Below are 144179 nucleotides of genomic sequence, written 5' to 3' on the forward strand. Positions count from 1 at the left end.
TCTATCAGAAGGATCTGTTAAAAAAAAAAAGTAAATAAGCATGATGATGAAGATATGTTGAAGGGGCAAAAGTTTCCAAAGGAGCTCCCAATTGTCAAATCCAGCACATTTAAGCAACAAAATAAAGTAATATTGGATTATAAACCAAAGCATATGATAAATTTCCATGACCCCATGCCACTGCAAATAACTGAATGAATTAATAAGGAAATGAGGGAGAATAGGCAAATCTGTGCAGAAGAATTCCAAGAAATTTGGGTAGCTACAGGGCCTTCAAGGAGGTGGAGCATAACTCCCCACTCCTTAAGTATGGGTTTAAGTCCTTAATGACTTCCTTCCAAAAAACATAGTATGTAACTTCAGAAAAAAAAATAACTTTACAGTAGAGAACTGGCAGACACTGCCTTAGCCGGGGGATGAAGGTCAGCATCAATGTTAATTCATATATGTCAATAGTCTGTATCCTTACTATGATATGATGAGAGGGACACTTGGCTTGTGTGGTCTTTCTACCCCAAACCCATAATCCCAATGTCATCATGAGAAAAATATCAGACAGATCCCAGTTGGGAAATATTCTATGAAATACCTGACCAGTATTCCTCAAAACTGCCAAGTTTACAGAAAGCAAGGGAAGTCTGACATACTGTCACCATGAAGAGCAGCCTAGGGAGACATGTTGACTAAATATAATATGGTATCGTGGATGGGAAAAGGACAGTAGGTAAGGTAAAATCTAAGGGAATCTGAATAAAATATGGACTTTAATAATCATGCAGCAATATTGATTCATAGTTGTGGCAAGTATACCATACTAATGTGAGATACCAACAATAAAATGGACATGGGTGAATGGGTACTCTTCTCTAATAGCTTAGCAATTTTTCTGTCTAAAACTGTTCAAAATTAAAAGTTTATTAAAAAAGTAACATTTCCTTAATGTCATCAAACATTCATGCAATATTTGAACCTCTAATTATCCCCATGTCAAATTTCTTTTTTACACTATAGTATCCTACTTCTTTTCATTTTCTGTTACAGCACTATCCAATAGAAATATGTGAACCACATGCACCATTATAAATTTCACAATTAGCCACCTTAACAAGAACAAAGAGTTGACATCAATTTAACAATATGTTTATAAGGGCAAAATAGTTTCTGCTGGGTATTGAGGGGGTAAGGGGGAGAGGGAGGGGGCGGAGTGGGTGATAAGGGAGGGGGTGGGGGCAGGGGGGAGAAATGACCCAAGCCTTGTATGCACATATGAATAATAAAAAAAAACAATATGTTTAATTTAATGTAATATATCCAAACTATTTCCTTTTCAACATGTAATCAATATAAAATTGTTAGAGATAGTTTACAGTGTGGTGTGTGTGTGTACATGCATGCATGCGTGCGTGTGTGCACATGTCCTATCTTTGAAGTCCAATGTGTATTTTTCACTTAGAGGACCTTTTATTTCAGACTTTTTCCAGTCAAGTGCATGCAGCTGGTGGCAAAAGTATGGTAAGGTCTAAGAAATCAAATGTGGGTCTCAAAATGTGGGCCCTGGACCAGAGGTATCTACCTCACCTGGGAACTTGTTAGAAAGGCAGATTCTCAGGCTCCATCAGAAAGTGAGCTGAATCAGAAAGTGGTAGGGGGGCTCGGGAATATCTGTTTTGACAAGCCCTCCAAGGGATTCTGTTGTATGCTCAGGTTTGAGAACCATTGCTGGGGGTTAGAAGACAGCACAGACTTAAATGCGTTTGCCTTCCACAAAGACAATCTTGCCATTTGTGACGTGTGAACCTAGAGGATATATGCTATGGGAAATAGGGCTGACACAGAAGGACAAATACTACATGATTCCACTTATGTGAGCACAGGTGGTGGGCAGGGGCCAGGGCAAGGGGAAATGAGGAGGTGGTACTCAAAGGGTACGAAGTTTCAGTTATGAAAGATGAGTAATTCCTAGAAGTCTGCTTACAGCACAGTGATCATAGTAAACAATATTGTATTGTGCACTTAAAAATTGTGTTCTTTTCTCTTTTGTTCCTCCAGGTTTATTGAGGAACCATTGAGAGGTAAAAAGTAAATATATTTACCATGTACAATGTGATATTTTGATATATGTATACATTGTGAGATGATCTCTCTCACATGATAGATTGAAATGCTGGTCTGAAACAACCAATGAGCTCTTAGAGATCAAAGGCTTTTTTGGTGGAACTGGGATTTGAACTCATGCTTGCTAGGTAGGCACTCTACCTCTTGAGCCACTCCACCAGCCTATTTATCTTATAGAACAAGAACCATATGAAATTTAAAGGTAGAAAGGAGTGTGTGTGTGTGTGTGTGCATGCGTGTGTGTGGGCGTGTGTTGCCTTCTTTTTAATTTATTTTTTTTATTTTTATTTTTATTAGCATATGTTTCTTGTACAAAGGTGTTCCATTATGATATTTCTACACATGCTTGTAGTGTACGTTGATCATCATACCTACCCTATTACTTTCTTGTCCCCCTCCTTTTTCTTTTTAACAATTTTACTGAATTTCATTATGCTGTTTTCATGCATGCATATTATGTACTTCAAGCATATTCACTCCTCCCCATCACCTTTTCCTTTCCCTCTCCCCCACCCCATACACTGGTTCCCCCCAAACAATCCCTCTTTTACATTCATGTCATATATACATATACATATATGTTAGGTCTAGATTGCTACATATGAGAGACACATGCAGTATCTGTCTTCCTGAGTCTGGATCTCTAATTCCATCCATTTTCCTGCAGTTGATATAATTTCATTCCTCTTCATGGCTGAATAATACTCTATGGTGTATATATACCATATTTTCTTTATCCAGTCATGGGTTGGTAGGCACCTAGGCTTATTTCACAGCTTAGCCTTTGTGAATAGTGCTGTAATAAACAAGAGTGTACAGGTGTCTCTATTTTATGCTGAGTTACATCCCTTCTGATATATGCCCAGGACTGCATCACAGGGTAGTTCTGTTTTTATTATTTTGAGGAACCTCCATAGTGATCATACTAATTTTCATAGTGGCTGCACTAATTTACATTCCTACCAACAATGTACAAGAGTCCCCCCACCCAGTCCTCACCAGCAGTTCTTGTTGTTTGCTTTCTTGATGGTTGCCATTTTGCCTGCCATGAGATGGAATCCCAGTGCCATTTTGCTTTGCATTTCCTTTACGGCTAAGGACGCTGAACCTCTCTTCGTGTACTTATTGGCCATTTGTTCTTTTTCTTTTGAGAGCTGTCCAATTCATTTACCCATCCATTAATTGGATTTTTTTATTGTTGTGCTGCATAGGGGTACATTGTGCCATTTACAAGTGTTCCTACAATATACCAAATAAATCATAGTTGAATTCATCCCCTCCACCATTCTCCTTTATCCCTCCCTCATTCCTGGAATAGTTTCAACAGGTCTCATTTTCCCCTTTACACATATGTGTACCCAGTATTTGCACAGTATTCACCTCCCACGCCCTTTCCTCAAATTGTTTGTTCTTTTGCTGTTTAATTTTTTTGGAGCTCTTTATGTATTCTGGATATTAATCCCTTGGCAGATGAATAGTTGGCAAAAATTTTCTCCCATTCTGTAGCCTATTTTGTCCCTCTGGTAAATTTTTTTTAATTGAGGAAGTAGGGTTTGAATTGGTGGAATTGGACTGGGTCTTATACTCAAGGAATTATAATCAAGGGAGTTACAGGGCAGTGCATCCCTCAGGGAAAGGGCCATCCATCCTGCTCTAGTCCCATGCTGGGGAGACTGGAGTAGCTCTGGGGAGGTGAGAAAGGAAGGGGAGTAGAGATGGCAATTTGGAGGCATGAGGAGCCTGCCTGGAGGACACAGGAGGACACAGGAGGAAGTGTAGTCAGCCCAGAGCCTACACTTCCTGCCCCACCCCCTCACACACCTCTGGGGGAGGAGTCTTGCCTCCTGTATGCCTGTTTGCCTTTGGGTAAAGCTACCGGTTTTGACCTTCCCACTTTCTCAGTGGTCTTGAATTTTGATAACCCCCTTTAGTGGCAGGGGCGGGACCAGGAGACGAGGAAAGACTGAGGGGTGAAAAGCCCCCTCCTACTCCAGTTATTGCCACAGTTAAGATAGCATTTAGTGACTTTAATCAAGCCCCCAATCCTTGGAGCTTCACAAAGATAGAAACCTATTTTCTTTTGTTTTCACACTGGCAGTGGAAGGTAAACTACATGTATCAGAGATCCAAGTCCTTCCCATGTTTTTTGTTTTGTTTTGATTTTTGGTTTTTTTCCTGTTCTCAGCATACGGATTTGTAGCCCAGAATGTCTCCTACAACTCCTTCCATCACATTTAGATCCTCATTCAGCCATTCATTCCTAGCTTGTGGGGAATCTTTTAAGGAGCCAAAAGACTCATTCTCTGAGAAGAGAACTAGTCAGTGGAAAACCAGGATCCACTGTTTCAGATATATATTTTAATTAGCATTCATGTATAGATGAGAGTTGAAGCATACCTGACATGGTGAAAACTGTAGGGTGGAAAACCTAGCAATGATGACGTTTATCAGTGGGGACAATGGGATGGATGGGAGGCTATGTGGAGAGATGGGGAGGACAGACATTTCAGAGAAAGTACAAAGAATTGGTGGGCTGTGGCCCTTTCAATGTTAATGTAAAGACTACTGATTATTGGTATTTGTTTTCCATTACCATTGGTTACTGTGAAAGCCTTGTCAGATTGATACAGGTTGTATCTAAGTTACAAACCAGAATGAGAGAGAGTGGGGTGACAAAATGAGTCTTAGAGTGGTTTGGGTATTTCTGGAGAGACTTTGGCTAAGGTATGAGTGGAGCACTGAGGACATTAGAGATGTGTCAGAATCACACTGTCATATAATTTTTCTTCCAACAACTTGAGAATTGGGAGGTAGGGAGAGAAAAAAACAACATAGCTTCAAGGGAGTGAAGGAAGACTTTGGCCAGGGTGTAAATGAGGGAAAACCTAAAACCTAAATGAATCCTCAAGCTTCACTTGTTTTTAGTGACTTTAAAAATCAATAACTTTGGGCTGGGCATGGTGTTACATACCTATAATCCCAGCTATTGGGGAGGCAGAAGCAGGAGGATCATAAATTCTAGGCTAGCCCAGGCAAAGTTAGGGAGACCCTGTCTCAAAAACAATAAAAACGAAAGTCCTTGGAATGTGGGGGAGGGCTTGCCTAAGGAAGCACAAGGCCCTGAGTTCAAACCCCAGCATCACAAAACAAAATAAACATCACTTTTTTGGGTCCAGGTGTCTATAATCCAGCTACTGTGGAGGTGGAGGCAGGTCGATCATAAATTCAAGGCCTGCCTGAACAAAGGGAGACTCTGTTCAGTCTCTCTTAGAAACAAAAGGGCTCAAGTAGTAGAGCACTTGGAGGCCCTGGGTTCAATCCCAGTACCACAAAAACACACTCAAAAAGGGGAAGAAATGTTTAGTCTGGAACTAAACTACAAGGTTAATTTGACCTAAATTTACCTAATCTCTCTCTTCCCCTTTAAAGCTGAATACACCAATATAAGAGTAACTAAGACAATGTCCATTTCCAAGAACAGCACCTAGAAGTTTCTCCAGTCATCAGTTCTTTCCTGTCCATTGCCATCCTGCTTCTCCAAGCCTTTTCTCACATCTGAGTTCCCTAACTTGGTCTTTGCTGGCAATATCTGCTATCTTTTTTGATTTGCTAGCTTTCTAAATAAATAAATCTTTTTCTTTGTCCCAATAACTTGTCCTCTATTCATTGGTCTTTTCAAGGGGCAAGTAAATAAACTTTGGTTCAGTAGCAAGAGGCTCTGTTTTTCTTTGGGGTAGGTGGGCTCTGCTTTTGTGCCAGTTGCAGAGCAGGTATGGGTTTTCTGTTGTGTTGATGAGGGCTTGGTTTTAGGCCTCCTGGCTGGAATGGACATGTTTTGAGGAAAACTTCCCCCTAGGGAGATGTGGAGGCAAAAGGACTGGCCCAGTTAGAAACCCACTGGAGCAACAGGAAGGGAGATGCCAGTAAAAATTGAGACCATTACAAATGGCCATTGGACCAGACAAGGCAAGGCCAATTGTGGCCAGCCTCTGGTTGTGGTTGGATACATCATAGAACTTGAAAGGATGGCTCAGAGGCCTCTGAAGCCACCTTTGGAATGTTCAAGGTCTGGGGCAGCAGAGAAGAAGGCCCAGCCCTGGCAGTCAAAGAGATAGGAGTTCAACATAAGGGTGTCCCTTTGGTGAGGCTCAATACACATACTCCTATTCCAATATATGCACATGTTATCACATCACTGCAAAGTCAGAAGTTCAAGTAGGTGTAGACATTCTATAGTTAGCATTCCTCTGCATCTCTGTAGGGAATCTCTAGTAGTCCACTGCACAGAGCCCTGCTGTGTGGGGCCTGTGAAGGGAATGTGCTACTGGTGTTGCCCTGTCAGTAAAGGGCTACTCATGGCCAGGTGTGGTGGTGTGCACCTGCAATTCCAGCTATTCAAGAGGGGGAGATTGGGAGGATCATGGTTCAAGGCCAGTCTGGGAAAAAGTTGGTAAGACCCTTTCTCAACAAACAAGCAAGATGTGGCAGTGTGTGCTTGATGTCCCAGCTATAGGGTAGAACCCAGCCTGAGGAAAGATCCAGGCAAAAAAAAAAAAAGGGCTGGTGGTATGGCTCAAGTGCCTGCCTAGCAAGTGGGAAGCCCTTGCCACCCCCCCACCCCAACTTGGAGCTTCCCCTCCTTGCAAGAAGATCAGAATCTTCCTAGGTATGTTTCAAGGAGGTTTGAAAGGGAAAGACCTACCCCAGGTATTCAGGGTTGGGCTGTGAACCCTCTGCCATGTTCTGATCATGATTCCTTAACCAATCTCTATTTTCTTGTAGGCAGAATAAGAATTGTTGCTCCCTTTAGGATAGTGACAGTTCAGGGAGACCAGGAAGAGGAAGGTCTTGACACAGGGGTTTCAAGCTGGTCTTTCATGCTACTTCTCTTTTATATCCTGCCCATACCTCACCCTTGATTGTAATGGAACCCTAGGAAAGCAGCTGTGTGGACTTGACCCTAAATGTCATCTCAGTCAGAATGGCTATTATCAAGAAAAGAAATAATAATCAGTGATGGAAATCAGTATGGAGGTTCCTCAAAAACTGAATAGAACTCCCAGTGATCCAGCTATACCTCTTTTGGGTATTTACGCAAAAGAATCAAAGTTAGTTTACTTCAGAGATATCTACACACTTGTGTTTACTGCAGCACTATTCACAATAGCCAAATTATGGAATCAGTAAGTGAATGTATAAAGAAAATGTGGCATATATACACAACAAAGTATAATACAGATATTAAGAAGAAAGAAATCATGTCATTTGCTGGACAGTGGATGGAAATGGAGTTCATGGCATTAAGTGAAATAAGCCAGTCCCACAAAGACAAATATTGAATATTTTCTCTCATTTATGGAAGTGAGGGGAAAATGACAAACACAAAGAAACAGCAGGACACTGGTAGCAGTTTAGGTTCTGAGGCCACAATCCAGAGATGCCTCATGTCCTGCTGTTTTGAGCACATCTGAAACCCCAGTTTAAGGAAAATGTAGGAGATGTAGTTTTTAGCTTTCTAATTTCTACAGAACAAGAAACAAGTTACAGTAGATCATGAAATTCTTTCCTTAAGACTCCAGATACAGCTGGGTGCCAGTGGCTCACACCTGTAATCCTAGTTATTTTGTGAGGCTGAGATCTGAAGGATCAGGATTGTAGGCCAGCTGGGGAAATAGTTCACAAGACACCATCTCCAAAATAACCAGAGCAAAATTCACTGGAAGTGCTCAAGCTGTAGAGTTCCTGTTTTGAGAATGCCCACTTTGCAAGCACAAAGCTCTGAGTTCAAACCCCAACCCACCAAAAAAAAAAATGGACTCAAGCGGTAGAGTGTCTGTTTTGCCAGCTTCTAGTCCGTGTTCAATCAAACTCCAGTCCCATCATAAAACAACAACAAATAAACCAAGGTCACGAAAATAAAAGGGGGACTACTGAGGAGGTGGAAGGGGAAGGGGATAGAAAGAGTAACAGAGTGAATATGATCAAAATATATGTGTATACATGTATGGAAATATCACAATGAGACCTCTTATTTTGTACAATTAGTATATCCTAATAAAACTGGCTCCACCCCCCACACACACAGAAAACACTGTGAGAAGCAGTTAAAGGATTAGAAGTGGGAAGGTCCAGCACTCACAGCTGCATGCCAGACATATTCTGGCAGCTTCTGGGGTGTGGGTTTGAATTCAGATTGAGCCACATCCACAGCCCTTTTTGCTTTAGTTATTTTTAGAATAGACACCTGCACACAATCCTTCCCCCATGACCTTAGCAAAGCTGGACTACAGTCTTGAAACCACCACACCCAGCTTGATATCTGAGATGGGGTTTTGCTACCCCCCATCTCCTGCTCTCCCCCACCCCCACTAGACTCAAACTCCAATGCTTCCAATTAATCTCTGATCTCAGATCTCTGCTTGGCCTCCTGAGTAGCTTCGATTGCAGAAGTGAGCCACTGCACCATCCCAGCTGCCTTTCTCTGTAAAACGAGAGGAGATATTAAAGATTACCTGAGGTCTGACAAGTAGTAGAGTTTTTGAATAACTGCCTTTCCCATTGAAATGTCCCAGTGGAAGATCCAGAAAGGCAACAAGAAGCCTGTAGTGCTTGGGCTCTGGATTCGGTGCCATGGACTCCCCTTTGAAGCAGCCTTGGAGCAGAAAGTTCTGATCCAACCAGGAGGCCAGAGTGCCACGAATCCCACCCTCTTGGAGACATTGTGGCAGGAAGGCAGGGAGGGGAAAGGAAGTTGATGAATGCTACAGTGAAAGAAAGACAAACTGGAGTTGGGGAAGGTTACCTGGAGACCAGAGAAGGGTTACCTTGCCCCAGAGGTTAGAGCAGCCAATCAATGACATGTGATTATGTATGGGACAAACTGTACATTCCCCCATTTCTTTAACCTACCCTAAATGGCATATAAGAAAAGACTCCTTTGTTCTCAGGGCTCAGCCTTTGGACTTGAGTCCACTGTGTTGCTCTGGCTTTCTTAATGAACTTGCTTCCCAAAAACTTTGGTGCCAGCTCAATCTCTGTCTAAGCCCTCCTGCAACATTTCTGGGGGTTTCATCTGGGATTTTGAAGTGTTTTCACCTCAGTACCCCTGGCCCGCCGGGTGGGCCACCCCTATCAGGTGCCACCTGGCAAGCTGAGGAGGCAAGTTCCAGTTGCACAAAGGAACCTGGAAAGGTTCAGGAACCAAGCTGGGAGCCCCGCTCATCAGACTGGTAAGAACCCAGGTTCAAATTCAGGCCTGCTTCAGGAGGCAGAAGGGGAGACTGATCACCTCCCAAAGACACCTGCATAACTCCCTTTTTTGGGGGTGAAACTGTGTCTTTCAGGTTTAGGGAGCAGGGTGGAAGTACTGTGCTGTGTGAGAGTGTGTAAAAGTGGAAGTCTGAGATGTAGCCTAGTTATGAAGCGAGTGCAGAGTCCCAATCCGCAGGTCCATGGCAAACTCATATGGTCTAGGGTGAGCCCTAACAGGGCCTCCAGTCCAGGGCTTATATTGACTCACTATAGCCAAGAGACACCTAAATCCCCAAGAGGGGAGTGGCCAGAGACAGACGAAGCAAGTGGTGTTATTTGTTCTCCCCTGTGTCTTTGTCTCTGTGTTGACATTTGGCAAACAGGAGGAATGGGAGGAGGACAGAGTAAGAACACCCCCCTAGAGTGCATGCCTAAAAACTTTAAAAGGGGATTTAATGGAAATTATGGGGTCAAGTTGACTCCTGGCAAGCTTAGGACCGTCCGTGAAATAGACTGGACTGCTTTTGGAGTTGAATGGCCTTTGGAGGGGTCATTTGATAAGGTCATAGGCAATAGAATTTTTGAAATGGTGGTAGGGGAACCTGCACACCCAGATCAATTTCCTTATATTGATTGCTGGCAGAATGCAGTCCTCAGTTGGCCCACATGGCTAAAGCGCCACCTAGAGGAAGCATGTAGTGTCATGGTGGCTAGGGTGACAGCAGGTTCCAAATGCAGGGAAAAATGTAAAAAGGCAGAGAAACACATATTAGTGGGGGACCCTGAGAGGACCCTGTCACCTTATGTGCCACTGTACCCACCTTTGCCACCACCATTCACCTCTTCACCTCCATCCTCAGAAGGGGAAGCAGCATCTGATGGAGAAGCCCCAGCAGCAAATATGCCTACAAGGCCAAGTCCTGGAGTCCTTGAGACTTCTCATTCAGAAGTCTCAGGCCCCATGAACCTCATGCTCACTCAGAGCCCACCAGTCCTCACTCCGCAGCTCTTATGATACTGGCCCCTAGGTTCAACCAGAAACATTTGAACAGTCCCAATATGGGCCTAGCCTCTTCCCCCCCAGGACCCAACATGCTGCAGATGCCTCTGAGGGAGGTCCAGGGCCCAATATATTATGACCAGCATGGTCAGGTATAAGGAGGAAAGTGAACATTCATCTACCAGCCCTTCACCACCACAGACCACCTTAATTGGAAGCACCATATCCCTCCTTCACAGAAAAGCCTCAGGCTCTGATTGATCTAATGCAGTCCATTATCCAAACTCATAAGCCCACCTGGACAGACTGCCGACAGCTTCTTCTGATTCTACTTAATACTGAGGAGCAATGCCATATAACCTTGGTGGCTCTAAGATGGCTGGAAGACCATGCCCCTGTGGACACTCTAAATGCCCAAGCTTATTCTCAGGGCCAATTCCCCGAGAAGAACCCCCACTGGGACCCTAATGATAACCAAGATTACCAGTGGCTTGAGTGGTATCAGGAGGCATTATGAGGAGGTTTGAAGGAAGGAAGAAAAAAGGCCATGAACATGAGTAAGACAACAAAAGTCTTTCTTAATAAACTTGCTTCTCAAAAGCTTTGGTGCCTGTTCAGTCTCTGTCTGAGCCCTCCTGCAACAACATGAAAGGGTGGGGTGGTGCACACTGGTTCCCCGACCAAACAGTGGCAAGCAACCAGGAGGTCAAATGGGTGTGGCTTGACCCTGTGGAAGGAGATGACAGTCAAGGTCACTCCTCAGTACCAGGTGTCCTTGGGCCCAAAGACCTCTGCCACCTCTTGCCATCCACCACCAACACACTGGGGTGCCCATGCTCTCTCTCGACCTCCCCCCAGGAATCTCAGGTCTAGACTGGGCCTGGGAGGCAGACTGCTGTTCTCAATGGGGAGGTGTGAGCCTTTCATCCATCCCCCTCTTGGGTTCGCAGCCCCATCCCTTCTTCGGGTTTTATGTCTGTTATTCTTATTCTCATCCATTTTCTCTCTCTCTCTCTCTCTCTCTCACACACACACACACACACACACACACACACACACACACCCCTCTGGCCTTTCCCTATCCCCCCACTTCAGTACCAGGATCGAACCCAGGAACTGGCAAGTGCTCTAGCACTTGAGCCACACTCCCAGCCCGCTCTGGCCTTTCTGGACTTTCCCTATCCCCCCACTTTGGTACCGGGATCAAACCCAGGGTCTGGCCAGTGCTCTAGCACTTGAGCCACACTCCCACCCTGCTCTCCTGGTCTTTATAGAGCAGATGTGGGTTTGTCAAACTTGGGGCTCCCGCTGTCCCCTTCCCCTCCCCGCCCCCACCGAGAGCTGTTCCAGAGGCCCTTGGAGTCAAAAGCCCCACTGCAGACACTCAAGTAGCAAAGCAGTAGGCCCCACGGGGCTTAGTCAGACTGGGGGGCGGGGTTCATCCCCCTCGGCTCTGCCCTGACACCGCCCCCCACAGTGAGCAGCGTCCAAAGTTCGCGTCACAGGTGGCCACCCCTAGTGCCTGCTACACTGGATCCCCAGAAAGTATTTTTAATGGAGTAGGACGAAAATGATCCGGGCACAGCGCACGCCCTGAGGTTGTCCTGTGGACTCAGTGGGTGGCGATGCGGTAGATCGCGTTTCAAATTTCGAAGTCGCCTCATCGCCCCCCCCCCCCCCCCCCCGCTCTTGAGGTCTCAGGGGATGCTGCCTGCTTGCCTGGGGACTGCACGTAAACCAGGCGATGATCGCAACCTGCCTGATTGGCGTGGGAGTTGAATGTCGCGATCCTGCGACAAGGCGCCATGTGCAGCAGAGGGCAGCGGATCTCGGTCTGGTCGCCACTGAGGTCACCCGAGTTCTGCAGTCCCAGAGCTGGCCGCCCGCACAGATACGCTGGAGCCTCTGGGCATGGGGTGGGAGTAGGGGGTTCTCTCCAGCTCCCCTGGGATCCCGGCTGCAGCCAAGATGGAGAAGCAGGCGTCTGGCAGGGCTACCAATGCCACTTGTGATTCGGGTGTCCCTTGCCCTCTCCCCACTCGAGGGCCTGTGCTCGCAGAGGCTGCCTTTCGTCCTCCAGCTCCCTTGGGGATTGTCTGCCTCTCCTTCCTCTGCTGGTTCCGAGACTCATAACAACCTTTCCTGGCCCTGTTTCCCCATCCCTAGAAACCCTAAGGTGCGCTGTCCTCTGGCTTTTGTTTCAGCCTGGAAGGGAAGCTCCGCAGGTCACAGGCCAATGCTTTTCTCCCAGGCTTTGCCAGGATAAGGCTTTGCGTAAACAGAGGGCGAGGGGCTGCTTTCTGAACACTAGAGCTGTTCAGGAATTTCAATCTGGACGGTTGTACTAAGGCACAGTCCAGCTTCCTTCAAAGGGACCAAGGTCACCAGCTAAGGGCCTGTGTCATGATGGAAAGTTTCCTGTGCTAGTTGAGGGGTAGGGATAAGGTTAAGCAGAAAGTTATATTTCCCCAGCATAGATATATTTGTTGCTTCTTTTTCCTGCTGTCTTCTATATCTGGCTATATTTCACTTTATGCTGGATAGTCTATTTAAAACTTCTTTGTAGAAGTAAATTGACATTCTCTTCACAGGAGGGAGGTGTTTGCTTTCTGCAAGATGGCTGGGAGTGCTAAATACTCAGGTGACCAGAAGCTGAACTGAAGCCCTTCAGGTTAATTCTGGATCATCTGATGGTTTTAGCAACTTCCCTCTCCTTGGTGACTCTGATTCTGACTTTTGTCATTCAGTCCTACAAAATCACACACACACAAATGTACCCACTCTCATTCTGTCTTTTCCTTTTTCTTTTCTGGTGGTAGTGTTTTGTTTTTGTTTTTGTTTTTTGGTTTGGGCAGGGTTGGTTTTGTTTTCTTAGCAGTACTCAGGTTAGAACTAGGGCCTCGTGATATCTAGGCAGGCGCTCTGCCACTTGAGCCACACCACTAGCCTTTTTGTTTTAATTTTATTTTATTATTGTTTTTTGGTGGGACCATGGTTTGAATGAAGGACCTTGAGCTTGCTAGGCAGGTACTGTACCACTTGAGCCACCTGCAAGTGGCTTTTTTTTTTTCATGTAAGGTCTTGGGTTTTTGCCCTGTGGGCCTCAGATCCTCCTACCTATGGCCTCCTGTTTAGCTGGGATCATAGGGGCTTCTAGCTAACTTTTTGCCCATGTTGGCCTTGAACCCTGATCCTCCAGATTGCTGCCTGCTGAGTAACTGGGAACCACTGTAGCCTGTGATTTTCTTTCCCACATCTTAAGGGTCAGTAATTACCCATGGTTTTGTTAACTTTGTATTGGCCTTTAATCTCAACTTAATCTAAAGCAGTATTAACTACAACAGAAGACTAGACTAATGAGGGGTTGGCTAGTAAGAAACAAAGAAATTACAAATTATGATGTGGTGGCTCACAACTGTAATCCCAGCTACTCAGAAATCGGAGATTAGAAGGATTGCAGTTCCAGGCCACCCAACAAAAAGTTATGAGACCCTATCTCAACCAATAAGGCTGGGAGTGGTGGCCCAAGCTTGCTGAGCTATTCTGAGGTGTAACTAGGAGGATCTTGGTCCACACCAGCCCAGGCATAAATGTGAGACCCTATTCAAAAATAACTGAAGCCAAAAGGGCTGGCAGTCAGGCTCAAGTGGTAGAGTACCTGCCTGGCAAGCAGGAGGCCCTGATTTCAAGTCCCAGTATGGCCAAGGGGGGATCAGCTGAAGGGGAGGGGAGGGAAAGGATACTGATGGCTGAAGAGGAGCAAAGTTTTATATATATATTTATAATATATATATAAATGAAACCCACCAAACACCGTTTGAAAAAGAAGGAGTGAAGAGGGAAATGGGAACGTAATGTAATGGAGGGGTGAACTTGTTCAAAGTACACTGTACACATGTATGGAATTATAACAATGAAATCCCCTCCTATTATTAATATATCATAATTCAAAAATATAATAAAAGAATTTAAAGAATATATGAATTACAGCTGTAAGAAACAGGGAATACCCTTAGAGCTAAGTTAGAGTCCCCAAGAGGGTACAACTATAACTTACTGAATTGCAGACATGTTACTGAATTACTGCACTGGTAGAACTTGCTGTAAATCCATTTTCTGGAATTTGCTGGAAACCTGCTCACCAGAAGTTGCTGGAATTATCCTGTCCTCCAAGTATTGGAAACCTGCACTCTGTAGCAACAGTCTGTTCTCAGAGCACGTGGGTGAGGGGGCGGGGCAAAATATTTTCCTACAGTCTCTCCAACAAAAAAAGCTTGAATTGTGCCACTGGCTGCAAAACAGAGTGAAGCTGGAGCTGAGAGGAGGCAAAACCCAGCGCAGGCTCCCCCATTCCAGTACTCAGATTCTCTGTGCATGGCCCTTCACATACTTATCCTCCCATACAGCAATAAAACAAGTGTGTGTGTGTGTGTGTGTGTGTGTGTTGTGGCAGGGGGAGGCTAGGGATGGAAACCAGGACCTTACCCATATGTTCTACCACTGAGCTACATCCCTAGGTCTCCCTATGTAGCCCAGGATGGCCATCCTCCTCCTCCCATGCCCTGTACTGAGATTGTAGGCATGCACTATCACACCCACCACTACTGTGTATTTCTACCTAACAGGATACAGTTTTCCTTCTTAGCTGGAAAGAAATTTTACTCTACTGCAAATGAGAACATACACAGTCTCAAGAGTCATTGGATAACTGACATTAGCGAGAGAGTAGAAACAACATTCCAGGCACTGTGCTAGGTGCTTTATATTTTATAACGAATATAAATATGATGTGGTCGCTGCTCTTCAGAAATTTAGGAGAGAGACAGGCAGACAAGGATTTCTAATATTAGGCAAAGTAATTGCCATGCTAGAAGGGAGGGAGAAGGAAATTTAGGAGTGACTCGGAGTTACAGGAAAGTGTCTCGGTGGAAGTATTAGAACAGATGTAAGATTGGAACAGGCTTTGAAGGACATTTTTCAGATGCAATTGAACTGGATGTACAGTTAACATAGGATTTAGGAGTGTGCGCTATGGGGGCTGATACCCGTGTTCAAATTAGAACTCTGAGAGCAGTGTGGTGGTGCGCCTGTTCTCCAAGCTACACAGGAGGTTATGGTAGGAGGATCTCTTCAGTGCCAGCGTGGGTAACATTGTAAGACCGCCTCTGTAAAAACAAAACAAACCAACAACCCCCCGAAACAAACCCCCAAAGGCCTATTTATCTACCCGTAAGGTTCAGTTGTTTCATCTTTAAATGGGCACTGCGCCAGTGGCTCACGCCTACAATCCTAGCTTCTTGGGAGGCAAAGATCAGGAGGATGGTGTTTTGAAGCCAATCCTAGGCAAATAGTTCGTGGGACCGTATCTTGAAAACACCCAACACAAAAACAGAGCTGGTGGAGTGGCTTAAGCGATAGGGCGCCTGCCTAGTAGTGTGAAGTTCTGAGTTCAAACCCCAGTACCGGCCCCCTAAAATGGGACACTAATACTGACTTCTTACAGGGTCGGGAGACCAGCTAGGTCAGACATGCTAAGTGGCTTGTGGTGAGCACTCGGTAAATCGGCAAATCATAGCAGTTATTCGTTCATACAAAGAGAAGTACATGGCATTATTTTCTTTATTCCCAAAGTGGACATTGGACGTGAGTATACGACCTGAAAACATTAGAAAGTTTTAACTGGATTCTCTTCTATTAATAGACTTTTTTTGGGGGGGAAGGGGTGGGACTGGAATTTGAACTCAGGGCTTTGGAAGCAGGCGCTGTACCTCTTGAGCAACACTTCCAGTTCGTTTTGCTCTGGTTAGTTTTTGGAGGTGGGGGTCTCGCGAACTGTTTTCCCAAACCGGCTTCCAACCGCTATCTTCCCTACCTCAGCCTACCAAGCAGGTAGGATTACAGGCCCGAGGCCCTGGGCCCGGCTTATTAATAGACTTTTTAAATGATTTAGAACACTTTGGGAAGGGTGGAATTGCACGGTTGTGTATTGGTTCATATAAATGTGTGTATGTGTTTATTTTTTCAAAACGTACACTTCTAAGAAGATAGATAAAACGTGGGGGAGGTTAGGCACCAAACTTGGCGTTGCCCCTGCCCCCCGCAGAGCTGCGTAACCGCGCAGGACGCTACTGCGCAATCGCAGAACCCTTTTTAAAGTGGGAGTTCGCGCCCCTTCCGCTTGGCGCCTCAGTCTGTCGCTGACGCCTGAAGTGCGCAGTCACGATCCAGCCGCCGCGCGGACGCCGGGTCTGAGGCCCTCAGATCCAGGCACAAGATGTCTGAAGAGCAGGGTAAGGGACCCTCTTGGTAGCTGTCCCACTAGCATCTACCTCAGACTTGACAGAGTTCGGACCGCGCCCCCTTAGACGGTCAATCGGACGACTGCGGGATTGGCTGGTAATCAGCCTGGGCGTGTCGGGTGGCTTTCTCTGTTTGCTGGTCAGTGGCCATTGAGAGTCCACTGGTCAGCGGGGCCTCCCAGATTGGCGTGTGTGGGAATCCCGACACTACAGACCGGGTATGACCCTGGTCCCGGTTGTTTTAGGATTTTAGTCACGGAGGCTCGAGGAGATCCTGCTCAAGGTGTCCGTGAGGCTTGAGGTGACCATGGGGCTTGCCGTGTGCCTGGGTCTCATGGCGTCCCAGGGAGCTCGAGGCAATGCAAAGGCTCGGGGTTCGCGGGGTTTGAGATGATATTCTCCGGTTTTTGGCGTCCCGAGGGGCTCGAGGTGGACCTAAGGCTGAAGGTGTCTCTGGAGCTTGTGGCGTCTGTGGGGCTTGTGGTGATCTTAGCGCTAGTGGAGTGTACTTAGGGTCGGGTTGATTTTAGGGCTTGTGGTGTCTTCAGGGGGCTCGGGGCGATGCTAGGGTTCTTGGCGTCTCAACGGGTTCGAAGCAATCTTGGGGCTCCCGGGGGCTCGACGGGACCCTAAAATCTGGGAGTCCGAGGGCTTGAGGGGACGCTCATGGCGTCCTAGGGCTTGTGGCGTCCTCGCGGAGCTCATGGCGTCTGTGAGACTTGAGGTGAACTAGCGCTAGTGGCGTCTGTTACCGGTCAGGTTGATCTTTGGGCGTGCGCCGTCTGCTACTCTAGATTTCGAGGCATCTCCATGGCTCGAAGCATTCTTGGGGCTCCCGAGGGCTCGAGGGGACCCTAAAGCCCGGGAAGTTCGCGGCGTCCCGGCGGCTGAGGAGACCCTAGTGTTCGCGTCGTTCCCTGGACATGGCGTCCTTGGGTTGTGACGTGGTCCTAGGGCTCTTGGCTTCGCTGGGGCTCATGGCTTCCCGGGGACGGGTGGAGGTAAAGAGAGAGAACCTAAGTGATCCTAGGGCTCGCGGCGCCCCCCAGGGATTGTTTTTCCGAGAGCCGCCAGTGACCGTAGAACAATCTGGACAGTCGCCGATCTGTGAGACTGGGCCACCACGGGCGGTTTTTGGTTTGCCCGCGCAGAGGCTTGGCGGGCTCTAGCGCCACAGCAGGTCTGTGTAGCCGCCCTTTTTTCTTTTTTTGAACCTGCTCAGCAGTTAACGGATCACAGCCTTCAACTAGGACAGGAATTTGACTTTACGGCTGGTGTACTTCTAGCCAGATATGATTCGCTTTCCGTGAGGAACGAATCTGTACTCGCAGCCTCCAGTTTGTAGAGCGCTACGAGAGCGGGACGTCTGTGGCGCTTGCCGCGGCATCCTCCCAGACGCCACCGCGGGAGCTTTGGCGACGTGACCACTCGTGCTGCTTCGTGTTGACTTTCTGGACGACTTAATCCCTTTTCAACCTTTCTTGTACTTGGGGTGTGGCGGGACGAGGGGAGACGAAGGTGGCTGAGGTGGGGGTGGGGGGTAAGGGAGTAGGGGGTGAGGAAGGACCCAGGCTGACCGAGTTAAGACTTGAAAGACATGGCGAACTTGGGCAGGGGGCGTGGCTCAGGCGGTAGAGCGCCGGCCTAGCAAGTGCAGTGCTTTGAGTTCAAACCCCAGTGCCGCCAAAACCAAAAACCAACCAGTGGGCAAGCGACTTTTGAAGTGGTGAAGGCGTTTGGGCAAAGACAATGCCATCGCAGTTGCATTGTGGGTACATTAATGAGGAGAAAAATAAAGACGTACCAAGCTTGTTCTTTGCTTCAAGCGGGCAGGTGCCCCAGTGAGGAAAAACTAGAATGTGGGGATCCCTGTAAAGCGGGGAGCCTCGGGTGCGAGCTTTGGGTCCAGCCCGCGGGCGTCTGCGTGGTTTGCTACAAAAGGCGCTTGCTTAGTCTGTTGGAGATCGATCGATGCCCTCCCTCCTTTACCTCGCTCTTTCTGAGTTCAGACTACTTAAGGGTTTTATAAATGAAGTAGTAAACTGGTTTAATGTTCTCACGATGTGATTTTCCGACCAACTTTTCTACGCGGCATTTTATAAAGCAGGGCAGACTGGACGCAGGTCTAGCCGGCAAGTGCTGGGTGATGAGATATAGTTTGTCTGCCTTATCCCTCCGCGTCTTTTTAGTTTCTAGAGTTGGATATGGACAGTGGAAGGGCTACTTTTTGTTTAGTTTGGGTTTTGAGACAGGGTCTCGCTAAGGCTGGACTCGCACTCACGGTCCTCCTGCCTTCCACTCCCGCATGCTGGGATTACAGAAGCGCACCAACATGCCAGGCAGGAAGGGTTACTTTTGAGGGCCCTGCCAGAAGTTTTATAAAATGATTGATAGATATATTAATACTTTTTAAAATTGGGGGCTGGGAGAGTGTGTGGCATAGTGGTAGAGCGCTCGCCTAGCACGCGTGACGCAGCGGGTTAGATCTTTAGCGACTTAAAAAAACCCAAAAAAACTAGCCAGGCACTGCGGCAACCAAGCGCGGATAAGTCTCAGCTACTCTGGAGGCTGAGGTGGGAGGGTCACTTGAGCCCAGGAGTTAAAGGGCCAGCCTAGGCAAATGTCTCTTTGTCTCTTTCTATCTCTTCCCGAATTCTTTCCCTTTTTCGCGCGCCCACTCTCGCTCTCTCACCTCTTTCGCTCTTTCTCACACGCGCTCCTTTTCTTTCTCACGCTCCCACTCTCTCGTATTCTCGCTCTCTCGAGCGAGCGCTCTCATTCTTCTCACTTTCTCACGCATTCTGTCAGTCTGTCTGTCTCTCTACATCCCCCTGCCCCGCCCCAAATGGAGTGGTCTGTGTAATCCCAGGAGGCAGGAGGATGACGAGCTCGAGGCGAGACCTTGTCTAAAAAAAAAAAAAAGGAAAAGAGAAGAAAAGAAAAAGAAAAAAAAAAGGTCCTGAGGTGAAACGTTTCATTTCATCAGCCTTCATCATTGTGAAGTATGCCTTATCAGATAAATTGATGGCAAGTGAATGCGCATTGGCTCTTGTCTGTCACGTCGGTTACTTCGGAGGCGGAATTTGGTAGGATCAGGGTGTTTGAGGCCAGCCAGGGCAAAAAGTTAGCGCGTACTTCACCCCCTGCCCCACCAAAATCTCAAAAAACAAGCCTGGCCTGGTGGCACACCAGTGATCCCACCTAAACTGGAGGTCATAGGTAGAGGATGCCAGCCCAGACCAAAAAATAAAAAATAAAAACCAACAAACTCGGGAGACAGAACTGGTGCGGTGGCTCTAGTGGTAGAGGCCTGCCTAGCCAGTGCGAGGCCCTAAGTTCAAACATCAGTACCCACCAAAGAAAAACTTTTTGCGTTGGTCGGCCTGCACCTCCTCCTATTTGTGCTCTCCTGCCTACCTGGCATGATGGGCACGCCGCCACGCCCAGCCATTGAGTAAGATGGGGGTCTCTGGAACGTTTTTGACCTGGCTGGTGTGGGACAGAAGTAGTTGGGATTATAGCCTTGAACCATCGCGTCCGGCCTTAAAAAATCTTAAAAATGTTAGGATGTCTTTTACAATTTGATCATTAAGATTATGTGTATACCTAAGGGAAATAATTTGATGTTTACACATTTATTGAGGAACCTTAGTGGTGTTGTCCATACCTTTACTAGCTCTAGTTTGAAAAATTTGTTGATATACAAAAGAGTGTCTTAAAAATAAATTACCTTTTTATTTTCTTTTTCTGATGAAGTCTAAAGTTTATATAGAGAATTGACAGAAAAGTTTAATGAAGGCAATAATTTTGCTCCTCAGAAATTGCCACCTAGATTGCTATGTATAACTGTTTGGTATGTTTTCTTTGTCTCTCAAGGTTAACATTATAATGTGTTTTTCTATTTCGAATGCTTTCCCCCTCTTTGATACTATTTCACAAGCATTTCTAATATCAATCAATACATGTTCTTTCAAAGCATGTCTCCCATTGATTATACACTATTCCATGTGAGGAAAGTACCATCACTTATTTATTCTTTTGTTTATTTAACCATTTTGTTTAGATAATTAAGTAGTTTCTAAGTTATATTTTTCCCACGAAGACTACCAGGGTTCAGAATGACTTTGTCATCCCAACCCCACATTTCATGGAGACAAAAAAGACTTGATAGATCTGTCTCAGCGGTCATACCATTTTATAACTACAGATTCTGAACTGTAACCTTCATGATGGGATTCCTAATTTACTACCGTTTTCACACCACCAATATGCACCTCACACTAATCACTTTATTCTTCTGTTTTGCTGTGTTTAAATAAACATAGGCATCCAAATTACAGTGAAACAAAAAACATCTGTCAGTGAATACTTCAAATTTAATAAACATGTTCTTTTTGGGGCCAACTTTAAGAAATAAGAAAGTTCATTTATATATCAGATAGTAGGCATAATGTGTTGTTTTTAATACTCATTAAAATGGTTTACTGACTTGACATTTCATATCTAGCTTATTTCATGTTTTGTGAGATTCTGTTTGAATTTAATTTGTTTCATAACATTTACTTTTGTAATTTATTTTTACATTACCTGTCATCATAAATACCAATTTTTAGAGGCTAAATTTGGAAATTCATGATCACTACAAGTGCGGCCATATAAAATATCAGTTTCATAATTTAAAAGTTAAAAGCAAATCGTTGAACATATTGTAGCATGGGACAAGTGCTCACATTTTTTTGTGGGTGATGGGGATTGAACTTGGGGGCTTGTGCATGCTCTCCACCACTGAACCACACCCTACACCTGTGATATTTCTTAAATTAGAAGACATTTATAACTGTGATGAAGAAATTTATTGCTGTTCAAAATTGAAAGTACTAGAAATAATAGTCTGTACACATATATATATATACACATATATCTCAAAGTGTCATACTAAATAATTGATTTGCTACAGATATAAAAATACTTAATAGTTACTCAGCTAAAATATTTTTTTATTTTTTATTTTTTTTTATTCTTTTTTTTTTCATTTTTCTTTTATTATTCATATGTGCATACAAGGCTTGGTTCATTTCTCCCCCCGCCCCCACCCCCTCCCTTACCACCCACTCCGCTCCCTCTCTCTCCCCCCCCAATACCCAGCAGAAACTATTTTGCCCTTATTTCTAATTTTGTTGTAGAGAGAGTATAAGCAATAATAGGAAGGAACAAGGGTTTTTGCTGGTTGAGATAAGGATAGCTATACAGGGCATTGACTCACGTTGATTTCCTGTGCGTGGGTGTTACCTTCTAGGTTAATTCTTTTTGATCTAACCTTTTCTCTAGTACCTGTTCCCCTTTTCCTATTGGCCTCAGTTGCTTTAAGGTATCTGCTTTAGTTTCTCTGCGTTAAGGGCAACAAATGCTAGCTAGTTTTTTAGGTGTCTTACCTATCCTCACCCCTTCCTTGTGTGCTCTCGCTTTTATCATGTGCTCATAGTCCAATCCCCTTGTTGTGTTTACCCTTGATCTAATGTCCACATATGAGGGAGAACATACGATTTTTGGTCTTTTGGGCCAGGCTAACCTCACTCAGAATGATGTTCTCCAATTCCATCCATTAAAATATTTTTTTAAACAATCCATAATGTCATCAGGTTAGCTTCCTCTGGAAACTTTTTTTAAATTTATTTAAAAAAAAATAAATTGTTGTACTGGGGTACATTGTGACATTTACAAAAGTTCTTACAGTATATCGTAGTTGAATTCACTGTCTCCATCGTTCTCCTTTATCTCCCCTCCCATCAGTCCTCAAATGAAACATTTTTTAATGCACATAATCGAAACTTTCTCTTGGCTTTTTCTTAGATTGTATTGTTGTAACGCTTGAAAACGACAGCGATGATAACAACACCGCTGCAGATGATGATGACGTTGTGGTAATAGAGGATTCTGATTCAGAGGTTATTCCAGACACATCCACTAATGACTCATCAATTCTACACCCAGATAATGATAGTGCTCAGGAACAAGTCCAAGTGGAACAAGGTAATTTTATTAAATTTCCTCCTGGGTGAAATTTTGCTTTCTGGTCCCCATTTCTAGTAAATCACTTAAATATTTCTGTAACCTTTGCATTAATTAGTTGTTATAAGAAGGCAGAGCTATGTGGAATCACAGTGTTTAATTGTGCTTGCATTTCTCCTTACTTTAGCTTTGCCACATCTTGCTTGGCCCTTTTTGCTCCATAGGGGATAGTCTCAGAAAGTATTGGGGAGAATATATTGTTTGTCTTTGAAAGATCATTTATATCTGGTAACTATAATTATAACCATTTAATGGCAAAACAAAAGTGAAAAGCTAAAATTGAACTTAAAGGAAAAACCAGTTAGATGGAGTTCATGGAAACAGGTGACATGATTGCCTATGTAGAAAATCTCAAAGAATTAACAAAACATTCTGGAACTAATAAGAGATCATTATCTGAAAGATAATGGCTAATACACAAAGGTCAATCACTTTACTACATACCAGCAATAAATAATTGGAATTTAAAATTAAAAACAGTACCATTTACATTAGCACAACAGAATTGTCCATAGTAAGTAAAATGCTGCAACCAGAACTTTTGTTGCTTCCCACCCACAGTAATGAAGGGAATGTGAGCCCATTAGTATCCTAACTCATCCAGAGAGCCTAGAGACATCTTGCAATATTTCTTCAGTAGCTATATGACAATTAGTTCTTTGCCCTTTACTTAAAGAATCTGGTTTCCTTTTCTTTAAAACACTGCTTAGGTTGGAGGTTGGAAAACTTTTTCTGTAAAGGGCCGGCAGTAAATATTTTAGGCTTTGCAGGCAGTAAGGTCTCTTTCTTAAATATTTAACTGCCATAATAGTGCACTGAAAGCAGCTTATGTGTGAATACATGGATGTGGCACTGTTTCGTAAAACTTTATGGACAGTGAAATTTAAATTTCCTATAGTTTTCCCATATCATGAAATATTCTTTATAAAAATTAAAGGTCTGGGGGGGCCTCAAGTGTTAGTGCATTTGGATAGCAAGCTTGAGGCCTAGTACTGCACAAAAAATACAAAGACAAAGAAGGTCTTAAAATGTGAAAAAACGACCCAACGTTTTTAGCTTGTGGGTTATACAAAAACAGCAAAGTGGATTTGGTGCCCAGGCTGTGGTTTGTTAATCCCTGGTCTAACTAATGCCAAAATGTCATTTGATACCACTTATCTGTTCTGGATTTAAAACTCTGTGCAGGACCAGTACTGACCGTGTTACAGAAAGTCTGGCTGACTCTTAACAGCCCTCTTTGGTGGGAGAGAGCTAGAGTAGAATTTTCAAATGTGGATACCCTTTGATCTACTATTACCACTTTTAGGAACTTATCCAATGGAACTACTTGCAAAAGTGCAAGACTGTTCAGCAGCATTCTTTAAAGAGCAAAGGGTTAAAGGTAACTTGAATATCCATGCCTTGGGGACCTGTGGAATAAATCATGGCTTAGCTATGTGAGAGAAAACTAAGGAATTGCAGTATATCTAAATGTCTTGGTTTGGAAAAATCAATACATATTTAGCAAAAGGAGGAGGTTACAGAGCAGTGCTTTTAGTTTGATCCTTTTTATTTATCTAGCTGACAGAAAAAAAACCCAAAAGAGGAAATCTCACAAACAGTAGCTGAGTAATATTATTTTTATTATGAGAAATATATATATATATAACATTTATCATTTTAACCCTTTGTAAATTTACAATTCAGTGGCATTAAATATTAGATATATTCACAGGGCTGGTGGAGTGACTCAAGTGGTAAAGTGCCTACCTAGCAAGCTTGAGGCCCTGAGTTCAAACCCCAGTACCACCACCAAAACAAAACAAAAAAAAAAAACTATGGCATTGCTGGGCACCTGTGGCTCACACCTGTAATCCAAGCTACTCAGGAGGCAGAGATCAGGAGGTTCACGGTTCGAAGCCAGCCTGGACAAGTAGTTCGCAAGACCCTATCTCGAAAAATCCCATCAAAAAAATAGGGCTGGTGGAGTGGCTCAAGGTGAAGGCCCTGAGTTCAAATCTCAGTATTGCTAAATAAATAAATAGACAAACAAATAAATAAATATATTCACAATGTTGAATGACTATTGTCACCACCTATACCCAAAACCTTTCCATCATCCTCAACATAAACTCTGTACTGATTAAACAGTAAGCCCTCTCCCTTCAGCCTCTGAAATTTACTTTCTATCTCTAAGAGTTTGCCTATTCCAGGTACCACATGTAAGTGGATTCGTTCAATATTCGTCCTTTTGTGTCTGGATTATTTCACTTAGCATAATGTTTCAGGATCTATCCATGTTGTAGCATGTGTCAGAATTTTATTCATTTTTAAAGGAGTAATATTCCATTGAGGTACATTTCATATTTTGTTGATCAGTTCATCTACTGATGGACATTTGGGTTTTTTCATTTTTTAGCGAATGCTATTGTGGACATTAGTGTACAAATATCTTCTTGTGTTCCTGTTTTCAGTTCTTTTGGACACATACCTAGAGGTGGAATTGCTGAATCATATGATAATTCTGTTTAATTTTTTGAGGTACTTCTATAGTTTTCTATAGCACCTGCAGCATTTTGCATTCCTACCAGGAATTTGTGATTTCTCCACATGCTAATCAACACCTGTTATTTTCCATTTTTTCCATGGTAGTCATCCTGATAGGTATATTGTGGTTTTGATTTGCATTTCCCTAATGACTAATGATACCGAGCATCTTTTCATGTGTTTGTTGGCCATTTGGATATCTTCTTTGGAGAAAGGTCTATTTATGACATCCTTTGTCCATTTTTGGGTTAGGTTTTTTTTTTCTTGTTGAATTTGAGGAGTTCTTTATATTCTAGGTATTAATCCTTTATAAGATATGTGAGCTGCAAATATTTTCTGCCAGTCTGAAGAGATAGGGCATGTTCAGGGTGGTATAGCTGTAGATTTGTAGACTTTCCTGCCATTCTGTATGTTGTCTTTTTGTATTCTTTTTTTGTTGTTGTTTTGTTTTGTTTTTGGCAGTACTGGTGTTTGAACTCAGGGCCTTAGATTTACTAGGCAGGTGCTCTACCACTTGAGCCACTGCCAGTCCTTTTTTTTTTTTTTTTGCTTTAGTTTATTTTTCAAGTAGGGTCTTGCTTTTATGCCCAGGCTGGCCTGGACCACAATCCTCTTATTTATGCTTTCCGTGTAATTGGGATGACAGGCACGCATTACCATGCCTAGCTTTTTATTGGTTGAGAGTCTCTAGAACTTTTCCTCTGGGCTGGCCTCAAACCAAGAACCTCTGATCTCCATTTCTGAAGTAGTTGGGATTATAGGTATGAGCCACCACACCTGTCTTGCAATCCTGATAGTGTCCTTTGATGAACAAAAGTTCTTATGTTGATAAAGTCGAATTTAGCTATGTTTTTCCTTTTGTTGCTTGTGCTTTTGGTGTCTTATCCATGTTGCCCTGTCCAATGTCATGTAGGCTTTCTTTGATATTTTCTTATAAGTGTTCTACAGTTTTAGCGCTTATACTTAGGTTTTTGATCCATCTGAGTTAGTTTTTGTACATGCCTAAGCTAAAGGTCCAGCTTCATTCTTTTGCATGTGGATATGTACCAGTTGTGGCAAAGACTGTCCTTTCACCATTGAATAGTCTTGGCACCCTTGTTGAAAATTAAACCCTTGTTAAGATTTTATTTTGGGTCTCTCTATTCTATTCCATTTGTCTTATGTGTATGCTTTTATGCCAGTACCACATTTCTTTTGGCAATACTGGGGTATGAGCTCATGGCCTTGTGCTTGCTAGTCAGGCACTCTATCATTTGAGCCACTTCCCAGTCTGGGATTTTCTTTTTATGAGGCTTATATTACTGGTTCAATCTTCAGTTATAGGTCTGTTGAGATTTTCCATTTCTTCTTGAGTTAGTTTGTCTAACTGCAGTTTTCATGTACAAAAACTAACTCAGATGGATCAAAAACCTAAGTATAAGCGCTAAAACTGTAGAACACTTATAAGAAAATATCAAAGAAAGACTACATGACATTGGACAGGGCAACATGGATAAGACACCAAAAGCACAAGCAACAAAAGGAAAAAAATAGCTAAATTCGACTTTATCAACATTAAGAACTTTTGTTCATCAAAGGACACTATCAGGAATGCAAGACAGGTGCAGTTTTCTCATATACTAGCATCAAGCAGTTAGAAAATATATAGGAAAAAATAACCAATTGAGGACTGATGGAGTGACTTAGGTGGTAGAGCACCTGCCTAGCAAGCATGAGGCTCTGAGTTCAGACCCCAGTTCCACCAAAAAAAAAAAAAAAAAAGGAACCAATTGATACTGACTATGAAAAATATCTATAAATTCAAATGACTAAACAAATAAAAATAGCAGAACCTATATGAAAAGAATGTGAATACTTTATTTTGGGGGTCATAAAATAACCCTTGAATAAGTGGAGAGAGGCAAATTATTCTTGGATGTGAGAAAACACTTTGGTATAGTTTGTAAATTTGAGGGGAAAACCTGTTTAAGGGACAGGTGTTGGTTTGTCATATCAAACAATAAATTATTTTAAAGATACAATTATTAAAATGTAGTACTAGTTCTGAAAAGGAAGCTAGATTTAATGCAATAGGAAGTTCAAAAACAGAATAAAGAATTTAGAGTTAAAAGACTGTAGTACATTAATATGGTGTGACAAATGCTCAATTATTGGGCAGAGGAAAGCCCATTAGATTTCATCTTGCATCACACACTTAAATACTTTTGAGATGGTTTAAAGGGTTGAATATTTAATAAGTGGAAGTATGGAAAAACTATAAGAAAATATAGCTGAATGTTTTTCTAATCATAGTGAAAGACTGAGTATAAAAGTGGGTGAAGAAATCACAAAATATTAATGATTTGATGAAATAAAACAAAGAATGCCTCCCTCATTGAAAACATCAAACTTCAGAAAGACATCACCACCTGAGAAAAGTATTTGCTGCAATTATACATTTTCAAGGATTTATTATTATCGTTCAAATAGCAAAGCCTCATATACATCAGACAGGAAATATTGAGACCCCCAACTGGGCAACAGGCAGGGGGACACGAAAAATAATGTCAAAGAACAAGAAGTATTAATGGATAGAAAAAATCTAAAGAAAAATTCAACTGCATTCATTATGAAAGATGCAAATTCAATGGGATACAAACTTTGAAACTTCACCTTCAAGCTATCAGATTATCAATGTTTATTTATTTTTGGTGGTACTGAGTTATTAATTTTTAAAAGGCAATTCACTTTAGTGATAACAAAGAAAAAAGGTTACGTTTCATTTCTCTTGGAATGAAGACTAGCACAACCTTTTTGGACATTTTCGCAGCAACTGTTGGAAGCTCCTCAAATATTTATCTCCTTTGACCAATTGATTCTTCTAGATATGTATTATAAGAAATTATTCAGAGATGCAAAGAAATATTTCCATTTGAATGTATATACATCATTATGTGAAAAATTAGAAGCCATATAAATGTCCTATAATAGATAACATAACCTATGGACATCCATAAAATGAAATACTATGAGGGCATTTAAAAATATTTAAAAGTTATAAGTGACATGCAAAATTGGTCAGAACATACGTATAGTATGATTTAAACTATATAAGAAAAGGAGAAGGAAATACTTTTAAGACTTGTAGTATTTATTGGTGATGAATTACTTTCTCTGTTTAGGTTCTGAATTTTTTAATAAGGAGCTGAATTAAAAGATAAACTTTTAATAGAAGTCTATTACAAAAATATGCACATATCATAAATATACAGCTTAAATAATTTTCTGGTTAATATATGCACACAACCAGCACCCATATCAACAAATAGAAGGCTGTGAGCCCTAGAATCTGCCCTTGTCACCTTCCAGTTACTAACCCCCTTGCAAGGTGACCACTATCCTGACTTCTCCTACCATAGATTACCTTTGCTTGTTTGTGAGGTGTATGTGAGTTGAATCATACCATGTGTTCTCTTTTATGTCTGACTTTGCTCAAGGTCAGGACTGTGAGGTTCATACTTGCGGGGAGCAGCAGTCGGTTTTTCCTCATTGCTGCAAGTCTTCCTTTGTATGGATACGCCCCGGTTTAATTACTCATAGTTCATATTAGTTTTATAGTCAGAAAAAAGTAAGAAAAAGCAAAAAACAAAATCGGTGGAAATTCCGGCTCAAATCGGAGGTGTTTTATAATTTGAAATGTTTATACATTGGTCTGAATTTAACTTGGGAGTTAACGCTCCCATCTTCTTAGTCTCCATTTGGTTTCTCTTCTCTGGGCAGTTGGTCATTAGTATGTCCCCAGCAGGAGGAGGAAACGGGAAGAGATGAAACCCAGTCCCTTCATTGCACCTCTCATTGCTGTTCTGCCTCAAATATGGATGGGGTGAATGAGCTTTTTCACTAAGGCGCCCCGCGCAGTAACTGCCACAGGTGTTCAGATCCTCCCTGTCCCGCAAGGCAGAGACCTATGTCCTTGCAGTCAGTGGCGAAGTTAAATGCCTCAGCCGTAGCCGAACCTTCAGCAGTCTAGATTTTTTGGCTTATATTTGACATCCAGGCTTAACGTAAAACCTAAGGAGTAGGACATTCAAAGATCGTGGCAGAAGTGGACCCTACAGATACTCTGAAGGGTTCGCTGGGCAGGTGAGGCGGCGGCGGCGGCGTCCCCAGCGCTTCTGGGCGCCCGGCTGCGGCCGGCGGGGCGGGGCGGGGCGGGGCACCGGCCTCCTGGCGTGGGGGAGGGTGGAGGCCGCCGCCTGCCTCACAGTAGCCTTGCCGCGCCTTGCCGGTTCTCTTCTGCTCAGGTTCCAGCTTTTGCTCCGTAGACTTGAGGTTGTAAAGCATTCACTTCACAATTTGGAATTGCGTTTAACTCGATGTTTATTCCTGCTCACGGGCCACGGAGCTCTTCAGTTCCTAAACACTTATTTTAAATTGCGCGAGGAAGAATTCTGTCGAAAATCCAACCAGGACTCCAGTTCGAGGTGGTATTCTGAAAGCACATCCATGTTAAGGTTATTTAGGTAGTAAGTGTGCGAAGTAACTTTTTTATGCGTTGCTTTTCAGGAGTGGAAGGCGCAGTAGCCCTAGATGACCAAGCAGTTCCACAAGTGAACTGTCCAGTAAATGTAAAAAGACATAACTCCAACTTAATGGATTTTATCCCACCAAACAAAAGAGGACGAGCATTTAATCCAACAGAGAATGATATGGTTCGTATACTAAAGTGAAATCTTTCTTTGCTTTTCTCATTTTGCTGTATTTTTTAAGAGTTTAATTTCATACAGTGAAATGCACAGATCTTAAATGTACAGATCAATGAGTTTTGATAAATATTTATAACAGACTTTTATGAAGATAGTGAACATTTCCATCAGCCCAGAAATTTCTCTTATGTCTCTCTTCCCAGTAAATCCCCTTCTCTAACCTTGGAGGAAATACCATTTTGATGGTTTTTCCATCCTAGGTTAGCTTTGCCTGTTCTACAACTTTATAAATAGAATTGTATAAAAAGAATGTATTGTATAAGTAGAATTTTGTCTTTTGTGTTACAATCTCTTTTATTTCAAATAAGGTTTTGGTGATTCATTTTGTAATACATTTCATTCCTATTTATTGCTCAGTGGTAGTCATACCCATAATTATTATTTTCTTTTTGGTGGCACTGGGGTTTGAGCTCGCTTGAGCCACCCTGCCAGCAGTGGTAGTCTTATGACTACCCATAATTTGTCTGATGGACATTGGGGTTGTTTCCAGTTTGTGGCTGTGAACATGCTTGTGAAAATCTGTTTGTGAACATATGTTTGTTTACATTTACTTTGAGTAAGCACTCAGGCCTGCAGATGCTGAGTATGGGTTAGATGATAGTTACATAGTTTGCCTTTAAAGAAAATGCACTTACTCGCTTTCATAAGGACATGAATTAATGCCACGTAAGTAGTATAGGTAATTCTCAACTTCATTCAGTCCCAGTATTTTAATCTTTGGAGATAATGTTAATTGTCTACTAGGTGTCATGGTTTTGGACATCATTTTCTGAAAACATTTGGAAAGCATAATAAAGCACTGTAGAAGGATAAGATGTTAATATTGTGTCTATAATCATGAGTCTATTATCATTTCATATAATTTTGGCTATCTGATAAGTGTGTAATGCTAGGCTAATTCAGGTAATTTTAAATCATGTACTTTAGAACAAATATATTGATAAGTATATTTATATTAAGATTATCCTTGTAGTCCATAATTCTTCATTAAAGAGTTATAATTAAGTGCAGCAGTTATTTGCTGTGTACTTACTTATTTATACCCTGTCTTATTCAAAAAATATATTTAAAGTGATTTAGAAATTAATTTATCAAGGAAAAGAAATGCTTAAGTGTTTTCCTATTTTGTCCAGAGAGTGTCACTGTTGGTTTATTTGAAAATCAGAAGTCATGTAACATTTGGTTCTTTGTTCATGGTTAGAAATATTAACTTTTAAAGCAGTAATGGTTTTACATTACTGGAAGAGTAGTCTTTCTACCCTGAAATATAGAAAAGCTTGATGGAAATGGTGTCTTAAGGGTACTTGGATGAGTGAGAACACAGTTCTCCAAGTCCATCTTTTCAGCACTTTGCTGTGGTTTTATTTGCAATGGTCAGAAGTCCTTTGATATAACAAATAGGCCTTTGGTTCTTCTTGAATACAAAATAGAAGTTCTGAACTTTTCTTTCAGTTCTTGCCTTTATATTTCTTTTAAGTTTATTCATAAATCTTCCTTAGACAAGAGCACAAATGCAGTACCTGATTGTGAAGAAGGTGGAAGGATCATTAATGAGTGTATATCAGACATTGAATATTTGTATTATATTAATTGCTAATTGCTACATACATTCCACACTTACCAAGAAAATGGTTCAGATTCTTTTTTTGGCTTTCATAGAGCATATACTTATTCTGAACTCATGTTCAAGGAAATATTTCTCTCTCCTGAATCTGTGTCTTCTTTTCATTAGACAGTGAGCTTGTAACCATTTTGTTTCCTTCTTATCTAATAGGAAATTAACAACTTTTTTTTCTCCAGTGCTGAAGCATCAAACCTAGGGCCTCCTTCATGCCAGGCCAGTGCTTCACCACTGAAGTATATCCTCAGCCCAATTTACAGCATTTTTGAAGCCCCTTTCATTGGCTTTCCTAATTTTGAAATAGTTTTGGATTTTTAGAAGTGTTACAAAATATTAGAGTTCCCATATATACACTTCACACAGCTTCTGTTAATGTTAATTTATTTGTACATATCTTTTTATTGATGATGTTAACATTGATCACTTGTCTAATGTAGTGTCTTGCAAGTTTTTCCACTGTAGAGTTACTATTTTTCCTTTTGTAAGTGTTAAATATCTTGGGTAGAAGGGTGCTTTGAGACTCTGCTAATATCCTGTTTCTCTTGAACTCACTTGAGTTATATTTCATTCATGGATTTTAACTGCAGCAATCATTACTGTGATATTTGCCTAATGATAACTCTCTATTTCCCTCATTCTTTCTATGTTTATTAACTATAATCCATTTGTAAGGAAGAGCTATCATTTATCTCCCAGTTATGTATTCAATGTGGACTCATGAACATTTATTATATGAGTTATAATCCAATGTTACCATTATTTATTTCCTTGAGTAAATATTCCAGCTTTGGCCATTGGGAATTTCTTCCAGTTGGCTGGCGCCTGTGGCCTTTTCCTCTGCCCCTCTACCCTTTCTTGAGCACTTTCTTCTTTTCTGACAGCATAAGGTGTTCTAGGTTCATCTGTACTTTCCATATCACAGCCTTGGAATTCAACCTGTTCCTTTTATTGGAGAATGGTATTTTGGAACAAGAATTTGGACTCTAGATGTGTTCATTGCTGCTCTCCTGTCATAGATCCTAGGCCCTCTCAGTGGACCGAGTTGGGAAATACAACTATGTACTGTAATCCATGCAATTCACACAAATCTAGATTTCTTTGTTTTTTATATATTAAAAACTGTTCATACTCATATTCAGTAGCTTTTCTTAAATTGGGCTCTTATATAAAAATTCTTTCCTTACTCCTTTATTAATCGGAGCTTTTCTTTTTCATTCTCATGTGAATGTGGGTTTTGGTTTTACGTTATCGTATTAGACTTATGAAATTCTTTGGATTGTAGGTGCAAAATAAAAATAATTAAAATAAATAACTTTTTAAAGCGTTATTTTTTAGTGTTTCATTTGGCTTCTAGTGATGTTAAGCACTGACTACTTGTTTTTATAACATCCTAGAATAATGCATCTGCAGATCAAGAACAAACTGAAGACTTCCAAGAGAATTGTGAGGTACTGAAATTCTACCTTTCAAATGTAATTTTATGAAATATTGAGCAAATTTTTCTTTAGCACCTTTAATGTCATTGTACTATTAATAGAAATTTTCTTGTGGCAAATTCTATATGATTATCATCCCACTGTGATATACTACCCAAAATTTTTCTAGTTAGAATAGTATCCCAAGGTGAAAATTTTGAAATAAAGTACAGTTTTTGTAATATACAAAACTCATATATACACTTCACACGACTTCCTTTAATATTAATTTACTTGTATAAATCTTTTTGTTGGTGATGTGAACATTGATCAGTTGATTAACATGTCTTCCAAATTTTTCCACTATAGAGCACACAGTTGATTTAATGTAATCATTTCTCTCATCTAGATGGTTGGATATTTAGTTTTTCCATTGTAATTGTTTATGAAAGTTGGCTGATTTGGATGAAATTCAGTATTGTGCCTAAATGCAGATCAAGATATCTTAGCTGAAACAAAAGGACACCCCATTATTGCTTTGTAAAGAATTTATCTTACGTGGTATTGAGGGGATTTCTTAAAAATAAGCTTGTTGGTAGAGATTGATAGACGTATGTAATTATCATGGGTTTGGTGAACTGTCTCCCCAGAGGTAATGGAAGTTTATTTTAAAAAATGGCTCTTATTCTATAAAGTTTCTTGACTAGAATGAGCTAACATAGTTTGAAAAGTAAGAGTTTGTGTGACTCTTGCCATTCCCACTAATGAGGACAGAAGCAGGGTGCTGACCAGAGTCCTTGTGCATGCTCAAGCAGTGCTCAGGCTCCAAGAGGGCAGGGTACAGGCCACAGGCTGCTGGACTGAGGCCCCTAGCAAGTGTGCAAGTTTGGTGGGATGTGGCCTTTCAGGTGGGAGGTGCTAGGGTTCCTATTCCTTGAAGTAACCCTCCAGGCTCCCCCAACTTCTCTCAGTGCTAGGTCTCTTTGTTTCCTCCACTTCCTGCCTCACCATTCTATACCTTAGGGTGCAACTCTTGGCCCCCTTGGTCTCCTTTCTCTCAGTTCCCTCCTTAGAGCTCCTTTTTCTTGCCAGGTAGTTTTTTTTCCTCCCAGCCTCTAGCAGGCTGGAGGCCGGAGGCTGGGAGCAGAGGAGGAATGCTGCATGGGGCTGTCCCTTGCCAGATGACCTTTCTGCAGCCACAGTCAGCTCCCTCCCCAACAAGCTACTTGATCCTCGCTCTTTCCCATTGTAGCCTAGAGGGTCCAGGGCAATCAGCTACCTCCATATTCTGATTCCTGTCTTCATAGCCAGCAAGCCTGCCCTACTCCTTGCCTACCATGGGGACTCTGCCCAGGGCTGGCACCTCCACTGGTTTCTACTCCAGCCCTGTCCCTGTCACTCCTCCCCGCCCTGTCCTCCCTCCAGGGCCTAGCTCCGTGGACACCACTTATTCTCACTGTCTGAGTGTACAGCATCTTGCTTTCTCTCTGGGTGTTTTGAGCATGCTGTTCCTTCTATCCTCTGTGCCCTTCCATATATCCTCACCTGCGAATGCCTTCTCACTTTTAAATTCTGACCTCAGACACCATCTTCTTTGAAAAGCTTAACTGCCAGTTGGGTTCCTCCCTGCTCTTTTGAGCATGCTTAGCCTCCCTTTCTTACCTGTGTCATAGGGAGCAGAGGTGATAATAACAATACTAATACTAATAGAGTACTGAGCACTCTTGGACAGACACCATGCAGTATTGTTATCCTTAGTATTAATATAATGCTACAGCAAGGTTGTTCACCTCAGGAGAATCTCCTAAGAGAAATTTTCACCCCAGTTCTGTACATGAAGAAATTGAAACACAGAGAAGTCAAGTAACTTGTTCAAGGTCACACAGCTAATAAGTAGCAGAACTCTGGCACAGAAAGCAGCCATGTGCCTCTAGAGCCACACCATTTACCTCAGTGCAGTGATTCTCCCACTTGAGCAGGCACCTGGGGACTTGTTAAAACCCAGCTGGCTGCCCCTACTGGGCTCTACATTCAGTAAGAATGGGGTGGAGCCCATGATACTGCATTTCTCACAAGCTTGCAGGTGATGCTGATGCTGCTGCCCATGGACCAGAGTTTGAGAATCACTGCCCCAGGCTCTCAGTCACTTGCTCTGCTTTTTCCCTTGGGGTGCTAGAGATGAATCCAAGGCCTCTGTCTGAGCTGCATCCCCAGCTCACTTGCTCTATTGGAATGGTCTCTTTGCTTCTGCTTCTCCCCAGGGAAGAAGATGGCTGGCATTCCTCCAGGACAGGAACTTTCTGTTTTCGTTTTGTTCTTCAGTGTCCATGTTGTCTGCACTTAGCAAAGTAGTTCTGACAGTGGAAGGCCCTCATAAATATTTATTTAAATGAATGAATGAGGAAATGCTTCTGGCCTTTTATTTAAGTGTGTTTTTTGCCTGAAATTTTTGTGTATTTCAATAATTCTCAGACTTTTATCAGGTGCATATGTGATTGGCACATAGGAAAGGTGTACTTATGGCTTTGTAAGGTTAATTGTTGACTGCATGGTTTTAAAATACTCTGGAGCCAAAAGTTCCATCTGTTCTATTTGGCTCCATGTTCTTCCCAGAGTGGAAAGCCCCCTGTTTATTAGTTCACAAGTCTTTATTTGGAGGGTGAGTCTTTGACCCTTAGCAGATTTGGATATTTGTCTCTGAAGATAGCCCCTCCCTTGATGGGAAGTGACTGCAAGCCCACATGGGCTGCTGTCAGATGCTGTGATGCACTTACCTTTCAGTTGCTAGTACACAAGCACCTTCCAATGTGCACAGGGGTCAGAGCAGTGCAGGCACAGGTCCAGACTCCTGTCTCGGCCAGGTGGGCTCTGTGTCACTTACAACCAGGTCTCATGTAGGAGACAAGGCATTTCTGACACTTGAGAACATTTCTGACACTTGTGCCTAGCAATTAAAACTTGGCTTAGTGGCAGTTTCACATGTGTTACTTTTCTTTTGAAGTAGGAACTAATACTTTTTTAAATTACAATAGGGTTTACACGGACTTATTGACAGGACAAACAGGCAGGTTAGCCAGCTTTGTGGAATGATTTCAAAAATCCGACACTCTTGGGAACAGTCACAGACGCTAAAATGTGTAAGTATTATTAAAAACATTTTTCTACAACTTTGCTAAACCTCCAGCTCCTAAAGATACCAGTCAGCTAGAAGTGACAGAGCAGTATAACTGCAAGATTAAAACGGCTGATCTGTACATGCTGTGGTAGATGGGAAACTAAAACTTGGTTGGAAGAATGTTGAAATTTAGGTTTGGTAAATTACAGTACTGAGTATTTTATGTTAGTAAATCATTATGGATAAAACATCACTAAAATGTACTGTTAAAGGGGTATAAAAATCATATTATCTGCCAGGCGCCAACGATTCATGCCTGTATTCCTAGCTACTCAGCAGGGAGGATCGTGGTTCGAAGCCAGCCCTGCCTGGGGAAATAGTTCATGAGACCTGATTTCGAAAAAACCCAAAATAGAAAAACTGCTGGTGGAATGGCTCAAGGTGTAGAGCACCTGCCTAGCAAGCACGAGACCCTGAGTTCATACCCTAGTATTTCCAAAAAAAATTTACATTTTTAAAAAAATCATTTAACCTAAATGCAGCATTTACCCTTAATAGTGGAAAGTGATGTAGTAAGGAAAATAGGCGCGAATGTTTTAACTACTTTTCAATCCTCATTTTTACTCACAGTTGACTTATATTGATTGGGTTGGTATCACTTTAGAGGTGATGTAGATTCACACAAGAAAGTTTTGACAGCCAGGTGTGGTGGCTCATGCCTATAATTCCAGCACCTGGGAGGAGGAGGTAGGAGGAACCCATGCTCAAGGCCAGCCTGGGCTACATAGTGAAACCCTGTCTCAACAAACCAAGGGGAAAACAGTGAAAGTTTTGTTTGTCCATTTCATGGAGAAATTAAGCCTAAGAACTGAAGAAAAGAGCTTAAGTCGTTCTGCTTTCTTACCTTGAACAGGGACACTGCAACACACCATTTCCAGAGGGAAGCCGGGTGATCAATGGCCTGGTCGTCCCTCCAGAAATACCTCTTCAGCAAATGATGTGCCCTGAACAGCAGCAGCCTAACGTCACACAGGATTCATCTGTTCCAAGAATTATCTCCACAAATTCATTACTGCCAAATGTCAGGCCAGAGAGCCCAGTTCCAGAGGTCACTACAGTGTCCTGCATTTATTGTGGAGGTGCTGGGAGTGCCAATGCTGCAGTCTCATCTGATCAGCCTACTGTAGAAGCACATCCAGTATTTCTGCTACCAGAGGGTCCCAGTACAACCAATAACCCTGATCGGATGAATTACTCAGCTATTCTGGAAACTGAGGGCATGAACGCAAGTGCTGCCTTGCCAGCTCTCTTCTTCCCTTTCGATGCTGGTGAGTTTGCAATGGCATATTATAAATAGCATCCTTTAATCTAGACTTTAAAAATTCTTCAAGCTAAGTAGTGTTTTAAATGAAAAGTTTTATATTGAGATCTTTGTAGATTCACATGTGGCTGTAAGAAATAATCCAAAAAGATACCTTTTACCCTTTACCCGATGCCCCTCAATGGTAACATCTTATAAAACTATAGTTGTTTTAATTTGCATGTCTGTGAATTTAATTCTGTGTAGTTTTATCACGAGATTTGTTCATCACCATAGTCGAGGTACAGATTATTCTATCACCACAATGTGTATTGCTCTTTATTTTTTCTACTTTTTGCACTTGATAATATTTAATAGTGCTTAGTTCCTGTCCCCATTGCCCAGGGAGAGGTGGGCCCTTCTGATCTGTCTCAAAACTACTCTTAAAGATTTTCTTGCAGGGGATGAGGAAGAACAAAACACATGGAAAAGAGGGAGAAAGAGAAGGGACCACAGAAGGTGTGGAAAGTTCACACCTGAGTTCTTGAAGGAAAGAAATACCAAATGGCCAAAAAAAGGGAGTAGGACCTGGGGACTGGGGAAGTAGTTTGAAAGTGTTGTCAATCTTCCATAAAAACATGTTGCATGCCAGAAGACATTCCAGTGCTATCACTGTAGTGTACATCTGTTTATCCAGAATGGTTGTGAGTGAGGCATTCTGGTAATCCATTTTCACTGTCTTTTTGGGTTCAAGTTGCCACTTATTTCCCAGGAGGAAAGGTGGCCATGCCCGTATTAGTTACCATTATATCCCCAGCATTTAATGTAATGCCTGTGTATTACCCTTTTATATATAACCAAACCTGTCCCTCTCTAACTGACCTTCTCGCACATATCCATGAACCTTAGCAACCACAGATCTGTTCTCCATCTCTATAATTTTGTCACTTCAATATTGCTATATATTTGGATGTATATAGTATATAACCTTTTGATATTGGCTTTTTTCACTCAATATGATTCCCTGGAGATTCAGCTAAGCTGTTTTGTGTATCAATAGTGCCTTCCCTTCCATTACTAGGTACTCTATTCCATTGTGTAGGTGTACCATGGTTTAATCATTTATTGTTGAAGGAATTTTTGTTTTTATTTTTCCCCTAGTTTTTTACTATTAGTATCAAGGATGCTGTGCACATCTACTTGCAGATTTAATGTAAATTTAAGTTTTTATTTTTCTAAGTACAGTTCTCAAGACTGATTACTGGTTATGTGTTAATTGTATGTTTATTTTTATTAAAAACAGCTACATTGAGGTATAATTAATGTATTAGTCCATTTGTGCTGCCTTAAAAAATGCTACAGACTGGGTACTTCATAAAGAACAGAAATTAATTTTGTTATAGTGCTGGATGTACTGGACCATTTTACATTCTTGCCAGTGATACAGTTTTCCCACATCCATATTTCTGTTCTTTCTAATATTCTTTCTTCTTTCCTGATGCTCCAGGATTTCTTCTTTAATTATATCCTGTTTTGATTTTTTTGACAGTACTGCTAGGCAAGCACTCTACCTCTAGAACCACACCTTGGTCCTTTTGCTTTTAGCTTGTTTTTCAGATAGGATCTTGCTTTTGCCTGTCTGGCCATGAACTGTGACCCTCCTACCTCTGCCTCCCAAGTAGCTAAGATTATAGGTATGCATCATCATGTCTGGCCTCATATCCTTTTTTTTTTAATTGAAGATTTTTCTTTGACCTTTTTTGTCTGTTTGGGACAAATTATTTTAATTTTCATTTTTACATGAATATCTTTATTTCTCCTCTTTTCTTGAAAGATAGTTTGGCCTGGTATAAAATTTATGGTTGAAAGTTCTTATTACAACACTTGAAATATTTTTCACTTACAGAAATGCCAGGAAGTGCAGAAGCCAACTGCAGAAATGACACTGTGACAATGAATGATCCAACTGTTTTGGAAAATGATGGAGACCAGGGTGATGCCCATCCACCTGTCTTCTTTCACAATTTTGGTGAGTTTGAAATGATATACATTATAAGTAACACTCTTTAATCTTTTTTTGCAGTGCTGGGGATATAACCCAGGGCCTGTTAGGCAAGCACTCTTATCACTGAGCTGTATCCCTAGCCCTAGATTTATCAACATTCTGAATGCAAGTTACTGCCAATATTTTAAAAATTAAACTTTATAGTTTGAGATAATTTTAGATTCACAGGGAATTGTAAAAAATAATTCAGAGAGTTTGTGCTTTAGCCATGTTTTCCAATGATAACATCTTTAAAACTGTAGTAAAATATCACAGACTAAGATTTTGACATTGGTACAATCCACAGATCTTGAGATGCCCCCAGGTCTCTTTGTGTTAATGTGTATATATTTAGTTCTGTCCAGGTAGACAAGTGCTCTACCACTGAGCTACATATATCCCCAGTCCTTGGTTTTTGAGAGGGTCTCAAGATATCTCTTTTTATAAATTAAAAAAGCTTTAAATGTTGGATAATTTTAGATCTACATGTTTCTGGGCTCTGGTGGCTCATGCATGTAATTCTAGCTACTTAGGAAGCAGGGATCAGGAGGATGGTGGTTCAAAGCCAGCCGGGGCAAATAGTTCATGAGACCCTATCTTGGGAAAAAAAACCCATCATAAAAAAGGCTGGTGGAGTGCTCAAGGTGTTGGCCCTGAATTCAAGCCCCAGTACCTCAAAAAAAAAAAAAGATCTACATGTAGTTGCAAGCAGTTATACAGAGATTCCATTTATGCTGTACCCATTTTCTCCAATGATAATAGAACTGTAATAAAATACTACAGCCAGGATTTTTTGGCAGTGCTGGGGATTGAATTCAAGGCCTCATACTTGCTAGACAGGAACTCTGCCACTTGAGCCATTCCACCAGCCCAACAATCAGGACATTGACATTGATTAAATCTATATTTGTGTGCATGCATGTGAGTGAGTGTGTATATATTTAATTCTATGCAATTTTATCACATGAGTTGGTTATTATGTCCACTGTCACAGTCATGATACAGGAAATTTCCACTATCTTCACAAGAATCCTTCCTATTTCCCTTCTATAACTACAACCACCTCCCTCTAATCTCCCTTCTTTCCCATCCTGCTCCATCCTAATCTCTGGCAATTCGTGACATGATTTCCCTTTCCATAATTTTGTCACTTGAATATTGTTACTTAATTGGAATCAAATGCTATATAGCTTTTTTGGTGTGGCTTTTTTTTATTAAACACAATTTCCCTGAGATTCATACCATTTTTCCATTGATCAATAGTTCCTTTCTTTTATGTTGGGTACTATTCCATAGCATGGATGTAAAACTGTTCCCTTATCTGTTTACCCACTGAACAACATCTGGGCTTTTTCTAATTTTGACTATTATAAATAAAGCTCTATGAATATTCATGTACTGGCTTTTGTACAAATATAAATTTACATTCAATTCTGAGACATATGGTAATACAAGTTTAGTTTTATAAGAAATTGCCCAAATTATTTTCCAGTGGGCTATACCATTTTATCTTCTCATTAGGAATATATGACTGATGCCATTTCTGTACATGCATACTTTTTGTCTTTTCACTATTTCTTCTTCCTGATGCTTGAAGTTTGTTTCATATACTTCCCGTACAAAGATTTTCCTTTGGCCTTTCTTTTAGTGTAAGTCTATGAGGGATAAGAAATTTTAGTTTTCCTGCATGTGAGAATGTCTTAATTTCCTGTACATTACTCCAGAATAGTTTTGCTATATATAAATTCATAGTTGAGAGTTCTTGAATATGTTCTTTTTGTAGATGCACCAGTAGTAGCAGAAGCCAACCTAGAAAACAACCCTGAGATGATGAATTGCCAAGTTGTAGTAGAAAATGACAATGACCAACATTCTGTCTCTAGTTCTGGCAGCCCCCCATCTGATTCTGGTGAGTTTCGGGTGATATATATTACAAAGAGCATTACTGAACATGTGACAGGGGAATTTTTTTTGGTGGTACTGATGTTTGAATTCTCTTTATGCTTGGTGGGCAGGCACCGTCCCACTTGAGCCACCCACCCTTCCAGCCTATGCACTATTGAATCTGGATGCATCAACATCCCAACATCCTTAATGCAAGCAAGTCGAAGTTCATTTTTAAAAATTAAACCTTTTTTAAACAGCAACAATAAGTTTAATAATAATAATTTTTGATTCACATGTATTTGTGAAAAATAATGTAACATGATCCCGTTTACACTTTACCCTTTTCTGCCAACAATATCATCTTTCAAAACTAGGGTAAAATGACACAATCAGGATATTGACATTGATACATTGATGCTGATATTATAGTAATTTATGTGTGTTTATATTTTGTGCAGATTTATTACATGAGTAGGTTTGATTGCTACCACCAGATACAGAACAATTCTGTCACCACCAACTGCCTCATCTCACTCTTAGCACTCATACCCATTGCTTGTTCCCTAAAGTCTGGAATACTGAGCTCTATAATTTTGCCAGTTTAAGAGTATTTTACATGGTGGAGTGGCTCAAGTGGTAGAGCCACTACCTAGCAAACAAGGCCCTGAGTCCAAAACTCCAGTTCCACCATAAAAGAGTATTTTACAAAGGGAATCTTAGGTGTGTAGGTTTTGTTTTAGTCAGCATAGTTTACTGAAGACTCATATAGGTTTTTGTGTGTATATCGAAGATGGCTGTGGGCTAGGGATGTAGCTCAGTGGTAGAGTTCTTGCCAAACATGCATGAGGCCCTTGAATTAATCCCCAGCCCCTCAAATAGAAAAATAAAATAAAAGTAAATGGTGCCACAGGGCTTTTTTGGGGGGGGGCGGGCAATACTACGGATTGAACCCAGGGCCTCCTGCTAGTAACAAGTGGTCTACCACTTAAGCTATGGCCCCCAGCCTTTTCGTTTGTATTTTGTTTTTGAGCTAGGGTTTCCCTAACTTTATTTGCCTGCGCTGGCCTCAAACTAGCCATCCTCTTGCCTCCACCTCCCAAGTAGCTAGGATTGTTCCCTACCATGCTTGGATGTTTTATTGCTAACTAGTTTTTTATGGTATGGATATACAACAGTTGTTTTTAATAATTTGCCCATTGAAAAATAAATTTTTCCCCCAGTTTTTAAAATTAAGAGTAAACCACTAGAAGCATTCATATACTTTTGTGTAAGTTTGGTTTTTTTTTTTGTCATTACTAGAGTTTGAACTCAGGGCCTCATCCTTGCGAGATAGGTGCTCTATCTCTTGAGCCACTCTACCAGCCCAAGTTTTTGTTTCTCTATCATAGATGGCAAAAATACAATTGTTGGGCCCTTATGGGAATAGAATGTTTAGTTTTATAAGAAACTGCCAAACAGTTTTCCAGAGAGGCTGTACTATTAACATTCCCAATAGCAATGTATGGATGTTCCAGTTTCTCCACATCTATATTTCTGGTTTTTCCATTGTTCTTTTTTCCTTCCTAATGTTCAGTTTCTTTTCATCCTATGTTTTCTGTTTGAAGATCTTGTTTAGCCGTTTATATGGGTAAGCATGCTAGTGTCAGAGTCCTTTGGTTTTTCTTTTGAGAATGTTTTTACTTTACCTCTTTCCAAAAGGATACTCTTACCTCACATAGAATTCATGGCTGAGCATCCTTTTCTTTCAGGCATTGAAAAAGTTATACTGGTAGAACTGCCAGGAAAAGCAGAAGCCAATGGTCAGACAATCTATTACCCAGCTTTATTAGGAAGTGTTGTTGCTCCAGATTCTGAAACTACAGCTGCCTCCATCTCTTCGAATATTCGTGAGTTTCAAATCATACATAATATAAGTAGCATTTTAAAAATCTGGATGTGTCAGCATTCTTTTGTATTGTTGGTGGTGGTGCAGGGGCTTGAACTCAGGGCCTTGCGATTGCTAGGCAAGCAATCTGCCACTTGAGCCTCTTTGCTTTAGGCTCCTTTTCAGATATAGTCTAATACTTTTTCCCTGGACCAGCCTTGGACCATGATCCTCCTACTTATACTTCCCATGTAGTTGGGATTTATAGGTGTGTACCACCATACCTGGCTTGTTCTTTGCAATAGGATCTTGCTATTTTTTTTGCCTTGTCTGGCCTCTACCTGTGATCCTCTTATCTCTGTCTTCTGTGTAGATGGTATTACAGATGTAAGGCACTGCACCTGGTCAACATTCTTAATATTAATTCGTAGTGACAGATTTTTAAAAATTAAAGTTTTCATTTTGAGGTATTTCCAAATAACATGCAGAGATTGTGTGTACCCTTCACCTAATTTTTCCTTAAACACAGTAAAATGTCACAACAAGGCTTTTGACATTGATACAATCCACAGATCTTATTGGGATGATCCCAGTTTTCCTTGGATCCATTTATGTGTGCATGTGTGTATCTAACACCATGCAGTTTTATCCCATGAGTAGATAGATTTGTGGTCCACCACCACAGTCAAGGTGATATTATTTCCATCAGCACAAGGTGTCCTTCAACTGCCCTTTGATAACCACAACCAACTTTTGGGTCACCCTTTCCTGTTCCCATGACCCATCTCTAACATCTGGCTACCCCAATGAGATTTTCTATCTGTATAGTTTTGTCTCTTCAGATTGTTATGTAAGTGGAGTCATATTTGGACTGACTTTGTTTTTTACTCAGCTTAATTTTCTAGAGACTCATCCAGGTTGTGTGTATTAATAGCTTATTCCTTTTATTGCTGAATACTATCCCACAGTTTGAATATGCTACATTTTGTTTAACCATGCACCTATTGAAGAACATCTTTTTTTCTAGTTTTTGACTATTAGGAATAAAGCTTCTATGACTATTCATGTACATATCTTCAATTCATTTATTCATATGTGCATACATTGTTTGGGCCATTTCTACCCCCTCCCCCCACCCCCATCACTTCCAGTCAGAGCCTGTTCTGCCCTTTTCTCCAGTTTTGTTGAAGAGAAGACATAAGCAATAATAAGAAAGACAAAGTATTTTTGCTTGTTGAGGTAAGGATAGATATACAGAGAGATTCCTAGCATTGCTTTCATACACAAGTGTGTTACAACCCGAATTGATTCATCTCTACCTGACCTTTTCACTAGTTTCTGATTATCTTCCCATATTGACCTGTCGTTTTAGGGTTTCTGTATTAGCTCCTCTGCAGTGGGGACATCAAACACTTTTAAGTTTTGGGTTTCCTGCCTATCCCCATACCTCCCATATGTGCTCTCCCCTTAGCATGTGACCCAAGTTCAACAACATTGCTGTATTTGCCCTAGATCTAAAGTCCGCATATGAGGGAGAACATATGGTTTTTGGTCTTCTGAGGCGGGCTAACCTTGCTCAGAATGATGTTCTCCAGTTCCATCCATCTACTTGAGAATAATAAGATTTCATTCTTCTTCATGGCTGCATAAAATTCCATTGTGTATAAATACTACATTTTCTTAATCCATTCGTCAGTGGTGGGGCATCTTGACTGTTTCCATAACTTGGCTATTGTGAATAGCACTGCAATAAACATGGGTGTCATGTACACATTTTTGTCTAAATATATGTTTTCATTTCTCAATAGCTTTTTCCTTTCTATTGATGAATAGTTTTTCATGGTATAAGTATGAACAGTTTTTTTTAAAACATTCATTTTTTTTCTTTCTGGTTTTTAGATATTATAGGTAAAACTGTTACAAACATTCATGCACTGGCTTTGTGTAAATATTAGTCATTTCTCTGTCATGAATGCCAAGAATGCAATTGTTGGGTCTTAGGGTAATAGCATGTTTGATTTTTATAAGAAACTGCCAAACAGTTTTCTAGAGAGGCTGCACTATTTTACATTCTCAATAGTGATGTATGGAGTTTCTCCACATCTATATTTCTGATCTTTCTATTGTTCTTTCTTTCTTCTTGATGCACCAAGATTCCTTCTTTTGTATTTTCTTTTCTCCTTCTTTCCCTCCTCCCTTCTTCTCTTCTTTCCTTCCTTCTCTTCCTCCCTCCCTCCCTTCCTCTCTCCCTCCCTCCCTTCCTTCTTTCCTTCCTTCCTTCCTTCCTTCCTTCCTTCCTTCCTTCCTTCCTTCCTTCCTTCCTTCCTTCCTTCCTTCCTTCCTTCCTTCCTTCCTTCCTTCCTTCCTTCCTTCTTCCCTTCCATTCGTTTTGTACTGGAGTTTGAACTCAGGGTCTTGTGCTTGCAAGGCAGGCACTCTACCACTTGAGCCATATCTCCGCCCATTTTGCTTTAGTTATTTTTCAAATAGGGTCTCACTTTTATGCCCAGGCAGGTCTGGACTGCAATCCTCATATTTATACTTCCTGCATAGCTGGAAGGACAGGATGCACCACCATGCCCAGCTTTTATTGATTGAGATGGGATGTTCTTAACTTTTTCCTGGGCTGACCTTGAACTGGGATCCACCTGATCTTTGCTTCCCTAGTAGCTAGGATTACAGGTGTGAACCACCACATATGTTTTGTGATATCCTTTGTGCTTTTTTATTATTATTATTTTTTATACTGGGGTGTGAGCTCAGAGTCTTGTGCTTGCTAGGCAGGCACTCTTTCACTTGAGGCAAAGCCCAGCCATCTTTAGCTGTTTTTTTTTTTGAAGGGTAAATCTGCTAGGAACAAATTCTTTTAATTTTGTTTTTTTGTGAGAATGTCCCCTTTTCCCTGAAGGACAATTTCTTCCATTATGAAAGTAATGATTGAAAATTCTTGCCTTTCAGTAATTGAAAAAGTTATACTGATAGAAATGCCAGTTAGTCCGGAATGTATGATGGAAAACAACCCTCAGGTAATAAATGACCCACCTGAACTTGGAAATGCCAGTGGCCAAGATCCTGACTCTTCTTCTCACTCTGCCCCTCGCAATTGTGGTGAGTTTGAAATGAAACATAGTGCTAGCAGCACTGGTTCATCTAGATCCATTAACATCCTTAATACACAATTAGCAGTAGCTCTTTTTAAAACTAAACATTTAATTTTGTGATAATTGAGGATACACATGTCATTGTAAAAAATAATACAAAGAAATACTCTTTACACTTTACTCATTTCTCCCAATAATAATCTTGGAAAACTGTAAAAGAACATCACAACAACAATGTCGACACTGATGCGATACACAAATTTTATTGAGATTTCCTCAGTTCAATTGCATTAATGGTGTGTGTGTGTGTGTGTGTGTGTGTGTGTGTGTGTGTGTGCAAGTAGTGATATTCAGTGTTGTCATATGAGTAGGTTTGATGTCTAAGATAACTGACACTTCCATTACTGCCAGGATGCCTCATCTTGCTCTGTTATAACCACACCCACCTCAGCATAATTCCCTGGAGAGCCATCTGACTTCTTGCAGGTGTATGTATAAGTAGTCATTTTTTTATTGTTGAATATTATTCCATAGTATGGATATACCATAACTTGTTTATCTGGTCACCCACTGAAGGACATCTGGGTTGTTTCCAGTTTTTACCTATTATAAGTAAGTTGCTATGACCATTCATGTAAAGATTTTTGTGTAATGTAAGTTTTGGTTTTTCTTGGATGTTTTTGCAAGGGTGGAAATGCTTTGGTTGTATGGCAATTGCATGTTTAGTTTTAATAAGAAACAGTTTTCTAGTGAGGCCATATCGTTTTATATTCTCACCAACTAGGTATGAGCAATCCAGTTTTTCTGCAAATGCATTTCTGCCACAGTCTTTGTTTCTTCATTTTTGATGCTCCAAGATTTTTCTCTCATCATTTTTTTCTGTCTGAAGATTTTCCTTTAACCAATTTTTTTCCTGAAATGTAGTCTCACTATTTTGTCCAGACTAATCTCAAACTTGTAGGCTCAAAAGACCCTCCCACCTTAGCTTCTTGAGTAGCTAGCCATTCTTTTCTTTCTTTGTTTTTTGGTACTGGAGGCCTCATGCTTGCCAAGTAGCGCTCTACCACTTGAGCTATTTATTCACCAGTCGTTTTTGTGTTGGTTATTTCTGAGATAAGGGTCACATTTTATGCCCTGGCTGGCCTGAATGGTGATCCTCCTATCTGTGTTTTCCTGCATAGCTGAGATGATAGGCATTTGCCACTGCCCATGCCCAGCCATTGGTTGAGATGGGGGTCTCATGAACTTTTTGCCTAGGCTGACCTCAAACTGTAATCTTCCTGATCTCTGCCTCCCAAGTAGCTATGATTATAGGCTTGAGCTACTTCACCCAGCCTGGTTAGATATTCTTTAAATGTATTTCAGCTAAGGACAAATAACTTCTAGTTTTATCTTGTGTAAGAATATCTGTCTTCCTTCCTTCTTTCTTTCCTTCCTTCCTCCCCTCCTCCTTCCCTCCCTTCCTCCCTTCCTTCCTTCCTTCCTCCCTCTCCCACTCCCTCCCTCTCTCTTTTCTTTTTAAAACATTTTTATTAGTGTATATCAGTTGTATAGGGATGTTTTATTATCACATTTTCATATATGTTTACAATGTACCTTGGTTAGATTTATCCCCTCCATCATTTTCTCTCACCTTCTCCCTTACTTAAAATAATCTCAGCAAGTTTCATTCTTCTATTTTCATTCAAGTATATAAAGTACATCAGCCTTATTTTCTCTCCTTTATCTTCTCTGTTTACCCTCCCTGCCCACTGGTACCTGCCCCCAACAGGACCTGTTTTTCATTCTAGTCTTTCATTCTTCAAGTGTATATTCCTGTTCAAAGTGGTTTCACCATGGTATTTCATGCATGAATATATTGCACTTTAACTAGATTAACTCCTGCAATTACTCTCTCTTACCCTTCTTCCACTATCTACTATTACAAACACCTTTCAGTGTGTTTTGTTATGCCATCTTCCTACACAGATGAAATGTATTTTGATACTGTTCATTCTCTGTCATTCTCTTTTCCCCGCCCTCCTCTCCCTAGGCCTCTCAAACAGTCCCACTACTACAGAGATGTTCTATATACGTGTGTGTATATATGATCAAGTTTGTATTTGTGTATACCTTTGTCTTTTGGATCTACCTTCAACATATGAGAGAAAATATGTGACCTTTGTCCTTTTTTTAAAAATTTTTTATTCATTTATTCACGTGTGCATACATTGTTTGGGCCATTACCACCCCCTGCTCCCCACCCTCTCCCTCTCCCCCTACCCCCTCACTTCCAGGCAGAACATGTTCTTCCCTTATCTCTAATTTTGTTGAAGAGAAGACATAAGCAATAATAAGAAAGAGAAAGCGTTTTTGCTAGTTGAGATAAGGATAGCTATACAGAGAGATTTCCTAGCATTGCTTTCATATACAAGTGTGTTACAACCTGAATTGATTCATCTCTACCTGACCTTTTCACTAGTTCCTGATCCTATTCCCATATTGACCTCTGTCATTTTAAGGTTTCTATACTAGCTCCTCTGCAGTGGGGACATCAAACACTTTTAAGTTTTGGATTTCCTACCTATCCCCATACCTCCCATATGTGCTCTCCCCTTAGCATGTGACCCAAGTCCAACAACATTGCTGTATTTGCTCTGAGCTAAAGTCCCCATGTGAGGGAGAACATATGGTTTTTGTCTTCTGAGGCGGGCTAACCTTTCTCAGAATGATGTTCTCCAGTTCCATCCATTTACCTGAGAATAATTAGATTTCATTCTTCACGGCTGAGTAAAATTCCATTGTGTATAAATACCACATTTTCTTAATCCATTTGTCAGTAGTGGAGCATCTTGGCTGTTTCCATAACTTGGCTATTGTGAATAATGCAATAAACATGGGTATGCAGGTGCCTCTGGAGTAACCTGTGTTTCATTCCTTTAGGTATATCCCAAGGAGTGGGATTGCTGGATCATCTGGCAGATTTATGTTTACATTTTTAAGAAGCCTCCATATTTTTTTCCAGAGTGGTTACACTAGCTTGCATTCCCACCAGCAGTGTATGAGGGTTCCTTTTTCCCCACATCCTCGTCAACACTTGTTGTTGTTGGTGTTTTTGATGATGGCTATTCTAACAGGGGTGAGGTGGAATCTTAGTATGGTTTTGATTTGCATTTCCTTTATGGCTAGAGGTGGTGAGCATTTTTTCATGTGTTTTTTGGCTATTTGAATTTCTTCTTTTGAGAAAGTTCTGTTTAGTTCATTTGCCCATTTCTTTATTGGTTCATTGATTTGGGGAGAGTTTAGTTTTTTAAGTTCCGTGTATATTCTGGTTATCAGTCCTTTGTCTGATGTATAGCTGGCAAATATTTTCTCCCACTCTGTGGGTGGTCTTTTCAGTTTAGAGACCATTTCTTTTGCTGTGCAGAAGCCTTTTAATTTGATGTAGTCCCACTTGTCCATCCTTTCTCTTAGTTGCTGAGCTGCTGGGGTTCTACTGAGGAAGTCCTTGCCTATACCTATTACTTCCAGGGTATTCCCTGCTCTTTCCTATACTAACTTCAGAGTTTCAAGTCTGATATTAAGGTCCTTGATCAATTTTGAGTTGATACTAGTACAGGGTGATAAACAAGGATCTAGTTTCAGTTTTTTGCAGAAGGATAACCACTTTTCCCAGCAACATTTGTTAAAGAGGTTGTCTTTTCTCCATCATATATTTTTGGAGCCTTTGTCAAAAATAAGGTGGGCATAGCTGTGTGGATTCATATCCAGGTCCTCTATTCTGTTCCACTGGTCATCATGTCTGTTCTTGTGCCAGTACCATGCTGGTTTTTTTTGCTATTGCTTTGTAATATAGTTTGAAGTAAAGTATTGTGATACCTCCAGCGTTGTTCTTTTTTGCTGATTATTGCTTTGGCTATTCACGGTCTCTTGTGTTTCCAAATGAACTTTAGGGTAGATTTTTCAGTCTCTGTGATGAATGTCATGGGATTTTGATGGGAATTGCATTAAACATGTACATTGCTTTTGGTAGTATAGCTATTTTTACTATGTTGATTCTACCAATCCAGGAGCATGGGAGATCTTTCCACCTTTTGTAGTCTTCCTCGATCTCTTTCAGGGGTTTGTAGTTCTTGTTGTAGAGGTCATTCACATCCTTTGTTAAGTTTAATCCTAGGTATTTGATTTTTTTTGAGGCTATTGTAAATGGAATTCTTTCCATATATTCTTACTCCATTTGTTCATTATTGGTGTATAGAAAAGCTAATGATTTTTGTATGTTGATTTTGTATCCTGCCACCTTGCTGTAGCTGTTTATGGTGTCTAGGAGCTTTTGAGTGAAGTTTTTTTGTTCTTTAAGGTATAGGATCATATCGTCTGCAAATAGGGATATTTTGACAGTTTCTTTACCTATTTGTATTCCTTTTATTTCTTCTTCTTGCCTAATTGCTCTGGCTAGGAATTCCAGAACTATGTTAAATAGGAGTGGGGATAATGGGCACCCTTGTCTTGTTCCTGATTTTAGGGAAAATGATTTCAGTTTTTCACCATTAAGTATGATGTTTGCTGTAGGTTTGTCATATATAGCCTTTACAATATTGAGGTGCTTTCCTTCCATTCCTAGTTTTCTTAGAGCTTTTATTATGAAGTGGTGTTGGATCTTGTTGGAGGCTTTTTCTGCATCTTTTGATATGATCAAGTGGTTTTTGTCTTTGTTTCTGTTAATGTGGTTTATTACGTTGATTGATTTTCATATGTTGAACCATCCCTGCATTCCTGGGATGAAGCCTACTTGGTCATGGTGAATGATCTTTTTGATGTGTTGTTGAATTCGGTTTGCCATTATTTTATTGAGGATTTTTGCATCAATGTTCATTAAGGAGATTGGCCTATAGTTCTCCTTTTTGGAGGTGTCTTTGCCTGGTTTTGGGATAAGTGTAATACTGGCTTCATAAAATGTGTTAGGCAGTTTTCCTTCCCTTTCTATTTTGTGGAACAGTTTAAGGAAGGTTGGTATTAGTTCTTCTTTAAAAGTGTGATAGAATTCAGCAGAGAATCCATCAGGTCCTGGACTTTTCTTTTTTGGGAGACTTTATTGCTGATTCAATTTCATTTTGTGTTATAGATCTATTCAGGTGATTATATCCTCTTGGTTCAATTTTGGATGGTCATAAGTATCTAGAAATCTGTCCATTTCTTCAAGATTTTCAAATTCATTAGAATATATGAGTTCTCAAAGTAGTCTCTGATGATTTCCTGGATTTCCATGGTGTTTTGTTGTTATCTCCCCTTTTGCATTTCTGATTTTTTCTGATTTGAGTTTTTTCTCTCCTCATTTTAGTCAGGTTTGCCAGGGGTCTGTCTATCTTATTTATTTTTTCAAGGAGCCAGCTTTTTGTTTCATTGATTCTTTGTGTGCTTTTTTTTGTTTTCTGTTTCATTGATTTCAGCTCTTATTTTTATTATTTCTCTCCTATTTGTTTTGGGATTTGCTTGTTCTTGTTTTTCTAGGAGTTTGAGATGTAGCATTAGATCATCGCTTTTGAGATCTTTCTGTCCTTTTAATATATGCACTCATGGCTGTAAACTTTCCTCTTAGGACTGCCTTTGCTGTGTCCCATAGATTCTGGTAGGTCATGTTTTCATTTTCATTAACTTCCAGGAACCTTTTAATTTCCTCTTTAATTTCATCAATGACCCATTGATCATTGAGCAATGTGTTGTTCAACTTCCAATTGTCTGTGTATTTTTTGTACTGTTGTTCAGTTCTAGTTTTAATGCATTGTGATCAGATAGAATGTATGGAATTATTTCTGTTTTCTTGTATTTGCTGAGGCTTGCTTTAAGCCCTAAGATATGATCAATTTTGGAGAAGGTTCCATGGGCTGCTGAGAAGAATGTATATTGTGCAGAAGTTGGATGAAATAGTCTGTAGACATCAGCTAGCTCCATTTGATCTATGGTGTGACTTAGTTCTAGAATTTCTTTATTGATTTTTAATTTGGATGACCTATTTATTGGTGATACAGGGGTATTAAAGTGTCCAACTACCACTGTGTTGGAGTCTATATATGTTTTTAGGTCCTTCAGAGTATGTTTGATGAAATTGGGTACATATAGGTTGATAATTGTTATTTCCTTTTGGTGTATTTCCCCTTTTATTAGTATGGAGTGTCCTTTATCTTGTTTGATCTATGCAAGTTTGAAGTTTACTTTGTCAGAGATAAGTATTGCTACTCCTGCCTGTTTTTGGGGGCCATTGGCTTGGTAAATCTTCTTCCAGCCTTTCAGCCTAAGTCAGTGCTTGTTTCTGTTGATGAGATGGGTCTCCTGTAAGCAAGAGATTGTTGGATCATCCTTTTTAATCAAGTTTGCCAAATGTTGTCTTTTGATGGGGGAATTAAGCCTGTTAACATTCAGTGTTAGTATTGATAGGTATGTGGTGATTCCTGTCATTTAGTTGTTTTTGTTGTTTAAGGGTTTGATTGTGTGCAGCTGAATCAATGTTACTCTCTACTTTCTTGCCTTTTCTTCTCCTATGTTTTGGTACTGCCTGTCCTTTCATGGTTTTGTTTTCTTTCATTTTTGGTGTACAGAATTCCTTGAAGAATCTTTTGTAGTGGTGGCTTGGTGGTCATATATTGTTTTAGTTTCTGCTTATTTGGAAGACTTTTATAGCTACATCTATTTTGAATGATAGTTTTGCTGGGTAGAGTATCCTAGGGTTGAAGTTATTTTCATTTAGTGCCTGGAAGACCTCACTCCGTGCTCTTCTTGCTTTTAAGATTTCCGTTGAGAAATTTGCTGTGATTTTGATGGATTTACCTTTGTATGTTATTTGTTTTTTCTGTCTTACAGCCTTCAATATTCTTTCTCTATTCTCTGTGCTTGTTGTTTTAATGATAACATGTCCTGAGATAGTTCTATTTTGGTCAAGTCTGTTTGGTGTCCTGGAGGCTGGGACACCAGGCATAGTTTTCTCTAGATTTGGGAAATTTTCTGTTATTATTTTGTTGAATATATTACGAATTGCTTTTGCTGGCACCCCTTCTCCTTCTTCAATACCCATGATTCTCAGGTTTGGTCTTTTGATGGAGTCGGTGAGTTCTTGCGTATTTCTTTCACAGGTTTTGAGTTGTTTAAGTAATAGTTCTTCAGTTTTTCCTTTAATTTCCATTTCATCTTCAAATTCTGAGATTTTGTCTTCTGCTTGTTCTAGTCTGGAGTGACCTTCCATTGTGTTTTCTATTTCTGTTTCATTCTTTTTTTTGTGGTTTTCCATATCATGGGTCACTTCCTCTTTAATATTGTCAATTTTTGTCCTTAATTCATTTATTTCTCTATTTATGGTGTTCTCTGTTTCACTTTGGTATTTATTTAGGGTTCCTGTGCGTTCATTTATTTGTTTTTGTGTGTTCCCATAGTCTTTATTTTTGTTGTCTTGGAATTTCTTGAGTGCCTACTGTACATTTTGGTTGACCATGTCTAGTAACATCTCTATGAAATTCTCAGTGATTACTTGCAGGATTTCTTCTTTTGGGATGTTCTTATGGGCTTCACTGGGTTCCTTGGCATTGTTTATCTTTGTTTTGTTGGAGTCTGGAACTGGGTATCCATTTTCTTCATTTCCCTCTGAATCCTGTATTAATTTATTTTTGGAGGGAGAATTGTTTCCATCCCTTTTTTGTCTTCCCATTGCTCCACTTGGTGCTGTTTCTGTCCCTGGTCTTTGTGTAACTTAGTATTAGCTAACTTATAATAGTAAAACTAAGAAAAAGAAGAAAGAAAGAAAAAAAAAGAAAAAAAAAAAGAACCAAAGAAATCAACAGGGAGAGGTGGTAGACAAACAAACAGAGAACAAAACAAAGAAACACACATGCAAAAAAAAATTCCAGGTTCAGGAACAATAGAATTTCAGTCTTAGTAGTTCTGGTGTTACTCTTTCAGCATCCAGTCCTAGTGTTGGTATTTCAGCAGAAGCTCTGTCTTAGTCTCACCGGGTGGTTGGGGAGACTCACCAGTTTTTTTTCCTGCCTTTCAGCAGCAGCTGCTTTGTCAGCTCTTTCCTCAGTGAAGTGTGACTTGTCCTCAGGTTCCAGAGATCATCTCTGTGGCCCACTAGCCGTCATGATTTGGAGTTGGGTTTTTGCTGTGTTGGTTTACTGGGAGCTTGTTTCTTGGCCTCAAGCCCTTTCTTTGGGTCAAGGTCAGAGATCTGTCAGCTGGCTCTCTGCTGTCAGCGTGTTATGCTGGTTTGCTGACTGTTTTTCAACTTTGCAAGTTTGACTTTGAATGTTGTTCACTGGCTCAGGAGATGAGCTTTGTGGACTGCTATCTGCCCTATTTCAGGCAGCGGCTTATCACGCACCCACTGTCGGCCCTTCTGCCTTTCCAGTCTTTGTTTACTGAAAGATCATGTGGAGATCAGCTTCTTGCCCCTCCCCCCTTCTCTGGTGCGCTCAGAGCACCCTGCCCCCTCTGCTGTGTGTCCTTCTCAGTTCCTTGTTTATTATTCAGTTTTTTCTTTTTTGTGGGATGGGAGTCAGTCTGCCCAGGGGACTATGCTGGTTTATCCCAGGAGTACCTGTGGGAATACCACGTACTGCTTATTTGCTCACCTGTTGGTTTGTGTCTCCCAAGCAGGTTTGGAGCCAGTGTCTGGCAGCGCGGGAGCTCTCCTGTTTTCTCAGTGTAATGTGTTGGGGAGAAGCTTTGTATGGGCTGGGGGTTCAGGGTGTCAGAGTTTTGATTCTTTTTGGTGGTTTTTTTCTGCCAAGTGTGGCTCCAGTGTCTCAGCAAAATTTTTGATTTATGGAGCTCACGCTGTTTGCTTCTGCCCTCTAGTCTCCATCTTGGATCCAGTTTCTCAGTCGACCTTTGTCTTTCTGAACCTGGCTTATTTCACTTAGTGTGCTGATTTCCACTTCCATCCATTTACCTGTGAGTGATAAGTTTTCATTTTTCTTTATGGCTGAATTGCAGTGCTGGGGATCAAACTTAGGGTGTTATACATGCTAAGCAAGTGGTATACCACTGAGTAATAGCTCCACCCCTTCCCCTTTATTCTTTTTTGTTTTTAGATAAGGTCTCTCTGTGTAGCCCAGGCCGACTTGGAACTTGTGATCCTCCTGCCTCCCAAGTGCTACAATTATAGGCATGCATCTATAATCCTTGCCTTGCCTTTCCCCTTCATTCTTTTTTTTGTGGCACTGGGGTTTAAATTCAGGGCCCCGCACTTGCTGGGCATGTGCTTACTGCTTGAACCACTCTGCTAGCTCGCCTTCATTCTTGAGGGATTAATTTTGTTGATGTAGAATTCAAAGTTGAGATTTCTTTTCTTTCAGTATTTTAAAGTATTTTAATATAGAAATGTTGGCAAAAGCACAAACCAACCTGGAAGGAGCTCTGAGACAAATTACCTACCTTTATTGAAAGATAATAGTAGCCAAAATATTTCCTCATCATTTTATCTTACCCCCAGTTGTGTGAATTTGAAGTGATATGCATTACATGTATCATTATTTGATCTAAATTCAATGATATCCTTAGTATAAGATAGTGGGGGGCGTTTTCTAATTAAACCTTATTTTCAGGAAAAATTTAGCTTTGCCTACAGTTATAATGTAGTGAAAGTTTGTGTTTCCATTACCTAATTTCCCCCAATAGTAATATCATGCAAAACTATAAAAAGTTTTAGCTGGGCGCAGGTAGCTTACGCCTGTCATCCTAGCTACTCAGGAGGCAGAGATCAGGAGGATTGTGATTCGAAGCCAGCCTGGGCAAAGTTTGTGAGACCCTATCTCAAAAACACCCACTGTAAAAAAGGGCTGGTGGAGTGGTTCAAGGTGTAGGCCCTGAGTTCAAACCCCAGTACTGCAAAATATATATATATATATATATATGTATATATATATATATAACCAGAATATTGACATGATGCCATCTACAGATTTTGAGATAGCTCTAATTTTACATGCATTCATTTGAGAGCATGTGTTAATTCAGTTTTATCATATTTGTAGGTTCATGTATCCTTTATTACAGGCAAGCCCCCAAATACTTCATTTGATTTTTTATAACTATATTTGCCTTCCCTCAATTAAAATTCTCCCACATCCTACATGTCTCTAATTTCAGGCAATACTAATCTGTTCTCCAAATCTATGATTTGTTACTTCAGTATTATATAAGTGGAATGGGTATTATGTAACCTTTTGAGGTTGGCTTTTTCTCCTTGGTATGAGACCCTGAGGACTCATCCACCTTGTTGCATGTACCAGTTGTTCCTTTCTTTTATTAGTGTGGTGCATTCCATGGTCTGGATGCCCACTGAAAACCTGTGGGTTTCCTGCTTTTGGCTGTGAGGCATAAGCTGCTATGAACACTCATTTAAAGTTTTAGTTTTGCTTTATTTCACTTACTTCAATTGTTTACACAAGTTTTAGTTTCTCCGGAATGGATGCCCAAGTGTATAATCACTGGTTGCTTTGGTAATTGCATCTTTGGTTTCATATGAAACTGACAACCTGCTTTCCAGCATGGCTATGTTGCTTTCAATCCCCACCAGCAAGGTATGAATGATCCCATTTCTTTACAGCCATATCACTGCTTTTCCATTTTTTTTCTTTCTTCCTGATGTGCCATTCCTTCTATCATGTCCTTTTTGATCAAAGGTTTTCCTTTAACTATTTTAAGTGTAAATCACCAAGTAACACTTTTGGTTTTCCTTTGTCTGTAAATATCTTTATTTTCATTTCATTCCTGAAGAATAGTTTTGCTGGATATAGAATATGTGGTTATGAGTGTTTTCTTACCGAATTTGAGAAACGTTTTCCTTACAGAAATGCTGGATATAGAAGGGAGACCTCAGATGATGGATAACCCGCCTGTACTGGAAAATGATAGCAATGAAGCTACTTTTCTTATTCATCCCAGTGTTGGTGAGTTTGAAATGATGCATAGTTTTTCTTGATTAAGAATTAATGAAAAATGAAAGTGATTTTGAGAAAATTTTAGCTGCACAAAATTTCCCTAATGAGAACATCTTAGAAAACTATAGTACAACATCAAAACCAGGATATTTGATATTAATACAATCCATAGATTTTATTGAGATATCTCAGTTTATTTGCATTTGTATGCTTGTGTGTGGGTGGATATTCAGATTTATATAATTTAATGACAAGAGTAGGTTCCCAAATTCTTCATTATAATCAAGATGCAGGATGTAAGGATCCCACCTGTTGCCCTTTAAAGCTATATTTGCCTTTCTTCTCTCACCCTCTTCTACTCTGCCCTGTTCCTGCCATTGGCAACCACTAATCTGCTTTCCCTCTTCATAGTTTTATCATTTTAAGAATTTTATATAAATGGACTAATATAGTCTGCAATCTTTTGAGATTGGCTTTTTTTCACTCAGCATAATCTTCCAAGTCACTGCATGTTTCAGTAGTTCCTTCTTTTTTTACCCATTGAAAAATATCTGGGTTTTTTCCTGTTTTTGGCTATTAGAAGTAAAGCTGCTATGAACACTCATGTACAGGTTTTTGTGTGAACATATGTTTTCATTTCTTTGAGATTTTGCCCAAGAATTCAATTACTGGGTCATATGGTAATTGTACAGTTAATTAAAAAAATAATACTGCCTAGCTATTTTCCAGAGTGGCTTTACCACTTTCTGTTCCCTCCAGCAATAGAGGAGTGATGTAGTTTCTCTACATGTATATTTCTGCTCTTTCTGTTGTTGTCTGTTTCTTCCTTATGCTGCAAGATTTCTTCCTTCATCATATCCTTTCAGTTTGAAGATCTTCCTCTAGCCATTCTTTATGGGTAAGTCATCCAGTGACAACTTTTTAAAGTTTTTCTTTGTCTGAGAATGCCTCCATTTCCCCTTCATTGCTGAAGGATAGTTTCACTTGATATGAAAAACATGAGTGAGATTTTTTATCTTTCTGCACTTAAAATGTTTTTGCCTATTGAAATGTCTTTCAAAAGGGACACAAGAAGTGAGACCTGTTTCAGTGAATCATTCAACTTTAATAGACAATGGTAGTGACGAAGATGATGGTTCATCAGTTCTCTTCATCACTCCTGGTTTTGGTGAGTTTGAAATGATACATAGTATGGTTAGCACTCTTAATGTAGATTCATCAACATTTTTAATATTATTTATAATGATAGCTTTAAAAAAATTAAACATTTCATTTTGTGACACTTCAAAAGTGCTTGTCAGCATAAGAAAATAATACACGGAGACCTTGTGTACCATTAACCCAATTTTCCCCCGAGTTATATTTTGTAAAAGTACAATAATATGTCACAACTAGGACTTTAAAATTGGTATAGTTGATCAATGTTATTGACATTGATTTATTCAGATATTCTCAGCCTTTTCTATATTCATTTGCATGTATGTGTATGTATGTGTGTGAGTGTATTAAGTTCTCTGAAATTTTATGACATGTGTCTTAAATTCATGTGCTCATTATTACAGTCATGATACAAAACAGTTCTGTCACTTCCAGGAATCATCTTGTTGCGTTTTTGTAACCACACTCACTTTCATGTCACTACCTCCCTGGCCTCATTCCTAACCCAACCAACTACTAGTGTATTTTCCCTATTTATGACTTTGTCATTGTAAGAATGTTATATAAATAGACATGTAACATTTAGCCTTTGGGATTGCCTTTTTTTTTCCACACAGCATAAATCCCTGGAGATTTCCATGAGTAGTAATTTTTGCAAGTTAGTAGTTCCTTTCTTTTTACTGCTGAGTATTATTACATGGTGTGAATGTACCATGTTTTGTTTATTCATTACCCACTGAAGGACATCTGGATTATGTACAGTTTTTGGCTATTAAGAAAAGCTGTTAGGAGCACTAGTGTATAGTTTTTTGGGTGAACATACATTTTTCTGTGATAAATGCCCAGGGTTGCAATTACTTGCTGGATGGTAGGGTAATTTACTTTTATAAAAATGTATCAAACTATTCACACAGTGGGTGTACCATTTTACATTCCCACCAGCAATGGATGAGTGGTTCACTTTCTCTGAATTCTTGTTTACATTTGGTGTTTTCACTATTTTTTTTTATTTTAGCCATTCTGATAGGTATATGAGAATATGCCATTATGGATTCAGTATACATTTGCCCTTAGATAATGATGTACATCTTTTCACATGCTAATTTTCCACTGGTATATTCTTTAATATGAAATACCTGTCCCTGTCTTAGAGTAGTGTTTTTAAACCATTGAGCTTCAAGAGTTACTTAGTTATTGCAGATATTACTCTTTTGTTGAATATAAAGTTTGAAAATATTTTCTTTCCATCTGAAGCTTGCATTTTTTATATCCTTACAATTTTTTTTCTTAGAGAAAGTTTCTAATTTTCATGAGATCCAGTTTATCAACTTTTCCTTTCTGGATTGTTCTTTTGGTGTCAGTCTATGAACTCTGCCTACATACTAGGTTTTTCTACTCTGTTTTTTTCTAAAGGTTTTATATTTTTATAGCTCACATTTAGGTTGTAATCTATTTTGAGTTTTCTGTTTTCTCTAAGTGAGAGGTTTAGATCAAAGTTATTATTATTTTACCTATGAATATCTAATTGTTGTAGTACCTTTTTTCTTGGTGGTTCTGGGGTTTGAACTCAGGGCCTTGTTCTTGTTAGGTGGGTGCTCGACCACTTAAACTATACCTCCAACCCTTTTTGTTTTAGGTTATTTTTCAAATAGGGTCTCACTTTTTGCCCAGGAGCCAGTTTTATACTACAATCCTCCTACCTATGACCTCCCTCATAGCTGCAAACACAGGCATGAGCCAGTCTGTTCAGCCTGTAGTACCATTTTTTGAATGGCTGTCTTTCCTTTTTTGAATTGCTTTGTACTTTAATCTAATATCAAGTAAGCATATTCATGTGGGTCTAATTTTGGGTTCTCTGTTGTGTTCCAATGATATGTTTCCACCCTCTCCAAAGCACAGTGGCATGCTGTTGTTGCACAGGAAGCTTTAACATCAAGACGAGTGATCCTTCTTACTTTATTCTTCTTTTTCACAATTATTTTATGTATTCTGGTTCTGTGCCTTTCCATATTAATTTTAGAATAACCTCATTTATATTTAAAAAAACTTGTTATGATTTTAGTAGTAATTAATTTAAACCTACAAATCAATTGGGGTGACACCTTTAATATGTTTAATATGTTGAGTCTTCTTATCCATGAGCAGTGTATGCCTGTTTTTTTACTAAAATCTTCTTGAATGCAGTACTGGGGATTGAACACAGGGCCTTGTATTTGTTCTACTATTTGAGCTATGCCCCTAATTCTTCTTTATTATTTTATTTTTTGGCAGTACTGGGTCTTGAACTCAGGGTCTCATGCTATTTTTATTTTTTTAAATCAGTATTTTATACTTTTCCAAATATAGATCCTGTACGTATTTTTGTAAGTTTTTACCTACGTATTTCATTTTCTTTAAAGAGATTACAAATGCTGTTTTTTAAGCTGGACACCTGTGGCTCACACCTGTAATCCTAGCTACCCAGGAGGCAGAGATCAGGAAAATCATGGTTCTAAGCCAGCCCGGGCAAATAGTTCGCAAGACCCTATCTTGAAAATATCCATCACTGGAATTGGAGAACATCATTCTGAGTGAGGTTAGCCTGGCCCAAAAGACCAAAAATCGTATGTTCTCCCTCATATGCGGACATTAGATCAAGGGCAAACACAACAAGGGGATTGGACTTTGAGCACATGATAAAAGCGAGAGCACACACCTAAAAAATTACCTAGCATTTGTTGCCCTTAACGCAGAGAAACTAAAGCAGATACCTTAAAAGTAACTGAGGCCAGTAGGAGAAGGGGACCAGGAACTAGAGAAAAGGTGAGATCAAAAAGAATTAACCTAGAAGGCAACACACACGTACAGGAAATTAATGTGAGTCAACTCCCTGTATAGCTATCCTTATCTCAACCAGGAACACTTGTTCCTTCCTATTATTGCCTATACTCTCTCTTCAACAAAATTAGAGATAAGGGCAAAATAGTTTATGCTGGGTGTTGAGGGGGTGGGGGAGAGGGAGGGGGCGGAGTGGGTGGTAAGGGAGGGGGTGGGGGCGAGGGGAGAAATGACCCAAGCCTTGTATGCACATATGAATAATAAAATAAAAAAAAAAAGAAAATATCCATCACTAAAAGGGCTGGCGGAGTGGCTCAAGGTGAAGGCCCTGAGTTCAAGCCCCAGTATCACAAAAATTTTATTTATTTATTTTTTCTTTCTTTCTTTTATCATTTTTACATTTACTTACGTGTATACATTATACTTTTAATTAAAATGTTCTATGTATTTGACACATAAAAGTTGCACATTTTTATGGGATACCATGTGATGTTTTGATACATGTATCATAATGTAATGTTCCAATTAGGACAGGGATATCTGTCTCTTCAAATATTTATCACTTCTGTGGTGAAAAAAATCAAAAATTTTTCTTCTGCTTTTTGAAATATAGCACAGTATCACTATCTATAGTCATCCTACTGGGCAATAGAACTCCAGAACTCCTATCAAACTATAACTTAGCATTCATTGACTAACCTTTTCTCTGCATTGTTTTAAAGTTCACATGTTCACTGTTAATATATACAAATGACCTTTATTTTTGATTGCTGATTTTATTCCCTGTGACCTTGCTGAATGTATTAATTTTAGAAATTTTTCTTTTTCCTCAGTTCCTTGGAATTTTCTGCCTAGTCAATTATACCATTTGCAAATAAGGACCATTCTATTTCTTCTAGTCCAATCTGTATGTCCTTCATTACTTTTTTGCCTTATTGAGTGGCTAGAAACTCCAGTTTTATATTGTGAATAAGAGTGATGATAGTAACATCCTTGTCATGATTATAATCTTAGGGGTAACTCATTTACTCTTTAACCATTTAGTTTGATGTTAACTGTGGGTTTTTGTAGATGCTGTTTAAGTTCAGGTAATATAATTCTATACCTAATAGGAGAGTTTAGAGAGTTTTTTTTTTTAATCATGAAAGGGTGTCAGATTTTTGCAAATGCTTTTCCTATGTCAATGTTCACATTATTTTTCTTCTTTAGCTTGTTGATATATGGCTTATATTGATTGATTTTGCAATGCTTAAAAGCTTTGCATATTTGGACTAAATCCCAATTGGTCATGGTGTATAATTCTATGTATACATTATTTATTTAATTTTCAAATATTTGATTAAGGATTTCTGGTTTTGGTATCAGTGCACACTAGCTAGTTTCATAAAATGAGTGGGTAAGTATTCCCTCTTCTTCTAGCTTTTAAAAGAGTATATGAAGTTTGTTTTTAATTATTTAAATATTTGGAAGAATCTATAATAAAATAATCTAAACCTGTAGATTCCTTTTTGGGAGACTTTTAATTACAAATTCAATTTCTTTCAATATAAGACTATTTAGATTATGTGCACTCTCTTGGTTGAGTTTTAATAGTTTTTCAGTTTTGAAAGATTTGCTCCATTTTTCTAAATTATTAAAAGTATGAGTATAATGTGTTTTTTGTATTCCCCATTATATTTTCTTTTTTTATTGCTATCAATTTTAATGAGGTTCTGGGGATCTAGTCCAGGACCTTAGATGTGCCAGGCAAGAGCTCTACCACTGAGCTATACTCGCAGCCCCAGAGCCTGTATTTTTAAACTGTTAGGGTATATTGTGTCTTGCCTGTAATTCTCTTACATTAAGAGTGCACATGGCCTATGTGTATACATGGCATACACATACATAAACTGCTTGAAGAGACCCCAGGAGTGTAGCTGCTACTGCTAAGCAAGAAATTGGACATGTAGGGGAACAGTGGGGAAATCTCCAACTGCCCAAGGGAAAAGGGGGAGAGGCCAGTCAGACCTGCCCCAGGCTTTGGGCTTCGGTTCTGGATGGGGACAGAGGGCTCCTGCCTTTCACTAGTATGAGAGAAGAGTGTTCTCTCAATTGCCAGGTATCTGAGGAGTAGGAAGGGAGATTTTTAAGAGGAGACTCAGCATCAAATGGCAAGGCTTCCTGTTGGAAGGGCCGCTCAGCAACCAGGTTCGCTCAGCAACCAGGTTTATTCCTGCTGCACCACAGGTTTATATAGAACTGGCACTTAATAGAGGTTCTCTTGTTTCTAACAAAATAGTAGACTTTGGTTTTATCATATTCACACAGCTGTCTCCTGCAGTAGGCCTGGTTTGCAGTGCAGACAATTTTGCCTCTGTTCTGGCCGAATTTGATGCCCAAGGTCTGTGCTATACCCAAGTTTCTCCAGAAGGTGGTAGCAACAGTCATGGGCAAACAGCACCAAAGGCCTTGATTATTGCCAGCAGAAAGAGGGTCCTCATGTTGATGGTTGTCTTAGAGATGCTGGTGGTGATACCCCCAGTGACTCCCCATCATCTTTTCCATGACTGCTAGATAAGCAGTGATATTCCCTGTTTCATTCCTGATATTGATGATTTAGGTCATCTCTCTTTTTTTTTTTATTCATATGTGCATACAATGTTTGGGTCATTTCTTCACCCTTGCCCCACCCCATCCCTCCCTAAACCCCCTGCCCCCTCCCTCTCCTCCCATCCCCTCGCTACCCAGCAGAAACTATTTTGCCCTTATCTCTAATTTTGTTGAAGAGGGAGTATAAGCAATAATAGGAAGGACCAAGGGTTTTTGCTAGTTGAGATAAGGATAGCTATACACGGAGTTGACTCGCATTGATTTCCTGTGCATGTGTGTTACCTTCTAGGTTAATTCTTCTCTATCTAACCTTTTCTCTAGTTCCTGGTCCCCTTCTCCTATTGGCCTCAGTTGCTTTAAAGTATCTGCTTTAGTTTCTCTGCTTTGACGGCAACAAATGCTATCTAGTTTCTTAGGTGTCTTACCTATCCTCATATCTCCCTTGTGTGCCCTCGCATGACATGATATCAAAGTCCAATCCCCTTGTTGTGTTTGCCCTTAATCTAATGTCTGCATATGAGGGAGAACATACAATTTTTGGTCTTTTGGGCCAGGCTAACCTCACTCAGAATGATGTTCTCCAATTCCATCCATTTACCAGCGAATGATAACATTTTGTTCTTCTTCATGGGCTGCATAAAATTCCATTGTGTATAAATACCACATTTACTTGATCCATTCGTCAGTAGTGGGGTATCTTGGCTGTTTCTATAACTTGGCTATTGTGAATAGTGCTGCAATAAACATGGGTGTGCAGGTGCCTCTGGAGTAACCTGTGTCACATTCTTTTGGGTATATACCCAAGAGTGGTATTGCTGGATCATATGGTAGATTAATGTTTAGCTTTTTAAGTAGCCTCCAAATTTTTTCCAGAGTGGTTGTAATAGTTTATATTCCCACCAACAGTGTAAGAGGGTTCCTTTCTCCCCACATCCTCATCAACACCTGTTGTTAGTGGTGTTGCTAATGATGGCTATTCTAACAGGGGTGAGATGGCATCTTAGTGTGGTTTTAGTTTGCATTTCCTTTATTGGTAAAGATGGTGAGCATTTTTTCATGTGGTTTTTGGCCATTTAAATTTCTTCTTTTGAGAAAGTTCTGTTTAGTTCTCTTGCCCATTTCTTTATTGGTTCATTAATTTGGGGAGAATTTAGTTTTTTAAGTTCTCTATATATTCTGGTTATCAGTCCTTTGTCTGATGTATAGCTGGCAAATATTTTCTCCCACTGTGTGGGTGGTCTCTTCAGTTTAGAGACCATTTCTTTTGATGAGCAGAAGCTTTTTAGTTTATGAAGTCCGATTTATCTATGCTATCTCTTAGTTGCTGTGCTGCTGGGGTTCCATTAATAAAGTTCTTACCTATACCTATTAATTCCAGAGTATTTCCTACTCTTTCCTGTACCAACTTTAGAGTTTGTGGTATGATATTAAGATCCTTGATCCATTTTGAGTTAATATTGGTATAGGGTGATAACATGGATCTAGTTTCAGTTTTTTGCAGACTGCTTTCCCAGCAGTTTTTGTTGAAGAGGCTGTCTTTTCTCCATCGTATATTTTTAGCGCCTTTGTCAAAGAGAAGTTGGTTATAGTTGTGTGGCTTCATATCTGGGTCATCTATTCTGTTCCACTGGTCTTCATATCTGTTTTTGTGCCAGTACCATGCTGTTTTTATTGTTATTGCTTTGCAATATAGTTTGAAGTCGGGTATCATGATACCTCCAGCATTGTTCTTTTGACTGAGTATTGCCTTGGCTATTCGTGGCCTCTTGTGTTTCCATATAAATTTAATGGTAGATTTTTCAATCTCTTTAATGAATGTCATTGGAATTTTGATGGGAATTGCATTAAACATGTAGATTACTTTTGGGAGTATAAACATTTTTACTATGTTGATTCTACCAATCCATGAGCATGGGAGATCTCTCCACTTTCTATAGTCTTCCTCAATCTCTTTCTTCAGAAGTTTATAGTTTTCCTTGTAGAGGTCATTCACATCCTTTGTTAGGTTTATACCTAGGTATTTGATATTTTGAGGCTATTGTAAATGGAATTGTTTTCATATATTCTTTCTCATTGTGTTCATTATTAGTGTATAGAAATGCTGATGATTTTTCTATGCTGATTTTATATCCTGCTACCTTGCTATAGCTATTGATGGTGTCTAGGAGCTTTTGAGTAGAGTTTTTTGTGTCTTTAAGGTATAGGATTATGTCATCTGCAATTAGGGATATTTTGAGTTTCTTTACCTATTTGTATTCCTTTTATTCCTTCTTCTTGCCTCATTGTTCTGGCTAGGAATTCCAGTGCTATGTTGAATAGGAGTAGAGATAGTGGGCATCCTTGTCTAGTTCCTGATTTTAGAGGGAAAGGTTTCAGTTTTTCACCATTAAGTATAATGCTGGCTGTAGGTTTGTCATATATAGCTTTTATGATGTTGAGGTACTTTCCTTCTATTCCTAGTATTCTTAGAGCTTTTATCATGAAATGGTGTTGGATCTTATCAAAGGCTTTTTCTGCATCTGTTGAGATGATCAAGTGGTTTTTGTCTTTGCTTCTGTTAATGTGGTTTATTACGTTTATTGATTTTCGTATGTTGAACCACCCCTGCATTCCTGGGATGAAGCCTACTTGGTCGTGGTGAATGATCTTTTTGATGTGTTGTTGAATTTGGTTTGTCATTATTTTATGGAGGATGTTTGCATCAATGTTCATTAAGGAGATTGGCCTATAGTTCTCCCTTTTGGAGGTGTCTTTTCCTGGTTTTGGGATAAGTGTAATACTGGCTTCATAAAATGTGTTAGGCACTTTTCCTTCCCTTTCTATTTCGTGGAAGAGTTTAAGGAGGGTTGGTATCAGTTCTTTAAAGGTCTGATAGAATTCAGCAGAGAATCCATCAGGTCCTGGACTTTTCTTTTTGGGGAGACTCTTGATTGCTGCTTCAATTTCATTTTGTGTTACAGGTCTATTCAGGTGATTAATTTCCTCTTGGTTCAGTTTTGGATGATCATATGTATCTAGAAATCTGTCCATTTCTTTAAGATTTTCAAATTTATTTGAATATAGATTATCAAAGTAGCCTCTGATGATTTCCTGGATTCCATGGTGTTTGTTGTTATCTCCCCTTTTGCATTCCTGATTCTACTAACGTGGGTTTTTTCTCTCCTCATTTTAGTCAGGTTTTCCAGGGGTCTATCGATCTTGTTTATTTTTTCAAATAACCAACTTTTTGTTTCATTAATTCTTTGTATGTTTTTTTTGGTTTCTATTTCATTGATTTCAACTCTTATTTTTTTTATTTTTTTGGGGATTTGCTTGTTCTTGTTTTTCTAGGAGTTTGAGATGTATCATCAGGTCATTGATTTGGGATCTTTCAGTCTTTTTAATATATGCATTCATGGCTATAAACTTTCGTGTTAGGACTGCCTTTGTTGTGTCCCATAGGTTCCGGTAGGTTGTGTTTTCATTTTCATTGACTTCCAGGAACTTTTTAATTTCCTCTTGTATTTTATCAATGACCCATTGTTCATTAAGCAATGAGTTACTCAGTTTCCAGCTGTTTGCAAGTTTTTTGTCTTTACTTTTGTTGTTGAGTTCTATTTTTATTGCATTGTGATCAGATAGAATGCATGGTATAATTTCTATTTTCTTATATTTGCTGAGGCCTGCTTTGTGCCCTAGGATATGATGAATTTTGGAGAAGGTTCTGTGGGCTGCTGAGAAGAATGTATATTGTGTAGAAGTTGGATGAAATGTTCTGTAGACATCAAGTAGGTCCATTTGATCTATTGTATATTTTAGATCTAAGATTTCTTTCTTTATTTTTTTGTTTGGATAACCTATCTATTTATGATACTGGGGTATTAAAGTCTCCCATGACCATTGTGTTGGAGTTAATATATGCTTTTAGGTCCTTCACGGTATGTTTGATGAAATTGGGTACGTTGACATTGGGTGCATACAGGTTGATGATTATTATTTCCTTTTGGTCTATTTCCCCCTTTTATTAGTATGGAATGTCCTACTTTATCTCTTTTGATCAATGTAGGTTTGAAGTCTACTTTGTCAGAGATAAGTATTGCTACTGTTGCCTGTTTTCGGGGGCCATTGGCTTGTTAAATCTTCTTCCAGCCTTTCATCCTAAGCTTATGCTTATTTCTGTCAGTGAGAGGGGTCTCCTGTAAATAACAAATTGTTGGATGTTCCTTTTTTATCCAGTTCATCAAATGGTGCCTTTTGATGGGGGAATTAAGTCCACTAACATTAAGTGTTAGTACTGATATGTATGTTGTGATTCCTGTCATTTATTTGTCTTAATTCTTTGAAGGTTTGGTTGTGTGTACCTAAGTTGAGGTTACTCTCTACTTTCTTGCTTTTTCTTTTCCTGTAGGTTGGTGCTACCTGCCCTTTCACGGTTATGTTGGGTATCACTTTCTGTGTGCAGAATCCCTTGAAGAATCTTTTGTAGTGGTTGGTTTGTGGTCACATATTGTTTTAGTTTCTGCTTATCATGGAAGACTTTTATTGCTCCATCTATTTTAAATGGTAGTTTTGCTGTGTAGAGTATCGTTGGGTTGAAGTTATTTTCATTCAGTGTCTGGAAGCTCTCACCCCAAGCTCTTCTTTCTTTTAATGTTTCTGTTGAGAAGTCTGCTGTGATTTTGATTGGTTTACCTTTGTATGTTACTTGTTTTTTCTCTCTTACGGCCTTCAATATTCTTTCTCGGGTCTTTGTACTTGTTGTTTTAATGATAATATTCCTTGGGGTAGTTTTGTTTTGGTCTGGTCTGTTAGGTGTTCTGGAGGCCTCTTGCATCTGTATGGGAATAGATTTCTCTAAATTTGGGAAATTTTCTGTTATTATTTTGTTGAATATATTATGCATTCCCTTTGCCTGCACCTCTTTTTCTTCAGTGCCCATGATTCTCAGGTTTGGTCTTTTGATGGAGTCAGTGATTTCTTGCATTTTCTTTTCACAGGTCTTGAGTTGTTTGACTAATAGTTCTTTGGTTTTTTTCTTTAATTACCATTTCATCTTTGAGTTCTGAGATCCTGTCTTCTATTTGTTCTGTTCTGCTAGATTGGCCTTCCATTTTGGTTTGCATTTCTTTTTCGTTCTTTTTTCTGAGGTTTTCCATATCCTGAGTCATTTGCACTTTAATGTTATCTGTTTTTGTCCAGAGTTCATTTATCTCTTTATTGATCGTGTTCTTTGTTTCACTTTGGTGTTTATACAGTGCTTCTATGGGTTCTTTTATTTCTTCTTGTGGTTTTTCAATTTTTCTATTTTTGTAGTCTTGGAATTTCTTGAGTGTCTCCTGTACATTTTGGTTGACCATATCCAGTATCATCTCTATAAAATTTTCATTGATTACCTGTAGTATTTCTTCTTTTAGATTGTTCTTGTGGGCTTCATTGGGTTCTTTGGCATAGTTTATCTTTATTTTGTTGGAGTCTGGATCTGAGTATCTGTTTTCTTCATTTCCTCTGGTTCTTGTACTTATTTTTTTCTGTGGGGAATCTGGTTTTCCTGTTTTTGTCTTCCTGTTATTGCCCTTGGTGTTGTTATTGTCCCTGTACTGTGTGCAATTAAGTATTTTCTAGCTTGTAATAATAGCAATATTGATATTTAGATTGGAAGGGTGAGAGGAGATGGAAAGCAAGAAGTTAAAGAAAAAGGGAAAAACAAACAAGTAGAAAAAAACAAAACAAACAAAAAAGTTTCAAAGATATAAACAGGGAGAGAGAGTGTACTAATCAACAGTAAGCTGAACAGGCATTAGAGAGAGAGAGAGAGAGGATTGAAAAAAAATAATAAATGAAAAAAAACTCCAAGTTCAAATGCAATAAAGTTTCAGTCTTAATAATTTTGGTGTTAGTCCTACAGCCTCCAATCCTGGAGATGGTGTCTCAGATGTAGTTCTGTCATTGTCTCATCAAAGGGGAAAAAATCTAAAAAAAAAAAAAAGCACAAAACAAAAAAAAACACCACAAAGTGTCCCAAGTTCAAATGCAATACAGTTTCAGTAAGTTTTGCAGCATGCAGGTGTAGTTCGGTCGTTGTCTCATCAAAGGAAGAGAAAAAAAAGGAGTCTGGAGACAGTTCTGTGAATGGCTATCTGAGGCTGTGGCTCACCTTCCTGCTGCTGTCAGCCTGCTGAAATGATCCCTGAAAGTGTAGTCCTAGGTCATCTCTTTAATTTTTGTCTTTCTAGAAGCCTGTTAGATCTGTTGACCTTTTTTTTTTGAGGCATCAGCTTTTTGCTTTGTTGATTTCTTGTTCTTTTCATATTTTCAGTTTCATTGATTAAAGAACATTGATTTATGTTCTTTATTATTTTTCACACTTTTTACTTACTTTCAGTTTATTTTACTCCTCTTTTCCTAGTTTATAGGTTTGAGACCTCTCCTCTTTTCTAATGTAAGCATTTAGTGGTATAAATTTTACTTTCAGTACTGTTTTAGCTACATTCCGTATGTTTGGTGTGTTGATTTCCATAAGTCCTACATAGTTTTTAGTTCCCTTGGAGACTTCCTCCTTGACACATGTATTATTTAGGAGTATGCTGCTTATTTTTCAAGTGTTAAGAGATTTTCCTCTTGTCCTTTTATTATTATTGATTTCCAGTTTGATTCCATTGTGGTCAGAAAATATACTCTATGATTTCAATTGTTTTAGGTTTATTACAGTCTTTTCCCCTCTGGCCTAGGATGTGATTTATGTTGATGAATATTCTACAGGTATTTAAAAAATGTATGTTTTGGTTTTATTGGGTAGGATGTTCTATAATTAGAATATTTTTGGTTGATTGAGTTATTCAAGTTGTTCCATCAGTTGCCAAGAAGCAAGTGTTGAGGTCCTCAACCAGCATTGTAGGTTTGTCAGTTTCTTCTCTCATCTCTTTCAATTTTTGCTTCATGTTATTTGAGACCATCATTTAGTATGAACAGATTGAGGATCATTATGTCTTCTGAGGGTTAATACTTTTGCTTCTATATAATGTCCTTATGTGTCTCCAATAGCTTTCTTTGCTCTGAAGTCAACTTTGATATTTACGTAGCCACTCTGCTTCTTTTATTTGGACTAATGATTACACAGTATACTTTTTTCATCCTTTCACTTTTAACCTACTTATGTCATTGAAATTTTAGAGCTTTTTATAAAATCTACTTTCCCAATTGCTGCCATTTAATTGGTGTGTTAAGACCATTTGCATTTAAGATAATTATTGATATCATAAGGTTTATACCTTTCATTATATTTTTCTATTTCCTCTGTTTGTCATTGCTACTTCTGTTTCTTGCCTTCCTGTGGGGTATTTAAACATTTTTGGTATTCCATCTTGATTTGTTTGTTATTTTGTGTGTATAATTTTCCTAGTAGTTACTCTAGGTCACCATATACATGTGTCCAGCGTGATGGTGCTAACATTTTACCATGTACTGTGAAGCGTTACAACACTAATTCTTCTTAGGCCCCTTTGCCTTTATCCCTATTTTTAAATATCATTGTCTTAGACATCAGATAGAGTTTCATTTTGGTTTTAGTCATCATGTATGATTTAGAAAACTCATGATATTTAACTATATTTCTGTTTTCTTCTTTTTTGTCACTGAGTATAGATTTACCACATTTGGTTTAGCCATTCACCCGTTGAAGAACACCTGCATTGTTTTCAGTTTTTGGCTATCACAAATGAAGCTGCTAAGAGCACTCATGTGCTGGTTTGTGTGTCAACATGAACTTTCATTTCTATGGGATAAATTTCCAAGAGTAAAATTGTTGGGTTATGGGGTAATTGCAAGTTTACTTTTATTTTTATGGTACTTACAAACTGTTTTCCAGTGTGGCTGTTAGATTTTTACATCTCTCCCAGCGATGTATGAATGATCTGGTTTGTCCAGATACATATTTCTGCTTTTTCTGCCCTTTCTTCCTTCATGATCTTCCAAGATTCCTACTGTCATCACAATCTTTCTGTTTGAAGATCTTCCTTTAGTTATTCTTTAACAGTACATCTTCTGTTGACAATACTTTTAGTTTTTGTCTGTTTTGTTTGTTTGAGAGTGTGTTTATTTCTCCTTCATGCTGTAAAAAATGTCCTGGCTATTGAAAAGCTCTTTTCTTTTAGCACTTTTTCCTATAGAAATATTCGCAAAAGCAGAAACTAGTATAGAAAACAGCCTTGACACAATGAATTGCCTAACTTATTGGAAAATGACAGCAGCCAAGAGTCTTCCTCATCACCTGCTTGTCCTTCCTAGTTTTGGTGAATCTGGAATGACACCTATTAAAAATAGCAGTGTTTAATCCTCATTCATTAAAATTTTTTGGCAGTACTGACATTTGAACTCAGGGCCTCACACTTGCTGGGCAAGAGTTCTCTTACTTGAGCCACACCTCCAGCCCTTTTGTCTTAGTTATTTTTCAGAGAGTCTCTTGCTTTTTTTCCTAGGGTCAGCTTTAGACCATGATCCTCCTACCTCTGTCTTCTGCATGACTCTTGATTACTGGTGTGTGCCACCATGCCCAGCTTATTTTTTAAAGATATGGCCTTGATAACTTTTTTTGCTTGATCTGGCCTCAAACCACAATCTTCCCATCTCTGCCTCTCAAGTAGTGTGTGTCACCACAACCAGCCCTCAACATTTTTGATGCAAGCTAGTAGAAGTGGTTCATTTGGTATTTTGAGGGCTGGTTTTAGATGATAGTCACAGTGATGACTCTCATTTATCAAGTGCATTTTGTGCAAGGCACTGTGCTGATCAATGGACATGTCTCTTCTTACTTATACTCATATTGCCCTCATGTTTTTGGTACTTTTATTATCTCTGTTCTCAAGGTCACTGAGCAGGTGACACTTGTGGAAGTCTACCCCAGTTCTTCCTGACTTTAAAGCTCATGTTTCTTGCCAGTCTTCTGTACTGCCTGAAGCTACAGTGGCAGAGATGAAGAGACCCCCAGGCTCTGTGGCCTCTTAAGGGTACACCTTACAAATATTTTATAGTTCCTTGTGTCTCAATTTCTGAGTCCTTATCATTTAATATCCTAAAGCAGAGGCCAACAAACTTTTGCTGTAAAGGGCTAGAGAGTATCGTCTGTCACAGCTAGTTACCTCTGCTGTTGTAACAAGAAAGCAGCCACCAAATAAGAGATCAATGGATGGGCATGGCTGCATGCCAGTACATCTTCATTTGCACAAACAGGCTGTGGGATCAACCAATGGGCTGCAGTTTTCTGCCTCCTGTCCTAGAGGACAGACTTTTCCTTTAAATTATTTTATTACCCAAAATAGAAGAAGCTTTCAAAATTGCAGTCTTACACTGAAATGAGCACTCTGCCACATTCTTTCTAGAATTATAAACTGGTGCAAACTTTCTGAAGGGCTGTTTGTATGAAAATTCATAGAAGTACTTGTATCAATTGACTCAGTAATCTCACTTCCATCTGAAAAGATAATAAAAATTTACATTACAATTTTAGTATAAGAATGTCTTTTTATAGAATCATGAAAAATTGGAAACAAACAACAGTAGGGAATTGGTTACGAGATTCTGCTTTATCCATAGCATGTGAAGCAGTGAAGCATGATGGGTAAGAACATGGGATCTTGAGTTTCACTGCCTAAGTTCAAATCCCAGCTCTGTGTCTTACTAACCTGTGACCTTCAGTTACTTTCCTACCCTAAATATTAGTTCTTTCATCTGTGAAGTGACAAAAGTAGTAGTACCTACTTCATGGAGACATAAGGTTCATCAAATAGGACAATGCATTTAAAGTTCTTAACACAATTCCCAGAACATAAGTACAACATGAATGTCAACTGTCAGGGAAATTATGATGATAGGCATGCAGAATTCAAAAAGGTTGATGAATTTTCACAAACTGAACACACTTATGTAATACTAATGCCAGAAGAATTTATCTCAAGTCCCATTTTAGGAACAAAATATCCCTCAACAGTAACTGCTCTATGCTTTTTAACAACATAGATAAATTTATCTAGTCCTCATTTTTCATTTCAATTAAATGGAGTCATACAATTAAAAAGATAACAGAGGGCTGGAGGTGTGGCTCAAGCAGTAGAGTACCTCCTTGGCAAGCACTACAGCTCTGAGTTCAAATCCCAGTACTGCCAAAAAAAAAAAGATAACAGAAATTATCAAGATATGGTAACCGAAAAAGCAAAATTCAAACTATATATAAAGTCTGACTTCTATTTTGTGTTTAAAAAATAGAAAAAAAGAATGAAAGACATTAACAGAGACTGTGATTCAAAACACTTGGCTTACAGATGAATGGACTTATATTTTAAAACTGGCTCCATAAATAGCAGTGTGACCTTGTTCAAATAAGTTATGTTCTCTGGGTGTGTTTCCTCCTGTGAAAGGTAGGAATAATTATAGAGCTGTTAGGATGATGAAACTGAATTTATGGATGTAAAATACTGACCCGATATATACTAGTTGTTCAATAAATGCTATTTGAAAATCTTTTTTTTTCTTTTTTGTAAAGACAGGATCTTGCCTATGTAAAGCAGGCTGGTTTCAAACTTGCAATCCTCCTGCCTTTGTCTCCTGAGTGTTGAAATTTACAGGCATATGCTACCACGCCTAGCTCTATTTGAAATTTTTCTTAATTATTCCCACCTATACTTTCCTTATTACCTTCAGGGCACATATAATCACTTAGTACTATAACTCTGAATGTACTTAAATTGTTAAAAGGGAGCAATAGGAACTCAGAACACCATGTTTACATATGCACCTGCAGCCTAAAAATCAAATTTATTGAAACCAGTGAACAGATTAGTTGAAATACAGCAAGTTCAAGACTAGCAAGGATGAAGAATGTCAACAGATGGACAGATGGCATCAAAGAGACCCATTTAAGGAAAAAAAGAAATAAAGCATAGAAAAGACTTTGTGTCGGAAATCACTTTAACTCTTTTGGGCACTTTCATGGTACTCATGCCTGAAAATAACAAAAATTTTCCTTTTCCCCTTTTCGCTGTATTTTAAAGGATATCTTGGTGATCCAAAAAGAAACATCAAGATTCTTAATGTTCATCTGTTGACTGCACAAAACCAGGCTAAACCCAGGTATGCAGCCCGCTACTTGGTTCATGTGCTGTTTTCTGAGGAAACCCTGGCTCACAACTCACTGGATGGCAATTCCCTATTTCGTCCATTCCTGGATCCAAATAAAATGGCTGCAATAAGAGGTATGCAAAGTTATTATGGAATCTTGTTATTATCGTCATTTGGTCATATAATAAATGTTATTGAGAGTTAAAGAAAGAACAATGAAGTCTCTGTAAATCTTAGAACTTTTTATTTTCAATGATAAACCATTATCATTGTTTATGGTTAATAATAAGTCAATTTTTAGCACCAAAAGTTGCAATGAAAAAAATGAAGAAAAATCCAAATAAATACATAAATAGAGGATGGGAAGAATAAAAGTCTTCCAGTTGCTAGTGACGGATAACATAGAAACAGAATCTCATGATTAATCCACTTTAATCTCCTGCTTTTAAGTCTCCCAGAAATGTGTATTGAGGTCCTAGAACTTACACAATGAAGGAGTATGCTGCCTGCAAGGAGCTTACAGTTTAGAAGCAGACCAATTGATGGCAACAGATAAATTCCAGTCCAGCATGGTAGTGTTGAGGGGGCGCTCAGAGCAGAGCAGCTGCTTCGAGGGAGTTCTGGGGATGATCATTAGAGCAAGATTTCGAAGACTCCTTAGCTAGGTTAAGGGTGTAGGAGGGATGTTTTAGACAGAAAAGAAGAGCTAATGGGGGAGATAGACATTGTGAAGTACCCAGGTTAATAGACCATTGTGTCAATGATGTTTATAACAACACTATTTTCTCCTTATAGATTGCCTTTTCATTTTAGTTCTAACTTATCCATTAGGCTATTAAATGGTCTTAGTATCCTGAAAGAGATGACTTTTTATTACACACTTTTATTTTTTAAAACACTAGGTCAATGTTTTGTAGAATCTCATGTGAGAGGAAGAGATAATTCAGCAAAGCCTCTTCATTTGGTAGAACTTCTGAACTCTCAGAAATAAAGAAAAGAATGGCAATGGGAAGAGAAAAAAAATCCATATTTATTTTAAATAAAAGATTTCTTATTTGTTTCTTTGTTAGTTTCTTTTCTCATTTTCACATTCCAGAATTCCTGGCATCAGTTTTCCCCAACTGTGATTTGAGTGAATATGGAAATGAGTGGAAAACCTGTGTTTCTGATATCAGATGTTTGATCCATGATTTATATTCTGAAACCAAAGACTCTTCAGTAAGTTATTTTTCATCTAAGTATGGTAATTGCTGTGCTAATCCATACTGTACACAACTCCAGAACTGATAGCAGGACACAAGATCTCCAGGTGATAAACTGTGTACTTAATTGAGGGGGCAGGAAATGTTCTTTCAAAAGCATATTGCCTGTTTATCTCAATATTTGATATTTGTACTCTATAAAAATAACCTAAAGGCAAATCACATATGTGTTGTATGTAGATATAAATTGTATATATTTATATATATATTATTTTAATATATATATATATCTCAGGGAACATTTCAGCTACAAAGATGTTTAGCATATCTTTTTCAGTATCTCACCAAGGAACACAAAAAAGAGCCAGTTATGTGTGTTTCTTGGCTGTCATGGTAGTGGCTAAGGACCACACAGGAGAAAATGCAAGTCCTTCATTACTTGTTACAGTGATGGCAAGACTTGGTGAAAATACTTCATATATCGAGATTAAACTACACAGCTATTTTACACATGGTATAGTTATATGGTAACAGCAATCTAGTTTCTTTTTCATCCATTCTGTCTTCAAAGTACACTAGAGGAATATTTTTAAGTTTTTCTTTTTTTGCAGTACTGGGGTTTGAACTGAGGGCCTACACCTTGAGCCACTCCACCAACCCTTTTTTGTGATGGTGTTTTTGAGATAGGGTCTAGTGAACTATTTGCCCAGGCTGCCTTTGAACCATGATCCCCTCCTGATTTCTGCCTCCTGAGTAGCTAGGATTATTGGTGTGAGCTACCAGCACATGGCTAAAGATATTTTTTATCTTACATGGCCCATTAAGGAGGAGTCATATCAGTTCTTTTCCTGATGAAACATTCAGCTTAATGACAATTCCTAATTTCTCTCTAAAAACCCCACTTTGTTCTTGCCATGTTTAGTCACTCTTGACCCTCTTGATTAAGTTTGTGGAAACTGGTTGCCAAGAATATTTGTAGCTGAACTGATGTTTTCCTGGTGAACTGCTTGATTTCAGTTATAGCTCAAGCACCATCTGTATAAAACCAAATCTGTTTATTTTTAACATTTTATTTTATAGACTTCAAAAACTGCACCAGAAACAATTTGCATGTAAAGTCAAGATTCTGCCTGGAAAATTTTAATTTGCATACTTGCTTAGGCGTCAAAAGATAAGCAGCATCTGCCAGGTGCCTGTTTGTACGCTTGATAGGTTGTTGCTACTCAAAGCGGGTCCATGGCCTAGCAGCAGCAGCAGCAGCAACAACAGCAGCAGCCGCAGAAAGCTTGTGAGAAGTGCTATCTTAGACTCTACATCAGACTCACTGAGGCAGAATTTGCATTTTAGTAACACCCCCATGGTGATTTGTGAGTACCCTAAAGTTTGAAGAGGCCTCAAACTAGAGCAGTGATTGTCACCTGGGTGCCTGTTAGAATCACATAAGACACTTTGTTTGAGACAGGGTCTTGCTGTGTTTCTCAGGCTGGTCTCAAACTTATGGGCTTAAGTGATCCTTCCAAGTAGCAGGGACTATAGACATGTCCCATTGGTCCTGGCCACATGAAATATTTTTGAAAAACATTATTCCTACCTCAGCTCCCCTTTCCCACCACCAGAGATTCTGGTTGAATTTGCTGAGAATAAGGCTTGGCACAGCTATTTTTATTTAAAAAAAAATCCCTAGGGTAATTCAAATGTACGGCTAGATCAGAAAATTACTAGGGAAAGAGAAAACAAACAAGATATTAAAAACAAGCAAAAAGTTGTCATCTCCAAGAAACTCATGTATTCGCTTATTCCTGGAATGTTTTTCATGCACTTATTTTGTGCCAGCAATTATCATTTAGTTCATTATATAGAGCTACCAAGTCCCCCAGAAGCACCAAATCATGGCTGCTTGAAGGAGAATTCATACCACTGCTTCCTTTCAGATGGTATGGGGCACACAATGCTTATGGCATTAGCCTACCTCTTTATAGGTGATTGCTTCTCTACCAACCAAAGGGGCATCCTGGTAGATGTTGGAGCATGAACATATTTTTTCACTATGAGACTTGATTTATAGATATGGCTTTGTTTTTCAGCACGTAACTGCTGAAAGATGTAATGGCCCTGGACACGCCAGTGTGTCTACATGTGCAAACTGGAATGGAGAAATGAATGATGATGGTGGTGAAGGCAGTTCTCAGTTGCCTCAGCAGATGGGAGCCTCAGGGACAGAAGAAAATTGCAATGTAGTTACTGTTCCCGAAAAAATGGGTAAGTTTTAAAAAATAAGTGCTCTTGTTGATAAATGTTGGACCCCAGTGATGTATTTGTGGGGTTCATTGTACTAGTTTTTACTTTTGTGTATGTTGGAAAATTTCATAAGAAATTGAAGCAATTAACTAATGAAATAAAGGTGCCTAGTTCTGAGACTGTTTGTTTTTAATGTTAAGCTGAACCTGTTATTTTTCCTGTGGAAAGCAGCCCTCTTAGCCCAATGTGAGCTCAGATGAGGCAGCATTCTCCATAGGTGACTGGAAGGAGCTACAGCTGGGATGAACTGGAAATTCTTGGTCTCTGAGGCTGGCACTTTGCTACTCAGTAAAGGGTTTTGGCACAAATTCTTCAGAATATTGTGCTCCCACTACCAGCTGTGCTGCCCACCACAACTACTTGAAGGTGTGCCCTGCTTTCATTCATGTCAAGTGGCAGTAGTTCCAGCTGCTTATGCTTCCCAAGGCATCCTCCCCAGAATGTTGGCCTTTAGCATCACCAGTACTTATGAGTGGTTCCTGAGGTGGCAAAACGTTTTTCTGTCTCTACCCTGCCCTCACATCTACCCTCAGTAGATTATTACTTAGGATCCTATTCAAATGGAATTATGAAATGATATTGTTATATTTTTACCATTGTAGAAGTAATTTAAATGCTGTATGTGTTAAGGTTTATTTGTAGAGACAGACCGGCTAAATTAAATGACAATAAAAATCACTGGACAAAGAAGCAAAGAACAATCCATGCCGCAGGCAGGCAGGAGCCAGAGCCAGAGCCAGAACCCCAAGACACTGTGAAAGAAAAAAAATTCTCCTCTGGGGATCATGGGTCACAGGTCTCTACTTATGACTTAGCTATAGCAGAGCAGGGTATAGGACAACTAAGTGCATTGTGAACCAGCAAGCTGCTGGTTTGTATGTAGTTGTTACGGCTTTATTTTAAAATTTGGAAAATATTTAAAAGGAAAAAAGGCTCCCATAATCAACATACCTTAAAAACATGTGGGCATTTTAATTTTTTCCCAGTTTTCTTTTTCTTATGAATATTTTGAAATATTATGGTCTCCATATCTGCTCCTCTAATGTCATATATGTATTTTTTCCACAAGAATCTACAATCTTAATCATCATTGCTCTTAATAAGTTTATAACAGTCCATCATTAGTATACCCTGTTTCATTTAACTAACTTCCTCTATTATTTATTTGTTTGGGTTTTTGTTTGAGAGTTTTTTAGAAAGAGATTATCAATAACACTGCAAACATTTATCTTAATTTGGATGGCTTTTCCCCTATTTTGGGCAACTTTCTTAGGTTCTCAAAAATTGAATTGCCAGGTTAGAGTATTAACCTTATGTTAACCTTATTCATGACACTTGATAAATATTACTAGGTTAATCTCCCAGAATTAAGTCTTTTTTTTAATGGTACTAGGGTTTGAACTCAGGACCTCACGCTTGCTAGACAGGTGCTCTTACTGCTTGAACTACTCCATCAGCCCCAGAGTTTAAGTCTTAGATGCACTTACTGAGTTTCTAAATATGTTTTTCTCTTGCTGAATTTTGAATCTGGGTGATTCAACAATTTATACTGCTATTAAATGATGGGATGTTTCAAGATAAGAAATGCTTATTGATGTCTAAGAATTATATCTTGTTTAATGTACTTTCCTCTACAAATAATTCTTTATTATATATAAAATAATAATTTTCAAATATGGTTAATTTGAATCACTGCAGAGATGAGAATAATTAAACTATAGAGTTGAGAAAAGAAAACAAACAACATTTATTTTTCATCTGAAATAAGTTATCTAAAATATGATATCTAAGATGAATCAGAAGTTTATTTTTAAGTGATGAGTTTAATACTAAGTAAAACCTACATTTTATAAATTAAAATATTCTAGTAAGAATCATGGTGCTTATTTTTGAAAAATCCTTCAAAGTTGCTTAGAATTTATTACTAAATATAATTTTATTTTATCCTTCCTTCCTTCCTTCCCTCTTTCCCTCCTTCCTTCCTTCCTTCCTCGCTCCCTGCCCCTCAGTGTCTCCAGCTTGCTAAGTAAGTGCTCTACCACTTGAACCATACCTGCAGCCCTTTTTGCTGTAGTTATTTTTCAAATAGGGTCCCATGCCTCTTGCCCAAGTTGGCCTTGGACCATGATTCTTCTACCTCTGCCTTCTGTGTACTGGGATTACAAATGTGAACCACCATGCTCAGCTTGTTGTTGAGATGGAGTCTTGCTAACTTTTGCCTGGGCTGACCTCAAACGGTGATCCTTTCAAGCAGCATCAAATGTAATTTTAACACAATTACTGCATCCTAAAAGGCAACAGACCACTAAGTTCTCCTCTTGAACCATGGGAGCATGTGGAATCACATTAGCAGTGATTTCTGTCTCATTTCTCGTGGTGTTTCCTAATTATTAAAAACTTAAAGTTTAATTCCTTTAGCCTCTCAAATTCTTGAGCTTAAAAGTTCAGGAAAAGCAACCTTTCTGCTAGTCTTTAAAAAATGCAACCTAACATATACCATGAAATTGAATCTTTCTCTTTTGCTTCTAGTTTGTCTTGGAAATCCACGTAGAAATATACAGATACCATATTCAGTAATGAAGATAGCAAAAGCCAAGTCTCGCCCAGAACTGTCAGCAAGATACCTCATTCGCAACCTGTTCACCGAGGAAGTCCTGATCAGAAGTAATGTCTATGGTGGTACAGGGCGTGGCATTCATGCCCTTCATCCCAATAGGATTAATGCTCTCCGAGGTTTGTTAAATGTAGAGTTTGTTGGAATAAATTCAGGCCAATGGTGTTAGAGAAGAAGGGCAGAAAAAAAACTCCATACAGTTTGTGTTATGTTCTGAGGATTGATGGAGCTTGTACTAAGTCCCTCATTAGGGAATAACAAGATTCTTGAATTGTAGTTCTCTTTGCATTTGGTTTCTTAAGGGTAACTGCTCTGCCTTGAATGGCTTAGCTAGAATGGGAATGGGGTTATTGACTGGCTCCTACTCTGGCCTGCCAGGGCTATGAAACTCACGCACCTTCTTTGAAGCTCAGGGTGGAAGCTGAGAGGCTTCAATTGTCCACAGTAGCATAGTAGGTTAATTCATTGGTTTTTTTTAAATAGTGCATATTAGCATAGTGTAGTCTCTATCTCTGATATATGTAGATTAAGTAAGAAAGCATCCCCCAAAATTCTGTGAAATCTTGAATTTGGGAAAGCAGAAAGTAGAATATTTCTTACTTGTGTCTGTGGTACCCATAGAAGCTGACATGAAAGCATATTTCACTTTAACATAATGATAAAGTGAACTTGGAGAACTGAGATTCTGAACAAGGGTGGGTGACCAGGGATGAGAGAAGATGCCCGGGAGGCATCACTTCATTATGAAATGTACAGAGAATAATATAGTATGATCAATACTTGTCTACCATTACCAACATAGACTTTTTTTTGCAGTACTGAGGATTGAACTCAGTACCTTCAAATGCTCTACCACTTGAGCCATGCCCCCAGCCCTTTTTGCTTTAGTTTGTTTTTCAGATAGATCTTGCACTTTTGCCCTGGCTGACTTGGGATCTCAATCCTCCTACCTCTGTCTTCAGAATAGCTGTGATTACATGCCTGCATGACCATGCCTGATTTGCTAAGTTTTTGCCTGGTTTGGCCTCAATCTGTGATCCTCCTATCTCTGCATCCCAAGTAGCTAGGATTATAGATAGGTGTGAGCCACCATTCCTGGGCCTCCAAGACAGACAGTTTAAAATAATAAAGTATTACTGACATAATTAAGACTCTAGCCCATCTTCCTTTTCCCTTCTCCTCCTCCATAGAAGTAATCACAGCTCTGGAATTGGAGAGATCATTTGCAACTCTCTCTATGTTAATAGACCCATAAAATATATAATATTGTTCCATAGTTGTTTTAATATACACAGATGGGAGGTACAACATGTATTCTTTTTATCACTCAGCACCTGTTCATACATTTTAACTGCTCATGGGAATCCCATTGAACAAATGAATCAGTTTATTCTTCTAATAGTTTGTCTTATCCTAAGATTTTGTTTTGGAGGAAAGCTCAGTAGTGAAAGATGACTATGTCCACTAGCCAAAGGTGTTCATTTCATATAAGGACCTGTTTTTGGTGAGAGTTCAGTATCAATTAAAGGCTCTTTAGAGACTAGTTTTTATGGAGAAGGTAAGCCAATGATTGATAATTAGGGAACAACTCTCACTGCTTACACCCTTTATCTATGTCTCTGTGTTACAGAACTCTTAGCAATAGGAAGTACTTTACAGGTCCTCTAATACAACATCCCATTCAGAGCAGGAATTCCCATCTCGTCTTTGACGTAGAGTGGTTTACCCTGGGCTTAAGTGCTTGCCTTGATGAGCCACCTTCTGTTTCAGTAAGGCGGTCCACTGCATTTTAAAAGCACTCCAATTCATAGAAATGTTCTTTCTTGTAGTGACTCAAAATTTACCTCCCTGTAAGTCACACAATTGTCCTGATTATCCCTTCCAAGGCTAAACAGGATCAACCCAGTCACTTTTCACAGGCTAGGCCTTCAAAAAGGACAGTTATAACTGCCTGATATTTGCTAGGAGAGAATACTTCTTCCTCCTTCAAGTTCAAAACCAAGAGAGAGTGTCAGGCAAGTGGAGATAAAAAATAACAACTTTATTCTTGAATCAGTACATGCCCAATTTTAACAAACTTTCTAATGTAGGGATCTCTCCACGTGGCAGCATGAGGATTGGAGAGGAGAGATTCTACCCAACTTTTTCCCTTTTTAAGTCTTATGCCTTTTATAGTCAAATATCACCATTTCCGTCCATAATTCCTCATTCAAATATTTTTCTGATCCTTCATGATCTGATTCAATGATGCCACCTGAAGGCCATCATTAAATCAAATCATGACTACAGTAGCACTATTAATCATTAGGCTGTTAATGCAGCCTAAGAGGGCATTTGCTATTTTTAATGTTAGGGTTAACTAAGACTCCTAGATCTTATTTTTTTCTATGTACTGACATTTAGCTAGAACTTACATAGTTAGTATTTAGACTAGCATTTTCATTAGTATTTTTGAATATAAGTATAGGATTTATTTTTTTTTATCCTTTTAGTGTATATCAGCATCCAAAACTGTTTCTTGAAGACAGCTGGATATTAATAGACATTTCATGAGTAATGTGCCTTTTAGTCAAATGATCATGAAAGACCTTAAGCTAACAAGAAGCACCCCAAGAACCTCAGTAGATTCTATTTTTTTTTTCAATACTGGGGTTTGAACTCAGGGCTTTGTGCTTGTTAGGCAGGTGGTCTACAGCTTGAGCCATGTCCCAGCCCAAACTCTCAGGTCCTTTTTCTTTTATTTATATGTGCATACAATGTTTGGGTCATTTCTCCCCCCTTGTCCCCACCCTCTGCCTTACCCCCCCACCCCGTCCATCTCCCCCCCACCCCCTCGATACCAGGCAGAAATTATTTTGCCCTTATCTCTAATTTTGTTGAAGAGAGAGTATAAGCAATAACAGGAAGGACCAAGGGGCTTTTGCTAGTTGAAATAAGGATAGCTATACAGGGAGTTGACTTGCATTGCTTTCCTGTGCATGTGTGTTGTCTTCTAAATTCTTCTTGAACTAACCTTTTCTCTAGTTCCTGGTTCCCTTCTCCTATTAGCCTCTGTCGCTTTAAAGTATCTGCATTAGTTTCTCTGCATTGAGGGCAACAATTGCTATCTAGTTTTTTGGGTGTCTTACCTATCTTCATACCTCCCAAGTGTGCTCTTGCTTTATCATATGATCGAAGTCCAATCCCCTTGTTGTGTTTTCCCTTGATCTAATATCCACATATGAGGGAAAACATACAATTTTTGGTCTTTGGGGCCAGGCTAACCTCACTCAGAATGATGTTCTCCAGTTCCATCTATTTACTTGCAAATGATAACATTTCATTCTTCATGGCTGCATAAAATTCCATTGTGTATAGATACCACGTTTTCTTAATCCATTCATCAGTAGTGGGGCATCTTGGCTGTTTCTATACCTTGGCTATTGTGAATAGTGCTGCAATAAACATGGGTGTGCAAGTGCCTCTGAAGTAACCTGTGTCACATTCTTTTGGGTATATCCCCAAGAGTGGTATTGCTGGATCATATGGTAGATCTATGTTTAGATTTTAAGAAGCCTCCAAATTTTTTTCCAGAGTGGTTGTACTAGTTGCATTCCCACCAGGAGTATAAAAGGGTTCCTTTTTCCCCGCATCCTCGCCAACACCTGTTGTTAGTGGTGTTGCTAATGATGGCTATTCTAACAGGGGTGAGGTGGAATCTTAGTGTGGCCAAACTCTCAGTTTTAAAATGTGTTTTGAATGTGATTAGCTGCAGGTCTCCCCAGTCCCAGCCCTGTTGTCTTATGTACTGCCATCTTCCTCATTTATGTACCCCACCAGCATGGCTGCACCTATAACTTTGAATCAGTGAAAGTTACTGATGTTATGTGTCTGCTGTGGGACTTCTCAGAGTGTTTAAAATGCTTATGTGCAGTGTAAAACCCAAGTGGGGATTAACTCAAGAGCATCACATTTCTCATTTGCATGATCTTTTTCCTCCTAAAACTTCTTTTAGGACAAGTATTTCTGAGGACACATTTTGGGAAACACCAACCAGTTTGGGCCCCTTGTTTCTTGCCTATTGCAATCAAGCAGGTGTCTTCTAGTGTTTTTGATATCTGTCCTGGCTATGTGGTCATGTTCACATGGGACAAACTTTCTTTCTCTAAGTCCTTTTATGTTCGTGAAAATGTTCATCAGGGTAAAGCCTGATACTCAATCCAGTGACCTACCACAGAAGCTTCCTCCCAGGCTACTGCTGATGTATCTGTTGGTACTTTGAGTATGAAAGATTTTGACACATACCCTGCTAAAAAAATTCAGCGATACACTGTGTTAATGGCATTATTCTGATTTATCAGCTATGGAACCCTATGGAAAAACAAATTAGATTAATGTCACAATCAATGCTCAACTGTAGAGATCATCATATTCTTTTCTAAGGAGATCCTCAAAGGTACTGAGTTACCTGTATAAGTATTGAGGTCGAGCACAACTCTGCTTTTTTAATAAACACCTCTTTTCTCCATCTTTCCCTTTGTCTGTCCTCCATTTTTTCTAAGAGTGCCTCCTGAATTATGTCAGTCTGTCACCTTTCTTTGTGCTCAACTGCAAGATCTACAGACCCTCATTTCCTTTTGTCAAAGATAAATCTAGCAGCAGTGAAAAAGCAGTGACAGCTTCTGGGGTCTCAAACTATGAAGGCACTGCAGCTTCTTACAAAAGCTTAGTGTGTCTGTATTTAAAATAATGCGTAACACGCTAGATATATGCTTGATACACTTGTAAATACAGAATGCTGACCTTGGTTACTTAAAACAGTAGAGGATTTCTGTTCTAATGGGTAGCAAGATCGTGGGAAATTATTGTTTTACTGTGATTTAAGAATGGTGCTATTTTGTATTATCCTTTCAGAGTAAAGGATTTGTTCAGCTAATTTAATAATGGTTATAGAGCATGTGTTTTAATGAACTAGTCTTTTTTTTTTTTGGTGTTACGGGGTTTGAACTCAGGCCCTCACACTTCTAGTAGGTGCTTTGCCACTTGAGCCACGTCCCCAGCTCATTTTGCTTTAGGTATTTTTCAGAATAGAGTCTTGAATTTAAGTTTGGGCCATCCTGGACCAAGATCCTCTTATTTATGCTTCCCTCTTAGCTGGGAGGACAGGAGTATGCCACTGTGCTCAACTTTTATTGCTTGTGATGGGATCTCGAGAACATTTTGCCTGGGTTGGTTCTCAAACCACAATCCACCTGATCTCCATCTCCCAAGTAGCTAGGATTACAGGTGTGAACTACCATGCCTGTTAAGGGTCTCATGACTTTTGCCTGGACGAGCCTTGGACCTTTATCCTCCTACTTATGCCTCCCACATAACTGGGATTACAGGTATTACTAGGATTACTAGGAATTCAGGATTACTAGGCATTATCTAGCTTGGTTGTTGAGATGGGGTCTTGTTAACTTTTTGTCCAGGTTGGCCTTGAACTGTGATTTTCCCAGTCCTGCCTCAATTTGTCTTAAACACCCTGGTCTGTGGGTATAGCTCTGTGGTAGAGCATATGCACTAGGCTCTGGATTCAATCCCCAGTATTGAAAAAAAAAGATAGAGTAGTAAAATTAAGGGTGAATAAATTCATTTCTCTGAGAAGTGATTTCCAAGTAACTGTTCTGTTTTGGCATGTCACCACCAGAGTTTCTGCAAGACACCTTCCCTTCTCATGATCTAGAGGAAACTGGCCACGAGTGGAAGTTGTGTGTGTCAGCCATCAACAGCTGTATCCGTAGTCTTAGGCATGAGCAGAAGAGGGCCATAGCAAAGTCACAGCAGCTTCCAGAAACTACTCCTTCTTCCATGGAATCAGAGCCAAGAGATCCCAATGAAACTAACTCAAGCACTTGAACATCAACCATCCCACTTTCTTTAAGTTGATAGATCATTCTGTAAACTTCTAAAGATATAATTTCAAATTAAGCCTGTTGCAGTGGTAGAACCATTTTTCATTGACTCTTAAGAAATACCAAAGCTTTTTTTTCTGCCTGTAAAGGAGGCAGAATTACAGTGGGAAGATAGGTAATGTTTTGTTTCTGGACAAAGTGGTGGGTAGTGCACTGCTGAGAACCTCCAATTGAAGGAATGACAGGCAGCTTCTAATGATTGTTTTTATGGCTGCTTGAATACAGAGTGAGAGTAGCAGACTTAGTACTTAATGGCAGGTGAAATCTGAGTGTCAGTGAAGCACATATAGGTAGTTAGGTAGAGAGCTATAATTGGAGATACAAGGCACAATGGCGAGCATATAACTTGCACATAATAGACACTCAGTATTTGTAAAGTGAATTGAAACCATGTGGTATAAAGTCCTTTGATTCAGAAGGAGGGTGTGGTTTATATGTATCCAAAACACCCACAGTGGCTTTCTTATACATTCATCAGAAATATAGGACTCATACCACATTTGTTTGGCCTAAGCCTTCCAGAAACAAGACCTAGATTCTTTTGATTGATTCCTGATAAGAATGGTATTCTCTTAATTACCTCCTGATAACATTCTATCACAGAAATTTGCTTACGGTGCATGTAGCAAATCCTATCAGGAGACATTCAGTTCCTTTTAAGCATTGGAAACTTAAGAATATGCCATTACATTATAAATAATAAGAATCTGACCACATTCAGACACTAACATTCTTGGTTTCTGAAGTGTCTGGGTGAATGTTTTAATGTTTGCTGTATCTTCTCATATATTCTACTAGTTGAAATGCATGTAAATCTTACAATATATAAATGAAAGAATATTGGTCAGAAGTTCATTTACATAAAAGTGCTCCTAAAGAATACTGGAAAGATTATTGGAGAAGTTTTGTCATGAGTAAGATTTTATGTTTATTTAAAAAATAACTTGAATGTTTTGGCCACAAGAGATATGTGCAATTTTATTTTTTGATCATTTGGGTTTAGGAAACATTTTGCCATTTGTAATGCCATCTTTTAGTTTTTAACCTATCAAAAAGTCCTCAGAGGTTGGGAATGTGGCTGAAGTGGTAGAGCACCTGCCTAGCAAGTGTGAGGCCCTGAGTTCCAACCCCAGTACCACAAAAAAAGGCCTCACTTTCATTCATTTTAAGCAAATTTTAAATTGGTTAAGCAATTTTTTTAGCCTATAGCTATGGCCATTTGCTTGTAACCCATATAGCTCTGTCTTAGATAATTGGCCTTAACTAATTCCAGTTTTTTGATAAGATAAAGAAATTGAATACAAAGTAATGCCACTTAGTTAAATACTATAATTAGTGTGAAAATTGACAAGTGACTTGTGAGATAGTAAAGAGGATTTTGTGTGACTAATTTATAGAATAAATATATGTATGCATATGATACATCTTTTGAAAATTAAATTCAACTTTTAGAGTATTTTAGTGAAATATAATACATCTTTATAAAGATTAGATATAAAAGATTTGTTTTAGGTGACTGGAGGTGGAGCTCAGTAATAGGGCACATGTTTAGCCTACATGAGGCCCTGAGTTCATTCCCAGCATTCCCCAAAAAGGATTTATGTTTTAAGAATGTTTTCTAGATAAATAATTTGCCATGGTAATTGCCTTTAGCTTAATAAAACTATGGCATTTCTGTATACAGCTTTATATATTTAGGATATCCTTTAAAAGGTTTTAAAAAGTAGATAATTAAAAAAACCCTTGTATTAAAAAATCTTCCATAAAGGACAAAAGGGTTTTGATAAGACTGATTTAGACTTACTCATTTAAGATAGTTATTTAGACATATTCATTTAAGAAACTGAATGAAGCCATTCAAATAATTTTATAAACTACTGGTAATAGAGCTAACACGGAAAAATAGTCCACATTGTAAGTAAATATATATCAAAACAACATTCTACTCCATAAATATATTTATTTGTCTATTAAAAAATAAAACTTAGAAAAAGTAAAATTATATACTAGGCAAGTATAAATTTGAAATTATAAATGAGGATTTTGAATTGGATTTTCAAGTATCTGAATATCCCCTGTGGAGCAAAACCACTGAAACAAAACTTTATATTTGCAAACATTTTTCAAGACTTGAAAATAGGAGTAGGTAGCAAGTGGCTATTGTGTTGCATGGCACAGTTTAGAATGCTCTGTTTCTATTTTTATTTTTTATTTTTGTGGTACTTTACAGCCCTGTGCATGCTAGGCAATGACTCTACCATTAAGCTGCATTTCTAGTCTTAATAGTGCCCTTTATTTTTTTTTAAAATGTGCAAAACAGTTCCCATGGCTTGAATCATAGTAATACACATAACTTTGTAAAAATCACACTTGATTTTGCAAAAGTTTCATAAAGATACTTCATATTTTATTTTAAACTAAACTGGACCCTTTCTGTACTAACTTGAACACTTTCTGTCTTCAAAATTTTATGTGTTAATCCTGTTACTGTATTAGCTCAATAAGTGCCTGTTCTCATAAGACTTGCTTTTGATAAATACATTTATCTTTAACATTTGTTTTCCAAATAAATATAATCAATAAATATCTAAAATGTTCTTAATATAGATACTTTGGTTATTTTTTTAATGAACTAATTTTATAGGGCTTTTACTACTGTTATGTACAATGGTTTTATCAATAACATATTTTTAGCCAGTTTCATAAATGTGACCCAGCTAGAATGTTTGCCTTCTTCCTTGTTAAGCAAATGAATGTAATACATTTATAATGACCTTTTATACCATGCTAAAAAACTGCTCATCTTCTTTGAGATGTAATAATTGGTAATCTCAAATAACAATTTGGAAGATTGATGGGTAATAAGGTATAAATCTCAGTCCATAGACACAGATGGGCAAGAAATATAAATTTATTTTTCTATAACAACTTAATTTCTCTTTTGAAGCTCCATGCACTGGGAGTAGAAACTTAACCTTGTTTATTCCAGGCTTTTGAGTTTTCTTGGACAGCAAGGAAATAACCCAGGACATGAACAGAGGTAGGTTTGGGAGAATACTACATGTATTTTCATCCTCTTCTCCAGACTTGCTTGTATGTTTTAGGGGTCTTATTTGATGCCAAGCTAGGGAAAGGGTATCAACTAGATTCTACTGTTTTCCTTAGCCATAATCAGCTGAGGCATCCCTTGGTCCCATCTGGTGTTTAGCCTTTGGTCCAAAGCTATTCTTATTCCTGTCCTCAAGACCCATTCAGATGGAGAAGCTCCTATTTCTGCTACTTCTAGGACCCCCTCAAGCTCATGGGAGTCATTTTGCTTCTGTTTCTTTATTTTGGATACCAGGAAATGTATTTTGTCTTGATCTCCAATATACCATATTTCCATGCGGGAAATATATATCCTGCTACATTATTTGCAGGCCTGGTTAATTCACTAGGTATTATTTAGAAAGCCCAGTCTTTTATTTTTTTAAATTTTTATTCGGGGATAATTTCATACTTAAAGACAAGTTTTAGAAACAGTACAGAGTTCCCATATATGCCTCACTCAGCTTCCTACCTCTGATATTACCAGCCTACATAACCACAGTTCACTGATCAGAACTCTGAAATGAACACTGGCACAATACTGTTAACTTCAGACTTCATATTTCATTAAGGGTTCCACTAAAGGTCTTTTTTAGCTTTCAGGAGTCAGTACAAGATCCCATGTAGGATTTAGTTGTTACATTTCCTTAGGCTCCTGGAGTCTGTGACAGTTCCTTGGTCTTTCTTTGTTTTCCCTGACTTTGACACTTTTAAAGAGTACTGGTTAGTTCTTTGGTAGAATGTCCCTCCACTTGGGTTTGTCTTTTCTCATGATTAGATTGTGGGGATGCATTCCTGGGAAGAACCCCCCCACCCACAATGTTATCTTTTCAGTATTGCAACCTTTTGAATTCAATAAATCAGTTAACAAGAAGGCTCAGTAGTTTGCCCCAATTCAGATCAGCTAGCACCAAAACCCAGATAAGACCTCAGGTTTCACTTTTATGCTAGGATTGATTGCTACCACCAACCCATAAATCCTTTCATATATTTTTCAGCACTGTTGAATTCAACAGTTGCCTTCTCAGATTGTGACTGCCCATTCCTTGCTTGGCAGTGGTACAGTGGAGTGAGGGGCAAGGTGAGGCTGGGTGGTAGTAAGAAATACTGGAAGATAACTAGAAGTCTCAAATATTGTGAAGTTTTCTCAGTAACCCTGCTACTTCATGAATGGTAACAAGATGGTGACCGCTTATTTAAGGCCCAGCTGTGTGCCAGTCATTGGACTTTCCATGGTGACAGGACTGTGATCTTGACTCAACGTCACCATCTCCCTGCTCTGGAAACTTTGCAGAGGAGAAGCTGAGAATCCCATTTCCCTAGATCCCTGTCTTAGCATGGGTCCAGTTTAGAGTTTGCCAGAGAGGAACTTATGTGAAGTTTGAAGGCAGAAAAGCAGGAGAAGCCATTTTTGTCCACAGCCAGACCCATGGGCAAATGGGAGATTTACAGAAGCTTCCTGAGGAATGAATGAGACTCATGTATTTCACAGTTGCAGATGGGTTGGGATAGGCCGAGGAGATTGTCAGAGATTTCTGAAACTTCAGCAGCTTCCTAGGAATCTTTTGAGACTTTTCCACCTTGGTGCTTTTAACTAAGGTCTCCAACGTCTGTTTCCTTCATCTTTGTGGGACCTTCCTTGACCTGGTCTTTACCTCAAGAGTGCTGCAAACCACTAATTCCTATCCTAAAACCCTTTATAACATGGCTTTTGTTTTTCCACCTGACCCTTGAATTAGTACAGAATGTTAATGCATTTGATCCTCTCACCACCCCCAGAGTCGGTGCCATTAAAAAAGAGAAGACTCAGGTCAATTGTGCCCATGCACAGCGGCTGGCTGTGTATGAATATTTCAGCCATTAGCAATAAAGTCGAATAGCTTTGCTATCAGAATGCATATTCTTATGTGAAAAAAATGAAGATCAAAATTTAATTTCTTTTCTCTTTCAAATATAAAAAGGTTGTTTCCATATGAAAGCATTTCCAGGCACTCTGAAAGCATTTAGAATCTATAATGTGGGGACCAGAAATGGACACATTCTTTTTCTTCTAGTTGATGGTATGCGAGCACCCAGAGCCAGCCTTAATTTCACATACTTGCTGTCTTTGTCACTTCCTGAGGGCAAATATTGTGTCTTTGGTGCCTAACATAGTGGTCTGGGAATATTAAGTGCCCGATAAACAAAGGCATGCTGCCTCGTCGTGCCTGGCATTCCACCACTAGTTTTATTTCCTTGGTTTGAGCCTAATTTGACCTTTTCCCTATAAAAATGTAATTTCTGTCTGTACTCATCCATCCTGCCTTCATTAAGTTATTAAATCCATTCCTCAGAGTTGTGTTGGTGTGGAGTATTTGAGAGCATTAAGATTTATTAGTCTTCAGAGAGACTTCTACATGAGGATAAGTGTACAATTCGGGCTGCCTTATTCTCTGTAAAGGGGAAAAATGGGAAACATGTTAAAAATTTTTAAGAGAAAATCATGGCTCTTATAGAAAATGAACCCCAATTAGAGATTTTATTTAATTTATTACTAACAAGGAAACCGTAAGATGTTACAACCATTTCAAAGGATAGTCCAAAGTACAGGCACATGTATAAATCAGGAATATTAAAGTGAATGGGCAAATAGAGGCAAAATTTGCTTCCTCCACAGTGAGGGAAAGAAGTTAATTGAATCTCTACCAGACAGAATTTATTTGTATGTCTATGGATGCGTTTCTATCAGTTATTTTCAATTTACACAATCAAAACATGGTTGACAAAAGGTGCACAATAACCCAGAACTCAGAAGCATGTGCTCTAAATAATACTATTTGACACTGAATTTCAATTTTTCCCTATAAATGTAAATATCCATGAATGATGAATTGGCAACATAGATTAAGAAACTGTCACTATAATGGGAGCATATGTATACATTAAAAAATAATGTGGCTAATACTAAAACGAAGGGCCAGTCATAGATTGAAAATATGCACAATACATGCTGGAGGCATGGCTCAAATGGTAGCGCACTTGCTTAGCAAGTGTGAGGCCCTGAGTTCAAACTCCAGAACTGCCAAAAAATATACACAATACATATGTCTGATAGAGGACTGTATCTGTTATATAAAAATCCAATAAGCCAATAATAAAAATATGAATGACTCAGTTGAAAAATGGGCAAAATTCTTAAGAGGATGCTTTATAAAAGAAAATGTAGGAATGGCTAATAAGCACATGAAAAAGTGCTAAACATTATCATTACTAGATTAATGCAAATTAAAATTGGAGTGAGATGCCAGTGCATGCCTGTCAGGATGGATTACTTTATAAAGCTGGTAATAGAAAGTGCTGGTGAGGTTATGGAACAACGGGATGCCCTACACTGCTGGTCAAAGTGTAAGATGGCATTGCTACTGTGAAAAATACTTGGTAGTTTCTAATAAAATTAAGTGTACAATGCCAATGACCCAGCAATTATAAGTGTATTCCTAAGATAAATGATTGCATATGTCCATAAAATGACAGCTATAAGAATGTTCATAACAGCTTCAATCACAAGAGCCCCAAACTGGAAACAACCCAAATTGTGGTAGGAAACCACTCAGCAACAGGAAGGACACCCCCCCAAACTATCAGCATATGAGAAAAACATGATGAATCTCTGAAATGTTGCATGCATGCAAGAATCCAGACACAGAATGCCTACCATAATTTCATTCCTAGGGATATACCCAAAGGAATGTGAGTCAGGTTACTACAAAAGCACCTGCATGCCCATGTTTATTGCAGCACTATTCACAATAGCCAAGTTATGGAAACAGCCAAGATGTCCCACCACCGACGAATGGATTAAGAAAATGTGGTATGTATACACAACAAAATTGTATTCACTCACAAAGAAGAATTAAATTTTATTGTTTGCAGGTAAATGGATAGAACTGAAATTAGCCAGGTTCAGAAGGCCAAAATGTGGAATATAGACCTAATACAAATACAACAGTATTATGAAAAGCATGTTGTGCTGATGGGAGGTCACATACAAGAGGGGGAGGGTAAAAGAGGGAAGTTAAGAAGGTAAATATGGTTGATGTACTGTCTATACAAGAATGACTATAGAATTTTTAAACCAGTTGAAACCACCATAAGAAAGGGACTAAGGTAGAATGAAGAAAAATAAGGATGAACCAAACTGGGCGATAATGCATATATACATGAAAGTGCCAGAAGAAAAATCCCCCTGTAGCTATCTTAAACAAGCAAAGATGTCTTTTTTTTTTTCCTCTTACGAAATTGGAGAACAGGAGGGCAGGACAGGTCCTGCATGGAAGGGGGGGGGTTGTTACCAGTAGGAGTGGGGAGGATGTGGGGAAAGGGTGTAGAAGGATGAATATGGTGCAAATGTACGGCCATATATATGTAAATGGAAAATGCTACCTGTTGAAACTATTCCAGGAATGGGTTGGGGAGGAAGAAGAATGATGGACGGGTGAATTCAAGTGAGATATATTTGATATATTGTAAGAACTTTTGTAAATGCCACAATGTACTCCCACCCAGCACAACAATTTTAAAAAAAGTTTATAGATGTTTTTAAAAAAGGATACCTACCATATGGGTCTGTGGATGTGGCATTTAACAGGCAAAACTGCATGATGTTGGAAGTCAGTAGTGGCTACCTCTGCGAGTAGTACTCAAGTTACGTGTATTTGACTGGGTTCTATAAATTATACCTCAATAGAGTACTCCTGAAATTGTTTTAAGAATGGGGGAAGAGGGATGAGGGAGAATGATGGAGGAGGGTGAATCTAACCAAGGTACATTGTAAGCACATGTGGAAATGTCACAGTGAAACCTCCTGTACAACTAATATATGCTTGCTAATAAAATTTTTTTTTCAAATGTAAATCTAGATAAACTGATTTGAAAATCATGTCCTGACTCACAAAGACTTGTTTCTTAAGTTCAAACAGCAAGTCATGGAACAGTAAATGGGTTTTTGGTGGGTTTTTAATTTGTTTTGTTTTATTTGGTTTTGGTAGTACTGGGGTTTAAATTCAAGGCCTCACACTTGCTAGACAAGTGCTCTACCATTTGAGTCACACCTCCAGCCCCAGAATTGTAAATGGAATACAATTCCATTTTCATTATTGAAAACCATGTATCTTTATGTGTAATATATGATTGTATCAGAGGAGTTAGAGGGCCAGGCACTAGTGGCTCATGCCTGTAATTCTAGCTATTCAGGAGGCAGAAATCAGGAGGATTGAGGTTTGAGGCCAGCCCAGACAAATAGTTCTTGAGACCCTATCTTGAAAATATCCAACACAAAAAAGGGCTGGCAAAGTGGCTCACGTTGTGGAGTGCCTATCTTGCAAGCATGAGGCTATGAGTTCAAACCCTGCAAAAAAAATGTTACACTATGGTTGTCTGAGTGTTTACTCTGATTACTTCTGGAGGGGAGTGGAAAGGAAAAGGTCTGGGGAAATGCTATTTTTTCAATCATTTATATTTATAAAGTGAATTCATAATCTAAGATAGGCCAATTCTAATTCAAACAATAACAACAAAAATAGAATATCTGATCTAGAAGAAGGGTGCTGAAAGAGACAGTTACACAGTAGGGATGGAACTGGCCCTGAGAATAACCTCCAACACTGAGGTTTTAGTCAACTTAAGATACAGCCATAGCTAAAAGGTGTCCTGTGAGTCCAGTTGTCATAGCCCTTAGCCAGGTAACTTATAAACAGGCACTTACTGCTCACAATAATGGAGGGTAGAAGTCCAAGATCATTGCTGTGGCAGATTCAGTATCTGATGAGGGCTGCTTCCTGGTTCATAGATGGCCATTTTTCACTGTGTTCTCACATGGTAAAAGAGTAAAAGGGGTAAGGAATTTTTCTGGGGTTTCTCTCTCTCTTGGTTTTTTTGAGACAAGTTCTCACTATGTAGACCAGGCTGGCCCAATCTTACCATCCTCTGCCTCAGCTTCCTGAGTGCTATGGTTATAGGTATATGCCACACCTGACTGGGGTCTCTTCTATAAGGGCACTAACCTTATAAAGGTTATAAAGATTTTAACGATTCCACTTATAAAGATTCCACTCTCATGACGCAATCACCTCTGTAAAGCCCACCTTCTAATCCTGTCACCTTCAGTGTTGGGATTTTAACATATGAATTTTGGGGAGGCACAAATATTCAGACCATAGCAACAATCTAGGGCAAAAATACAGATTTGATCTCAGGCCTCTGGCACGGTGTCTTTCACACTTCAGGTAATTTCCCTCCACTGGGTGGGAAAAAGCAGTCTGATGAGGTGGGACTAGCACTGTTTTAAAAAAATCTAGAATAAAATAGAATAGAGTAGACTAGAAAATAGTAAAGGACAATATTATTTTGGACAATTTCTGTCTCTGTTTTATAGCTATACTCTATATAGAAGCTGGGCTCTATATGAAATGTGTTTTGTATTTGAGTCACAGCCAAAAACTATTTGAAAGCCATTGGTTCTAGTAACTTGAGGACTTCCCTGCTTAGCTCACTGCATTGACATGTCAGTGTCACTAAGTTTTCCTTGCCCCATAATTTAGAGAGATATGGGGCTAGTCCAAGGGACAGGCAATGTTTTCCCGTTGGCTTCTAAGAGCATACTAGCTGTCCTTAAATTAGTCACAAGCAATCCCTTCAGCATGATCCTTTACATCTGGATTGAGCTTGGGAAGCAAGGGATGAATCTCCAGGGGTTGTGTATAAAGGAATGATCTTCCTTCGCCTTCTATTTCACCTGTCATCTGACCCTTGACGTCCTTGCTTTTTTTATTTTTATTTTTCTGGTGGGACTGGGGTTTGAACTCAGGGCTTCATGCTTGCAAAGCAGGCTTTCTATCATTTGAGCCACACCTCTGGTCCATTTTGCTCTGGTTATTTTGGAGATGGGGGTTCCAGAACTATTTGCTGGGATTGGCCTAGAACCGCCATCCTTCTGATCTCAGCTTCCCAAGTAGTTAGGATTACAGGCATGAGCTGCTGGCACCTGGACTTGTTTTTTAATTCTTGAATGCCAGTTGTTTTTAAAACAAAAGCTATTTCTGTGTCTGTTTAAAGGAAATGCCAGGCTTCAAGATGTAGAAAAGGATAGGTTTCTTTTCTTTTCCTCTCTTAAACACAAATAAAGCAGGGTGTGTGTGTGTGTGTGTGTGTTTGTGTGTGTGACAGAGAGAGAGAGAGAGAGAGAGAGAGAGAGAGAGAGAGAGAGAGAGAAATGCATGTATAGTCATGGTCCAATATATTTTCCTTATCTCCAAATGGCCAGCTAAGGGTTCTGCCTCACTGTGCGATCCATTCAAGATCATTAGCGCCTTCCACTCTGACTTGAACAGTACAATTCAAGCCCAGCCCGAGGAAGCAATTGTACATTTCTATGGCTAATAACACTCCATTTCCAAAGAATGTTGACACTTCAAGTTTTTAATGGTACCACTTAAGTGCATTTCTAAGTAAGTCAATTTCTTAAAAGTAATGCCCCTCAAAGATTAAATCTTAGTGGATAGCACTTTGTTCTATTAGCACTGTGTTTTCAGCCTAATTGTTGGTTTACTTAAGTGATGAATGCTGTCTGTTTAAGGAAGATGTAACATACAAATGTTTTTGCAGTGGTGGGTAACCCAGTATGCTATACTGATACTTACTGGGCTCCAAAAATAACCATTGTTTAAACACCCTTTTGATTTGCCTAAAAATACCAACCTAAAAACAAAAGCTGTTAACTAATGGACAAACTGTGGGCCTGAGAACAGGAGTGTCCACGCAGGCATACTTACTAGCCGGTCAATTATTAGAAGTCATTAGCCAGTGAAAGCCCTGAGGTGTGTATCTGTGCATGCAGGGTACTCTAAGTGTGACAATGGGTCTGATAGCAAGGTGGTAGAATCCAGCAGTAGGAAGATCTGAACTGTGATAAAGTCACCACAAAGGCCTCAACCAAAATCATGGGGCGTCTGCATGGGATGGCCCTTCCCAGTTGGCCCCTTGAGGCAAGGGAACCAGGACTTTATGCCTCCTTACTCACCACCCACTGGATGAGAGCTTCCCCCAGAGTGGGAGTGTGAGCTTGGGTGAGGCAGCTGTGTTTAGCTGAGGGCAATTCCCAGAGAGCTATTAGCCTCCAGCACCCACAGAAACTGGGGGATGGGTATTACTCCTGAAGTGGGGATCTGGATGGCATCCACCCCACAACTTTCTTTATGACATATTGATTTATTTATTGGAGTCACATTCTTATAAATGTGTTATTTATTTTGACAGGTTACAGCTTTGCCTTTTTTTTTAAATTCAGGCCTGTGTATTTGTGTGCATGTAAACTGCCATCTCAACTCAATTAAAGGTCACAGCCTCCAAATAAAGGAACTTGTAATAGGCCTCATTGTGTCAATATCATATTACATACAATCGTATGTATGTATACTTTATCTTATCTTTTCTGGTTCTTTTCTTAATATTTAAAGTTATTTCTAATTGACACATAATTGTACAAATTTATAGGGTACAATGTGATGTTTTGATACACATATACATTATGGGATGGGATGAGGGAAATTAGCATGCCCATCACCTCCAACATTTGATATTTCTTTGTGATGAAGCACTCAAAATGTTCTCTTCTAAGGCCTGGAGTAGTGGTACATGGCTTTAATCCTAGTTACATGGGAGGAGATGGCCAGCGTAGGCAAAAAGTTGGTGAAACTTCATCTCAACCAATAACAGTTGGGTGTGGTGGTGCCTGTCATTCCACCTACTCAGGAAGCATAAATAGGATCACGGTCCAGGCCAGCCCAAGCTGGGCATAAATGTGAGACCCTAGTCGAAAAATAACTGGAACAGAAAGGGTTGGGGTGTGGCTCAAGCGGTAGAGTGCTTGCCCAGAAGGCCCTAAATTCAAACTCCAGTACTGCCAAAAAATCTTCTCTTCTAGTTATTCTGAAGTATACACTAATTTCATGGTAACTAGAGTTACCCTGCTGTAAGGTAGAACACCAGGACTTATTCTTGTTGTCTAACTGCAAGCTTGTACCCATTAACCAGCTGCTCTCTTTTCTTCCCTATCCCTTATTGTTTTCCTAAAACCAGGCATTGTGACCTCTCATCCAGTTTCCTTTGCACCTGTGAAGGTACTTTTATGTACAGATAGCTGTTCACGTGATGTTTCTGTGCGTTAGAGGACTGCTGGAGGTCTTATTCTGCCATCTTGCTCCATTCTTTCCTTTTCCCCCCTCTTCTTTTGGTAAGGCTTAGGTGCTTCTTCCCTGGCTTAGAACTTATAAAACAAATTTAGACAACTAAAATAGTAGTATAAAATCTGCTTTTTATATTGAAAATTCAGGTAAGACTTATTTTGCATAAAAAGGTATTTACTCCTTGAAAACCAATGATCTAAAATCCCTCTCCCATTTCTAGCTGAGGTAACTTCCAGATATGAGATATGAAATTTGAAAACAGTAAAAGATAAAAAGGAAGTGGTATCAGACCTGGCTGAGCCTCTGTGTCCTTACTGTAACTGAGCCAGAAAACTTGGCCCTTTCTCCCTGCACTAGCCACTTTCTGGAATAAGTACAAGCCAGGTACCAGTGGCTCACTCCTGTAATCCTAGCCACTTGGGTGGCGGAGATCAGGAGGATGACAGTTCGAGACCAGCCTGGGCAAATAGTTTGTGGGACCACATCTCCAGATGGACTGGAGGTGTGGCTCAAGTAGTACTTTGCAAGCATGAGGCTTTGAGTTCAAACCCTAGTCCCACCAAAAATACCCAAAAAACAAAAAACCAAAACAAAGAACCCAAAGGAAGTTCTTTAAGTACTTGTTTCTTTCTGTATTTTTCCTGCTTTTCCTCTTTCTCTCCTTGCCAGTTTTTAAAGAATAAATTTTAGTATGCATACTTAAGGAATAAAACATGTTATTTTTTATATCTGTATCTATATATACACACATATATATCTCTGTTATCTCACTGAGTTACCCATTACCCCACCGTGCCTTGCCACAGTATTTAATATGTGCTTCATTTATTCAGACAAAGGATTATATTATCTCAGCAGAGATGAAGAACGATAGTCTCAGAAGCAGAATCCATGCATTGCAAAGGACTCAAAGTCAAAATTACTGGGGATAAAGCCTTGTTTATCTTAGAATGGATTTGGCCTTTTAAAACATGGCCATTGTAACCCTAAAGTTACAATGATAAAGCTAACTAAACTACGAGTGATGAAGCAAGATCTTAAATTCTTTTAGCAAAGATCCTTTTGAACTATTTTCCATTGTCCTACCTGTCACTTCAAAGGAAGATTTGGTATGATCTTTAGAGACTTTCTTCTCTCTAAAGAAGGGTATGAGGCCACTAGAAGGGGTAATTTGAACTGAGTAACCCACCCACGAACCTCCCAGCTTCCTGCAGTTCACGTGATGTTTCTGTGCGTTAGAGGACTGCTGAAGGTCTTATTCTGCCATCTTGCTCCATTCTTTCTCATAGTCATTACAAGAAATGAGAAATGAATGGTGGCAAATCATCTTGAAAAGAATAAAGGGTGAATAATTTCCTCCCAAAGTGGTGCAAGTTGTGGAGTTGGGGCAGTCTGGCGTCAGGTCTCACTCCCATTTTAGAGAGTAGTCAGCTTATATATTCACCTATTAAAAATAGTAGTAGATTGGGTGTGTGGCACAAGTGGTAGAGTACTTGCCTAACAAGTAGGAGGCCCTGAGTTCAACCTCCAGTACCTCAAAGAAAAGATAGTAGCAATTAAAGCCCGGTGTTGTGGTGCATGCCTGTAACTCTAGTAATCAGGAGGCAGAGGCAGGCAGATCATGACTTTCAGGCCAGCCTGAGCTACACAGTGAGACCCAGTCTCAGAAAAATCAAATTAACCAAACAAGAACATAATAAACACCCCCCCAAAGGAAACTGAGTAAAACATAGATTCCTGACATATTACTGATCAGTTTTTGTTTCCTATTTATGTATTTCATTTTTATTTTCTTCTTCTTCTGGTCTGGAAATTATCCATTCTATTTTTTAATTACTCTTCTTTTGCTCCCATTTTCCATTGCCTTTTGACTTATGTTGCTGATGAGATGTTTTCTGAAAGTTACTCATCTTTCCTTTGCTAGGAAAAATACATGGTAAATATTTATCTTGTGGGATAACATTCCCTACATAGTAGAGTATTGTTGCCATGCACCTAACAGCATAAGTTATGTTGTTTTCCTTTCTGTGCACAAAGAATAGAGGCTAGCCATGAAAAGCTTCCCACATTTTCTTTGGTGCTTCTTTCTGCAGAATTGAACTGATCCTCTTTCTTCCCCTTTCTCTTTTCTCAAGATTTTCTACCAATAACCTTTAAAATGGAACCTGGAAACTGGAGGTGGTAGTGCACACCTGTAATCATAGCACTCAGAAGCCTGAGGAGGGAGGATTGAGAGTTCCAGGCTACCCTGGGCTACATAGTAAGACCCTGCCTTGAAAAAAGAGAGAAAAGAGGAAAAAAGGAACCTGGAGTAGTGTTGACAGGAGCTGCAAGAGATAGCATGATGGAAATTTCAGTATATTAAATCACAAAACCCAAACTACCCAATTCTGAAGTTAGTAGCTATTACAGGGAACCTCTTGTTTTCCTTTCCATTTGTGTGACTTTTTGGTCTTGTGACACATGTACCTTCAGCAGACTTTTGAAAACCTGCTATTTTTAAGGTCATAATTTTGATTGATGGGACTCTAATTAATAAGTGCTCATTAAGTACTGTCCTGAGTATTTCTGTGGGGTGATAGAGAACGTTCTTAGAGGTGCCAGGGTGATAACTGACCTGAAAATCGAAATTACTCCAAAAGTTACCAAAGAACTTTATAAAGATCAAAAGCAAACAAATAAAAAACTACCAGCAATAGCAGTAGCAACAGCTACATCAAGAAAGAGAAGTATGATGGTCTCCCAGCTACCAAATCTAAAGTGGCTTACCCTTGTTTTCTCCAGAGTATTTGAGGCTTAGGACTCTCCTAGCTCTCTTCTTACCCTATCTCTGCTGGCTATTTGGCCTCCTGCCTCCTAGTACAGGTGTTTTCCAATTTGTTTTTTTGGTGGCACTGGGGTTTGAACGTAGGTCCTTGAGATTGCTAGGCAGATACTCTACTCTTGAACCATGCTCCCTTTTGCTTTTGTTATTTTGGGGGATAGAGTCTCATTTTTTAGGTGGGGTGACAGGCATGTGCCACCATGTCCAGCCATTGGTTGAGTTAGGATTATGCTAACTTTTTGCCAGGGCTGGTCTGAAACCTCTATCCTCCTGATCTCTACCTCTGGAGTAGCTAGGATTAAGGCATCAGCCCCATGCTTAGTGTTCTCTAATTGTTGATCTGGAGCTTTCTTCCCCCTTCCTTGGTTCCCTCCCCCACAAAGAACATTCCATTCTGATGACTTCAAATATAAGCTTTACATTTTTGGCTCCACAGTCCACGTCTCTGGCTTCTGTGCAAACTTTAGGCTCTCATTTTGAATGACCTGCTGAACATTTTCCCCTAAAGTTCTCCCTGAAGCTTGCCTTCCTACATGTAAAGCCAAACTCACACTCTTTTTCTTTAAAACCAACTTCCGTGAACTATGACTCAGCAATTCCACTCGTACATAGTAGCCAAGCTACGTGCACTCATGTAGCAGACAGTACAGAAGGGTTCAAAAACTACGATACATCTTGACCAAACTGACTGTAATGCTGGCTGAGAATTTAGAATATCAAACACTGTAATCAATCATGTAACAGAGTAAGGGGCAATTCCCAGATTATTTCAATAGCTGTAGACTTTTTGATAATATTTAGGGTAAAAATCTGTCAGTGAAGGGGGAGTAGAAGAGACCATCTTTAATCTTCAGAAGTCCTACTGCAGACATCATATTAAATGACAAAATGCTAGAAATGAGACAAAATGCTCCTGATAATCACCACTATTCAACATTGTGAGTGATGTTCTGGCCCTGCATTAGATAAGGAAAAGGAAAGCGGACCCTAAGAATTGGAAAGAAAGAAACAGAAAACAGTCATTATTTGAAGATGATATGATTATATTAATAGTAAATCCAAATGATCTCACAGATAAACTATTAGAATTAATAAGAGAATTTAGTAAGTCTTTGAATATAAAACCTCAATATCTCAAAATCCAATATTTTATATCTGCAACAATAGAAAATGAAATTAATATCAAATACCTAACAATAAATCTAATAAAAGGTGTGCAAGCATAAAATAATAAAATCTTATTTTGAGACATTGAAAGAATGCCAAAAGGGAAGATACACCACAGAAAGTATGAGCAAAGTATATGCTGATTCTCAACAAATTTATTTCTAAATTCAATGCAATTCCAGTAAAAAGTTTTGGTAGTATTTGACAATCTGACAATCTGGTTTTAAAATGCACATGGAAAGGCAAAAGGCTAAGGATAGCTGTTACTCTTTTCAAGCAGAAAAACAAGAAAGGAGGACCCGATGCACTGGATAACAAGATTGCTACAAGTCTATAGTAATCAATGCAGTATTTTTTTTCAGGGATAGAAAAAAATAGAACAGTGGAGTAGAATGGAGAACTCAGAAATATATCCCCACAAGAGGTTACTATTTGCTATGTGTTGTTCACAGCAACTAGAATAAAAGAGTTCTGAGGCAATGGGATGGCTCAGCCTACAAGGAGAGGCGTGGTCAGATATAGTGCCTATCTTAGCTAGTGCTCACTGGGAGCAGAGCTGGGGACTGGGCTATCTGTGCACGCTGTTTATTGGCAAAATGCTCTCAAACGAAAGGGAGGAAGGAAAGAAGGATGGGGCAGGGGAAGCTGCGGAGCAAAGGATGTGTTCTTAGCTTCAGCCTTGCCCTATAGGGAGTTCTGTAGCATGAATTACTCCATAAGTTGGTTTCCCTTGAGACAAAGAGAATTTCATGCCTCTGTGGCATTTAGTCATTGACTAAATAATAATCTAAGTTGTTAGCACCCGACATATAACAGCTGGAAGGATGGTTGCTAAGGAAGAGAATGGTGAAACACCAATAGTGTCTTGTATAGTGGGAATATAGTTAGCAGTCTCCAGTCAATCTCAGTTCTCATGCATGAGCCAAGAAGCCTACCAGGAGGCTGGCCACCACAGGATACAGTGATTTGGAATTGAGGGTGAAGGTAAACTGTGCTCCCAGGGTATGAGGGGGAGGTTGTGACAGGGACCCAGAGGGATTTCTGGAGATGGGATTGAAGTCATCAGAGGGAGTGAGCCAATATTCTTCTAAAACATTGTAGCCCAAACCCAAAACAGACCACAAGTTAACCAACTATGAATGTTGACCTCAAGACCATAGCACTAGAGAGTTCAAGTACCCTTCCTCCCCAAGATCAGCATTTCACCCAAGTTGCCAATATCAGTCTCTAACCAAGAGATGACGCATGGGTTTGGAAATAAGTTCCATTAGGGTTTGTGAATAGTAATACATTAGGTTCAGAAATAAAGAGCTGGCATTTGACTACATAGCTGAATTGTGTAAGTGATACCTCAACATCTACTTCAAAATGCTCTAAGTCTGCTAAATTGCTATATTCAAATTCACAAATAATGCAGTCAAAAGTTTCAACTTTGGCAATAAGATTATAAACTGTTGGAGAGCATGGCGGTACAGCCCAGAGGACAGGGTCAGATCGTTCCATTTTATCTCATGTAACTTCTTTTCATGAGATTTGAAATTTCTCCTTTGTTGCAACCCACATATTACCAGGAGTAACAAAAATTAAAAGACAAAGTGGTGGAGTGGGAGGCCCAGATTTCAACCCCAGTACCACCAAAAAAACCCCAAAACCAAAAATTAAAAACCAAAAGACACCATGGAAAAAGATTAGACTATAAATTATACTTGGGATATCTGTCACTAATTTACAGAAAAATCAGTTTAGACCCATACTGTTGTGGGAGTTTGCTAGCTGAGATACGGGACTCTTGAAGCAATTAGCAGGAGGCAAAGTTTTATTGTGTCAGCACAGACTCAGCGGACTCATGCCCAAATGCTGAGCCCCAAGAACAAAGGGATCTCACCTTATATACCCTTGCAAGCAGGTTATAGAAGCAAAAAGCAAGGTCTAATCCATATATGGTATATTTAATTTTATTGGCTACTTTATCCTAGTGCTATGTGACTTTCCCCTCCCTGGTGCAATGTGACCTTATTTCTCAGGTTTTATCTCTCTGCTATGCCATCCTTACCTCCCTGCTACTTTTTCAGGACTGAGGTCTAGACTGTTTTGTTCTGATCCTCCTTCCTGCTACAATACCTCATATCACAATGCCAGATGGATAAGTTATTATAAAAATTAATCCAAAAGAAAGACAATGAATTTTATGAGGTCTGTAGAGTTCTCTACAAGTTTTAGAAACTTTAAAATGATAAAACATCACACTTATGATTGAAGTACTGATTAAATAAAATTAAAATTGTAAATGAAACATTTTCAAATATTTTTTGAAAAAATTGGAAAGCAGAAGACTGATAACTTAGACATAGTAATAGAGAAGAATGCTCCAATAATAAAGAAGAAAAGACATAAGCAATTCTAATTGAGGAACTGTACTTAGCAAGCACATTTTGGAGAGGGTTATACCTTTCATTTCAATCTTAAACATGTATTTATTGAACGTCTACTGTAGCTCAGGCACAGTTCTAGGTACATTGTCAAAGTCGTTCTAGTTACCAGTCATCAAATAAGACAAAAAATGGCTAAGCAGGCCTTACCAAAATTATGTCTCTTGATTCTGTACTTTTCTAGATTTTTCTCAGCTGTGAGTATCTCATGAGGTCCTTAGTAGTACTAAATGAGACAGCCAGAATGAGAAGAAATCTTTTCCACAGGGACAAAGACATTCACAGAAAGGACGAGACCGCTTTATCAATTAGAGAGTTCAGAAGAAAACACAGACTACCTAAAGCTTAATCCTGTGTCAGAATGAACATCTTGACAGCAACAGTGCTTATTGGGAGCTCTCCAGGGTCCTGAGCAACTCCTGGCATCTCTCTCTGGCCTGGTAGCAGCTTCCTCTTCCAAGAACATTTCATCTAATGAATCCACTGCCTCTGCTTGCCTTGACACTTGCCCTCTGGCCTCTGACTGACACTGTTTGTCTGTGACTCTTACCTAGCAAGATTTCAATTATTGCCTGTTCTCTTCATGTACTGGTAGCTTCATTTAGTAGGTTCCTTTCAAAGGAAGCCTATCTGAGGTTAATCCAACAAGAGAGATAAATGCTTTACTAGGTCTTGATTGTACTATTAGGAAAGACAGGCACTCAGGAGAGATAGTTATAAGACATGAATCCTCTTGCATGAGTAAATCCTGGTGTCTGTCACTGCATTTGGTTGTTTCCAGGATGCTTTGGGATATAACTATTAGAAGAACACACTCAAGAAGCAGGAGGAAATCACAGAACTGAGAGGTATAAAGCGTCACTGTATGACTTATCTGTCATAATTTTAAATAATTCAATTACTGGATTAGCAATAGTGTATGGCACAGTACTACACATGGTTGGTGCTGGTTAATAAATGGAATTAAACTAAACACTAGAGATACCAAGTTCTAGTCCTGTCTCTTTAAAAAGGGTACTAACTGTATAACACTGGGTAAATGATTTAAGTTCTCTATATTAATATAGGATATCTGCTGCTGTAGCAGGAAAGGGGTGCAGAAAAGAAACAGACAGACTGTGTTCTGACAATGAGGCGGGGGAGGGGAAGATGGCAAAGCAGAGAGATAAAACTTGAATTGAAACATGAAGGTCACATAGCACTGGGGAAACAGGATAGCCAGTGAAGTCACATGCAGCCATATGTAGGTTGAGCTTTGCTTTTTGCTTCTATAGCCTGCTTGCAAGGGTATATAAGGTGAGACCCGCTTTGTTCTTGCGGCTCAGCCTTTGGACATAAGTCCGCTGTGTCTGTGTTGGCACAATAAACATTGCTTCCTGCTAATCTGCCTCAGAGACTCGTATCTCAGCTCATAATTTCCTGCAACACTACAACAAATAACCCCAAAAGTCCAATCACTGAAAACAATGTAATTTTTTTTTAACTAGGAGAAAGCACAGTCTCGTACTACCACAAATTATGCAGTCGAGTTTCCCAAATTGGAGGAAATTGCAGGGTCAGCACTTCTGGACTGCAATGAATGTGTCTCACCCTGGGAAAACCACCTTCCTGATCATGGTATCTTCCCTGCCAGTATAACAACGTAACCCTTATTTATGTAACAATCCAGTACATATTCCTGGCTGGTCATTTTCCTGGATAGCTGTCCTCCTAGTGGTGACTCAGACTTCTTCCATCTTGCAGCTTTGTTGTTGCCTTAGTCTTGGATTAATCTTCATTTAGTTAGTCAATGAGAAAGGAGAATGGAGGGTTTAAACACAGGAAGGTTTTATGAGTCCCTACTTGAAGTGGTACACATCACTTAAGGCCACATTCTATTGGACAGAACCATATATTTATAGCTAAACTTAAGGGATCCTGGGAAATGTAGTCTTGCTGTATGCCTAAAAGGAAAAGGGAAACGGTTTTGTGAACAACTGACTAGTTTCCACTATGCTGCCTGGGTTCTGTTTTCTCAACTGTAAAACGATGCAAATAATATCTGTATTTCCTCTCCAGAATTACCATGAAGATTAAAGGAGATCACCTGTTGGATTGTGCCTTGAAAACTGTAGAACAACATATTCTAAGAAGAGAATCATTTTTGCTTGACTTACATATCTTTGAATATTAAATTTAGTAGTGAATAAAGGTGTTCATTTTTAAAATTTTTTTATTTTTTATTCATATTTACATACAATGATTGGGTCATTTATCCCCCCTTCCCTCACCCTCTCTTTACTCCCCCACACCCTCCCTCTCCTTCCCACCCCCTCACTACCCAGCAGAAACTATTTTACCCTTATCTCTAATTTTGTTAAGAGGGAGTATAAGCAATAATAGGAAGGACCAAGGGTTTTTGCTAGTTGAGATAAGGATAGCTATACATTGCATTGATTTCCTGTGCATGTGTGTTACCTTCTAGGTTAATTATTCTTGAACTAACCGTTTCTCTAGTTCCTGGTCCCTTTCTTCTATTGGCCTCAGTTGCTTTAAAGTATCTGCTTTAGTTTCTCTGTGTTGAGGGCAACAAATGTTATCTAGCTTTTTAGGTGTCTTACCTATACTCATACCTTCCTGTGTGCTCTCGCTTTTATCATGTACTCAAAGTCCAATCCCCTTGTTGTGTTTGCCCTTGATCTAATGTCCGCATATGAGGGAGAACATATGATTTTTGGTCTTTTGGGCCAGGCTAACCTCACTCAGAATGATGTTCTCCAATTCCATCCATTTACCAGTGAATGATAACATTTTGTTCTTCTTCATGGCTGCATAAAATTCCATTGTGTATAGATACCACATTTACTTAATCCATTCGTCAGTGGTGGGGCATCTTGTCTGTTTCCATAACTTGGCTATTGTGAATAGTGCTGCAATAAACATGGGTGTGCAGGTGCCTCTGGAGTAACCTGTGTCACAGTCTTTTGGGTATATCCCCAAAAGTGGTATTGCTGGATCATATGGTAGATCAATGTTTAGCTTTTTAAGTAGCCTCCAAATTTTTTTCCAGAGTGGTTGTACTAGTTTACATTCCCACCAGCAGTGTAAGAGGGTTCCTTTTTCCCCCGCATCCTCGCCAACACCTGTTGGTGGTGGTGTTGCTGATGATGGCTATTCTAACAGGGTTGAGGTGGAATCTTAGCGTGGTTTTAATTTGCATTTCCTTTATTGCTGGAGATGGTGAGCATTTTTTCGTGTGTTTTTTGGCCATTTGAGTTTCTTCTATTGAGAAAGTTCTGTTTAGTTCACTTGCCCATTTCTTTATTGGTTCATTAATTTTGGGAGAATTTAGTTTTTTGACTTCCCTTTATATTCTGGTTATCAGTCCTTTGTCTGATGTGTAGCTGGCAAATATTTTCTCCCACACTGTGGGTGTTCTCTTCAGTTTAGAGACCATTTCTTTTGTTGAGCAGAAGCTTTTTAGTTTTATGAAGTCCCATTTATCTATGCTATCTCTTTGTTGCTGTGCTGCTGGGGTTCCATTAAGAAAGTTCTTACCTATAGCTATTAATTCCAGAGTATTTCTTACTCTTTCCTGTACCAACTTTAGAGTTTGGGGTCTGATATTAAGATCCTTGATCCATTTTGAGTTAATCTTGGTATAGGGTGATATACATGGATCTAGTTTCAGTTTTTTGCAGACTGCTAACCAGTTTTCCCAGCAGTTTTTGTTGAAGAGGCTGCTATTTCTCCATAGTATATTTTTAGCGCCTTTGTCAAAGACAAGTTGGTTATAGTTGTGTGGCTTCATATCCAGGTCATCTATTCTGTTCCACAGGTCTTCATTTCTGTTTTTGTGGCAGTACCATGCTGTTTTTATTGTTATTGCTTTGTAATATAGTGTGAAGTTGGGTATTGTGATACCTCCACCATTGTTCTTTTGACTGAGTATTGCCTTGGCTATTTGTGGCCTCTTGTGTTTCCATATAAATTTAATGGTAGATTTTTCAATCTCTTTAATGAATGTCATTGGAATTTTGATGGGAATTGCATTAAACATGTCGATTACTTTTGGGAGTATAGACATTTTTACTATGTTGATTCTACCAATCCATGAACATGGGAGATCTCTCCACTTTCTATAGTCTTCCTCAATCTCTTTCTTCAGAAGTTTATAGTTTTTCTTGTAGAGGTCATTCACATCTTTTGGTAGGTTTACACCTAGGTAGTTGATTTTTTTTTTGAGACTATTGTAAATGGAATTGTTTTCATATATTCTTTTTCAGTTTGTTCATTATTAGTGTATAGAAATGCTAATGATTTTTCTATGTTGATTTTATATTCTGCTATTGATGGTGTCTAGGAGTTTTGAGTAGAGTTTTTTGGGTCTTTAAGGTATAGGATCATGTCATCTGCAAATAGGGATATTTTGACAGTTTCTTTACCAATTTGTATTCCTTTTATTCCTTCTTCTTATGTAATTGCTCTGGCCAGGAATTCCAGTACTATGTTGAATAGGAGTGGAGATAGTGGACATCCTTGTCTAGTTTCTGATTTTAGAGGGGATGGTTTCAGTTTTTCTCCATTAAGTATAATGCTGGCTGTAGGTTTGTCATATATAGCTTTTATGATGTTGAGGTACTTTCCTTCTATTCCTAGTTTTCTTAGAGCTTTTATCATGAAATGGTGTTGGATCTTATCAAGGCTTTTTCTGCATCTGTTGAGATGATCAAGTGGTTTTTGTCTTTGCTTCTGTTAATGTGGTTTATTACATTTATTGATTTTAGTATGTTGAACCATCCCTGCATTCCTGGGATGAAGCCTACTTGGTCATGGTGAATGATCTTTTTGATGTGTTGTTGAATTCAGTTTGCCATAATTTTATTGAGGATTTTTGCATCAATGTTCATTAAGGAGATTGGCCTATAGTTCTCCTTTTTAGAGGTGTCTTTACCAGGTTTTGGGATAAGTGTAATACTGGCTTCATAAAATATGTTAGGCAGTTTTCTTTCCCTTTCTATTTTGTGGAACAGTTTAAGGAGGATTGGTGTCAATTCTTCTTTAAAGGTCTGCTAGAATTCAGCAGAGAATCCATCAGGTCCTGGACTTTTCTTTCTGGGGAGACTCTTGATTGCTGCTTCAATTTCATTTTGTGTTATAGATCTAGTCAGGTGATTAATACCCTCTTGGTTCAGTTTTGGATGATCATATGTATCTAGAAATCTGTCCATTTCTTTAAAATTTTTGAATTTATTTGAATATAGGTTCTCAAAGTAGTCTCTGATGATTTCCTGGACTTCAATGGTGTTTGTTGTTATCTCCCCTTTTGCATTCCTGATTCTACTAATTGGATTTTTTTTCTCCTCATTTTAGTCACGTTTGCCAGGGGTCTGTCGATCTTGTTTATTTTTTCAAAGAAAAAACTTTTTGTTTCATTAATTCTTTGTATTTTTTTTTTGGTTTCTATTTCATTGATTTCAGCTCTTATTTTTATTATTTCTCTCCTATTTGTTTTGGGATTTGCTTGTTCTTGTTTTTCTAGGAGTTTGAAATGTATCATTAGGTCATTGATTTGGGATCTTTCAGTCTTTTTAATATATGCACTCATGGCTATAAACATTCCTGTCAGGACTGCCTTTGCTGTGTCCCATAGGTTCCGGTAGGTTGTGTTTTCATTTTCCTTGACTTCCAGGAACTTTTTAATTTCCTCTTTTATTTCATCAATGGGCCATTGTTCATTAAGCAATGAGTTATTCAGTTTCCAGCTGTTTGCATGTTTTTTGTCTTTACTTTTGTTGTTGAGTTCTATTTTTATTGCATTATGATCAGATAGAATGCATGGTATAATTTCTATTTTCTTATATTTGCTGTGGCTTGCTTTGTGCCCTAGGTTATGATCTATTTTGTAGAAGGTTCCTTGGGCTGCTGAGAAGAATGTATATTGTGTAGAAGTTAGATAAATGTTCTGTAGATATCAAGTAGGTCCATTTGATCTATGGTATATTTTAGATCTAGGATTTCTTTATTGATTTTTTTGTTTGGATGACCTATTTATTGATGATAATGGGGTGTTAAAGTGTCCCACGACCACTGTGTTGGAGTTAATATATGCTTTTAGGTCCTTCACGGTATGTTTGATGAAATTGGGTGAGTTGACATTGGGTGCATATAGGTTGATAACTGTTATTTCCTTTTGGTCTATTTCCCCTTTTATTAGTATGGAATGTCCTTCTTTATCTCGTTTGATCAATGTAGGTTTGAAGTCTACTTTGTCAGAGATAAGTATTGCTACTCCTTCCTGTTTTCAGGGGCCATTGGCTTGGTAAATCTTCTTCCAGCCTTTCATCCTAAGCCTATGCTTATTTCTGTCGGTGAGATGGGTCTCCTGTAAGCAACAAATTGTTGGATCTTCCTTTTTAATCCATTTCATCAAACAGTGTCTTTTGATGGGGGAATTAAGTCCATTAACATTAAGTGTTAGGACTGATAAGGTATGTGGTGATTCCTGTCATTTAGTTGTCTTAGTTGTTTGAAGGTTTGATTGTGTGTACCTAAGTTGAGGTTACTTTCTACTTTCTTGCTTTTTCTTTTCCTGTAGTTTGGTGCTCCCTGCCCTTTCATGGTTATGTTGGGTTTCACTTTCTGTGTGCAGAATCCCTTGAAGAATCTTCTGTTTTGGTGGCTTTGTGATCACATATTGTTTTAGTTTCTGCTTCTCATGGAAGACTTTTATTGCTCCTTCTATTTTGAATGATAGTTTTGCTGGGTAGATTATCCTGGGGTTGAAGTTATTTTCATTCAGTGCCCGGAAGATCTCACCCCAAGCTCTTCTTTCTTTTAATGTTTCTGTTGATAAGTCTGCTGTGATTTTAATGGGTTTACCTTTGTATTTTATTTGTTTTTTTCTCTCTTATAGTCTTCAGTATTCTTTTTCCGGTCTCTGTATTTTTTGTTTTAATGATAATATGCTGTGGGGTAGATCTACTTTGGTCTGGTCTGTTTGGTGTTCTGGAGGCCTCTTGCATCTGTTTGGGAATAGATTTCTCTAGATTTGGGACCTTTTCTGTTTTTATTTTGTTGAATATATTATGCATTCCCTTTGCTTGCACCTCTTCTCCTTCTTCAAATCCCATGATTCTCAGGTTTGGTCTTTTGATGGAGTCAGTGATTTCTTGCATTTTCTTTTCACAGGTCTTGAGTTGTTTAACTAATAGTTCTTCAGTTTTTCCTTTAATTGCCATTTCATCTTTGAGTTCTGAGATTCTGTCCTCTTTTGTTCTATTCTCCTGGATTGGTCTTCCATTTTGTTTTGCAATTCTGTTTCATTCTTTTTTCTGAGGTTTTCCATATCCTGAGTCATTTCTGCTTTACTCTTGTCTATTTTTGTCCTGAGTTCATTTATGTCTTTATTAATCATGTTCTTTGTTTCATTTTCGTGTTTATACAGTGCTTCTATGGTTTCTTTTATTTCTTCTTGTGCTTTTTCAAATTCTCTATTTTTTTTTGTCTTGGAATTTCTTAAGTTTCTCCTGTACATTTTGGTTGACCATATCCAGTATCATCTCTATAAAATTTTCATTGATTACCTGTAGTATTTCTTCTTTTAGATTATTCTTGTGGGTTTCATTGGGTTCTTTGGCATAGTTTATCTTCATTTTGTTGGAGTCTGGATCTGAGTATCTGTTTTCTTCATTTCCCTCTGGTTCCTGTACTAATTTTTTTCTGTGGGGAAACTGGTTTCCCTGTTTTTTCTGTCTTCCCGTCATTGCCCTTGGTGTTGTTATTGTCCCTGTACTGTGTGCAATTAAGTATTTTCTAGCTTGTAATAATAACAATGGTGATATTTAGAATGGAAGGGTGAGAGGAGATGGAAAGCAAAGAAGTCGAAGCAATGGGAAAAACAAATAAACAAACAAGTAGAAAAAACAAAACAAACAAACAAAAAAGTTTCAAAGTTATAAACAGGGAGAGATAGTGTCCTAATCAACAGTAAGCTGAACAGGCACTTGAGAGACAGAGAGAGGATTAAAAAAAATAAAGAATAAATAAATGAAAATAATAATAATAATTTAAAAATCTCCAAGTTCAAATGCAATGAAATTTCAGTCTTAATAATTTTGGTGTTGGTCCCACAGCCTCCAATCCTGGAGATGGTGTCTCAGAAGTAGTTCTGTCGGTGTCTCATCAAAGGGGAAAAATACCAAAAAAGACAAAACAAAACAAAACAACACAAAACAAAAAAAACACCATAAGGTGTCCTAAGTCAAATGCAATACAGTTTCAGTAACTTTTTCAGCATGCAGATGTAGTTCAGTTGTTGTCTCATCAAAGGAAGAGAAGAAAAAAGAGTCTGGAGACAGTTCTGTGAATGGCTATCTGCGGCTGTGGCTCACCTTCCCTCTGCTCTCAGCCTGCTGTTGCTGGAGGCTTTATTTATGCAGATCTCAGGAGTGAGCTTAACACTCACCTGGCCCCTCAGGCTTCATTTACTTAGAGCTCTCCTGGGTGGGGCCATCACTGCTACAAGCGTTCCCCTTTCCAAGCACACTGGGGGAGGTGACACTGCACCAGCTTTCTCAGACCGGCGTGTTTATTTAAAGTTCATGTGGGAAGTGGGTCTTCCCCCCTCTCCTGTGGAGTTTTCCTCCCACTGCCACTTTTACAAGCTTTCCCACTCCTGGTTGCTGGGCATGTGCTGCTGCTTCTGCCTTCTCCAGCCGGCTTGTTGTGAGGGATTTCCCCTCCCCCCTCCTTGGTGCTCAGGGCTCCCCGCCCTCTTTGCTACGTGTCTTTTTTGTTGTTATTGCTTATTATTCAGCTTTTTTTTCTTTTTTCCCTGAGTGGGGTTGGTCTGTCCAGGGGGCTATGCTGATCTGGCCTAGGGTTATCTGTGGGAGTACTGCATGCCGCTTAGCTCACCTTGTGGTCTGCATCTTCCCAAGTCTTCTGGGCACTGCCTTCTGGTGGCGGCACAGGAGCCCTACTGGTTTCTCCGTATAATGTCAAGTGGGGATGCTATGCACATGCTGGAGGTGTGGAGGAGTCACAGTTTTTCCTCTTCTTGGTGGTTTTTCCTATAAGGTGTATCTCCAGCGTCTCTCCAAGATTTTACTTTAGGAGGCACACTTTCTGCTTCCTCCCTTTAGCCACCATCTTGGAATCTATGAAAGGTGTTCATTCTTAGGTAGGATTCTTTATAGTTGGTTCCAGAGTGTGCCAAGTGTAAGTATATATAATATTTTTTCACATGAGAAGAAAATAGAGATTTTAAATGGAGCTTTGGCCACTTCACAGTTTGAATGCTTTGTTAGAAGTAGAGTAGGATGATATTAAAAGAAAATACTATTTTTACCTTCAAGTTTAATTTCCTACTAGGTTCTTTAAGATGCTCATAACCTCCAAACAAGAAAACCTACTATAGGTCTGAAAATGAGTAGCAAGTTCTATTATCTTTGACATTGTTCTTTGGGATGGCTATTGGAAACAGGACATTTGTTATGATTGGTGTGTGTGACAGCTAATCTCATGCACACATACACACACATTACTGCTCCATTTTCAAATTTTTTTGTTGGATTGAGTTTTGAACTTAGGGCTTCACCATTGCAGGTGCTGTATCACCTGAGCTAGTTTTCCAGTCCATGTTTCTCTCGTTATTTTAGAGATGGGGTCTGGTGATCTATTTGCCCAGGCTGGCCTTGAACTGTGATCCTCCAAATCTCAGCCTCCCAAGTAGCTAGGATTATAGGCATAAGCCACTGGCACCCAGCTTCCTTTTTCATTTTTCTGAGGCCTTTTACTCTCAGTGGGATAAAACTGCTTCTTCTGATAACCTCCAAAGCAAGAAAATAACAAAATAACCCTCTCCATCTTCTTCCCAGGTTTGCCATGAATCAGAGGATCTGATAGAATCACATTATGCTTATTTATCCAGCAACGCTCCAGTGACTACTAAACACTTATCACTCTTTAGTTTCATTACGTTTTGACCTGAAGCTAGCACCAGCCATCTGGGAAGGGATGTTATTTAAGCAAACATCATTCAGCCACCGACATTGGATCATACTGAACTGTGAGATTTCTTCTAGGGATGAAAGGAAGTAATAAGAAATCACAACAGTGAGGGACATACTTTGTGACCCAGCTTAGTTTTCTTAAAAGAGAAAGAGAAAGACATTTGTTTGAATCCCTGGGGCCTTATGGCAGTTCACCAGAGCACACTAAGCCTTAGGAATAATGTCTAGTTTATCTTCAAGCAAACTTAAAAATTTAAAGGAAAGAATATTCATATTGAGTTATTTTCAACATGTATAAAATAACTGAAGGCAAACATGACCTAAAGGAAACAAGACTGCACATAATCCTGCATTCTGGTGCACTGTGGTATTAAGTTGAAGATATAGAGCCTTGGGTTTTGTGGAAGGAAATAGAGATTGGGATGCAAAATGAAGTGAAGAAGGAGATGCCCTTAGAACTTCGTATAAAATGAAAGCAGGTCTAAAAAGTCCCCTACTGTGAGATTATCCCTCACATCTGGGTATCTTGGCTATCTATTCTCAGGAAAAAAATGGGTAAGGGAAAGCAGATCTCTTTCAGCTAGACAAGCTTTGAAAGAATTAAAAATACTTTCTTCCCCTAGTCAAATGACTTTCAGTGGATAGTTGTTTTCTTTTCCTTAAAAAAATCTCTTCCTACTAGTCATTTGCTGGCTATTTCTTGGTGGGTTTCACTCTGCTGTGTGTTGTTTGCATGTCTGTCGTGAATCCATGCAAATTGGTGCCAATTCATGCATGCTGAAAATGTGGGAGTCCTGCAGCAGATTCGGGCCACCATTTATTTGCTGACAACTTACTTTAGTGAGTATCCTCTTCTCATCTTGATGATTAAACCAGGTTAAAAATGAAGAGGAGGCAGTTTTGCTTCTAGAAGGATTCGAGTATTGGAATTTTACACTCAGATCAATAGTTCACCCCTTTACAAGATAACACACTTGGGTCTTCTTGATGCTGTAAGAAGGGAAAGATGGGAAAACATAGATGTGAGTAGAGGAAGAACTGGGATTCAGAGGCTGAGAAAACCTGGAGTTTGTTTTGTCTGTCACCAAATCTGGGACCTCACCAAATGGCGTTCTCCAAGCCTCAATGTGTCCATTTGCAAATTATAATAATGATAGTGGCAATCGAGAGGCAGTGGTGTGCTGAGGAACTGTACACACTCTAGAGGTAGAGTGCCAGAGTTCAAGTGTTAGTTCTGCTGCTGTTACTGGTAACACTGTTGTGTCTTGGTTTGCCTTCCTTTCTTCGGATTGTACATCTAGCTGAGATTGTATTAGCAACTTCCTAGGTGGGCACATTTGTTGCACTTGCTGAACCTACATGGACCCATCACTCTCTCTCAAAGGGGAACGTTTACATTAGGGCTCACTTTTAATGCTGTGTATTCTATGGGTTTAGACAAATGTATAATAACATATATCCACCTCGACAGAACCTTACAGAGTAGTTTCACTGCACTAAAATCCACTGTGCCCTTCCCACAATCCCCAGTATCCACTGATTTTATTTTTTTTGGCCATACTGGGGTTTGAACTCAGGGCCTTATGCTTGCTAGGCAGGTTCAATGCTGGTGATTACACCCAGGGCCTCACCCTTGTCCCCAGTCCTTTCATTTTTGTTTCAGAAACAGGATCTTTAGGCTACCTTTGCCAGAAATGACCTTGAACTTGTGATCTTCCTGCCTTTCCTGTCCCCCAGTATCTGGGATTAATAGGCACAGGCGTGGCCTGAAGTTCTTGATGCTTGTTGGCATACGACAACACCCGCACAGAGAAGAATTAGGTATTTATTACAGTCTTCATCGTCTAGTTTCTGGCCTGTCCTTTCAGAAATTCCAAAGTGGGCTATTTATTGTGGTATCTGGTCTTATGGTCTCTTCCACTATTTCATCACTAGATGGCGCCCTAAGTCCAGGTTTTCTGTGAGTCTACAGTTGGTGCGTTTTCACTGTTCTAACACTAGGGGGCGCCGGCAAGCCCAAGTTTCTTGCAAATCTACAGTTGGTTACTCTGGATGGACTGGAGATGTACTTTAAAAAAGGGCAGTCCAGCTGGGCTGTCCCTATGAGCCTTGCCTGATGTACCCCGTAGATGTCAATTCTATCCGCTTGGCTGGTAGTGCTGTTGGGTTCAACCATGTCATTACTGATTTTCTGCCTGCTGGATCTGTCCATTTCTGATAGAGGGGCATTGACGTTTCCAACTACAATAGTGAATTCATCTATTTCCGCTTGCAGTTCTATCATTGTATCATGATGTAAGGTCCTGGTCGTCAGACAGTAGAGAGTGCTTAGGGTAATAGGGACCTTTAAACAAATTAAAACAACACTAGGTAGTAGGCTATGAAAGAGGTATTTTTGTTTGGGTTCCCCAAACAGGCCCTGCAACAAGAATTTGAATGTTAAGTATGTAATTTATTTGGGAGGTACTCCTAGGAAACACTGGGAGAAAAGATCAGGAACTGAGGCATGGAACAAAAGGAAGCTCACCAAGAGTACATTTTAAGCTATTTTGGTAGCTGGGATTCAGTCTTCCCAGGGAACGCTGGGAGATATTACAAAATATGCCTCAGAGCTCTCTCCACCAGGGGCAGTCAGCCAGCAAATCCCTCTTCAGCATTGTTTGAAGGCTTTCTCAAGGGCCATTAATTTATTAGTATTTGTAGTTTGGCACTCCCCTGGGCCAAATGCTCTCCAGAAGACAACTAGAGTCCCCCCTCCTCCACGTGGAGCCACAGGTGTTTATAATAAGCAGCTTTCCATATAGAGGTGGATAGCAAGGAGGCGTGGGCAGGGCCCCAGAAGCATCTGCCGAAGGAAGTGTGGTGGGTTTCCAGTGAGGGCACACGGAGAGGTTTAGTCCTTCATAGCTGATCCATAGATTTCATGGAGAGATGCTTCCCAAAGAGCCCGTGCCCTGAGTGTTTTGGAAAATGCAATTAGGTCTGAGTGGCCAGCACTTGGGGGTGGCCAACAAGAGGATGTTGGGAAAGCACTGGCAAGCTGGATCTGGTGTGTGTATGTGTGCGTGTGTATGCTGAGCTCCTCTCTGGACTCCGTCTCGAGATGCACAGAGAGACACAAGAGGGACTTTAAGAAGGAGGGTGACCTGGCCAGGTTCACTTTTTAGAAAGATCAGTCTGGCTGGGCTCTCCCTGTTTGCTTCCTATTGATTTCCTGTAGCTGTATCACCATACCAGTGGTGGTTTGTTTCCATTCAGGTTTTTTTCCAGTACTCCCAGAGCCCACCTGCTTGCATGTCCTTAGAGAGCTCAGAAGGAGCTGGGTGGTGTCCCCTCTTTAGAGACCTCAGTTGTAGCCCTGTGTGGCCTCTGCCCCCAGGCTGCTAGGTTATGACAATCCCTACCTCCTGCTTGTCCCCACAAAGCTCAGGGCAGTCACTACTTCCTGCAGTTCCCATCTGTATGGTGTCTCAGTGTCACCAGCCTATCTTTTTAGTCCCCTAATACTCACTTAAGCATTAGCTTCCAATACCTGGTTTCCCTCTGTAGTTTTGTCTTTTGGCTTAGAACCCGACTGATGCAAGGAGGACTATCCGACAGAGTATGAGGCTCGGGCTTAGATTGGAGTCATTAGTTTGTAATCCACATACGTGTTTGACATTTCTCCAAAGCTCTTAGCAGTCAGGATCCAGGCATGGAGAAGGTGGATGGTTAGGCTGCCACCAGCTGCGGGGTTTGTAGAAAATGCTTAATAGAGCACATTAGGCATCCGAGGTGATGCACTCGGTGCAGTAATAATAAATGTGCTTGTAATTTGTGTTTAATGTGTGCAGGAGCTCACTGTTTTAAGGGCTTCACATAGAGTATTAATTAGCTCTTGTGACAACCCTATGAGATAGGTGTGCACTATTTTCCGCTGAGGCTCCAAGAGGCTAAGGAACGTGCCCAGGGTCAAAGAACTGGTAAGGAGCAAAATTGCTATTTGAACCTGGGCAGTCAGTCTGCCCCCATGGTTGAGGACTTATCATGACAAAGGTGATTTTTGTAGGTTCTCTGACTCCATAGAAATATGACTGTCTGAGGCTTGGCTGGAGGGCTTGGGAGAAGCCCACACAGAAACCCAGAAAAAACTAGGCTTAGTCTGTGAGAATAAAGAGAAAGGTCGACAGAGCAGACATCATGACTGGAGATGAGTAACTGCATTCTGCAGAGGCACTCATGGAAATGAGACAGAGGAGCTGAGAGTTTATCATTCTCTGAAAGCTTAATTAGGTCATTGGTGAGGACAGAATATTAAAAAAAAATCCTATCAGCTAAAGACCTGTGGGATTTAATTCCCTTATTCCTGCTCTTTAGTCTTAGAATAAATGAAGCCTTTTCCTAGTTACAAAAATGATGTTGAAAAATGATTGATTGTTTTAATGAGGAAAGAACAGCTGCCTGACTAGCAGATGTAACCTTTATAATCATTTCCTTTTCATCGGGTTTTTCCCTAATGACCCCAGCACTGATGATAGTATTTAAGGAGGGTGTGTGATGGGCAGAGGCCTGGAATGGTCAGGAAGTTTGGGCAATGAGCGAAATGGTTGGCTTTGGTCCCTCATGATTGGCTGCATTTATAGAAACCTAAAGTTAAGGCTGCTCACCAGGCTGGAAGAAGCGGACAGAGCCAGAGTTTGAGGCAACCCAAGATTCCACGATTCAGAGCCACACCTGGCCAAAACCCCCAGCTTTAGCTAGCATGTGTTTTTAAATCTGCTTTATCTTCACTAAGGCCCTAGAGTTGAGTCATCATGCAGAGAGGGACAGTCCCACCAGGGTATGTTTGGCAGCAAGTCTGCAAAGAAACTGAAAAGTGATAGCACAGGTAGCTGTGCATGGCAGTTAGTATAGCCCTGCCTGGGAAACCCTCATTAAATTCCAGGCACAACCACTGTTACCTCTGTGTGCCCGTTTCTAACTACGGTCTTGAGCAAGTCTATTTACCTCTTCTTGCCTCAGTTTCCTGCTCTGCAACAATGCCCATGTCATGTATTTATTTTATTTTATTTATTAATTTTTTTTGCAGTACTGGGATTTGAACTCAGAACCTTCACCTTGAGCCACTCCACCAGCCCTTTTTTTTGTGATGGGTTTTTGAGATAGGGTCTTGTGGAACTATTTGCCCAGGCTGGCTTCTAACCATGATCCTCCTGAGCTCTGCCTCCTGAGTTGCTAGGATTACAGGTGTGAGCCACTGGCACCCAGCTGTAATGGGGTTTTTGAGGCAATAAAATAAGTACACATTTGTAAAGCATGTATAACGTTGTTTTTGTTTTTTTTTTGTGGTACCGGGGTTTGAACTCTGGGCTTTGTGCTGTACCACTTGAGCCACACCTCCAGCCCTCTATGTTTCTTAAATAACAAAAATGAACAGCTCTCGGCAAAACTGTGAGTTAGCTCTATTTTTCTGCCATCTGCAAAAGTGTGCTTTGGTAAAATTTGTCTCCACTGCCCTCAAGGTTCCTGGATCTCTGTCTTTTTCCCTTCACCTCAGTGGCATGGGCCCCTTCCCTTTCATGTACACTGATATCCCCCACCAAACTCCTCATGGTTAAGTGCTAGAGACCAATAGCTTTCAGCATGCTCTTCTTCTCAGTTTTAAGTCAAGGTGCTCAAGGGGCATTTTAGGCACTGGCCAGAAGTGGTAGATATCTTGGTGCCACTTGGTGGCCATTTGGAAGATCAGTTCTGTGTTAATTCTCCTGGTATCCCTTGCTATAGTTCAGAAATCCAGACCTTGTGCCATTCCCCGTGCTGGGCCCCAGACCCATACGGCCACACCATTCCTGAAATTCAACGCCCAGCGCTGCTGTCGGTTCAGAATATGGGGGTAGGTCCGGCTATGTGTGGAGCCACTGTTGGGCCAGACCAGCTTGATCATACTCTTGTCTAATATCAGGGTAGCTGTTCCAAATTTTGATTTGGTAGATAAATCTGGTTATCCTGAATGTTCAAGAGTAAAAGTTCTTTAGTTTTGTCTTCATTTCATTCCTCTTGGTTTTGTTTTACCAGGGATGGAACTCAGGACCTTGCACTTGTGGACAGGCAGGCACTCGACCACTTGAGCCACTCCTCTAGCCCCTTTTTCTTTGCTTTAGGTGTTTTTTGAGTAGGGTCTCATTTTTATGCTTAGGTGGACCTGGACTATGGTCCTCTTATTTCTGCTTCCTGCCTAACTGGGATGACAGGAGTGCACCACCACACCCAGCTTTTTATTGGTTAAGATGTGGTCTCTCTCTTCTTCTGGGCTGGCCTCAAACCATGACCCTTCTGATCTCCACCTCCTGAGTAGTTAAGATTATAGGCATAAGCCACTGTGTCTGACTTGTCTTCATTTCTTTTAGCCTCATGATATCTCCATTTTTTTCCAGTGGATAAAATCAGGTTAGGTTGTGTATACTAGAAAGCCTGTCTTAGAATGGCTTTAAGAATCTGGGAAGTTTATTGCCCCAAGAAAATGAAGAGCCTGGCGGGGGGCCAGTGATCAGTTACGGTTCTATGAGGCTTATTTCCTCTTGACACTCTATCAATTTTTCTCCTCTCAGGAGTGATTTGATCCTCGGGCTGCAGAGGGTGATGCAACATGCCCAAGCCTCAGATCTATATACCAAAGTAATGGAGAAGCACAGGAAGCAAAAAAATAGAAGTCCTTCTATTTTTTTTGAAACTTTATTTTTAGTTAACAAATAATAATTGCATATATTTGTGGGGTACAATGAGAAGTTTCAATAAGTGGATACATTTTGAAGTCAGGCTGTTTAACAAGTCTATTACCGCAAATATTTATCATTTCTTTACAGTGGGAACATTTAAAATCTATTCTTTTAGCTATTTTGGAATGCACAACATGTAATCCTTTACTAGTCACTGGGCTGTGCAATAGAGCCCCAGAACTCCTATCTAACTGAAACTTTGTACCCAAGGACCAACCCTTCTCTAATCCATGCCTCCCCAGCTTCTGGCAACTACCATTCTACTTTCTAGGTGTACAAATGCAACATTTAAAGATTTCGTGTGTGAGAGCATGTCATAATTTACTTGCCTGTACCTGGATTCTTGTACTTAGCATAACGTTCTCCAGGGTCATTCACAATGGTGGTGCAAATGGCAGGAAAAGGCTGAAATTGCCTTTAAAAAGGCTCTTTCATTATGCATATACTACATCTTGAATCCATTCATCTGTTGGTGGGCACTTCCATGTTTTTATAATTTGGCGATTGTGAGTAATGCTGCAATGAACATGAGAGTACAGCTGTCTCCTCCACAAGCTGGTTTCTATTCCTCTGGATATACATACCCAGAAGTGGGATTTCTGGGTCATATGTTACTCCTACTTTTATTATTATTATTATTATTATTATGTGATACTGGGTTTGAACTCAGGGCCTCATGCTTGCTAGACAGGTGCTATACCATTTGAGCCATGCCCCCTGCCTTTTTTGCTTTGGTTATTTTTGAGATAGGGTCTTGTGTTTATGTGAAGGCTGGCCTAAACCTCAATTCTCCTATTTATGCTTCCTGTGTAGCTTGGGTGACAGGTGTACACAACTACCCTCAGGTTTTATTGGTTGGTATGGGGTCTTGCAAACTTTTGTCCAGGCTAGCTTTGAACCCTAATCCTCCTGAGAAAGTTCTTGCCTATACCTATTAATTCCAGAGTATTTCCTACTCTTTCCTGTATCAACTTTAGAGTTTGGGGTCTGATATTAAGATCCTTGATCCATTTTGAGTTAATCTTGGTATAGGGTGATATACATGGATCTGGTTTCAGTTTTTTGCAGACTGCTAACCAGTTTTCCCAGGAGTTTTTGTTGAAGAGGCTGCTATTTCTCCATTGTATATTTTTAGCTCCTTTGTCAAAGACAAGTTGGTTATAGTTGTGTGGCTTCATATCTGGATCCTCTGTTCTGTTCCACTGGTCTTCATGTCTGTTTTTGTGCCAGTACCATGCTGTTTTTATTGTGATTGCTTTGTAATATAGTGTGAAGTCAGGTATTGTGATACCTCCTGCATTGTTCTTTTGACTGAGTATTGCCTTGGCAATAGAAAGAAAATAAAATAAATAAATAAAAAAACCTCCAAGTTCAAATGCAATGAAGTTTCAGTTTTAATAATTTTGGTGTCCGTCTCAGTCTCCAATCCTGCAGTACCGCTAAGCTTACCTTGTCCATGTCTTCCTAAGCCATCTGGGCGCGGGCGCCTGGTGGCCGTGGGGCCCTCCTGGCTTCTCCGTTTAACGTGAAATGGAGATTCTCTGTGCTGGCTGGATGTGTGGAAGGGTCAAAGTTTTGCCTCTTCTCGGTGGTTTTGCCTGCAAGGTGTGTCTCCAGCGACTCTCCAAGATTTCACTATAGGAGGCTCGCTTTCTGCTTCCTACCTCTAGCCGCCATCTTGGAATCCTCTAAGACCCTATCTCTGGACAGTCCAGCACACCTGCCTAGTTTCCATTGCTGGTGTCCTCTTTAAGAACCCAGCCGTCTATAGCTTTTATAATGTTGAGGTACTTTCCTTCTATTCCTAGTTTTCTTAGAGCTTTTATCATGAAATGGTGTTGGATCTTATCAAAGGCTTTTTCTGCATCTATTGAGATGATCAGGTGGTTTTTGTCTTTGCTTCTGTTAATGTGGTTTATTACGTTTATTGATTTTCATATGTTGAACCACCCCTGCATCCCTGGGATGAAGCCTACTTGGTCGTGGTGAATGATCTTTTTGATGTGTTGTTGAGTTCGGTTTGCCATTATTTTGTTGAGGATGTTTGCATCAATGTTCATTAAGGAGATTGGCCTATAGTTCTCCTTTTTGGAGGTGTCTTTGCCTGGTTTTGGGATAAGTGTAATACTGGCTTCATAAAATGTGTTAGGCAGTTTTCCTTCCCTTTCTATTTCATGGAACAGTTTAAGGAGGGTTGGTATCAGTTCTTCTTTAAAAGTCTGCTAGAATTCAGCAGAGAATCCATCAGGTCCTGGACTTTTCTTTTTAGGGAGACTCTTGATTGCTGCTTCAATTTCATTTTGTGTTATAGTTCTAGTCAGGTGATTAACATCCTCTTGGTTCAGTTTTGGATGATCATATGTATCTAGAAATCTGTCCATTTCTTTAAGATTTTTGAATTTATTTGAATATAGGTTCTCAAAGTAGTCTCTGATGATTTCCTGGACTTCAATGGTGTTTGTTGTTATCTCCCCTTTTGCATTCCTGATTCTACTAATTGGTTTTTTTTCTCTCCTCATTTTAGTCACGTTTGCCAGGGGTCTGTCGATCCTGTTTATTTTTTCAAAGAACCAACTTTTTGTTTCATTAATTCTTTGTATGGTATTTTTGGTTTCTATTTCTTTGGTTTCAGCTTTATTTTTATTATTTCTCTCCTATTTGTTTTGGGATTTGCTTGTTCTTGTTTTTCTAGGAGTTTTGAGATGTATCATTAGGTCATTGATTTGAGATCTTTCAGTCTTTTTAATATAAACTCATGGCTATAAACTTTCCTGTCAGGACTGCCTTTGCTGTGTCCCATAGGTTCCGATAGGTTGTGTTTTCATTTTCATTGACTTCCAGGAACTTTTTAATTTCCTTTTTTATTTCATCAATGACCCATTGTTCATTAAGCAATGAGTTATTCAGTTTCCAGCTGTTTGCATGTTTTTTTGTCTTTACTTTTGTTGTTGAGTTCTAGTTTTATTGCATTGTGATCAGATAGAATGCATGGTATAATTTCTATTTTCTTATATTTGCTGAGGCTTGCTTTGTGCCCTAGGATATGATCTATTTTGGAGAAGGTTCCGTGGGCTTCTGAGAAGAATGTATATTGTGTAGAAGTTAGATGGAATGTTCTGTAGACATCAACTAGGTCCATTTGATCTATGGCATATTTTAGATCTAGGATTTCTTTATTGATTTTTTTGTTTGGATGACCTATCTATTGATGATAATGGGGTGTTAAAGTCTCCCATGACTACTGTGTTGGAGTTAATATATGCTTTTAGGTCCTTCACGGTATGTTTGATGAAATTGGGTGCCTTGACATTGGGTGCATACAGGTTAATAATTGTTACTTCCTTTTGGTCTATTTCCCCCTTTTTTAGTATGGTATGTCCTTCTTTATCTCTTTTGATCAATGTAGGTTTGAAGTCTACTTTGTCAGAGATAAGTATTGCTACTCCTGCCTGTTTTCGGGGGCATTGGCTTGGTATATCTTCTTCCAGCCTTTCATCCTAAGCCTATGCTTAGCTTATTTCTGTCAGTGAGATGGGTCTCCTGTAAGCAACAAATTGTTGGATCTTCCTTTTTTAATCCATATCATCAAATGGTGCCTTTTGATGTGGGAATTAAGCCCATTAACATTAAGTGTTAGTACTGATAGGTATGTGGTGATTCCTGTCATTTAGTTGTCTTAGTTGTTTGAAGGTTTGATTGTGTGTACCTAAGTTGAGGTTACTCTCTACTTTCTTGCTTTTTCTTTTCCTGTAGGTTGGTGCTGCCTGCCCTTTCATGGTTATGTTGGGTATCACTTTCTGTGTGCAGAATCCCTTGAAGAATCTTTTGTAGTGGTGGCTTTGTGGTCACATATTGTTTTAGTTTCTGCTTCTCATGGAAGACTTTTATTGCTCCTTCTATTTTGAATGATAGTTTTGCTGGGTAGAGTATCCTGGGATTGAAGTTGTTTTCATTCAGTGCCCGGAAGATCTCACCCTAAGCTCTTCTTGCTTTTAATGTTTCTGTTGAGAAGTCTGCTGTGATTTTAATGGGTTTACCTTTGTATGTTATTTGTTTTTTCTCTCTTACAGCCTTCAGTATTCTTTCTTAGGTCTCTGTATTTGTTGTTTTAATGATAATATGCTGTGGGGTAGATCTATTTTGGTCTGGTCTGTTTGGTGTTCTGGAGGCTTCTTGTATCTGTATGGGAATAGATTTCTCTAAATTTGGGACATTTTCCATTATTATTTTGTTGAATATATTATGCATTCCCTTCGCTTGCACCTCTTCTCCTTCTTCAATGCCCATGATTCAAAGGTTTGGTCTTTTGATGGAGTCAGTGAGTTCTTGCATTTTCTTTTCACAGGTGTTGAGTTTTTTAATAGTTCTTCGGTTTTTCCTTTAATTACCATTTCATCTTCAGTTCTGAGATTCTGTCCTCTTTTGTTCTATTCTGCTGGATTGGCCTTCCGTTTTGTTTTGCAGTTCTGTTTTGTTCTTTTTTCTGAGGTTTTCCATATCCTGAGTCATTTCCTGTTTACTGTTGTCTATTTTCGTCCTGAGTTCATTTATCTCTTTATTAATCGTGTTCTTTGTTTCACTTTGGTGTTTATACAGTGCTTCTATGGTTTCTTTTATTTCTTCTTGTGCTTTTTCAAATTCTCTATTTGTGTTGTCTTGGAATTTCTTGAGTGTGTCCTGTACATTTTGCAAGCTCTTTAATTTGATGTAAGCTGGTTTATGTAATTTTGCCCATGGATCCCTGTTCTCCCAATATCATTGATTGAAGAGATTGATCTTCTCCTTTGTGTGTTCTTAGCACCTTTGCTGAAAACCATTGACATCTGGTGACTCTATTTTAAGAAGCTCCTTGAACGTGTCCTCTTATGCCTCATTGCTCTGAATCTGGTCAGATGCCAAACTCTGAATAATTTGAGGGAGTGGGACAATGCCTCCCCTCCCACACTGACTAGCGCTAGCCATGTCACCCATAGGATAATGCAGAAGTGACATTATGTGACTTCCAAGGCTAGATCATAAAAAAGCATTGCAATTTCTGCCTTGTATTGCTTCCTCTGGGGGAAGCCAGCTGCCAAAGTATGAGAGCATCTCTGCATATTTGAGAAACTGAGACCCATAGACAACAGCCTGCACCAGTTTCCCAGCCTTATGTCTGAGCCACCTTTGAAATGAATCCTGGTCCAGTGCCAGGAAATCCTCAGGTGACTTAAGTGCTGGTGAGATTTAACTGCAACCTCATGAGAGACCCTAAGCCAGAACCACTTAGCTGAACTTCAGAAAACCACAAGAATTCAGGCATCAGTGATTCATGCCTGTGATCCCAGCTACTTGTAAGACTGAGATCAAGAAGATCACAGTTCAAGGCCAGCCCAGGCAGGGAGTTCATGAGACCCCAATCTCAACCAATACCTGGGTGCAGTGGTTCACACATGTAATCCTAGTTACTCGGGAGACTGAGATTAAGAGGATCATGGTTCCAGGCCAGCCCAGGCAAAAAAAAAAAGTGCTGCAAATAGGAGGAGGATTGCAGTCCAGGCCAGCCTGGACCAAAAGTGAGATCTCATCCCCAAAATAACCAGAGTAAAAAGGGCTGAAGATGCAGCTCAAGCAGTAGTTTGCCTGCCTCACAAGCATGAAGCCCTAAGTGCAAACCCCAATATCACCAGTGCCCCTTCAAGAAATAATGATTATTGTTTTTTAGCTATTAAGGTTTGGAGTGATTTGTCCTATTGCATTATACAACCAGAAGTGACACTCAATAGGCATTGCACCGGTTTATTTTGTTATTATCATCATTATTATTTGCAGTACTGGGGGGTTACACTGATTTATTATTTTTTTAGGTGCAAGGAGCCATCCCTTCTCTCTTCCTTTTTTCATGAAATAAGAAGTAAAGGAAATGATTTTGAAAGAATCCCTTTCCTTCACTCTTTGTTACTTTCCCTACCTCATTTGAATATGCAGCTATCAATGAAATATGTTTTCTGAGGAGTCTCAACTGAGTTCTTAAAATTTTCCAAATGTCCAATTTGTGCCACAGACAAGATTGCTATGGAGAACAATGAACTTGGAAGTTTCATAGGCCCATCTGCATGGCTGACTTAGAGTCGCTCCTTAGTGCACTTGGGCTCTACTAGGTCTGACCATTACATGTTTAACTTCACAAATAATCAAGGCAGAATTTCCCTTTAGCAATGTAGTAAAGCTAAAAAGGATTATAACATTCCATTTACTTTTTCCTGATTATAAAGGTAAAAACTTTTTATTATAGAAAACATTGAGGAAAATTGCTGAAAAGAATAAAAAAGAAACTAGAAACCACCCATAATTTCACTACAGAGACTGCTCTTATCATTTCTTCATTGCTTTCCTCCATGCATTCACTATAAAATTATATGAAATATACAGTTTTATATCCTACTTTTCCTGTTATGTTCTGAGTATTTTCTCATGTGGTTAAATATTCTTTGAAAATATTCTTTCATGGATGCTTACAGTTTTATTAAATAACACTCATTTCTCTATTATAGACAGAGCTGGGAGGGCAATCTCTGTACATTCATCATTGCATACTTTTCTGATGGTCTCCTCAGTATAATTCCTAGAAGTGGAATTATTGGGTCAAGTTTATGATGATTTTCTAAGGCCATCAATCCATATTGCCAAATGCCCTTCAGGAAACCTTAACAATTTATTGTGCTTGAAATAGGAAATGAGATGGTTCATGTCACTACATTTGTCAAAACAGTGTAGTATAACTTCTAAATATAATTGTCAATTTGAAAGGTGAAAATAGTATCTTGTTTTAATTTGCATTCCTGTATTAGCTGGAAGTTGAGCATTCTCTCACATACTTATTAACCATTTACACTTCTTCTTTGTGAAGTGTCTGTCATATCCTTCAACTATTTTTCCATTAGGACTATATCTTTTTTTTTGCTACAAGATCTTGCTATGAAGCTCAGGTTGGTCTTGAAGAACTTGATATGTATCCTAGGCTGGACTTCAATTTACAATCCTCCTGCCTCTGCCTCCCAAGTGCTGGGATTACAGGTATGCACCTAGTATCTAGCTATCAGGATCTTTTTTAAAGAAATTTATTTTTAAAATATTTAGATGAATAACATTAAGTATACTCTTTTGTTGAAAGCCAGACATAATACAGTAGCTAAAAGGAACCAAGGTAGATAGAACTTTTAGTGTGAAATTTTATGTTTTTCTGGCTAGCACCTAGGCTCTATTTAACTGTTTGCTGTAGCTATGGGTATTAGACTGTTAAAATTTTTCTCAGATGTGTGCTTGTCTTGTCTCCCCTGTTCTCTTTTCAGTTTCCTTGGAGGTTACTTGAATAAGGTCTTAACATACCATTCTTTCAGTTGTGCTTATATATTTATTATACAGGAGCTCTATTGATGTGGTGGTAAGGTGTGGGGACAGGGAAAGCATTCTACAGTCCTGTGATTGGGTCTCAGTCTTTTAATGAGCCTGTGCCCTTTGGCTGGGACCTCCATGTGTACTTCTTAGCATCCCTGTAGGTGACACAGGAAGGCTGGAGTTGGCTGGAGTTGGGTGTTTCCCTTCTCCTATGTCAGTTAGGCTCTGGTAAAACCTCAGCAGATTAGGCTCTGGTAATATTTTCTGGTTTTCCTTGAGGGTAGTTCCAAAGAACAGAGTGTTCAGGGCATACTTGAAAATGGCTACTTTCCCATTGTGTCAGAATCAAGAAAGAGCCCTCCCCCATTTTTAACTGAGAACCTGGAAGGGCTTCTGAAAGTAAAACTAAGCTCTGAACATTAGGCCCCCCTGGTATTTTTAACTGTCAAGCTTGTGCACATTGACTCTCCAGAAATTCATCAATTAAAGTTTAGGTTTTCTTGTCATGGTACTGATTCCAACAGAGGTTTGTGCTTCTAATGGTAAATTGTGATTCTTTGTATCTTCCTTTCTCTCCAAATTTTAGGGTAGTACTTTGCCTTGTGACCTCTATACTCTGATGGATCTGAGAAGAAATGTTGGTTTTCAGTTCAGATTTTTTCTTTTTGTGAGGAAGGCAGTGATGACTTCAAGGCTACTTACATGCTGGGCCAGAGAACGAAGCATATTTCCTCCCAGTTGTGACAACCAAAAATGTTGCCAGACATTGCTAAAAGTCTTCTAGAGATGGGGCAAATCACATTTAGTTGTGAATCACTGCTATTTCACTATGTAAAATGCTATATATAATGATATTTAATAATATCTAGTTGTATATTTAAGAAGAATAGAATAAACTTAATGAGCATTCTTGGAAACTTGGTGGGCGGCTTTCCATTGGTGCCTGACATGGAGGCTGAGGTAGAGATCGGCAAGATGCTTACCAAACCCATTTCCCCTTCCTTGGCACTCAGATAAATGTATTTCTCAGCTTCCTGGTATCTAAGTTGGGGCTGTGTGGCATGTTCAGGATAGTCAAATATGGGCCTGGCTCCTAAACCATCCCATCTGACTCTCCATATTCTTTCATTTTATTTATCAGAAAACCAAATTCAATGATCATGGGGTCACTGCTTGAAGAAAAGACACCCAAGGGAGGCTCTGAACTATAACACCCATGTTGAGTTTTGCATAAGTGATAAATAATCCATATTAGAATTTAGGATTAATTAATCACTGCAGCATATCCTAGCTTAACCTGACTAATTCAGGGGCTCAGATCATTTAAGAATAGGATGATTCCGGAGGTCTAGAAGACTTGAGGAAATGTAGGGTAGGCAATAGTTTTTATGCATATCAAAGAATAAAATACACTTAATCTTATTAAAATTATGCACTATAAATAATTATAATAAAGAAACCATTCCAGCAAAATGATAAAGTTCTTGAACAGTCTCAGTTGTGCAGAATTTCCTTGAGATTCCAGTGTCCCAGCTACGCAAGATAGTTAAAACTCACTATGCTTCTCCATAGTCTGTTTCTCATTATATGAACCAGTACATTCTTTTCCAAGGCAGGAACCAGAAGAAATTTTCTATTTTGTTTGCTTTCCATAGAGGTTAAAGAATGAGATTAAGGGAACCACTCAGCCATAAGCAGATAATAAGCCAACTCTACCCAATGGCCAATGTTAGATGAAGGTCAAACATCCAGATGTTTAATCCTTCCATTAATTATATGAACAGTTGGGGAACACAGGGTTAAATTAATCTATGCTTTTTCTGATACTACTTAAGTGGATTTGAAGCTTCTTTCTTTAAAAATGCAAACAACACGGCTCTATTTACATATTTTATGTGGGAAGTTGCAGGTTTTAATTTTAGCTATATACCACCTTTTCAATTGTTCCCTGAACAGAGTAAAAATTTAGTGGAAAATTATATGGAAAAAAAACTCATGATAAAACTGGGGACTGAGATGAGTTAAAAGTTCAAACAAAGTGCATTCCATAGTGGCGTATTCTATAATCCATGCTTATTTGATCAGGAAAACTATATGGTCTTCTATAGTATCTTTGTCTGGAGAGACTCACAGGAAAGAAAATTAATTCTTGAAGAAAAATGAGTAGACTTGTGATATGCAAAGAGATAGGTCTCAGGTTTTAAGAATTTTTTCCCATCTGATATAAAATTCTTTATGGAAAAAAGAAATGGTTTTATGCTTTAGCTTTTCTTGGTTTGGTGCTTTGGAATGGAGCCTATCTTTTATTTAAATCATGGGACAGAATGAATGTTATATGACAAATGATGGGTAAATTTAAATTTTCAGCCATGGAAAAGATGGAAAGGAAGAATATGCTTTTTCTTTTTTATTGGTCAAGTTCCTCTGTGTGCAGCTTCATAAACTGAGGTGCTTGACTTTGGGCTGAGTACATATTCTGGGTAAACCTGTCTCATAACTTTAGAGATCTCTCCCCTCCCATCCCCTCTCCTTGCCTATCCCCTTTTTCCAGGACCTCTTACCTGCTAGGCAAGTGTTCTACCACTCAGCTACACCCCTAGACCTAGAGATCACTTTCTTTAGGCCACATTTAGAGACACTTGCCTTCTTCCATTAGACTCTTTGCCTTCTATCATACACTATTGTATTAGTCAGGACAGGATAGGCTATACTGCAGCAACAAATTACCTCCAATATCTCAAACATTGGTTTTTGTCCATGTCACAATTTGATGCAGATCTGTGAGCCCTCCTTGGCATTTCTAGTCCAATATTTACCCAGGCATCTGGGCTACTGTGGTCCCAGGAGATGCTGCTAGAATAAAACATGTACAAGGCAACGTTAGCAGAGAGCTGGGGCAAGATGGCCAGGACCTGAGGGTGGTCTAGGGGTAGAGAGAGGGTTTGAACATCTGTGGGGCAGGAACTTCTGGCACTTCCCTTCCTGATTTCCCATTTCCAGGTCACGGGTTGCACACATTGGGAACATTTTTTCCCCTTTCTTTTCCTATTCAAGACCCTTGCTATCTTTAAATACTTGTTACTTGCTCCTATCTGTTTGGGAGGGAAAGGGATCTCTGGAGATATGGTTTGTCCCATGCAGGAGAGCTGCCATGGGGGGTCTGACTGTGTGGGAGCCGAGACTGAGGGCTGCCTGGACATGAAGTAGAAACTAAGCAAGGCTTTGGTTCTTGATGATTTTTCTATGTTCCGTAAAATAATTCTTTTTCATGCATGTTCTTGCTTACTACTCTTACCTGCTTATTCTTCAGTGTAAAAGTTAGAATCAATTTGTCAAGTTAAAAATTTTCTAATGGGAATTTGTAATTTTGTCAAACCAAATCACTGCTTCTCATTAAAACTGAATTTGATACTAAATAATAAGAAACCAGATAGAAAGGACATTTTTGCTGACTCATTTACCCAGTAACATACCCAAGCACACTTACTCTATGCTAGGAAAGTGGTACCATTATTTATGGACACTGAGAGACATATGAGACAAAAGGGAAGGGGAAGGATGAACTCCTCCTACAACTCAACTCACTTCCCTTACCTTAATCCTAGCCCTCTTGGATCCTCTTACTGTTTAAAATTTTGATATTAATCATGAATTTTACATTGATTTAAAATTTTTAAAGTATTGCATGAAAATATAGATCTTAACAACTGAGGGTTCTTTTGCATCCTTTTAAATTGTGTACCTGAGGTTAGTGCCTGATCCCCAGTCGTGGGGAAGGTGAGGTCCCGGAGGGTTTAGTAGTGGGGTAAGCCTGATCATAGACTTCTTAGGGAGCCAGAAGGACTGGGGACCAGGACTGGGAAACTCTGTAAGTCAGCTCAGTTTCTAAACAGAATCCAGCAGTACTTCTTCACTCCATTGCAGTGTAGACTTACGGTTGTCTAAATGACTGCCCTGACTGCAAGCATGTCAAGTATCTCACAGATGAGGAGGAGGAGGAGGACACTGCATGGGTGTTACCATTCCTAAAGAATTGTCTGCACTGTTAAGTTTGGGAGCCAACTGCCACATGTGTCCCTTGAGCACTTGATGTGGTTAGTCCCAATTGTAATAAGCTCTAAATGTAAATAAAGTTGATCCTGGATTGTATCTTGACCTGTTGAAATGATAAAGTTTTGAATACGTTAGGTTCATAAAATAAACCAACTTCATCTCTTTCATGTTTTAAACACAGCTATTAGAAAATTTTAAGTTACATAAGTGGCTTGTGTTCATGGCTCCTGTGTCTCTTGGACCACACTGGTCTACGTGTTATCAGGGGATATGTCCTTGAACTTGGGCAGTGGCCCTGATTTTAGGGCCCCTGGGAACTTCATTATCCATTTGAGGCTATTCCTCTAACTGTGCTTTTTGACTGCATGCTCAGCATATAGCCTTTTCTAATATGCCATCAGCTAGACAGATCTATGTCGAGGTTCACAGATATTCAGCATTGGGATCTAGCATCACAGTGGGGAGGGTATGGGAGAGTGGTGGGTAAGTGTAGCAGATATCCTTTTCGACCTAGCACCTTTGAATACCTATCTTACAACCGGTAAGTGCCTCACCTTTTAAGTTACTATGTTCCATAATGAAAGAGAGGTTCTCACTTCCCCAACTTCCTTTGCAATTAGAGACTAGGGCTCAACAAATCAAACACATACAGGCCTGCATTTGCTTTGGAAGAAGCCATTAGGTGAAGGTAGTAGTGCCAACTTTCAGAGGAACAAGTAGTGGGTGGGTGGTGCGAGCTGCTGTTGGTAGTGCCTAGAAAGTAACAGAGGTATCTCATCTCTCCCAGATCAGTCCTTGGGTGAAATTTGTAGGCATTATTCCTTACTGTGAAGTCTTTCAACTGGTTCCCTAGCCTTTTGGAAATTATATTGTTCAATTTTTTTTCATAGCTAGAATGGATTCTGTTGTCTGCAACTAAAATCCTGATGAATGTGGTTTTCTATGCTCATTGTATATTAATTTCCAAACTCCTAAATGATGCTTCAGGAAATAAACGACTCTTGCTTTAAGACCTACTTTGTACTCAGCACTGTGATAGCAGCTAGAGGCATTCAGAAAAAAAAAAAAGAGCCATGGATGCCTCATTCCAGCAACTCACATGAGGTAGTGTATGAAGATTGGCATCCTGCTGCCTAGGCTTCTCCAGGGAAGAGCGAAACAGGTTCTGACTCCCCTCCAGCTTGGAGTACATGTGTTACCATTATAATCATACAAATTTTTTCTGCCTAAGTTTTACCTTTGGGCATTGTGTTTAGTGCCAGGAAAGTGCTCAGTGGATAACTGTGTGTGCCTTAAGTCTTGGATAAAATCGCACTGTTTAAAAATAGGTTCACAATGTTCAGAAATCTTCCAGTTAGTGTGATTCCTGAGTGTGCATTTGGAAATTCCTTCCTCACAGCCTTACTTTCCCCTTCTGGAGTTTCGTCTCCCTTCTGCTCACTGGTATCTGGTGGAGATGGGTCTCTTGTCTGCATCCTGCTCATACATTCTTGCTCTGAGGCTTCTATTTTTTTAACCTTTCCATTTGAATTTGCTAATGTTATTAACTTCTCACTTCTTTTTTGGCATCTGTTTTCAAATCAACCTTGAACTGGGGGTGTGGCTCAAGTGCTAGAGTGATTGCTTAGGAAACATAAGGCCTTGAGTTTAAACCCCAGCACTGCCAAAAAAATTATAAAAAATGAAAGAAAATGGAACAACTTTGAGACCCAGACTGTTTTGGATACCCACTCCCCCCATCCTCCCAATCACAAAATCCCACTTAAATCACCTCCTCTAAGTGAGTTTATCAGCCTGTTTCTCACACTTGGAAATTAAAATGATGGAGACAGTATTCCTTGTAAAAAGAGGGATAGATTTTTAAATTGTACATCTATAATTTTTGAAAACATTAACTCTAGTGTTTGAGTTACTCTGAAAGTAGACATTGAGGTAAAGATTTAGGCACAAATGATTTATTTAGGAAGTGATCCCAGGAAAGCAGAGAGAGAGTGTGGAAAAGTGTTATTAATGAGTAAATCACTACTGGGGTCATTATTCCTGCTGAAGAATTTCTGAGAGACTTGTGAAATGTGAGTCAGCTGTCCCACCAATGGCAAGGATGTTGGGGCATTTATCTTCTAGCTCCTGCCACCACTGTTTGAGAGTTGTTCTGGGGAGAGTTGTTCTCCAGTACTTCTGGCTCACACTGCATAGACTGTGAATGCTACTGAAGCCAGAGAGAGCCACGTGCGAGAGGTATGAATCTGCCAGTGTGGGGGGAAACTGCTCTCCAAAACTGTAAGTTTAAGAGGTATTGGTCGAGAGATTCCAAGATGGCAGCTAGAGGGAGGAAGCAGAAAGTGTGCTTCCTAAAGTAAAATCTTGGAGAGATGCTGGAGATATACCTTACAAGAAAAACCACTGAGAAGAGGCAAAACTTTGACTCCTCCACACCCCCAACCCATGCATAGCATCTCCACTTAACCTTAAACGGAGAAACCAGGAGGGTTCCCACACTGCAAGACACCAGTGCCAGACCTCTTGGGAAGATGCAGACCACAAGGTGAGCTAAGCAGTACATGGTACTCCCACAGACAACCCTGGGCCAGATCAGCATAGCTCCCTGGACAGACCAACCCCCACCCAGGAAAAAAGAAAAAAAACTGAATAATAAGCAATAACAACAAAAAAGACACGTAGCAAGGAGGGTGGGGCTCCCTGAGCACCAAAGTGGGGGGAGGGGAATCCCTCACAACAAGCCGGCTGAAGAAGGCAGGAGCATCAGCACCCACCCAGCAACCAGGAGTGGGAAAGCTTGTAAAAGTGGCGGTGGGAAGAAAACTCCACAGGAGAGGGGGAAAGGCCCACTTCCCATGTGAACTGTAAATAAACATGCTGGCCTGAGAAAGTTGGTGCAGTGTCACCTCCCTCAGTGTGCTCAGAAAGGGGAAAGCTTGCAGCAGTGGAGGTCGCACCCAAGAGAACTCTGAGTAAACAAAGCCTGACGGGCCAGGTGAGTGTTAAGCTCACTCCTGAGATCTGCATAAATAAAGCCTCCAGCAACAGCAGGCTGACAGCAGCCGGCAGGTGAGCCACAGCCTCAGACAGCCATTCACAGAACTATCTCTAGACTTTTTTTCTCTCTTCCTTTGATGAGACAACAACCGAACTATACCTGTATGCTGAAAAACTAACTGAAACTGTATTGCATTTGAACTTGGGACACTTTGTGGTGTTTTTTGGTATTGTTTTGGGTTTTTTCCTCTTTGATGAGACAAGGACAGAACTACCTCTGAGACACCATCTCCAGGATTGGAGGCTGAGGGACTAATGCCAAAATTATTAAGACTGAGGCTTTGTTGCATTTGAAGTTGGAGATTTTTTATTCAATCCTCTCTCTGTCTCTCTAATGCCTGTTTAGCTTACTGTTGATTAGTACACTATTTCCCCCTGTTTATATTTTTGAAACTTTTCTGTTTGTTTTGTTTTATTTGTTTTTCCCATTTTCTATACCTTCTTTGCTTTCCCTCTCCTCTCACCTTTCCATTCTAAATATCACCATTCTTATTATTGCAAGCTAGAAAACACTTAATTGCACACAGTGCAGGAACAATGACAACACCAAGGGCAATGATGGGAAGACAGAAAAAACAGGAAAACCAGTTTCCCCACAGAAAAATTAGTACAGGAACCAGAGGGAAATGAAGAAAACAGATACTCAGATCCAGACTCCAACAAAATGAAGATAAACTATGCCAAAGAACCCAATGAAGCCCATGAGAATAATCTAAAAGAAGAAAAACTACAGGTAATCAATGAGAATATTATAGAGATGATACTGGATATGGTCAACCAAAATGTACAGGAGACACTCAAGAAATTCCAAGACAACACAAATAGAGAATTTGAAAAAGCACAAGAAGAAATAAAAGAAACCATAGAAGCACTGTATAAACACCAAAGTGAAACAAAGAACATGATTAATAAAGAGATAAATGAACTCAGGACGAAAATAGACAACAATAAATAGGAAAAAACTCAGGATATGGAAAACCTTAGAAAAAAGAATGAAACAGAATTGCAAAACAAAACGGAAGGCCAATCCAGCAGAATAGCACAAAAGAAGACAGAATCTCAGAACTTGAAGATGAAATGGTAATTAAAGGAAAAACCGAAGAAATATTAATTAAACAACTCAAGACCTGTGAAAAGAAAATGCAAGAACTCTCTGACTCCATCAAAAGACCGAACCTTTGAATCATGGGCATTGAAGAAGGATAAGAGGTGCAAGCAAAGGGAATGCATAATATATTCAACAAAATAATAACAGAAAATGTCCCAAATCTAGAGAAATCTATTCCTATAGAGATACAAGAGGCCTCCAGAACACCAAACAGACCAGACCAAAATAGATCTACCCCACAGCATATTATCATTAAAACAACAAATACAGAGACCTAAGAAAGAATACTGAAGGCTGTAAGAGAGAAAAAACAAATAACATACAAAGGTAAACTCATTAAAATCACAGCAGACTTCTCAACAGAAACATTAAAAGCAAGAAGAGCTTAGGGTGAGATCTTCCAGGCACTGAATGAAAATAACTTCAATCCCAGGATACTCTACCCAGCAAAACTATCATTCAAAATAGAAGGAGCAATAAAAGTCTTCCATGAGAAGCAGAAACTAAAACAATATGTGACCACAAAGCCACCACTACAAAAGATTCTTCAAGGGATTCTGCACACAGAAAGTGATACCCAACATAACCATGAAAGGGCAGGCAGCACCAACCTACAGGAAAAGAAAAAGCAAGAAAGTAGAGAGTAACCTCAACTTAGGTACACACAATCAAACCTTCAAACAACTAAGACAACTAAATGACAGGAATCACCACATACCTATCAGTACTAACACTTAATGTTAATGGGCTTAATTCCCCCATCAAAAGGCACCATTTGATGATATGGATTAAAAAGGAAAATCCAACAATTTGTTGCTTACAGGAGACCCATCTCACTGACAGAAATAAGCATAGGCTTAGGATGAAAGTCTGGAAGAAGATTTACCAAGCCAATGGCCCCCCAAAACAGTCAGGAGTAGCAATACTTATCTCTGACAAAGTAGACTTCAAACCTACATTGATCAAAAGAGATAAAGAAGGACATTCATACTAATAAAAGGGGAAATAGACCAAAAGGAAATAACAGTTATCAACCTGTATGCACCCAATGTCAACGCACCCAATTTCATCAAACATACCCTGAAGGACCTAAAAGCATATATTAACTCCAACACAGTGGTTGTGGGAGACTTTAACACCCCATTATCATCAATAGATAGGTCATCCAAACAAAAAATCAAGAGAGAAATCCTAGATCTAAAATATGCCATAGATCAAATGGACCTAGTTGATGTCTACAGAACATTCCATCCAACTTCTACACAATATACATTCTTCTCAGAAGCCCACGGAACCTTCTCCAAAATAGATCATATCCTAGGGCACAAAGCAAGCCTCAGCAAATATAAGAAAATAGAAATTATACCATGCATACTATCTGATCACAATGCAGTAAAACTAGAATTCAACAACAAAAGAAAGACAAAAAACATGCAAACAGCTGGAAACTGAATAACTCATTGCTTAATGAACAATGGGTCATTGATGAAATAAAAGAGGAAATTAAAAAGTTCCTGGAAGTAATGAAAATGAAAACACAACTTACCAGAACCTATGGGACACAGTAAAGGCAGTACTGACAGGAAAGTTTATAGCTATGAGTGCATATATTAAAAAGACTGAAAGATCTCAAATCAATGACCTAATGATACATCTCAAACTCTTAGAAAAACAAGAACAAGCAAATCCCAAAACAAAAAGAAGGAGAGAAATAATAAAAATAAGAGCTGAAACCAATGAAATAGAAACCAAAAAAACCATACAAAGAATTAATGAAACAAAAAGTTTGTTTTTTAAAAAAATAAACAAGATCGACAGACCCCAGGCAACCCTGACTAAAATGAGGAGAGAAAAAATCCAAAAGAGTAGAATCAGGAATGCAAAAGGGTAGATAACAACAAACACCATGGAAGTCCAGGAAACCATCAGAGACTACTTTGAGAACCTATATTCAAATAAATTCAAAAATCTTAAAGAAATGGACAGATTTCTAGATACATATGATCATCCAAAACTAAACCAAGAGGATATTAACCACCTGACTAGGTCTATAACACAAAATGAAATTGAAGCAGCAATCAAGAGTCTCCCTAAAAAGAAAAGTCCAGGACCTGATGGATTCTCTGCTGAATTCTAGCAGACTTTTAAAGAAGAACTGATACCAACCCTCCTTAAACTGTTCCATGAAATAGAAAGGGAAGGAAAACTGCCTAACACATTTTATGAAGCCAGTATTACACTTATCTGAAAACCAAGCAAAGACACCTCCAAAAAGGAGAACTATAGGCCAATCTCCTTAATGAACATTGATGCAAAAATCCTCAATGAAATAATGGCAAATCGAATTCAACAACACATCAAAAAGATCATTCACCACAACCAAGTAGGCTTCATCCCAGGTATGCAGAGGTGGTTCAACATACGAATATCAATCAACATAATAAACCACATTAACAGAAGCGAAGACAAAAACCACTTGATCATCTCAATAGATGCAGAAAAAGCCTTTGATAAGATCCAACACCATTTCATGATAAAAGCTCTAAGAAAACTAAGAATAGAAGGAAAGTACCTCAACATTATAAAAGCTATATATGACAAACCTACAGCCAGCATTATACTTAACAGAGAAAAACTGAAACCATTCCCTCTAAAATCAGGAGCTAGACAAGGATGCCCACTATCTCCACTCCTATTCAACATAGTACTGGAATTCCTAGCCAGAGCAATTAGGCAAGAAGAAGGAATAAAAGGAATACAAATAGGTAAAGAAACTGTCAAAGTATCCCTATTTGCAGATGACATGATCCTATACCTTAAAGACCCAAAAAACTCTACTCAAAAGCTTCTAGACATCATCAATAGCTATAGCAAGGTAGCAGGATATAAAATCAACATAGAAAAATCATTACCATTTCTATACACTAATAATGAACAAACTGAGAAAGAATGTATGAAAACAATTCCATTTACAATAGCCTCAAAAAAAATCAAATACCTAGGTGTAAACCTACCAAAAATGTGAACAACCTCTACAAGGAAAACTATAAACTTCTGAAGAGATTGAGGAAGACTATAGAAAATGGAGAGATCTCCCATGCTCATGGATTGATAGAATCAACATAGTAAAAATGTCTATACTCCCAAAAGTAATCTACATGTTTAATGCAATTCCCATCAAAATTCCAATGACATCCATTAAAGAGATTGAAAAATCTACGGTGAAATTTATATGGAAACACAAGAGGCCACGAATAGCCAAGGCAATACTCAGTCAAAAGAACAATGCAGGAGGTATCACAATACCTGACTTCAAACTATATTACAAAGCAATAACAATAAAAACAGCATGGTACTGGCACAAAAACAGACATGAAGACCAGGGGAACAGAATAGAGGACCCAGATATGAAGCCACACAACTATAACCAACTTGTCTTTCACAAAGGTGCTAAAAGTATATGATGGAGAAAAAGCAGCCTCTTCAACAAAAACTCCTGGGAAAACTGGTTAGCAGTCTGCAAAAAACTGAAACTAGATCCATGTTTATCACCCTACACCAATATTAACTCAAAATGGATAAAGGATTTTATTATCAGACCCCAAACTCTAAAGTTGGTACAGGAAAGAGTAGGAAATACTCTGGAATTAATAGGTATAGGCAAGAACTTTATCAATGGAACCCCAGCAGCTCAGCAACTAAGAGATAGCATAGATAAATGGGACTTCATAAAACTAAAAAGCTTCTGCTCAACAAAAGATATGGTCTCTAAACTGAAGAGACCACCCGCAGAGTGGGAAAAAATATTTGCCTGCTACACATCAGACAAAGGACTGATAACCAGAATATATAGTGAACTCAAAAAACTAAATTCTCCCAAAATAATGAACCAATAAAGAAATGGGCAAGTAATTCCCATCAAAATTCCAATGACATTCATTAAAGAGATTGAAAAATCTACTGTTAAATTTATATGGAAACACAAGAGGCCACGAATAGCCAAGGCAATACTCAGTCAAAAGAACAATGCAGGAGGTATCACAATACCTGACTTCAAACTATATTACAAAGCAATAACAATAAAAACAGCATGGTACTGGCACAAAAACAGACATGAAGACCAGAGGAACAGAATAGAGGACCCAGATATGAAGCCACACAACTATAACCAACTTGTCTTTGACAAAGGAGCTAAAAATATATGATGGAGCAATAGCAGCCTCTTCAACAAAAACTGCTGGGAAAACTGGTTAGCAGTCTGCAAAAAACTGAAACTAGATCCATGTATATCACCCTATACCAAGATTAACTCAAAATAGATCAAGGATCTTAATATCAGACCCCAAACTCTAAAGTTGATACAGGAAAGAGTAGGAAATACTCTGGAGTTAGTAGGTATAGGTAAGAACTTTCTCAATGAAACCCCAGCAGCACAGCAACTAAGAGATAGCATAGATAAATGGGACTTCATAAAACTAAAAAGCTTCTGCTCAACAAAAGAAATGGTCTCTAAACTGAAGAGAACACCCATAGAGTGGGAGAAAATATTTGCCAACTATACATCAGACAAAGGACTGATAACCAGAATATATAGGGAACGTAAAAAACTAAATTCTCCCAAAATTAATGAACCAATAAAGAAATGGGCAAGTGAACTAAACAGAACTTTCTCAAAAGAAGAAATTCAAATGGCCAAAAAACACATGAAAAAATGCTCACCAACTCTAGCCATAAAGGAAATGCAAATCAAAACCACACTAAGATTCCACCTCAACCCTGTTAGAATAGCCATCATTAGCAACACCACCAACGACAGGTGTTGGCTAGGATGCGGGGAAAAAGGAACCCTCTTACACTGTTGGTGGGAATGAAACTAGTACAACCACTCTGGAAAAAAATTTGGAGGCTACTTAAAAAGCTAGATATTGCTCTACCATTTGATCCAGCAATGCCACTCTTGGGGATATACCCAAAAGACTGTGACACAGGTTACTCCAGAGGCACCTGCACACCCATGTTTATTGCAGCACTATTCACAATAGCCAAGTTATGGAAATAGCCAAGATGCCCCACCAGCGACAAATGGATTAAGAAAATGTGGTATCTATACACAATGGAATTTTATGCAGCCATGAAGAAGAACGAAAATCATTCACTGGTAAATGGATGGAATTGGAGAATATCATTCTGAGTGAGGTTAGCCTGGCCCAAAAGGCCAAAAATCATGTTCTCCCTCATATGTGGACATTAGATCAAGGGTAAACACAACAGTGGGATTGGACTTTGAGCACATGATAAAAGCGAGAGCACACAAGGGAGGGGTGAGGATAGGTAAGACACCTAAAACAGTAGCTAGCATTTGTTGCCCTTAACGCAGAGAAACTAAAGCAGATACCTTAAAAGCAACTGAGGCCAATAGGAAAAGGGGACCAGGAACTAGAGAAAAGGTGAGATCAGAAAGAATTAACCTAGAAGGTAACACACACGCACAGGAAATCAATGTGAGTCAATGCCCTGTATAGCTATCCTTATCTCAACCAGTAAAAACCCTTGTTCCTTCCTATTATTGCTTATACTCTCTCTTCAACAAAATTAGAGATAAGGGCAAAATAGTTTTTGCTGGGTAGCAAGGGGATGGGGGGAGAGGGAGGGGCGGGGGGGTAAGGGAGGGGGTGGTGGAAGAGGGGAGAAAAGACCCAAACATTGTATGCACATATGAATAAAATAAAAATTAAAAAATAAAAGAGGTATTGATCGGGTACTGACAACATCTAGTTAATTAACTTTCCCGTGAATTCATTCATTCATTCTATATGTATAAAGCACCTTGTATGTTCTCAGAGTGCATTTTGGCATGGCAAAACAGCAGTGAAAAAAGCAAGTGCAAATCCTTCCCTTGATACCATATTCTAGTCGTTATTCTCAGGAATATTAAATTCTGCCAATCACAAATACTTAACAGAGTTTCAATAGTATATGCATTTATGTAAGTCTATCATTTCTTTGATACTGTCCTAATAAGATGAAATATCACATTTACTATTTAAAAAAATCTTTCTTAGTTGAAAAAAAAATTAAAGGCTGTTAGAGGTTGGCTGGGCATGGTGGCTCATGCCTGTGATCCCAGCTGCGCAGAAGGCATAGA

General features: G+C 39.3%; 1 protein-coding gene and 1 pseudogene across 1 annotated transcript; one reads left to right on the forward strand and one right to left on the reverse strand.

Annotated features, from left to right (window-relative positions):
- The first annotated feature begins 22294 nt into the window (after positions 1–22294).
- LOC109679251 (BEN domain-containing protein 2) lies at positions 22295–82696 on the forward strand. Its single transcript, XM_074062295.1, has 14 exons — positions 22295–22304; positions 22516–22695; positions 29383–29505; positions 29806–29951; positions 37070–37484; positions 39363–39485; positions 41284–41409; positions 43136–43273; positions 46210–46359; positions 74848–75048; positions 76011–76132; positions 78201–78375; positions 80944–81147; positions 82659–82696. The coding sequence occupies exons 1-14, from the start codon at positions 22295–22297 to the stop codon at positions 82694–82696; spliced, it is 2151 nt and encodes a 716-aa protein (XP_073918396.1).
- Positions 82697–107176: 24480 nt separating this feature from the next.
- LOC141419971 (U1 spliceosomal RNA) lies at positions 107177–107328 on the reverse strand (annotated as a pseudogene).
- Between the last annotated feature and the right edge of the window lie 36851 nt (positions 107329–144179).

The sequence above is a fragment of the Castor canadensis genome, chromosome X (genome assembly GCF_047511655.1).
Source record: "Castor canadensis chromosome X, mCasCan1.hap1v2, whole genome shotgun sequence".
Classification (NCBI taxonomy): domain Eukaryota; kingdom Metazoa; phylum Chordata; class Mammalia; order Rodentia; family Castoridae; genus Castor; species Castor canadensis.

What these genes read in the sequence shown, in the direction of transcription:
- LOC109679251 (XM_074062295.1), top strand. An exon ending in CTCCATCTCTTCGAATATTC is followed by an intron (nt 43,274 to 46,209) that starts GTGAGTTTCAAA and finishes CTTGCCTTTCAG; the next exon opens with TAATTGAAAAAGTTATACTG. An exon ending in TACTGTTCCCGAAAAAATGG is followed by an intron (nt 78,376 to 80,943) that starts GTAAGTTTTAAA and finishes TTTTGCTTCTAG; the next exon opens with TTTGTCTTGGAAATCCACGT.